The following is a 144179-nucleotide window of genomic DNA, read 5'->3' as shown; positions in this document are numbered from 1 at the left end:
GTACTTCCGGTTTACAATATCGAATAAGATTAGTTTCGAATTAACTTCTTCAATGAACCCAATATTCTATAGTTAATATTATCCCTTTACATAAATAAACAATTGTTTAAAAGTTTTATTTGTTCACAACATGAACGGCCGCGTTTCTTTCGTCGACAACTATACATGTTTGTGTGACGTCACTGCTTTCGTCAATACGTCATTAAGAAGTGAAAATTGAAACTGACATACTCTGGTGGATGTTTACATTGTTGAAATTTAAGGTAGCGCACCTCTAATGATTTTCCCGCGATTTATTTTACGATCATTGCCGATCTTCAATGATCGCTTATTTCCGAGAGATGCATTTTATTTTTTTCAAACTTCGAATTTTTATATGTGTTTGACCTTTGACTTAGTGACCCCAATTAATAGCATCATCTACTGTCCAAAGCCAATGCACATGTGAAGTATCAAGCCAATCGGTCAATTCGTTGACTAGTTATTGATCGGAAATGATTTTCACTCTTAGTGTGATAGTGACCTTGACCTTTGACCTAGTAACCCCATGTTCAATAGGGGTCGTCTACTGTCCATGGCCATTGCACATGTGTAGTATCAAGCCAATCGGTCAATTCGTTACGAGTAAAATTGATCAGAAACGAACTGGTCTACCGACATTCAGACTGGTCTACCAACAGGTCTACCGACATTCAGACTGGTCTACCGACAAGTCTACCGACAGACAGCCAGCAAAACAATAAACCCCTTCATCTTCAAAGAGGGGCATACAAAGTAATGGAAAATTTCTTATGGTACTAAAAGTATAGATATAATATTACATAATTACGTCTAGAGCATGAAATGCACAGTTGTGGATGAGAAAATCACCAAAATGGTGTCTTATTTCAAATTTACATAAACAAACAACATAATTATTCCATATAATTTAAATGTTTTGCATCTGTAACAGTTTATACCTATCAATTTCAAATAATTCATAATGGACGCTGTATTTTCATATGTGTCTATGTCATTAATGGTATTTCTTTCCCTAATTCATAGTGTTTTTAATTTTTTGAATCAGTGACACAAAGTTGAAAATGGTAATTGATACAATCTGTGAACAAGTAACTTAAAAGTAAAATAAATACTCAAAATGAACGAATATTAATGTTCGGATATTGTAGCTGGAAATTCACATGGAATATATCGTGACACAAAAAATGAGCATTTTGTATCGCGTTAAATCAATGTTACCAAACCACATCTACTGTTGAAATTTTGGCTATTGCTATAAGAAACACACATTTTTATGTGTTAACTTTATTTTTCTAAATATTGAACAAAATATTCGTTGATTTTGAGTAATTATGGGCTTTTAAGTATGGGCATAATACACCTTGTGTGGCATATATAATTGTTGTGTATATCTGGAAATGTTAAATAATTTAACACATATCAGATCACTCTGTTGAGGCAATTAGTAACAGGCAACACCTGTACCAAAAGCTCAAATATGGCTGTAGTGATGCTTATGCTGTACTTTCAAGTAAGGACTAATCCAGCATGTTTAAATTAAGTTGCGTCATACGATCACAGTTGTGCGATGCGCAACCCCTGTGTCTGTAGATTTAAGGTTATAAAGCCATCAGGTCATGGGTAAAATATGCAAGATACAGATTGCTTTTCGCTTTTCAATAAGTAAACAATAAATACAACGTGCATCGGTGTCTATGACATATGTTGTATGCAATATTTGACATCTTATATTTTTATAACATCTTTATTTTGTATAACTAGAGTGGAGTCGTTTAATGGATTGATATTTAACAATTAATAGGGTACATTTCATATTAAACACGCCTAGTATTGTTTTATTATCGCTTCATAAAACGACTCCGCTGAATTCAGTTCAACAAAATATGTGCGCTGATATTTTTTATGTCCCCCCCAGTCTATACTGAGGGACATATTGTTTTTGGCCTGTCTGTTTGTTGCTTTGTTTGCGTCAAACTTTAACATTTGCCATAACTTTTGCAATATTGAAGATAGCAACTTCATATTTGGCATGCATGTTTATCTCATGGAGCTGCACATTTTGAGTGGTGAAAGGTCAAATTAAAGGTCATCCTTCAATGTCAAAGGTCAAATATATGGGGGACATAGTGCTTCACAAACACATCTTGTTTAATATTGTTAATTTAAGTACCCCATGGTATGTAAAGCATCGCACAACATTTTGAATTATCACGCAAGAGAGCGTGTTGTACACCTCTGCCATACAGTTCTGGCATCTCCAGTTTAAACCAATTAATTTGGTACATCCTACTCCGATTACAGTCTTCAAAAGAAACAATGTCTAGATCTCTTTGCTGATATGTTAATATGTGTAAAATGTTTTATTTTAAGAAGATTTGACGACATATGATGCTATAGGTACAGCATCAAAATGAAATAACTATTTGGCAAAAGCCGGTAAAAAAGTTTTTTTAAATTATCAATGTTTAAATGGTGAACAAATTAATAGATATGATGAAACAGATTTTCGATCATAGTTTTATGATGGATGATATATTATTGCATGTTTGCTTTAAAAAAACCCACATGTGTTTAATCCTAGAAGGCACCTAGCCAGTCATTAAAAGCATGATAACAAAAGCAAGTTATAGAGTATAAACCGATGTTGCATGTTAATTGGTGTGTATTTTTAAAATTGCTGATTTTGTCCTTTGTTGAGCGGCCCAAATGGGACCCGTATGGGACCCATATGGGCTGCATATTATTTGCTTATGCATTGATTTTTTATTTTTGGGTAAAATATTAGAAGTTTAGATCAAGTTAGTCATACATGCGTTTTAAGAAATAAGTTTTTGATCAAATAAATAAAAGTTTACATCTTTTTCCTGATAGCGAAATAATATGGGACCTATATGGGACCCTTATGGGCATCTCCATATGGGCTAGCCCATATAGGTCCCAAATGACCCCATTATGGGACCCGTATGGGCTGCATATTATTTGCTTATGCATTGATTTTCTATTTTTGGGTAAATATTAACAGTTTAGATCAAGTTAGACATACATACGTTTTAAGAAATGAGTTTTTAATCAAATAAATAAAAGTTTCCATCTTTTTCCTGATAGCGCAATAATATGGGACCTATATGGGGCCCTTATGGGCATTCCCATATGGGCTAGCCCATATAGGTCCCAAATGACTCCCATATGGGCTTACCCATATGGGTTTGCCCAGAAGCAGCCCATATGGGACCCATATGTGCATGTTTGCTGGGGAGAAATACTCGGACGAGCATAGGGCTGGATTATTTTTTGGTGTTATGTAATATTCAAAGTATAACAAGATTGAGTTGTAATTATTAGTATTGTTCCTTCTGTTTATTATACTAAAGTAACGACGAAATTACAATCGCAATCCACCCCTGGATAAAAAATCTTGTTTAGTATAAAAATACAGTAGCTTATTTAGTCTTACGGATGAACGGACATGCGGACGGCGCACAGACTTACAAATTTAAAACCGGCTGTTACTATTGACCGTGTAGGGGAGGAAACCGCTGCGAGTTGTAAAGATGCATAAGGTAGGAGTGCATGTCCTTTTCGAAAATTAAAATACGTTGAAATATTCTCACCTGTCACTCTATAATCAAGGATGAGCATTTGTTTATTTCCACACATCTTATTCTACATGTTCTGTAAGTATTGAATTATTATATGTCCGATGAACAATTTGTTGATGAACACATGTATATTTGATGTACCTTATATTAACGAATGTTTTATGTAACTACTGGTTAACATTGTTTATATTTCTACTAGTGAAAACTGACCCATAAAAATTAAGAATTCGCTTCGAAATTTTTGGCTTGAAGTACATTCTACTATAGTCTAAATAAAGGGAGATAATTCAATAACTAAGTTAGAAAGAGTTGTGGTTTGTAGTCACTGCACTTCTCCTATTTGCCATCTGTTTATATTTAAAGTTTCAAGTAAATTCCTCCAGCAGATTTAGAGTTATGCTCCGGACAAAAATTTACTTTAAAATTAAATAAAGGGGGATATTTCAAAAACTTAGTTAGATAGAGTTATGGTTCTTAGTCGCTGCACTTCTCCTACTTGCCATCTTTTACATTTAAAGTTTAAAGTAAATCCCTTTAGCAGATTTAGAGTTATGCTCCGGAAAAAAAAATACTTTGAAATTTTATAAAAGGGGAGATTATTAAAATACTAAGGTAGGTAGAGTTATGGTTCTAAGAAACTGCACTTCTCCTTTTGGCCATCTGTTTATATTTTTAGTTTCAAGTAAATCACTTCCGTAGATGTAGAGTTATGCTCCGAACAAAAATTTACGTTGAAATTATATAAAAGGGGAGATAATGAAAAACTAAGGTAGATAGAGTTATGGTTCTTGGTCACTGCATTTCTCCTAGTTGCCATCTGTTTATATTCTAAGTTTGAAGTAAATCCATGGAATAGATTTGGAGTCATGCTCTGGACAAAGTTTCGGACGGACGCACAGACGGACGGACGGGACCAATTACTATATCCCCTCCGAATTTTTTTGGCGTGGATAATAAATCTCGAATCGAATAGTTGAATTTATACATCGGTATATATATGTATAAAATATATGATATTCGGGATAAACACAGAGGTTGGTAAGTTGGTACAACTACTAAGTTGCATTAAAGTTTTGCGCAGTCGGTTGTCGGGTATTAGTCAATGAATTTATCACCGGTAAGCTGTCGTCATTGATTAGAGGATGGTATCGACGTCTTTGTCAAGTTAAGTTCGAACTCGCGTCCCGCAGAGATTCAGTTTTTACCGGTAAGTCACACAAGTAAATGGCATTTAAAGTGATTAACTACACAAAATGACAAAATAAAAAAATGCTATAGATGCCGAAACGTGATCTATGCATTATGCTTTTCAAACAGGCAAAATAATACTCATGGCTTACAAAAATGTTACAAATATAAATGTGTTTGTTCGTTTACTGATTATCATCAAAAAAGTAACATTAATAAAGCGCAAATCTCAGTAAGGCCTTTTTTTAATAAATTGTTTTACGGATCCCGCCGACCTCGTTTGCATTTCTAAAACAAATAAGAACGTGCAGATTTTGAAAAAAATGCCATTTATTCACCGTTATATTTGGTGTACTTGAACAACAAATAATGACAATGGCAGGTGAAAAACAAATATTGCCTTCATATTTATAGTAAAGTATTTTGCTATTTATACACTGCTAACATAGGTTCGCATTCCCTAAAATAAAATAAAAATACAATGATATTGTAAATGGCATTCTTCCGCTGCATAATCACCTCAATAAATCTAGATCAAAAGTGATCTTAGTGAGCTACAGCTTCGCCCAAAAAATGATCATGTCGTTAAAAGTTCGTAATTAAATACCTCGCATACGTTTGAATCCAAATAAGATTGTGAAAAATGTCACGTTATTATGTATCGTTGTTCGTGGAGAACACACAGTAACAAACACAGTTCATTTCCGTTTTCATCGTGATTTATTTCTGTTGAATATATTCTAACACAACGCTTACTATATATATTGTTCGTGAAATACAATTTTACAGCGCGGCGGCCAACATGGCCACCACGTCAAGAAGACGTGACAACTCTCAAAGTTCTTTTCCAAATCTAACCGTAGAATTTCATTTTACAACAACACCACAGCATTTTATTCTGAGGAAAATAAACATAAAATTTAGATATTTCCTATCCCATTATTGATTGGTTGACTGTACTATTTCCCCGATTTTCTAAACCCACCCCTTCAAATAACCCTTATTGATTGGATGGATGCTCATGCATCTGTCACAGCAGAAAAGTGCATTACACAATTATCACTTTGTGAACAGGAGACCTCATTTCATTAAGCATACTTGATCATATAACCAGATGTTATCTATGGACAAACGTAAACCTAACACGTCTATAATCAATTATGTAAACCCCGATACACATTCGATGCACATTCAATCTGAACTTGTATATGTTATGTACCTTGGGAAATTGGAATTACCCTTGTATAATTATCATATCTTAATTATGTATTGGTTTGAAGTAATGTTGACTTACGAGCCAAATTGTTAATCAGGACTAATACAAATCAACACGTGTTCCCGATAAATGAACTACATTGGAGAAATGAAACCATACTTCCATATTCAATTTTTAAAACTTCATTACATGTCCCATCCGAACTGACATCTGTTCTGTTAATTCCTAAATACCCGCAACATACAGCAACGTTACATACTCAAACATATTATTAAAATATTTCCCTATTATTAAATCTATCTGTACTTAAATTTCTATCATAAGAATATACCGTTATGTCACAGAAAGACCAAATTTCATAACTGGGTTGTATCATTTATGACGTATAATTAATACTTTCGACGAAAGTAAGATGCTTCATTAGTAAATCGTAAGAACGAATTGATTTATTTTGTTTGGACTTTTTTGTTTCGTTTGGTATTTGTTATTTGTTATGTAATATTCAAAGTATAACCCAATTGAGTTGTAATTATTAGTATTCTTGTTGCTGTTTATTATACTTAAGTAACGACGACATTACAATCGCAATCGACCCCTGGATAAAAAAATATTGTTTGGTATAAATACAGTAGCTTATTTTATCTTGCGGATGAACGGACAGGCGGACGGCGCCCGGGGACGGCGCACAGACTTACCAATTTAAAACCGGCTGTTACTATTGACCGTGTAGGGGAGGAAACCGCTGCGAGTTGTAAAGATGCATAAGGTAGGAGTGCATGTCCTTATCGAACATTAAAATAAGTTGAAATATTTTCACCTGTCACTCTATAATCAAGGATGAGCATTTCTTTATTTCCACGCATCATGTTCTACATTTTTCTGTAAGTATCGAATTATGCTATGTTATATGAGCAATCTTATGGTGAACATATGTATATTTGGTGTACCTGATATTAACGAATGTTTTATGTAACTACTGGTTAACATTGTGTATATTTCTAGTTTTCTACCTGTAGAATCTGACCCATAAAATTTAAGAATTCGCATTGAAAGATTTTGCTTGAAGTATATTTCACTATAGTCCAAATTGAATTTACTTAAAATGTGCAATGCATATAATACTGGTGTTCATTTATTTACAATTTTACTTCTTAAATAATAAACATTAAATATTAATAATGTCCTTATTTCAGGTGTTTGTTTTTTCTAAAAATAGTGACAAAAGTTTGTGGGAATTCCCAATTTTCATTTTACGAATAAAACATGTGAACGTTGCTTTGCTACCGAATAAGTATAAAGTTCATGTCAATAATGATATTAAACCATTTTTTCTTACGTGTTTTATTTGTTATTATGCGGTTAAACTTTCAAACCTGTCATTAGCTCAGATCGTCAGCATACATTTAATAATAAATGCAGACACAGGCCATCCTTAAAAAATTAAAAATAGTAGAGGCTATAGAACCCAAAATCAGTCTTAACCCGGACAAAATTAGAACAATTTTGGAACTTAGATTTTCTGAAAGGTTATAGCTTGTAGATTCTGAATTCACAAAGTTCCCGAAAATTCCTATCCGGGAAACCTCATAATCCAAGATGGCGTCCAAGATGGCCGCCGAAAGTTAAGATCAGGGGTAAAATCAGAAATATCACTTTTTGAAAAGTATGATTAGTAATAGTATTATAAATACTCTTGTAACTTATTGGTATTAGAGTAGCAAATTTCATCACCTGTCTTCAACATACTTGAGGTCAAGGTCAAAGTCATATGAAAGGTCAAAGGTCAAATTTCGAAGAAAATTACCCATTTTACAACACAGAAGTTTCGTTTGCAAGAGTAAATGGTGCATAGTGATATAATAATCTTTACGGTAGTAGAGTACAAGTAAAACTTGTTTCTCTGCTCAAAGTAAAGCAATATCTGGTTACCAAGGTAACAACAAGAATGGCATCCAAGATGGCCGCCATCAAATATGTAGAAATAGAGGAAAATCGTAAATTTGACTCATCGAAAACTATGATTGAGAATGAAAACATAGATACTCCTATAACTAATTGGCATTGGATCAACACATTTTATCATCTTTAATTGTCATACTTGAGGTCAAGGTCAAGGACAAAATCAAATTGAAGGTCACAACATTAATTTTGGAAGGCAATTGCCTGTTTTAACACAAAAAAGTTGCGTTTTAAAGAGTATGGTGTGCATTCTGATGAACATATCAAATTAATACTGTAGTAGAGAACAAGTAAAACTTGTTTTTTTCCAATGGGTCAATCTCTGGTTATCAAAGACAGCAGCCCATTGAAACTTTATGAAAAGTGGTATTGTTTAAAGGCACCGGTTTTCAACAGAAAATATCTTCAGAATCCTTTTATCAGAATATAAACTTAGTAGTATAAAATGACAACACATGGAATAAAGTATGTGTCTCCTTTTGACACAAGTGATATATTCAGATAAAATATCTGCATTAAAAAACTACCATAAAATACAACAGGTAATTTTTTTTTAATCTGCCGTTAACTATAACAATACCCAACCCACTTACATAAAAATCTTCTTTTTATCTGAGAATTTCTGTCAAAACTTTGTGATAAATAATCAGTTAAAAACTTCATGTTAATAACATTTAAATCTTGATCTCATCTATATCAGAAACAAATTTTATAGATATATATATCTGGATAAAGTCAAAATACAATCTGTCCTGCGTTCAGCTTTTAACGGATATAACGTTCAGTGGAGACCATGCAGTTATAGTTAAGTTAATATCTTATATACAGTGTATATGAATGTTAAGTTTCAAATCTACATAATCAATTTCATACATAATACATGTTACATAATTACACATAACATACGTTACATTATTCAAATATCACAATTTTCAAAACACATGCATTTCTAAGGAAAATAGATACTTTCTTTTCAATATCACACTTCTGTTGTTTTATGTTCTAATAACAACACTGAGTACCAATTCAAATAACATCAAATCTATATGTTTATACAATAGTATGTTTCTTCAAGTTCTTCAGTTTCAACCTGTACACTATTAGAGCAGACTGTGCCTTTACAGTCTCCCCAAGCAGAAGAACACACACTGTACAAGCCCATGCTTTCTGCAGGAGCATCGCTTTGTATCGCATTTTGTTTGACAATTACATTTAATTATTTTCAACAACTTTTCAGGTGCAGCAGGTAGATCAGTCTTTATTGGAACACATTTGTCACTAACTTTACACCAGCCCCACTCTAGAGGGTTTGATTCATGTCCAATCCATTAGTTTGTACTTGATGATTCACTCTAAAGCTGTGGTATTGTCCAGCTGCTTGCGTTGGGGGTAAAGTTTTGACTTGCAGAACACATGTACCTGTTGCTGTTTTAGCAATGACTTTTATGTACCTTAAGTTATCTAATATTTCAATCTTTTTACCATTATACAAGCACTTAAATGATTGTTCCCCAGCATTTTCTATTTCATCATGAGAAGAATTCTGACTGATAAAAACATTTGCCTGCGATTTAAATCCGTCATTTTTTTTTTTGAAAACTACCCCTTTACCAATACTGAATATGCGTAATGTTTTATCGCATCCACTGAAAGCATGAACGAATGGCAAGGGTTTGCAATTATCTATGTCTTATACATTATGGGTCCTTTTTATATTCCATATCTTTTTCTTTTTCAAGCAATTCTTCAGGTCTGATGTGAAATACATGTTGTTTCCATTTTGGACAGTATGATAACATAATAAAATTAACAAATCTGTGTCCTCACCTACTACAACTGTTGGCACATTTAAGGCATAATTTACGGCGGTTTCAACTATCAGTACGTCTGCATCACTTTTGGCATGGACAACACGTATTTCTTTCTCCTCCATGTGTTTGCATAGTAGATTAATGACTCTCTGTTTGTTTTCAAAAATTTGACAAAACAGACATTTTCATAGTCTTGAAGGGAGTTTTGTTATCAAATTTTATTTCTGCTCCTGTAATACCTTTAGTTATCCTCTCGTGTGTCACATCTTTTGTTGATGCACCACCATCATATCCATCAAATACAACACATGCCCTACCATAAGGCCTTAATACATAGTCTGTATAGTGCAAACAAATTGTGTTAAATGTCTCTCCACAGGTCCATGGAATCTTTTGTATTATGAACCACCATCCAACACGTATTGTAAATTGTCAATCTAAAATTTCATCTACACCACATATCCCTTGTTCCCATATGGAATTCGCCAGTAATGGTTTCTCTCTTTCGCGTAATAAACCCGATGGTTCGAGTAAAGATGGATTCCCAGAAAGTTCGTATTTAAACATACCTTCTACATCATCTTGAGAGCTGTCAGCTACAGTTATAAGCTTTTGGAATATATGTTTTGGATTAACATTTAACTCTTCACAATTAACGTTTTCTCTGTCTTTTGTATCAATTGTTATAACTTGATTTTTTCTCTTTAAACTGATGTCTGATATTTTCTGATCCTTCATGGCTTTTAAAACATTTTGTCCCACTTCGTTTGCAATATCTGCATTTACAAATTTGTCTGCTATAACACCTGTTTCAATGTTTCTCAAATGAGATTCTTCTGAAAAGGGATTCCTTTCATTTAGAAATTTTTCAAGCGTGTTTCCGTCTTTTTTGTCTCGTTCAATTCTCGCTTCTTTCACTTGTCTCCACTTTCTGATCTGTAAAGTCTTGCATTGCACGATTTATTTCAGCTGTTGCAGGAACAGATAGTTACCAATGTGCTCGCTGAGCTTCCGTCATACCGCGTCCTCGCGTCAGACCCCCACTGATTTAATGCTTCGCATTATCACCTGTTCAATCACTAGATCTGTCGAAAGACCTCTCCAATAGCGATTACATCTTCGAACCACATGACATCCATCACAAAATGCTTCATGGACTTTGGGATTGCTGTCTGGTAAAGCTAACATCTGCTGAAGATATACATATGCTGACTTCAAATATAGAGTGTGAACAGCCGACGCGAAAAAGGGCAACATGTTCTGGATAGACTTTAGGTGTAGACTCCAGTTTACCATTTGTTCTGCCTTAAGAAACAATTTAAGTATATCTACCATCTCCATATACTGCAACCAAAGTTTAGCAGTTTTGAATTTTGTGAGGTTTGCCTTAACATTTTAATATCTTTCCATATAAAGTCGTGTATTGTAATGTTATTACTAAGTGCGTCAGTAATTTTTTTTTTCAGAACTGTTTGCATCATGTCTTTCACATTGTATATGTCATCTTCAACGGTTAATTTCCTATTCGTTCTCATTACCAGGATCAGTCTCAATCAAAGGGTTATTTTTTAAGTCTTGGGGATTATTCTGTGGTCCTTTCATGTTTGCAAACAATACAGATTGCAGTACATCGTCTACAAGGAAATGGCCTCTTACTGTCCTATTAACAGCTTTTCAACTAAGCATATGACCTATGGTATTCTCTGCATATAACGTCTCTCATAGTTCTTTCAGACCTGAGTTTTCTATTCTCTCCCGATGCTGCCTTGGAAGCTCACCTCAGTGTGAAACCCGCCTAACCTTAACACAACAGATTTAATTTTACTTTCAGCTGGCTCATTTGTAACTATGCTCAGAGCTTTCCAGTACAAAGGTTGGTCAAAAGTAAGGACTGGTGTTGTATCCAATGATTTTGATTGCAGTGCTACAATGTGCAACGTTGAGTAGATACAAGACATGTCACTTGCACTCATATCAATCATAGGCATAAACATGATAGATGACTCTCCTGGGTGTGTTCAGTTCTGTATCATTTGCATTATTCCAGACCATCCTGGGAACTGCAGTTTCAGTGGCCGAGTGATTTTTATGAGAAATTTAAACTCTGCATCAGGTGTCTCAATGTCATTCAAATCTGCCAGCTCTCTGAATATCATCTCTTTTCATATTGTTTTTTTTGTAGAAATGAATTTCTTGTTTTTTCAACGTTAATAACATCTTCACGTGTTACCTTGATGCGCGGAATGAGTTGACTTGTTTCAACATTTGGTGGTATGGTTGCAATTATTCCCATTCCATGGAAAGTGTTTGACCAATCCAGCGTACAAATGTTATGTTCTACATTGTCAGCTATGTATTGGACGAATTCATTATTTTGTGCTCGTAAAGATGTTCCTTGCACGACAGCTGCGCTTGATTCAAATTTCAGAAGCTCCTGATAAGAGCAACAGAACCCTAGACTATTCAAAGTTTCAACCAAATGCCTTGAGCCAACAAATGATTAACATGGACTGCCAATCCAATATGTACATGTACCTGCAGGAAACTTGGACTCAAATGCAGTATTGTCTGTAAACATTGTGATGGATCATGCGCAAAACAATCTGAGATATCAGTGGACTAAACAGTGTCTATATAAGTACATTATAGTTGGATTCAGGACAGAGTCGTTAATTCAAAGAAAGGTTAATTGGTTCATGTGTTGGAACTGAAACATTTGATTCATGACTTTATGCCACAAGTTCAAATTTGATTAGGGTTCTATGGTTTGGACATTTTGTAATCATCTTCATTAAGAATGAATTACTTTAAAGTATGAAGTATGTAATACCAAATTTTCTTCTTTTTTCAAATATGTATAGACTAATTCAAATGGTGAAATTGAACATGATTGCTTTTGAAACTCAAAAGGAGTATGTGCTTAGAAAGTATACTTTATTCTATGATATATTTAAAAGGGTAATGATCTCTGAAAGACTAATGTTGTTTATATATTGACTCTATATGATGCAAGTATTAGTAAGTGTATTTTCAATTACAATCTACTTGAAATATATATAAAACGAAAACATTCAAGCAATAAAATACTGTTTAATTGTATGTCGTAAACAAATAACGATACCCCACCCACTTCTATAATAACATACCTGAATCGTTGTTCATACCTGAATTCAGTCAAATATATACCTCTTTACCCATTTGACGTTAACAGTCAGTCCTTTTAACCATTTGAATGCTATGTGTGGTCTTTACTTCAGGGATATGATTGTGCAGAGATTCCGAGATAGTGTTCGCACTGTTTGATATATCAATGTGTTTAAAATGTTGAACTCATGATTCATAAGACTACCATACTGTAAGAATTTTATAATAAGAGGAAGTTGATCATGTTCGGCAAAAAACATTTAAGCACTTGGCAAGCCTTGCCTATTTAGAGCTCTAAGCCTTATATGACGGCATCTTTATATAATACTCACCTTATATAATATATATAAATGGGCATGCATTTAAACAAATATCTTCGATTCTACCATAAAATACTTGATGAGCATTAGATATTTCTCAGATTTAAAACATCCTATTACAGTGACGTATAATATCGCCCCATACGTGCAACAAGGTACCATGTGACATTGAAATAAGAAGACACATGGTACCGTTGAAACTTGAATTTTGACATTATGTATATTATAATGATAATTTCCACTTCAAAATGGAAGGAAAATTATTATATAATATAGGAAAAGGTCATTTGAAGGCACATTGCAGACATGTTGGACGCCATTTTGGACGCCATATTGGATTTTCAAGTTGATAAAACAAACGATAAGTGCAAACACGTTATTTTTGTGACATGACGTGAAAGGCAACAATTTCTACAATACAATCCTGTAAATTGTTTAAATAATTAAAAAAAGGCCTGTTTTAGGTAAATGGACGCCATTGTGGACGCCACATTGGTTATTTTAGTATGAAAACAAGCGATTTGTAAAAAAATGCTATTATATTCTTATTTCAAAAGATTTAGGCACAAAAATAGTTATTCTTTTAAAGAAATAATCTTTTAAGTGCTCATATTATCAAAATAGACGCCATTTTGGACGCCATCTTGGACGCCATTTTGGGTTCTGAGGTTTCCCGGATGGGAATTTTCGGGAACTTTGTGATTTCAGAATCTACAAGCTATAACCTTTAAGAAAATATAAGTTTCAAATCTGTTCCAATTTTGTCCGGGTATACCCTTCCATAGCCTCTACTATTAGGATAACCTGACCTATCCATCCCTACACTTTTGTGTGAGGTCTGCATTTGAATTTGGTCTTACCAACTTCCATGGAAATACATCCTTTCACAGAATACTTGGTGTATGATTGGGCTTTTTATGTCCTTTGATGTGTTACAGAAAAAAACACTAAAACGATATTTAATACATGCACATTTACTAAATGAACAACAACATTCTATTATTGCAGTTTTCCTACTCGTGTAAAGTGCCTCAAAACGGTATCGTGAAACATGAAAGGGTTCACATTCTACCCAGTGTCAAGCAATTGATGTACATGTACAAAGGTTTAATTAAGAAATCTCATAACTACCTACCCACCTGCAATTGTATGGGTCTCGTTTTCACAAACAAAGAATTTTTAAGGATTGCTTTTTTAACATTTTTGATTAAAAAGCAACGACCTGATTTTAGGTTGGTAGGTTGTGGGGCGGTGCACGATGAGTTTCGACATAGTAGTAGTTGTATATATTATAAGTATTGTCCACATGTTAACTAAACTTGAAATGTGTCCGCGTGACACAGATGCTTCCTTATTTGAAAATGCAATCATCCGCAATTACATTTAATCAGACTAGCTTTTCAAGTGTTATGCGACAACATATCTTACTGCATTTAATGATATGTTACATGTGTTCCTGTGATTTGAAACGCGAGTATAAGAATTATTTATATGCCCTTGTCTATGTATTGCGTAGCAGCTTTAAACGAATGTTTATAAAATATTCAAAAGCGCCAATCTAATCTTTCAAGTTAACCAAGCAGACCATGGTAGCAATATTATAATATTATTTTATTTCTTAAATGATTTTTATTGTGTATTTTTTTCCAACACATTTTATAAGTAAACTTATAATGCTGTTCTTTTATTGTTTAATTTATTATCAATATGAAAAATGAAAAAAAAAACGCAAATCACTACAAACAACATTCAACAAATAAATGCATATAAAGTATTAAATCAATTTTACCATAACACACTAAAAGATTCAATACTATAAAAGAAATATTAATAAGTTATTACGAATATTACGTACCACATTAAACTATATATAACAGTATATTACTCACAGTAAAAATACGTATGCATGTAAGTTGTTTATGCATATAATTTTTGCAAAATATAATCATCACAACTGTCTTCTGCAGCCTGATGATTTGTTACCCATTCATTGATCGTTGTTGTTGTTGTTGTTAACATCTTCAGTATATCCTTTTGAATAAAGCAAGTTTCCGGTTGATCTTAATGGAGTTTGACGTGGTATTTTTTCGGCATAGCTTTTTAACGTCACTTTTGACCTTACCTTTGTAAGTGTCCAATAAAATTCAAATAAAATTTCCCGCTGCTAGACACGAATGAATACACTTCATTTATTCCATTGGCTGAGTTGAGCATACCAGCAGAACATTGGAAACATGACCGCGCCTTTGTAACACTGTTTGACTGCGTGTTCAGCATGAAACAATTTATCTCTAATGAAAAGGCTTGATAGATAGAACAGTTTTACCTTCAACTCTTGACATCAAAACAGTTTGTGCGTGCACCTTTTATTTTCAGGGGATTGCCAGCGCCAGAGCATTTGTACTTAAATGGCTATTTTCTCATACTTAGTAATTACTTCCATATTCCTGTCTGTGTACTAGTATATTTAAGTTCATAAAAGTATCGTGTTTTCCTATCATGATATTCGTTTTGGCCAAACTATTTTAAATTGTTTTCGAAATTGAACATTTAACATGTTAAAGTATAAAGTTTTAAACAAGCCGTCGTTCCAGCAGTGGAAGCGTAGCCTCACTTTAATGCATTACTTTCCAACCCGCAAGGTATCAGGGTCAGTTCGCGGCCAGTAAAATTATCGTTGCATAATATAGACGCTATCGCGTGAACTAGGTGAACTGAAATTTTCTTTAGACCAGAAATATGTTAAATAAAGATATTCAGCGATATTTATGGTATGTCAATAATAGATTCTTAATGTGTTTTTAACAATACCATGATAAATATTATTTTTGATTAATTTAACAAGAATTATTCCACCATACTGACTAATGTATTAAGCATGAGCGCGATGATTCTCGATACTGTTAATAATCGAATCAAATAGCAATGCCCGACAAACCACTAAAACAGGTTTGTTCGACGAACGCGCGTTTAAATATTTAAAATATGTACTTCGCGTGTGGCCGGCTGACTCATATGTTTTAATTTCACGTCCATTCTTCTTTAGGTTTTCTGTTTTGTATCTATAAGTTTACGACCAGCAATATGTAATGATGTAAAATAAGCCGCGAAAACTCCGCGTAACATCCCGTACTGCGTGTGATGCAGCTAAGAACTGCACAGAAAAAGACATTCAAAAAGACATTCACTATCTTTGATCTCATTCATTGAACTATTTACCTTTCACCTACTCCAACCACAATCAACGCCGTATATCTTTTTAAAAAGATATCTCTTGTTTACAATTTGTCAGCATTACACTTAAATCGACGATAATGGGCGATGTCTTGACAACGATAAATTGCAAATCTGTTTTTAAAGGTTTATAATACAAACGGCGTTATGGCATCGACTGGAATCCGTTTGTTTTTCTATTAAAATCAATTTTAAAGATGATTAACACCTACTTTTGTTTAGTTATTCGTATTTTAATGAGATTTCAGGTTGTGTGTTTGTTACTTATTTTAAACGTTATAAAGCCATTTACTATTACAATGAGATTTGCAATAACTGTTCCAAGGTTTATCTTGATATTTTTTTCTGGACTTTCATTATTCAAATATTATTTAATTGCATCTAACATTCATCTGATTTTTTTACAGTTATAAAGTAAAACTAAATTACAGCATTCAACAATGACAGATTTTAAAGATATGCTGGAAAGTTCAGACTATTGCAACTGGATGAAATGTTCATTTGCGCAACTGAATGTAAAGGCCGTACTGGCGGAAATTGTGGAAGAGGACATTAAGGATCTACAGAAGCAATTGCTTCACAATATCCAGACATCCAAAGGTCTTTCATCCAACACAACTTGCAATTGTTGTCAGATTCAAAATCTTCTCCCATGTCGTACGCGTAAATTGTGCAAATTTAAAAACAGTGCCTGTTTATTTCATGAGGACGCTAGTCTTACACCAAGGCGATGTCCAACAAACGGCTTGTGTGATGACTTTCGTATTGGAATAATTGACCATCATCGTTTTTGTTGGCCGTCCTGGAAAAATACCGACGCGTCTAAATGGTGTACAGATTCGTGGACAATAGCTAAATGCTACATGCCGCCCGACGGTTATTTAAATGTAAACAATGCAGAGGAAACGGACTTTAATGGCGTACTGAGTGTTATTATCAACTGCACTGACTGTCAAAGAAGATTCAGCGAAGACCTGAATAATCCAATGAATGTCTGTACCAAGGTATGTTTCGATTTAACTAATAATGTTTAGAACTTGTAATTGCGTGTTGAATTACTACTTAAAATTTTAATTACTATACAATTTACAATGCCAAACATTCTCCGTAACTTGTTTGACATGTTTGTATCGTCTGACATCATTAGGTTAGAGTTAACAGTCGAGTTGTGAGGCATTCACCAAACCTAAAGCTATCGGATGATGAACGGGACAGCATTATTGACACCCTTGTTGATCTTCTTAATGACTCGAGGTTTTTCCGTACTAACCAGCGTTCTGTGGAATGCAGAGATAAACTGACCAAGGTATATTATTCAATTAATGTATATGTACAAGCTAGTACCTGACAATGTATTACATCAGATTTTCTGAAATTATATAACACGTGAACCTTTCATCTGTCATTTTCAGGGAGTTGCGGGTAAAATGCAAAAACGATAACATTCATAAAACGGCTTAGATTCATAAAGGATTAATAACCGCAAAATACATTACAACCGCACATTATCGAAATCTAATACTATTTTCATATATTTATATGTACACGTTGCTACAAAAATTAAAGTTGTAAATGGCAACGTCGGATGATTCATAACTAAGTTATATTTGGCATGATGCCATAAATAATATTGAACAAGTTTTTTAATTCGCTATATAGCGTTCTCGCATGCGTTTTCCATTTAGTAGTGTTTGTTTTTATTAAATAATAGTTATGTTAATGCTTACAGTTAAAAGCAAACGCTCTGAGTGTTTCTACGACCGATATAACAAATGCATTGGAAGATGCCGTTCAAAGCGCAAACCAGGCCCTTGGTGATTTAAAAAAGCCCAACAGTCTCGATGCAGAAACAGAAACATCAGTGTCAAACCTGCTCAATTTGGCCGATAATCTGCAAAGTATATGCACATATGTTACAGCCTGAAATAGAGAAAAGAAAACGACCATACAGAAGAGAATACATGGATTCTTTACTTTTGTTGGCTTACATTCCTTACTTTTATTACTTATATATTTAGTATACGCTTGCTATATTTTGCCATATTGCTTGTCGTATGTTTTGAAACTTTTAGCTGATGGTGTAATTATGGTGTTAATGTCTTTGTATATGCTGTTTCTTACTTGCCTGTCGTCGAAAGGATTGTTTGTATTTCCTCGGTGGATTCCACCTGAAATTGAAATTGAGCTTCGTCAAATTAAACATATTGCGAAAGCAGTTAAGAAACTAAAACACCTGTTGTTGGAAATCAAACAAAACGGCAAACAACAAAACATATTCTGAAACTAAAATCTCGCTTACAAAAGACCAGTATTTTTGTATTTGAACATCTGACGTTCGGTAAAATATTCATATGTGATCGGTAATTTTTATACCCGCTAAGGTGGGCATATAGTGATCGCATGTCCGACTGTCAGTCTGTCTGTCCGTCACACTTTGCGTTTAGGTTTTGAAAAATGCTCATAACTTCAGATGTAACCTTCATATTTGGTATGCATGTATATATGGACAAGGTCTTTTCATACGCACACAAATTTTGATGGGTGATAAGTTGGTTCCTTTTTCCTAGTTCCTTATTCCTTTTTCGAATAAGGAATAAGGAACTGTTTCTTTTTCCTTATTCACGCGTAACATATTTGTTAAAGGGTTTAAAAGAACAATAATGCAAACATTTCTGAAGTAAATCAAAACAAAATAACTCGAATACATTTACTTTACGTATAACGTTACATATTCATATTTCTTCATCGCGATTACATAGGATTTTTGTTTACACCGAAACGATATTAACTAGTTCGAATACAAATTTCAAATCAACAAAATCTAAAGCATATACTATTATTTTCATGTATGTGATAAAAAAATCAATCTTGTACATTAATAGAGTGACCGCCCCTGATGTTTTCAAACCGGACAATAAAAATAAATAAAATTAAATGTTCTCATGTGTTAAAAGCTGTTCAATTTCGTGTATAATGCAAAAAGGATGATAATATAAATATATAAACTCATTGGAAGATTATTCGCTGTAAAAAATTGATTCTGTGTGGCAATATTTAATTTTCTTTTATTTGTTCACTGTGCGCGAACAAAGGAACATGGATTATCGTATGTGCTTCGTGATGTGTTACTGAAAACCGAGTATGCTACCAACTCATATTGATATGACTATATATAAAGGTCAATTAACTTTACAAGCGTTGCTTACAAACATGGAGAATCGAGACTTTTGTTTACCTGTTCAAAACAGATATGGTGTTTTGTCCGATCCGCCTAATTATGTGGGCGGAAATAAATCTGGTCAGATAGTGTCCCAAGTGTCCAGACAAGATTTTGCTCAGAGTTCACTAGACAATAAAATTGTTCACATGTTCGACGAGCTGCGATTCATTTGAAATGAACAAGTGTACTGCAGCCGAGAATTAACCCGTTTGCATGACACTGTTGCAAATGTTACTGATAAATTGTGTCAGGTCGTCAGTATTACGAATGCCCAGACGATATTTCTCAAAACACTTACTTCTATCGACATGGAAGCTAGAGCACGACGAAATAACATGATCATGCTTAAATAACCCACACTACATCTTTAATATAACATATCCGAAAGTGATTTGCGAAATACAGGCTTCCGAATAAGGAACTAGCTTTACGCCAATTTCTTATTCAGAGGCCATAATTTCGGATACATTAATTCGGCTAATTTTAGAATAGCAAATCTATATATTCGTTATTATTGGCTATTTTTAATGTAAGATTTTTTTAATTTAGATGTCTAATACAGTTCTTGAAGTTTTCTGACCCTAACTTCAAGAGAAGACTTTCCGATAGCTGAATACCAGTCATGATTTAGCTATCCCATTCCGTTCTAATACCCAAACAGTTACAAGGGGATATGATTAAGGATGCAAAGCGATCTCAATGCGTCAACCAGTTCCTTATTCCTTTTTCAATACGAATAAGGAACTATGCTATCATTAAATGAAACGTATTAGAGATGTACTGCAAATAATGTTTTTTATACCCAACCTACATTAAAAATGATTTTCATTGATTTATTGGTCTCTTTGGTTCATTTTAATAATTTGTTTAGTAGGAAAATACCAGTTCCTTATTCGATTTGAATAAGGAATAAGGAACCAGTTCCTTATTCCTGTTTCAATCCGAATAAGGAATAAGGAACTATGTTATCATTAAATGAAACTTATTAGAGATGTGCTGCAATAAATGTTTTTTTATACCCAACCTACATTTACAATGACTTTCATTGATTTATTGGTCTCTTTGGTTCATTTTAATATTTTGTTTAGTATGACAATTCCAGTTCCTTATTCGATTTGAATAAGGAATAAGGAACCAGTTCTTCTTTACGTATTGGCTTATACTATACACTAGAGTTATGTTTATCCGAACGAATGTTTTTATTATTGCTGAATCCGAGATCATGTTCAGCAGTTACGGAAAAATAGGAGTTTTCATGTAATTCATTTTGGTACTAACAGTGATATGAATGTGTATTGGTGATAGCGCCTTTATTCGTCCTTTACAAAATATTAAATATTTTTTAATATTAATAATTGTTAATTTAAGTGCATTTTTATGCCACCGAAGGAGGGCATATAGTGATCGGACTGTCCGTCCGTCTGTCTGTATGTCTGTCTGTCTGTCTTAAGGTTTTGCGTTTAGGTTTCGAAAAATGCTCATAACTTCTATGTCACTTCAGATAGCAACTTGTTATTTGGCATACGTGTGTTTCTCATGGAGCTGCACATTTTGAGTGGTGAAAAGTCAAGGTCATCCTTCAAGGTCAAAGGTAAAATATATGGCCTCAAAAGCGGCGCAGAAGGGGGCATTGTGTTTCTGACAAACACATCTCTTGTTTAAAATATCACATGCATTTGCTGTTTGTGTGTACATTTAAATGTCATTTCCCTTTGTGTTTATTAATTAAATTAACGAATGCTGAAATTTATGTATACTTTAAGCTTTGGATTGTATATAAACAGGAAGGATTTGCAAAGGAAAATGAAGTATTTATTGCAATTAACATGGTGAAAATACATGAACAAATTAAAGAAAATAAATTATAAATGTATTAATTGTTGTTGTTGTTATTAACAAATCAAATGATAAAATGGAAAACAAAAACATTAACAAGAATAATAAATATTTTTTATTGTTACTCCAGTTTTATAATTAGCAAGTCTGCCCTGCTCATTTCTGCCTGGCTGTCCAGGGCTTCAAGTTGGGCATCTATCAGAGTCCTTTGAAAAAAATATATTTAAAAGTATGTGATAAAGTACAGGTTTGTTGAAAAACATGGCCACCAGGAGGCGGGGCATTTTTTCTCATATGGCTTTAGTTAAAACTTGTTAACACTCTGTAAGTCAAATTTATTGTCCAATCTTTATGAAACTTGGACAGAACATTTGTTCTAATGATATCTAGGAGTATGGCTATTGTAAAAACTTGTAAACACTCTAAAAGTCGCATTTATTGTCTAATCCTGACGAAACTTGGTCAAAACATTTGTTCTAATGATATCTTGAACAAGTTCGAAAATCGTTCTGGTTGCTTGAAAAGCATGGCCGTAATGGGGCTGGGCCTTTTTTCTTTTATGGCTATATATTAATATAGTTAAATCTTAACACTCTAGAGGTCACATTTATTGTCTGATCTTAATGAAATTTTATCAGTTTGTCCTAATGGATATCTTGGACATGTTCGAAAACGATTCAGGTTGCTGGAAAAACGTGGCCGCCAGGGGGTAGGGCATTTTTCCTTATATGGCTATAGAAAAAACTTACTAACACTCTAGAGGCCACATTTATTGTCCAGTCATCATTCAACTTAGTAAGATTTGTCACATTTAATGTCCAATCTTCATAAAACTTGGTCAGAACATTTGTTTAAATGATATCTTGAAATAGTTCCGGTCTGTTGAATAACATGGCCGCCAGGGGTCGGGAAATTTATCCTAATATGGCTATAGTAAAACCTTGTTAGCACTCTATAAGTTACATTTATTGTTCTCTCTTCATGAAACGTGGTTAGAGCATTAGTTCTAATGATATCTTGGGCTTCACTGAGCAGGTAAGTTCCTTTGTATCTCAGGTGAGCGACTTTGGGCCTTTCAGGCCCTCTTTTTCTTTATAAGGCTATAGTAAAACCTTGTTAACACTCAAGAAGCAACATTTATTTCCGATCTTCATGAAACTTGGTAAGAATATTAGTCTAAATGATATCTTGGATGAGTTTGAAAATGGTTCGGGTTGGTTGAAAAACATTGCCGCCAGAGGACGGAGAATATATATAGGTAAAACCTAGTTAACACTCTAGAAATCATATTTATTGTCAAATTTTCATGAAACTTGGTCAGAACATTCATTCTAATAATATCTTGGATGTGTTCGCAAATGGTTCTGGTTTGTTGAAAAACATGGCCGCTAGGGGGTGGGGATTTTTTCCTTATATGGCTTGATAGTAAAACCTTGTTAACATTAAAAGTCATACATGTATTTTAGTCCAGTGTTTATTATGACTTGGTCAGAACATATTTTGTAATGATATCTCGGATTTGTGCGCAAATGGTTCCGGTCTATTGAAAAGCATGGCCGCCAGGGTGCGGGGCATTTTTCCTTATATGGCTATTCTAAAACTTTCTTGACCCTCTTAAAGTCACATGTACAGTTAAATCTTCAAGAACCTTGGTCAGAACATTTGTTCTCATGATATCTTGGGCTTCACAGAGAACAGGTAAGTTCCTTTGTATCTAAGGTGAGTGACTTTTGGTCTTTCAGGCTCTCTTGTTCTAATTCCTCTTATACCATACAAAAGATTCTCAGATTGGAAAGATCCTGTTCTCATAAATAGTGCATTAAAGCAGCGGTATTTGCACCCATCATATTAAATGAACAATTATCACACGTGTGTATTTTATCTTCATGTTTAACCTAGAAAGTTTATATGAGCACTTGAAAATATACCTGAAGTACACTTTAAATGCTCTGAAGTGTATTATATATGGTGGCGTATTTTTAAACAGAATAAATACACTTCTAATGCACTTATGAGTGCATTAATGCCGAAGAAATGAAGAAATACTATTTTTTATGTTATAAGTGTATTCTTTCTGACTTGGTTTACAAACAAATTCAGAAGGAATGTGTTGATAAATGATTGAAATGAAAGATTGCAAAGAGCTAAGTAAAGCTCTTTAAGATTTGATACCAGTGTGCAATATTCAAGGATGTTTTAAAAGCACTAACTTTCTTGAGAGTGGAATATTGACATTTTCCAAAACAGGAATGCAATACATAGCTCTTGTCTTTTTTAATAACAAAAGTTGTTCCCATATATATTACGCTGACCATTATAATAAAATCAAACCACCAGTTTTTTTCCTAAACTACGATAAATACGTTTGCTTAACTCAGGAATATTCAATGTTCTAACATGTGCCAGTATTTATTTGGAAATTGATATGCCCTTTTAAAACATTCTTCAAATTGTTTTAAGACTAATGAGTTGTTTCAACATTTTGGGAAACACTTGTGTAACAGAAAACTATGAAGTGTAAGTTATTTTACCTTTATTACAGACTAAGAATACAATAAAGCAATAAAATGCAAAATGTGTAAAGACTTCAGCCAATGCAACTACCGTCAGATCCATATCTATATAAGGAAACATAATACATGTACAAAATCTCACTTTTGTTAAAGCGGGTATATACGATTTTTTATATGTGTTTAATAGTAATATATTGATAAAATATGTCACAATAACACAAAATAGGCAAGAAAAATTAAACATTAAAGCCGAATTTCATAAAATGCAGCAAAGACAAATTAGCGCCCCGAGCCGATAGTGACGTACATATTTTCCTACAATAACCGAAGCATTCGTCTTTGTTTTAGGATCGGAGATAGTGTTCGTGTGTCGTATGAATAGATATCGTTGCAGGAATTCAAATAAACCGTTAAACTAATTTTAGATGCACATCGTACATGTATGGTATACATGCTGGCGAATTCGGCTGTACAGCCGTTTTCAATTTCAGAATTAAATATCTGGCTTATTTCGAATTTTTCGACACATGTTCTTCTTAACTTTTATTTTTATTTATATTGAAATATATATATAATAAGTTTTTTACATAGTTTATAGAAATTCATAAATATTTGACAAAATCGTATATACCCGCTTTAACCTTACCAGTGAAAATATCAGATCATTTTGTGCATGCATATGAAATGATTTCTGTTCAAAATGTTCAAATGCCACTTAAGTTATCATTATCTACGTAAAACAACAATCGCATGTGAACAGACCATTTCGGTACATGAAAAAGTAAATTGATTTACAGAATTCTGTGATATACGACCAAACCTAGAGCAATTAACAAATATCTTCAAGCATCGTTGTTCAAAATTTCATACAAACAGGGTATGTGTCATATTAAGTATTAACATTAATCTATGCTTAGCTTCACATCTTTAGTGATCTAAATTAGTGTTAACTTGATGGAACAAAGAAATAAGCAAAATTCATGTTTCAATTTATGGTGGCATGGAATTCTTATAGTTTTAGCATAATAAAAATAATTCCAATTTATCAAATACAAATATAATTTTACTAAAGAATACTTGAAATACCTCATAAGTGTCGTTTCCTTTCTTACTGATTAAAAAACCCTGTAAAACAGTGTAAACTGACTACAAACTAATTAAAAATAAAGACATCAAAACATCTACCAAAAAAGTACTAAAGCAAAATCGAAACAACTTGTAAAACTCCTACATATCACAGATCTAGCATAAATCATAATAAACAAGAAATGTGTTTGTCAGATACACTACTGCGCAGCTTTGATTTAATTTTTATTGTTTTTATCATTTGGCAGGTTCAGATAATATCTCCCTTTAAAGCTTATTACTTTCCTTGGATTTGTTTTTTTGACTTTTGACCTTGAAGGAGGACCTTGACCTTTCACCACTCAAAATGTGCAGCTCCATGAGAGACACATGCATGTCAAATATGAAGTTGCTATCTTCAATATTGCAAAAGTTATTGCAAAATGTTAAAGTTGGGGCAAACAAACAAACAAACCAATGGACAGCGCAAAAACAATATGTCCCCCACTAGAGTGGTGGGGGACATAAAAACCTAACACAATTCAATTTACTGTAGTAGACTAATTAAGTAAGGTAAAAGAGATTTAAACATAATTAAACATAATTATTTACCAAAACAATAAAATGACCTGAAAAAAAGTTCCTACCATAATAAATGCCATAAACTTCATGTTTTTATCCATTTAAAAATCTCTAGGAAGCATCAAGTGAAAAAATAGGGGTTGCTCTTGGAAAACAGGGCTAAATGCATCAGCAACAAGTGGTGTCACAGATTAGCTAGTCTGTGCATGGACAACATTTCTGCCTAAACTGGATCTTTGTTAAAAGACTTCATTTAACTATAATACCTTACAAGCGGAAAGTGTCCTCCCTGATTAGCCTGTTCAGACTACACAGTCTAATCAGGTATGATACTTAATGCACATGCATCAAGCCCCATTTTCCCAGAGCACGGCTCGCATAGATAATAATCATTGCCATATGCAAATACACGGTGCCATGTTACCACTTAGACAATTCACTAATTGTTCACCTGTTAAAAGTCAAAGAACTAAATTAACTGTAAAAAGCAAATTTAACAACAATGATTAAAAAATAAAACTGTTCATTACATTTATAAAAATACTTTTTTAATAAGTGATCACAGACAATAATTCTATGCATGTGTAACAATTAACTAACAGCGCATTCAATCCATTGTTGCAATCACACAACCATATACATACAGAATATTTAACATAGATTGCAAATCTTAAAATGATATTTACAGGAACATTACCACTGTAAACAATGACAACATTGCTGTAAACACACCCAACTTTGTATCCATGATTGAATGTCACAAAATATCACAATTTACCGAAAATACTTACAATGAGCAAAACATTTAAGTTCAAATAATTACAACAAGTTGGAAGCCGCTGTGTAATCAAAATACTGTAAAATCATTCATATTCTTAAGAACAACACTTTGTGGTTTAAAAAAAATCGCTTTTTTGTGGATTTCTGATTTTAGAACAACAAAAACACAGGAAAAATTTGCATTTGTCATTTTTCCAGAGGTTTATGTTTAACTGGTAGATCAGTCTTCACACAAAATCAACACAAACAAGTTCTCAGTTACTCAACACATGCTAATGTGTCTTCAGTTCAAATGAAAGAAAACAACTTTACTTCACTAAAATCTGTTTGGTTTGTTAGGAAGACATTGTGTTTCAGTTTGAATGAGGTATTTCTGAACAGAGTATGTACTTTATTGTATGCTAATTTAATAAAATTAAAATTATTGAACTCACTCGATTTATTCCAAGTATCGCACACCATGTGTAGAAACTATATGATTATTATCACATTATTATTCTGATGGGTTCATATTTGTAACATATCCATATAAATATTTCTGCATAATTATTTTTTAAGAACTTGTGGACTGGCACTTTAAAGTATAAGAAATGTACTTATTATACCTTTGAAAGTCAGTCATAAGCAAATTTTCAACAACATCTTGTTTTTAAGAGACATTATCCACTTTAACAAGCTAGAGCTTTGATGTTTTGCAGCTAAAATTACCTACATGACCGTGAACATTAACTATAAATGCTTTCAGTTCATCACAAAATAACAAAATCTAAAATACACAGAAAAAAGAGCAAATGAATGAAATTATGTTGCAATATTACTTGGAGCATACTACACATCTAGAATAAAATCCCTAGCATTGAGGTATTGAAACAAATGTTTCAATAAAAGTTGATAGTAACATTAAATCATGCAATGCTGTTAATTTACTTTTTAACTCTTTAAATGCTGGAATCGAATTTTGAAGGCCTTTGCAAACAGTTTGAATCCAGATGAGAGGCCACAGAACGTGGCGTCTCATCAGGATCCATACTGCTTGCTATTCTTATAGTATTCTTTGAAAAAAAATGAAGAAAATGCTAACAATGACAACATTTTAGCAGACGAAAAATTTTCCCAGCATGCATAGGGTTAACATCATTACTGTCCACTCACTGTCAAACATGTGTCTAGTTTATTTTGATGAAGCCTTAACAAACACAGATATAAATAGCAATGCATACAAAGGATCAACTATTGGTATCAGATTATTTTGCACTAAACAAACACACACTTAAATATTGTCGCAAAGATATGTTTACAAACAACTAGCCATAATGTCAACAAAAAGAATATGATCCTGTAAAGTATTTTCCCAAAGAAATCAATTTTGCATAACAAACTACTTAAAATACATACTAGGGCAATGAATGAAGAACATAATACATTTTAAGTGAATCTATAAATGTAGTAACTAAAAATGATGCCAGACAGCAAGAAACATGAAAAAACAAACATAATATGGAGCATGCTCTGTGAAATGGGGTTTGATGTTTGTGCCCAAAATGCCACCTCAGATTAGCCAGTGCAGACTGCACAGGCTAATCAGGGACAACACTTTGAGCTTTAATGATATTTTTCGTTTACAGAAAGTCTCTTCTTAGCAAAAAAAATCAGTTTAGGCAGAAAGTGCCGTCCCTGATGAGCCTTTTTCATACATGCATTAAGCATTAAACCCCCTTTTCACAGACCGCAGCTCATACACATAACATCGGTCTCAGATACAAACACATAAAGACTAGCAGACTCTACAGTGACACTATTGAAATAGGTAACGTTGTTCTAGTCATGCACCATGAAATTAAAATACCATAAAAAATTGTGCAGAAAAACGAAATCAATAAAATCCATTCAAGGAACAAATCTTTATATTTTTTAGAAAAAAATTTGCTTTTTTTTAATTCAGTTGTTTTTTATGATTTCTCTGTTGCCTAACCAAGAAACAACATTTTAAGGCAAAGTTTTGGAACAGAGGAAACTCACCTTATTTAGTTATATATTTATTTAGCATTTTTAGAATGTATTATATCTATACAATCTGGGTGTATGATTTTGTCAAAATTGGAAACTGTGAAACAAATTTTACTATCTATTAATGTGACAACATGTACAGTCCTACAAATGCATGCATTAAAAATACATATAAATTGTATGTGTATGAAATTAATATGTATATATAGTCTTAATTTTTATAAATATTATATTTAAGTGTGCAATTAAAATAAGTGTTTTTTTCATGATTATTGTAGAAAACATTTTTAAGCAAGTTTATCTATAACAAAATCTGTTGTTTATACCAAAACTATTTGCTTATAACTTTAAACTAGCTAGACAAAGTGTAAAACTTGAAAAAAAAAAAAAATAGTATTAAAATAAAATAAAGGCAAATATTATTAGCTCAGCATACTTCTATTAAGAGCCAGATACTTTCTGATTTCCTCTACCATGTTTTCTGAAATATCATTCCCTCTGGTGATAGAGAGGTCAACTATGGATGTATTCCCTTTCACCAGGTCCCTCAGGATCAGTCCCCCTTTCTCTGTCAGCCCCGCATGCTCCAGTTCCAGTGATCTCAAACCCACGTTGACCCTCAGCCCCTTAACCAGGCCCTCTAACCCTGTGTCGCCTATTCCTGCATGGTCTATTGACATTGATTTCAGCGTAGTATTCTTCTTCATAGCTTGGCCCAGGCGCTCCCATCCGGAGGCAGTCACAGCCGTATTACCGTTCAAACTTAGCGATGTCAGAGTTTTATTTGAATCCAAAAAGCGTGAAATTTCCCCAATGCCTGCGTCGCCTATTTTCGTTTCGGACAAATCAAGCTGCTTTAGATTACATCCCTCATCATTGTGTGAATCGTATTTGACCTCTTTGCCCTGGTCCTTTTGTTGCCGTGCCTCAGCAGGTGAAAGGTACCCGGAGGTGCGCCGTAAGAATGGGAACGGGTCCTTGGTTTTTATGAGTGCGTCACAGAGCAGTTTGCAGCCTACGTCACCCAATGGATTACCATTCAGGCTGGAACAAGAAACACACCATCTGTTAATCCTTTGTTTCAATTTATGCTTAGTAGTGAAATATAGAAAAATCTATAAGATAAAAACCTTGTAATACAAAATGCATCACCGCCTTATTTTAGTTTTGAAATATTCTAAATAACATAAAAATACACAGAAATATCTATATTGCAAGATATATGTTGCAATCATAATTAATAACTTTATATTTATACTATATTTATGTCCCTAAAAAAATAAACATTTAACAGTATTTCTTAAATCAAAACGTTAGGCTTACATAATCACTTCCATGGCTGGTTTGTTCTTGATAACATTTGCAAAGGCAGTCATGGAATCGGGCCCGAGATTGTTAAGGCCCAGGTTCACAATGGAGGGGTTAGAGGGGCTCATCTGTAGGGCCCGGGCCAGACTGAGGAAGGAAGTGTCCTCCAGGGCAGAGTTTCGCAGAGTCACCGATTTTAGGTCATGATTCTTAGTGATGAAGTTTGATAACTCCGCCACCTGAAAATGGAGTTATCAATAATTGGAAAAGTGCTTGGAAAACTTGTCTTAATAGATGTGTGTAAAATGTAATCTCAGATTAGTATGTGCAGTCCGCTTGTATAGAATTTTCGTTTAAAGAAATTCTCATCTTAACAAAGCAAGAGGGCCAAGATGGCCCTAATTCGCTCACCTGAGAGGAGTCGGTTCATTCAATCTTTACCTAATGTCAAACTTGACCTAGATATTGACCAGACAAACATCCTGGTCAAGTTTCATCATTATTGAACCAAAACTGTGGCGTAGAATGTTTTTGTATTTGTAAGATTTGAAATGGTGACCTATAATCAAACTTGACTGAGATCTTTCAGCAACTTTGATAAAGAATGCTTGAGAAATGTGAGTGCTAAAGAGTTTACAAACCAAATGTGGACAGACGGTCAGCGGACAAAGACCAATCCTAAAACCTCACATGAGCAATCAGGTGAGCTAAAAAGTGTGTTTCACCAATCTGAGCCATTTTCCAACTTGTCCAAAAAATCAATAAAACCAATGTATTGACTAAGTTTCATGATGATAAGGCAAAATATGTGACTTCCATAGTATTCAATCACAAGGTTTCTCTTAATATAGTCACATAAGGAAAACTGCCCCACCCCCCCTGGCAGCCATGTTTATTGACCCATCAGGACCATTTGCAAACTCATCTGAGATATATATAAAACCAATCTTTTCACCAAGTTTTATGATGATTGGGCAACAAATGTGACTTCTAGAGTGTTCACAAGCTTTTTTTATTATATAGATATAAGAAAACTGCCCCCCCCCGGCAGCCATGTTATTCTACTGACCGGAACCAAATAGATGTTCTGAGCAAATTTCATGAAAATTAGGCAACAAATGTGACTTATAGAGTGTTCACATGTTTTCACTATATACATATAGAGAAAAATGCCCCGCCCACTGGCGGCCATGTTTTTTCACTTCACATGTTTTCACTATATACATATAGAGAAAAATGCCCCGCCCACTGGCGGCCATGTTTTTTCACCGATCTGGACCATTTTTATACTCGTCCGACATATCAATAAAATCAATGTTTTCATTAACTTTCATGATGATTGGGCCAAAATTGTGACTTCTAGAGTGTTAACAAGGTTTCTCTATAGCCATATTAGGAAAACTGCCCCGCCCACTGGCGGCCATGTTTTTCAACAGACCAGAACCACTTTTGAACTCAGCCAACATATCATAAAGACAGACATTTAGACAAAGTTACATGAAGATTGAGCATTAAATGTGACTTCTACAGTGTTTACAAGCTTTTTCTTTTTTTTTTGACCTAGTGACCTAGTTTTTGACCCAGCATGACCCAGTTTCAAACTCGATCGAGATTTCATTGGAACAAATCTTCTGACCAAGTTTCATAAAGATCGGAATATAAATGTGGCCTCTAGAATGTTTACAAACAAATGTGGACGGACGACGGACAAAGATGGGTCACAAAAGCTCCCCTGAGCAATCAGGTGAGCCAAAAAAAACATCCAACCTCGAATAACAATTAACACATAAATGATACACAAATCTACTATGTATTATTATGAAAACATTAATAATCAAAGGGGAGTAACTACTGTAAACTTAAAGGCAATATTTAGAAGAGTTGTCTCGCATGTTACATGACCTTAATTCATGATTGTTTAACAAGCCTTTTTACTATATAAATATAAAGAAAACTGCCCTGTCCCCCTGGCAACCATGTTTTTAAACTGACCGGAACCATTTTTAAACTTAACTCACGTATCTAGGAAACAAAAGTTCTGACAAAATTTCATGAAAATTGGGCCAAAAATGTGACTTCTAGAGAGTTGACATGTTTTCACTATATACATATAGAGAAAAATGCCCTGCCCACTGGCGGCCATGTTTTTTCACCGATCTGGACCATTTTCAAACTCGTCCAACATATCAATAAAACCAATGTTTTGACCAACTTTCATGATGATTGGGCAAACATTGTGACTTCCAGAGTGTTTACAAGGTTTCTCTATAGCCAAATAAGGAAAACTGCCCCGCCCACTGGCGTCCATGTTTTTCAACGGATCAGAACCACTTTTGAACTCAACCAACATATCATTAAGACAAACATTTTGACAAAGTTACATTAAGATTGGGGATGAAATGTGACTTCTACAGTGTTTACAAGTTTTTTTCTATTTTTTGACCTAGTGACCTAGTTTTTGACCCAGCATGACCCAGTTTCACACTTGACCGAGATTTTATTGGGACGAAGCTTCTGACCAAGTTTCATGAAGATCGAACAATAAATGTGGTCTCTTGAGTGTTTAGGAACAAATGTAAGGACAGACCGACAGACGACGGACAAAGACCGGTCACAAAAGCTCACCTGAGCGATCAGGTGAGCTAAAAATCCAATGTCGGCAGTAAGTGTCTTCCATGATTAGTCTGCGGGTTATTTTTTATAATTCACTTAAAGACACACATTTATTTAATGCTTTCTGGTGGTTTATAGAGAAATATCAGTAAATTAAAACTGATAATTTCACTGTTTTAAACAGTGAAAATTATCAGTGAGAATATCGATAATTTTCATTGTATACTGTGAAATGACGTCATTTTTTGACGAAATGACGTCATTATTCCAGCAAAATTCTTTAGTTAAACTCTTAAACAATGTATATAAACTGTTAAAAATGCATATCCTCTATATATTTAATTATATGTAAATGCATATTTTGTGAAGACTGCACATGCAAAGGCTTTCATCCCAGCTTAACCAGAACGAGGCTAATTTATTTTATGTGGCAAAAAAAGGAAAAATATCAGTGATATACTAATCTCTTATTTTGTACTCAAAAACGGAATATAATTACACATAAGCAGGAAACAGTTGTTATTTCATAGTTTTCTTTCTCCGGTTTAAATACAGAAAATGAAACAGATGGGTGAAAAATCTGCAATATAAAGAAGTGAAACTCCAGCTGCATTCATTAAAAAAGATTTCTCTCCGTTTTAGAAGATGATGTAATGAAAATAGGAAAAAAATCTATATAATTATTTGCCAATAAATGTTATGACAAGTACTCTCTTACTTTAAGCCTATCATTGAACTCTACACATTGCATGTTTATGTTGGCCAACCATTTAAAATATGTTAGAACATTACAAAAGGTGTTATTTAGTGTGAGTGATGAAGTGGTTTATTAACATTGCAATAATTAGTATAAAGATCCTTGATTTGAATGACTCACAAAGATGCCTCATTTTTGGGGCCTTAAGTTCTTAAGTCCAGTGGGTTACAATTTACTATTTTAACACTAATTGAGCCAAATTTTAGGAAAATGGTTTAACGCATGTGCATAAAATGTCACCCCAGGTACGCCTAAGCATAGGCTTATCAGGGAGGACACTTTCCCGTTGTGCCAGCATGACACTACGCACATGCATTAAGCCCAGTTTTCCCAGGACAAGGCTCACATATTTCATTCCTTACCTGGGAATCAATCAGTTTCACCCCACTAAGCTCCAGGGCTGTATTTCCCTCATTTCTTACCTGGGAATCAATCAGTTTCACCCCACTAAGTTCCATGGCTGTATCTCTCTCATTCCTTACCTGGGAATCAGTCAGTTTCACCCCACTAAGCTCCAGGGCTGTATCTCCCTCCACCATGGGCAAGATGCTTCCAAAATGGGCTTTAGGCGCTGGCACAGATGTCAGGCCTAGACTTCCGTCCTTTGACCCACTGGATTGGGCCACGTTGTCTGGGTCATGGCCTGCAAATGGAGGCGGCAGGATGCTATTAACAGCCAGACTGGCTCTGGGAAAAATAGTCTCAATATATATGCGTAAAGAGTCATCTCATATTAGCCTGTGCAGTCTGCTTATCAGGATCAACACTTTCCGGTATATGGAATTTTTCATTTAAAGGTGATCTCTTCTTAACAAAAGACAATGGAGGCGGAATGTCCGCACAGGCTAATCAGGGACGACACTTTGTGCTAACACTTGATTTTTGCCAAGAAGAGACTTTTTTAAACAAAAAATATCCCAAAAGCGGAAAGTATCGTCCCTGTTTAGCCTGTGAGGACTTGAGGACTGCGTGGGCTTATCTGGGATGACACCTAACACACATTCATTAAACCCCTTTTTCACAGAGCACGGCCCATATATTTTTTAAACATATTTAGGTATCATAAACTTACTGCTTGAAAGAGAACAAGGGATGTGTTTGTCAGGAACACAATGCCCCCCTTCTGGGCCACTTTGATTTAAATAAAAAAAAATAAAATATTATATCACTTTAAAAAATATAACTTCCCTTGTAAAAATAATCTGTACCTGCCAAATGATAAATAGAAATTATCTCCCTTCAAAGCTTGCTACTTCATTGGATTTTTTTTTTCTTTGACTTTGAAGGATGTTCTTGGTGTTTCACCACTCAAAATGTGCAGCTCCATGAGATACACATGCATGCCAAATATCAAGTTGCTATCTTCAATATTGCAAAAGTTATGGCAAATGTTAAAGTTTTAGAATGGACGGACGGACGGACTGAAGACTGACGGACAGTTAAACTGCTATATGCCACCCTACCGGGAGCATAAAAATCACACTACAATTCCTACCTCCATAATTGTGGTCACTTTCATCAGTAGCTGAAAAAAACACAAGGGGATATGAAAATCCAAATTTTGTATTTCCATTGACAGTAAGAGCGTTCTATCAACCATCTCTGCTGCAATCCTGACAAGATTTTTGCAAATTCAATGGATTGTAATGTTTGTAATAGTTAATTAATTAAAGTACTGTAAAATACCACAAACACCTGCCACAAATAAATTGTTGGAATACATTGAGAATGTTTGTTATTAACCCTTTTTGTGCCACAGTTACTTGATGTGTGAACAGGGTATGATTAAAGAAACAAATTTTGAAAGCTTAAAACTTTTTCTCACTGAAATTTCTCTAAATTATTCAGAAAAATAATAAATAAAATAAATACAAAAACCACAAAGAGTCACATGTGCTTTGCCTTAAAGTCACACCTAATGGACAAATTGACCATCCAACCAACCTTAACCCTTTCCCACTCAGAAGCAAAGTAAAAATGGCTTTGTGCAAACAGAATAAAACCAGAAGAGCCTGCAAGTAACTTGCAGTCTGTTCAGAAGTTATGCTGTTCGCTGCTCATCAGTACCAAAGGATTGGAAATGAAGCCCTCAAAACTTGAATCTTGTAAGAAAGGTCTTATATTAAATTACACATTTTTATAGGGCCTATACAAGCGTCAAAATATATATCTAAGTGGTAAAGGGTTAACCCAAATAAGGACAGGTGCTAGTTATTATTTATTATCTACTTCAAATGGGTGCTCAAAATTTGGGGTTTGCAAATACTTGTGCCAGTGGACCGTGCTTGTTCTTCAAATTCCATGGTTAACAAGATATTCATAAACATTAATATTTTATCAACACGCATTCACAACTGCTTCTTAAAGGAACTTTGTAATGGTCTGAGAAATTGCTCATTTTATTAAATCACTTAACTACTTCTTTAATCACTCAATCACAAATTTAACTAAATCACTACTCACTCAATCTTTTATTTCATTAAATCTGGACACCACTTATTTCATTAAATCACTAAATCAATACATTCATTAAAGCACTTAATCACTAATTTCATTAAATCACTTATTTCAATAAAGTTTTACATCACTACTTTACTTTTATCTACCCATATGCGATAATCTTGGAGCTAACATTAACATCTAACATAGGAAACAAGAACAAGGGCTGTTTGTAAAACACACATGCCCTTCATATGGGCTGTCAGTTGTAGTGGGAGCCATTGTGTGAATACGTTTTTTGTCACTGTGACCTTGACCTTTGACCTGAAAAATAGGGGTCATCTACAGGTCATGATCAATGTACCTATGAAGTTTAATGATCCTAGGCGTAAGCATTCTTGAGTTATCATCCGGAAACCATTTTACTATTTCGAGTCACTGTGACCTTGACCTTTGACCTAGTGACCCGAAAATCAACAGGGGTCATCTACCAGTCATGATCAAAATTACCTATGAAGTTTCATGATCCTAGGCCAAAGAATTCTTGAGTTATCATCCGGAAACCATTTTACTATTTCGGATCACTGTGACCTTGACCTTTGACCTAGTGACCTGAAAATCAATAGGGGTCATCTGCCAGTCATGATAATATTCTTATGAAGTTTCATGATCCTAGGCCCAAGAGTTCTTGAATTATCATCTGGAAACCATCTGGTGGACGGACGGACCGACCAATCATCATAATATAACAAGCATGTGCCATGTAAAAGTCAAATCAATGGAAAATAAAAATAATGTTGTTACGTAGTTTTGACCTTTTCCATATCATTATATGTCCTAATGAATTGTAAATTTACTATCTGGAACATGATCACTTCATAATCAAGTTCAACAAGCGATGTGTTTGTGAAACACTATGTCCCCATAAATTTGACCTTTGACCTTGAAGGGTGACCTTGACCTTTCACCATTTAAAATGTGCAGCTCCATGAGATACACATGCATGCCAAATATCAAGTTGCTATGTTCAATATTGCAAAAGAGTACATTAAATGAGCGATTTTGACCCATATTTTTGACCTTTGGACTTGAAGGATTACCTTGACCTTGACCTTTCACCACTCAAAATATGCAGCTCCATGAGATACACATGCATGCCAAATATGAAGTGCTATCTTCAATATTGCAAAAGTTATGGTAAAATGTTAAAGTTGGAGCTATAGTGGTTGGGGACACAAAAAGGGTCGACATGGTACGCCAAAATGAGTTCAGTAGGTATAGGTGAGTTTGTACCTTTCAAAGACATAATATATGCAAGTATCAGAGCTATGTAGGAAGAATGCTTGATGTTACTAAAAATTGGGCCATTGTGGGTCCAACTGGTACACACTGACAGATGGGGATGGAAAAGTGAACAGACTGACTAATCGCTATATGCCTTACAGTATCTGAAGATGCTGGGGCTTGAAGACATTGGAGCCACACTCTGTGACAAAGGGGTTTAATGAATGTGCGTAAAGTGCCATCGCATATTAGCCTGTGCAGTCTGCAGTCTGCACAGGCTAATTAGGGACGACACTTTCCGACTTAACTGAATTTTTGGTAGAAGAGACTTTCTTTAAACAGAATATACCATAAAAGCGGAAATTGTCGTCCGTGGTTAGCCTGTGTGGACTGCACAGGCTAATCTGGGTTAACACTTAACACACATGCATTTAACCCCCTTTTCTTAGAGCACGGTCCATTTATAATGGCTATAGGCAGTCTACAATTTGTAATAAATAAATCTACAGCTATTCTTGTTTTGTTGATCATTGTTCTCTAAGCTCTTATAATTGGCAATAGTTTTTGTCCCAAAAATGTGAAAATATTTGAATTGAAAATTTGCTCTTAAAAGAAAAATAATGACAATTAAACTAAATCCAATTATCATTTGATTTTTACTATAAATTGTAATAGAATGTAATTCTTATTCACAACAAAACAACTTGAGTCTTGCACTTTTATTTCTTTGCAAAAAAGGTTACATTGTTAAATTTGGGATTTTGGATTTTGTAAGCATTAATAAAATAACAAAACAATTACTTTTAACAACAGTTTTTAATTTTTACTTAATGTGTGACTTCAAAATAAAAGCCAAGACACTTAAGGCTTATTATAAGGGCACAGTTTACACAGTGGCGAGGTTAAAAATGTCAAGTTATATTATTTGCATGGCACAATATTACACTAGGTGCCTAACATGCATATTGCTGCACTTACGCTGATAAGTCGCCATAAATGGTCGGCCACAAACACTGTCTCATACATGGCTTAGGCAATAACAATTAAAATCATCTGTCTTTAACCCTTTACCACTGAGATATGTATTTTCACGCATTTATAGTCCCTTAGAAAAATATATTCAATTACATTAAGACTTTTCTTAAGAGATTCAAGCTTTTAAGGCTTCATCTCCAGCCCTTAGATACTGATAAGCAGCAAACACCATTAAACCTGAACAGACTGCGAGTTACTTGCAGGCTGTTCTGGTTTTATGCTGGTTGCAAAAGCCATTTTCACTTTGCTTCTTATGGGAGCAAGGGTTAAACAATAGGGCCATGATGGCCTTAAAGGGCTCATCTGAGTTCAAGGTACATCAATTATTGATGACTTGGCCTGGTGACCTAGGTTTGACCCCACTTGACCCCAATTGAAACATAGCCTTAATATATTCAAGATAAACGTTCTGATTATGTGACATAAAGAATTGACTCATAAAGGTGGCATCTAGTGTGCCATAATACAACTAGTCATTTGTTAGATCTGACCTGGTGACCTATTTGTTGACAAACTTGACCCAGATTTCGAACTTGGCCAAGGTAGTCAAGATATATTTTTATATCAAGGCTCATTTTAATTGACCATTATTTGTATCAGTTAACCTGACAGCTTGCTGGGTTTATACATGGCAGATCATGAACACAGAGGCTTGACATTGTGTCAACAATATTGTTCAGGTATACATGCACTTGCTGTAAAAATGTGTTTAGTTTGTATCATTAAACATTCTATCAATCGGTCAGTCCTATTCCATGTTAAACTAACAAGCTGTACTTATAACGTTGAAGTTTGTAAATCCTTGTATTGGATTTAATTTTCTACCAGGAATAATTAGCAATAATTTGAAGCAAATTTTTTCATAGACCTTATTACTTTTCCAACCAACATATAAAGTATAAATTACTAGTCAAGAATTAATAAAAAACAATAGCTTGTTCTTGTAGTTGTTTCCCGAAACCATCGAGCATATATATAGTAGTATTTTACAAGATGGTTATATATTGTACACATTTCAAATTAAATTGGAATTGTTTTACACTTGTAAAATGTGTAACAAACTTGCGTAAAATAAAAATTGTAAAATTTAAATCTATTATGAATTTTGGTTGTAAAATCTGAAAGTTAATGAACACTTAATACATATAAACCAGAATAAGAAAATATATTACACGTATTATTAAAGGGGCCTTTTCACAGATTTTGGCATGTTTTGAAGTTTTTCATTAAATGCTTTATATTGATAAATGTAAACATTAAATTTTAAAAGCTCCAGTAAATAATCAAAAATAAAATTTAAAAAAGGAAAAAAAAGTAGCCCGCGGCAAGGCTCGAACCAGTGACCCCCGAAATCCTGAAGTAAAAACGCATAAGCCAACTGAGCTATCCTGCCAAGCACACATAAGAAGCGTATTTTATATGTTATATAAGCCATCTTCTTAGTTTCACAAATTTAAACGACAACAACAGAACTCTCCAAATTATTCAATCCTTTCGCGTTGCAACGCTTTATAATTTTTAGGTTTTTAAATCGTCAAAAGATGCATATAATGGCTATATTAGACCATGGCAAATGTTCAGTAATACTGTTTCCTCACAAATATCATAACTAAACCGAAAACTTGCGAATCTGAAACAACTTTTTTCAATTTTGTCAATTTACCAAACCGTGAGAAGATCCCTTTAAAAGGTATACAAAAGAGATGAACAAAATAAATTGATAATTTTTTCAATTAGAAAAAATTGCCACTTTTGCGAGCAGAGACAGTGCTTTGACCTTCCTCCACTGAAATTAAAAATGGAAACAATTGACAAGAAACATACAAATTCCACAAAAAAGCAAATTGTTTAAATGCGTTTTCAATTTTATGACAGAGAAGAGCATTGTAACTTACAAAACAGCAGTCCTTTATCCGGGGAATGTTGAATAACTTTTTTCTATTTTTTATACCACATTTATATAACGCCCTTTTCATACTCAAGATGTGCGTTCAAAGGCCCTTTACATTTTGTCCCTGATCACTGGGTGACATAAGTCGTCCGTTAACATCTTGGCGCTGAGTATGCAGCCACAGCAAATTGGCTTATTTCCCTCACAGGTACCCATTTATACACCTGGGTGGCCAGGAGCAGAATTGTGGGATAAATTTCTTGCTCAAGGAAATTCCAGTGGTCAGGGCAGGATGCAAACCCTGGACTTCTCGATCCCTAAGCCAGCGTCCTACCATTAGACCACTGCTCCCACATTACTTCTGTATCCATATCAGCCCAAACTAAGCATTTCACCATATGGCACTTTTAGTACACAAAATGTTTCATCAACCTTTCAAAACTTTTTTGTGATTTGTTCCAAGATCGAGATTTCAGTTTTCATTTATTTGTAACCATAGCAACAAAACTTTATTTTTGACCAAGATAATAAAATAATGTCACTATTCCCAATATTGCCCTCTATCCACCTACTGGGTTTGATCAACCTCAACACATTTAAGTTATTCCGGGATCGAGACGCCTACCCTTCCATGTCCCTTAGCCTATGGACTAGTGGAATAACACAATCAAACAGAAACATCCTATATTAATACCTTTGGGTGGATTAAAGCAGAGCTCCAGATAAGGGTCGTATTTTCGTAATTACGAATTATTTTTAAGTCCGTTACGTATTTATTTTAAAATCTTGTCGTACCATCAAGAATAACAAAATCAAGTTACGAATATTATTTTTACATCAGTTCGTATCGATTTGTATTGAGTTCTTTTCGCGTATTAAAGATCTTTGCGGTGCTTATATACAATGGTTATCGGGTTTGATTAGCAAAGCGCATTTTTTCCAATAAAAGCGGCGTATACAGTCTATCTGTCAAAAAACAACGGCGGCGCCCAGAGAGGGTCCTAAAAACATTGCAAAGCGTCCAAAAACACGCCTTTAACATATTGTACGCAAAGTGATGCGAAGTTAAATGTTTAGAAAGACATTATAGAAAAGATCTTATACGATGTTGTATGTTCAGTCGCCGACACAGTCGGAAAAGCTAAACAAAAACGCGACACGACGGGTCCAAACTTTAACACAAAAACAAAACATTGAACGAGTGGAAGGGACAAGTCCCGTGGCTAATCTGTAGTACAGGTCAATTTGTTATCTCCCTTTTCATATAACATACATTTACTTCTTGGTGTGAATTTCGTCCTCTCGCCAGTGTTCGTTCACCCATGAAAGCTCGTGGAATTGTGGTCATGTCCAATCGTTATTTAGAATTGATCTGTTGCAAGATTTTCATTGGTCATTCAAATGCACCTGTTGATTTCATTATGAAATTACTGACCGCGCTTGCATTTGCCAAGATCGTCTAGAGGACGCAAGTCCATAGTCATTGTTTATTCCAACCTGGTGAGTTAAACAGTTTTCATTTATTGAACATTGTGTATTATTGCATTATGAAATGTGTGTGAATTAGTTTAAGTTAATGAGAAGCTCATTTAATTCATATTTCGTAGTATCGTTTGTTTTGTTCTGTTTGTAAAATATTGTCATTGTTTTGTGTAGGTCTTTTCCGTCATGGCTATATTGGTCAGCGTCAATAAATACAATTAAACCTCCACGGCTTTGATTGAATGATGTGCCCCCAATCTCCACACCCATTACAAATCGTTGAAAAGATTGAAGGGGAGACCCGTTTTAATTGTGAAATATGTGAAAATTTATCTAAGGCATGCAATCTAAGCACAGTTTGGGCATATAAAGGTATTTGAAAAATTAAATTGTATAATACTGAAAAGACACTGTTGAACTCGTATACATAAAGTTGCTAGTATGTTTATTTTGATTTTTGTGCATGAAAATAACCATTATTATTTATTTTTAGGTCATTTAGAACAAAAATCATTTACCAAAACTTAGTAGTAACGTTAAGAATAAAATTTCAGAGTTAAGAATTCTTTTTGAAAATCTGGTAGTAATTTAAGAATTTCACAAAACCTTATCTGGAGCTCTGATTAAAGCACTGTTCACAAACTCAAATAAATCCATAAACCATGGACATTTCCAATAAAACTCTGCACAGTCCAAAAACTACTAGTAAAGTATATACTGTAATAACCAGTGTTATTGTGAGACATAAATTTTTGTTAATTTCATGGGTTGACAGATCCAATAATTTAACACAAATAAATAACATTTTGACAGACACATTTTTCCCCCTCAAAATCACAAATCCACACATGTACGTGTTCAAAAAAGTAATTTTTTGAAAATGACAACATTTCATGTCAATGAATATTACTGCTCTTCCAGTGGTTGATTTTGGCTGGCCATTTTAACTTTTTCAAAGTAGGACTTTAGAGACTACAGAGACTAGAAGACCGTTAGACCAGTCATTAATTGAGTTGTATTCTGAGAAAACTGGGCTTAATGCCTGTGCATAGAATCAACGAAGATCAGCCAGTGCAATATGCACAGGTTAATCTGGAACAACATGTTTTGCCTACACTGAATTTTCAATAGGAAGAGACTTTAGTTCACAAAAAATACCAATAAAGCAGAAAGTGACCTCTGTGATTAGCCTGTGCAGAAAGTGACCTCTGTGATTAGCCTGTGCAGACCAAAGCAGAGTGACCTCTGTGATTAGCCTGTGCAGACCAATCTGACTAATCTGGGACAACACTTAACGCACACGCATTTAGCCCCAGTTGTCACAGAACGCGGCTAAATTTATGACTGTCACAGAGAGCGGTTCACCTATTTCACATACCAGTTTTAGGTTTAGCCTTTTCCTCAGAGTCACTCTCAGAGTCTGAACTCGAACTCGAGTCAGTGCTGCTGTCTTCAGTTTCTTCCCTGTCTCGTTGTTGCGCAATACCCCCACCACCTAGTATATAACAGGTTAACATTATTTTAAGTAAAATGAGCCTTGCTCTTGGAAAAGAGGGCTTAATGCAAGTGTGTACAGAGTCCCAGATAAGCCTGTGCATTGTGCAATCAGGAACATCACATTCGGCTTGTATGCACATGCAGTAAACCCTGTTTCCCCAGAGCAAGACTTTAATTATTGCAAAAACCACAAAAAAAAGACATTTAAATGTTTTCACATTGTGCAAATTAAGGAATTAAAGAAAACAAGAGCACAGCATAACGGGTGCCACGCTCGGCTGCGAAAGCTTGTCAGAATGATTTTTTTTAGAGGTCACAGTGACCTTGACCTTTGACCTAGAGACCCAACAAGAGATGTGTTTGTCAGAAACACAATGCCCCCTACTGCGCCACTTTGAAATAAAATTTCTATTTATCATTTGGCAGGTATAGACATCATCTCCCTTTAAAGCTTTATTACTTCCCTTGGATATGTCCAATCCAACTGACAACCAAGGCCTGTGGTTTATCAAAGAGATCATAGCCAGAGTTCATCATGTATGTATGGACATAAGTCCATTGGTAATTAATGAAAACTAGCATTCACAAATTAGAACAGGTAAGATATGATAATTATATCAAGACATGTGTTCGTCAGAAACACAATACCCCCTAATGCGCCACTTTGAAATAAAATTGCCATTTATCATTTGGCAGGTATAGACATCATCTCCCTTTAAAGCTTTATTACTTTCCTTGGATATGTCCAATCCAACCCGGGGGGGGGGGGGGAGGTCTGTAGACAGTAAAAAATGACCAAGTCAGACATCACTAACAACCAAGTTTATCAAAGAGATCATAGCCAGAGTTCATCATGTATGTTTGGACATAAGTCCATTGGTAATTAATGAAAACTAGCATTCACAAATTAGAACAGGTAAGACATGATAATTATATCAAGAGATGTGTTCGTCAGAAACACAAGACCCGCTAATGCGCCACTTTGAAATAAAATTGCTATTTATCATTTGGCAGGTAAAGAAATCATCTCCCTTTAAAGCTTACTACTTCCCTTGAATTATGTCCAACCGGAGGGGATGGGGGGGGGGAGGGCGGACGGGTTTCACAGTCAATTATGACCATGTCAGACATCACTGACAACCAAGGCCAGTGGTTTAAAAGAGATCATAGCCAGAGTTGATCATGTATATATAGTCCACAGATATGTAATGAACATCAAAGAAATTATAATTAGATCATTAAAAAAAACACTTTTACAAATCAATCAATTGAGTTATAAATAATCAAAATAATAAATCTGTACAGTAACTGTGAAAAGAACTTCAATTCTTGGTAAGGAAATATATAATATGAGATTTATAATTATATAAATTACTTCCCTTGAAAATAATTGTCACTTACAAATCACTATTTTTAGTAGCAAGTAATTGAAAGCCACTACCGTGACTGTGATTGACCACTCGAAATGTGCAGCTCCATGAGATACACATGCCAAATATATAAAGTGGCTATGTTCAATATTGAATAATTATCTCCCTTTTTAAAGCTTATTACTTCCCTTAAATGTGTATTTTTTACCGTAGACCATAAAGGATGACCTTGACCTTTTACCACAATGTGTTTGTCAGGAACACAATTTCCCCTACTGGCCACTTTGATTTATTTAACAAAAATATATACGTGGGCAGGTCAGATAACTATGTCCATTTAAAGCTTATTACTTCCCTTGACTTTGTTTTTTCGAGCCTTGACCTTCAAGGATGATGTTCACCTTGAAATTTTACCACTCAAAATGTGCAGCTCGATGAGATACACATGCATGCCAAATATCAAGGTGCTATCTCCAATATTTAAAAAGTTATGGCCAATGTAAAGGTTTTAGCACGACGCTTAAGGCAGACGTCGGACGGCAAGCTGGCTATGAAAATAGCTTGGGTTTTCTCCGAAAACAGCCTCGCTAAAAAATCACAGCATTATCAAGAATGCAGAAAGTGAATATACAGTTTTGACAGTTTTGATATTTACAAAGAAAACAACCAACATTACATACGCATTTCAAAAGGTTTCTTCTCCAATTTAGGGCTGGATTGTTGAGACTCTTCTTGCTTTACCACATCTTGTTTGACCGGAGACTTATCTTCAGAATCAGACAAACTTGAACTTGAATCCGAATCACTTGATGAACCAGAAGACTCCCTTGCAGCATGTGGTGCTGCTGCCATTGGGGTTGCAGGTTTCTTGAGTTCAGGTGAAGGGGTCCTTGGTTTTGGTACTGGTTTGTCAGCCTCTGAACTTGAATCTGAATCACTTGATGAACCAGAAGACTCTCTTGCAGCATGTGGTGCTGTTGCTCTTTGGGGTTCAGGTCTCTTGAGTTCAGGTGAAGGGGTCCTTGGTTTTGGTACTGGTTTGTCAGCCTCTGAACTTGACTCAGAATCAGAACTAGAAGACGTCACAGAGGAAGTGCTAGGTGATGGCTTTTTAGCCTCAACTGGAGATGGAGGTTTCACTGACTGAACTGGTTTTGGTACTAGCTTATCAGCCTGGGAATCAGATTCAGAATCAGAACTAGACGATGTCAAAGAACTAGTTGAGGAAGACTTTTTGGCCTCAACTGGGGATAAAGATTTCACTGGCAGAACCGTTTTTGTCTCAGCTGCGGTAATTTTTGCAGAAGTTGTTGCTGGTTTGGGTTTGGCCTCAGATTCATCTTCTGAGCTAGAACTAGAGCTGGTGGTAATGTCTCCTCTGCACTGCCAAATCTTTATATTCTGCATTCAGACTTTCCATTTGCCTTGTCATCACAGGAAATGTGGATTGTTTGGTTTCCTCCTCTGACTTTGAACTTGTGCTGGAGCTGCTAGAATGCTTCCTTTGCATCACATTTTCTTCCTGAACTTGTTGTTTAATCACAGGTGGTTTGGTTTCCTTCTCTGATTCTGAACTTGAACTGCTTGAGGATTTTCTAGCTACTGCTCTGAGGAGCAGGCTGTGGTTTTTCCTCCTTTTTTACCACATACTCTCTGCCAGAGCTGCTGCTAGATGAAGATGAAGAACTAGCAGTGCTGGAGGTGGACCCTCGTCGTTTGGTTTGCTCAGATGTCCTCCCAATATCGGTCTTTTCAACAATCTTAGGCTTTCTTTCATCAGACAGACTTGTGGCAGTGCCGCTTTCTCTCTGGCTCTGAATGAAACTCAGCTGTTTCTCGAAGTCTCTTTTTATCCGCTCTTCATCAGCCATCCTCTTTTGTTTCTCTTCTTCCTTCTGCCTGTTCAACTCTGCCTCTTTTGCTTTACGATCTTCCTCCATTTTCTTTAACCTCTCTTGACTCTCGTTTCGCTGCAGCATAAAACGTTTCTTCCTTTCTTCCTCTTCTACCTGCCTCCTTTCTTCCTCCATCTGAAGTTTTTGCTTTCTTTCCTGTTCTCGCTTCTCCTGTTCCTTCTTCCTTTCTTCCTCCTCCTGTTTTCTTCGTTGTTCATTCTCTTGACGTATTTTCTCCTCCCGTTTTTTGCGTGTGAATTTCTCGTCCTCGGTATCGGATGTCAGTGTGCTTGATGATGACGATGACGATGATCGTGTTCGCTTTGTTGGGCCACCTGTCCGGACAAAAAGAACATTTATGAGAATTGTAATTAATTTGCAGAAAACTTATGTTTTACCAGATAATAAATCGCGTGTTTTTGTAAGTTATAAATCAAAACTAGTTCCTTCGTAGTAAGAATATAACAATTTCAAGAAAAATATAGACTGACAGAACCCTCCATTGAAAGGGTAGTACAGCTCAATTTGTTATCCCCCCTTTTAATATAATAAACATTTTTGTGCTGAATTCTATCCTCTCTCTATAGTGTGTGTTTAACAACAACCAGTGCGAATTAATGTATTAATTTGAATATTCAGTTCATTCATTTTTCATAGCATTGCATGTTTTATTCTGTTGGTAAGAATATTGTCATTGTTTGTTTAGGGCTATTTCGTCATTATCTATAATGGTCAGTGTCAATAAAATAGATTAAACAAGGCTATGGACTTTGTATGTCATGCCCCCCCCCCACACACACCCCACCACCTCAAAAGCATACATTTTATTTAAAAAAACATTTATTCAGTCTGTCAAGCCAGATTTTGGTCAATTTGTTCACAAAATTAAAAAGAAACTAATAGCTTTTTCTTAAATAATACCTCAGGGCAGCTTTTTTCTGTTCAAGGGCAAACACATTAGTCATGTATTTATCACTGGTGAATAAGTTTTTAAGCTTCAATTTTATTGCTAATAGAGATTCTAAGAAGGTGGCTCATATTCTAAGAGCAAATGCTGACAAACTGCCAGACTTGCCCACCCCTAATGATTTCCGCGATTTCTTCAAAAGTTGAAGAGCCTAATATAAGTTGCCACAACCTAGTGGTTAAGGCGATAGACTAGAAATCTTTTGGGATATTCCCGCGCAAGTTCGAATCTGCCGACGACGTATACTTTTTTGCGACGCATTTTATTTCTTTTCTAACGTACTTTGATTTCATATAGCATATAAGCTACATGTACGTTCATTGTTAAATATGTTTCAATTTTTATGTACGTTCTTCAATTTTTAAAATTAAAACAATGTTATGGCTAAATTGGGTGATTTACTGCTGAAAATACGAACCATGCTTGTTGCATTTTTATTTTTATTTCAAAAAGTAAACAGTAAATCTGTCTAATTCTTGGTATTTTTGCTGTTTATAGTGTATCTATAAAAACTAAGTTCAAAATATATTTCTTAAATGATACTATATTGAATTGTATGACACTTTGTTTTTAACCAACCCTATTTCTACTTGCCTGAAACCATTTACATTTCATGGCGCTCTTCCATAGATACCAAGTTATAAACAAGAGCACCGCCTTGCGGGTGCAGACCGCTCATCTATTTTCTTTTTAAAGGTGAAGGGACTCTCATTTTCAATCACAAAGGAGGGAGGGGTGGAGTGAAGAGGGGTGTATAGTGTGGGGTTGTGGACATTTATTACATTATCTTCCAAAAAAGCGAAAAAAAAAAAAAAAAAAACGGGGGCGGAGGTGGGGGGGGGGGTGGGGGGTGGGGGGAAGGGCGATGGGGGGGGGGGATTTTTTGGGTGCGATGGTTGGACGGTATTTCAAACATAACCGTTTAAAAAAAAAATTGGGGGGGGGGTGGGGTATAGTGTGAGGGTGTGGTGGTAATTTGTGAGATGATCTTAAAAAAAAAAAAAAAAAAAATAAAAAAAAAATGGGGGGGGGGTGGGGGGGTGGGGTGGGGGTATAGTGTGAGGGTGTGGTGGTCATTTGTGAGATGATCTTAAAAAAAAAAAAAATATAGGGGGGGGAGGGGGGAGGTGGGGGGGAGGGGGGAGGGGGTGGGAGGGCACGGGGGACGGTTTGGGTGGAGTCTAATGTGGTATGTCAGGTAAGAGTAGTTTCGTCAAAGTATCAATCAAATCTAATCATAAATAAAGAAGTTATGGCAATTTTAGCAAAATTTAATAATTTGACCTTGAGAGTCAAGGTCATTCAAAGGTCAAGGTAAAATTCAACTTGCCAGGTACAGTAACCTCATGATAGCATGAAAGTATTTGAAGTTTGAAAGCAATAGCCTTGATACTTAAGAAGTAAAGTGGATTGAAACACAAAATTTAACCATATATTAAAAGTTACTAAGTCAAAAAAGGGCCATAATTCCGTAACAATGACAACCAGAGTTATGCAACTTGTCCTTATACTGTACCCTTATGATAGTTTTTGAGTGTTCCAAGTATGAAAGCAATATCTATGATACTTTAGGGTGAAAGTGGACCAAAACATAAATCTTAACCAAATTTTCAATTTTCTAAGTATAAAGGGCCCATAATTCCGTCCAAATGCCAGTCAGAGTTACATAACTTTACCTGCACGGTCCCCTTATGATAATTAATAAGTGTTGCAAGTATGAAAGCAATAGCTTTGATACTGTAGGAATAAAGTGGACCTAAACACAAAACTTAATCAAATTTTCAATTTTCTAAGTATAAAAAGGGCACATAATTCTGTCAAAATGCCAGTCAGAGTTACATTACTTTGCCTGCACAGTCCCCTTATGAAAGTTAGTAAGTGTTGCAAGTATGAAAGCAATAGCTTTGATGCTTAAGGAATAAAATGGACCTAAACACAAAACTTAACCAAAATTTTCAATTTTCTAAGTATAAAAAGGGCACATAATTCTGTCAAAATGCATGCCAGAGTTATCTAACTTTGCCTGCCCAGTCCCCTCATGATAGTAAGTAAGTGTAACAAGTTTGAATGCAATAGCATTGATACTCACTGAGAAAAGTGGACCTAAACGCAAAACTTAACCAAAATTTTCTATTTTCTAAGTATAAAAAGGGCACATAATTCTGTCAAAATGCACGCCAGAGTTATCTAACTTTGCCTGCCCAGTCCCCTCATGATAGTAAGTAAGTGTACCAAGTTTGAATGCAATAGCATTGATACTTTCTGAGAAAAGTGGACCTAAATGCAAAACTTAACCGGACGCCAACGCCAACGCCGACGCCAAGGTGATGACAATAGCTCATAATTTAAAAAAAAATAATAGATAAGCTTAAAATAAATGTCTGTAAAAGAAAACATTTTTCATCTTGTTTAAACTTAAAACACCTTTACTGCATCTGTACACACCAACTGCATGTCTATATTTGGATATCTGGATGAATTATGGACTTTCATATACCCCAGGGGTGCACATTAACTGGACAAAAGCCGAGTGTGGGGGTGGTTTTGAAAAAATCAGTATATTTTTTTTTTAAAGCATGGAAAGACTACCTAAAAATGTGCATGTAGTTCAGCGAAATGATGCTGATTAAGAAAATAATAGATTATATCAATTTTGGATCGGTGCCCATTACGGGTGCGCTTCCTTAAAGGGACCTTCCATGTTTTGGTAAATTGACAAAATTAAAAGAAGAGCTGTCACCATAGGATGACTAATGCCCCCTATAAACGCTTGATAGAAGTTATGAGCTTTTTTCGAAACCTTAACACAGATTTCGAAAACTAAACTCCAACCCTAAGTTCAAGGTCAAGGTCACAGGGGTAAAATGTGTATGCGTATGGAAAGGCCTTGTCTGTATACACATGCATACCAAATATGAAGGTTATATCTCAAGGGACATAGAAGTTATGAGCATTTTTCAAAACCAAAAAGCAGATTTCGAAACCTAAACGTGGACCCTAACTTCAAGGTCAAGGTCACAGGGGTAAAATTGTGTGTGTGTATGAAAAGGCCTCGTCTATATACACATGCATACCAAATATGAAGGTTATATCTCAAGGGACATAGAAGTAATGAGCATTTTTCGAAACTTAAACGCAGATTTTGAAACCTAAACGCGAACCCTAAGTTCAAGGTCAAGGTCATAGGGGTTAAAGTTTTTGTGTGTATGGAACGGCCTCGTCCATATTCACATGCATACCAAATATGAAGGTTATATCTCAAGGGACATACTGAACATTTACCATGCTCTAGAATATTCATTATATGCATCTTTTGACGATTTAAAAACTTGAAAATTATGAAGCGTTGCAATGCCAAATGACTGAAAAATTGGGAGAGTTCTGTTGTTGTTGTTATATTTTGTGACGCTACGAGAAGTGCATATAAAAAGTATAAAATACAGCATCCACAATATGAGCATGGATGGTCGAGTGGTCTTAGAGCAATAGACTTTTACTCCAGTGGTCAGTGGTTCGAGCCCATTTGAAGGTTACTTTTTTTTCTCTCTTTAATTTGTTTCTTTTTTTTTTACTAAAGCTTTTGAGATCGATTGTTTACATTTATCAATACAAAGCATTAAGTGACAAACTTTAATACATGCCAAAATCTGTGAAAAGGTCCATTTAATACTACCCACTTCATACCAGGGAATAATAACTACCGGTAAGCAAAGTTATCATAAAATATAAATTATGTGTCAACATGGCTACAATGTTGCTCAACACCAAGCAATTTCATGTATATGATAGACACTCCATCATTTGAGATGCATTGTGAGAAAACTGGGCTCAATGCATGTGCTTAAAGTGTCGTCACAGATTAGCCTGTGCTTTCGGTACACTTTTTGCAATTAGTGGATTTTGTTTAAAAGAGACTTCCTTTAAACGAAAAATTCGGCAAAATCAGACAAAGTTGTCCCTGATAAGCATGTGCAGATTTCACAGGCTAATTTGGTACAGCAGTATACACACAAGCATTAAACCCAGTTCTCCCAGTATGTAACTCATTCCAAGATACCTGTTACTGGTGGTTTTGGGGTCAGTGACCTCGGTGAACTCTCAGTTTCTGTCGTAAGGTCACTGCTTGTAGATCCTGAGCTTCTGGCAGTGTCCCCACCGTCTGACCTTGCAGTGCTCACATCGACAACTTTTTGTACTGTCTCCTCACGAGATATCTTCTTTTCACCAGAGGGTTCAGGCGTTCTGGGCCGGGCATGAATGATGCGCTCGGGTTGTTTTGGAGATTTGGGCCTCTCTGAGGAAGATGATCCTGACCTCGACCTAGAGCTTGATCTTGAACGTGACCTTGAACGGGAATGGGACCTTGAACGGGAACATGACCTTGAACGGGAACGGGACCTTGAGGAGGATGAGGAGGAGGATGAACTTGATCTCTGACCTGAAAGCATGAAAGAAAATAGTTTTTATGTTTTTAGTGAAAACATGAAAGAAAATAGTTTTTTGTTTTTAGTGGAAATATGAAAAAAGTAGTGTTCTGTTTTTCGTTAAAACATGATATATTTACTTTGTTTATAGCCAAAACATGATCTCTGGGAAAATTGGCCTAAATCAGGACAACCAGACTGCAGAGTCTAATCTGGAATGACACTTCATGCAACTGCGCGAAGCTCAGTTTTCATAGAGCGCAGCTACAATGAAACTTTCACCTTTCTTTTGCACGTCAGCCTTGGGATAAGTGATCCCACGACCTTCAGCATCCTCGTCCTCTGAGGAATAGCCCTCAATCTGAAACATACATATGAACTTGTGGAGAATGCAACTAGTGTTTGCTCAAGTAAACTTTGCTTATTCATCGTATATTGTGTAATAAGCCAAGTAATATTCCATAATTATTGTATAAGGCATCTGATTGGATACCGATAGTTATTTGATTGAACAATTCAATCAATGAAATGACACTTTTTTTCTCAGTTATGACCTGCTGGCAAAGCTTGCTTTCATAATCATGACCAATGCCTGTTTAAATGCATAAACAATTTTGAAAGGATGTTAAAACGTGTGGGGGCAAAACATCCTAGAACAGATATTACAATGGAGAGTGTATTTGATTGGTTACATATTTTATATTTTGGCTTCAAGATTATAAAAAGTTTTAGACTAAACTTTACATTCTGACCAATGAGATTGACAAATTTACAGCAAGCTTTGATTTTGATTGGCTGAATATTAAAAATACTTAGACTTAAATTTCACCACGTCATATTGCTTGTTATCATTAACAACAAGAGATGTGTTTGTCAAAACATAAAGCCCCCTATTGGGCCGCTTTGCAATTAAATTTAAATACATCATTTGGCAGGTTTAGAAATTTTCTCCCTTTTAAAGCTTATTACTTCCCTTGGATTGTATTTTTTGACTTTTGACCTTGAAGGATGACCTTGACCTTTCACCACTCAAAATGTGCAGTTTCATGATATACACATGCATGCCAAATATCAAGTTGCTATCAAAAGTTATGGCCAATGTTAAAGTTTTCGGACGGACGGACAGACTGATGGACTGACAGGCGGACAGTTGAACTGCTATAAGCCACCCTACTGGGGGCATAAAAAGCATAGATTTTGTACTTCATTTGCACACAAAATGAAGCTGTTAAGAGCAAGGGACATAATCCAGGTACATACTCTTCGATGTGGAGGTAAGATTCCCTCTTTTTCATCCTGTTTCTCTTTCTCCTGCACATCCACAGAGACCGTCTGCCCATTCAAGCGTGTCTCGTTGTCACGGAGACCAATAATGTGGCGCTTGTCTTTACTATCATCCTCAAAGTCGTCTGTGTACTTGCCTGGTGAGATTTAAGAAAAGGTTTCTGTACTGCTAATATTTTTTTTACGGATTTTGCTGTTTATTTCTTTGATTTTTTTCCCCTATATTTTCATTTAAATATTGGATTTTATTTAATTAAGTTTGTGCAGTATTTCTGTTTGGGTGATCAATTTAAAATCATTCTGATTGCAAATTTGCTGATTCTAGTCTGTTTACCAGTACTTAGTGCCCAAATGTATGCTAGCAGAACTGGTCTATACAAATCAGTGCTGGCACTGACTCAGAATAATTTAATATTTAGGAGCAGATATAATTTAATAATTGAAATCCTAAATAATTAAATCAGATCAGATATGATTTGATACTGAAGATCAGAAATAATTAAATACATGATATTAGAAATTACTTAACACATGAGTTCAGAATTATTTAATACTTGAGATGAAAAATAACTTGATATTGGGGATCAGATAAATTAATACTTCAGATCATAATAAAAAGAGATGTCATTTTAACCCTTTCCAACTCAGAAGCAAAGTGAAAATGGCTGTGTGTAAACAGCATAAAACCAGAACAGCCTGCGAGTAACTCACAGTCTGTTCAGGCTTTATGGTGTTTGCTGCTCGTTAGTATCTAATGTTTGGAAATTAAGCCTTTAACATTTGATTCCACTCAATCTAGTAAGAAAGGTCTTTAATTAAATTTAACTTTCTGACGGACTACAAATGCGTAAAAATACTTATCTAAGTAGTAAAGGATTAAAGAGACATTAGAAACAAAACTTGTTTGTAAAACCCTGGTGTACTTTATTATCGTAGTCATCATAGACATTGGTACTTACATTTGTACACCTCTGATGCACATAATTATCATAACCCTTTTAGTTGCAATGACCTATATATGCAATTGGCAGAAACACTTTGAAGAAGTTTGAAAGGTCACTCAAGAATCATTCCTGTGAAGTTTATTTGACATTTGTAAACTGTTTAACCATTTCCTACTCATTTTGACGCATTTGTAGTCCCTTAGAAAGTTCAATTTAATTAAAGACCTTTCTTACTAGAAGTTTTAAAGGCTTCAGTTCCAACCCTTAGATACGAGTTACTCGCAGGCTGTTCTTGTTTTATGCTGGTTGCAAAAGCCATTTTCACTCTGCTTCTTTTGGGGAAAAGAGTTCAATCATGATGTACATGGGAACTTTCATTTAAAATGTGTAGGGAAGCTTCAACTGATTGATATAACACATGCAGCTTTTGTAAAAATTGAATAGAAGTTTCAAGGTCCTACCCAGGTATGTCTCTCAGCTGAGAAATGACTTGTAGTAACCTGGTATGTGTAGATTCTGTGCCGTTTGTTTTTTTTTATCACAGATTTTTACTATATATATGACACAGACTGAATGTGATTTGAGACATGTGAGCTTAAAACATATAATGAAAACTCACCATTTATAATATCCACCTCGGAGTAAAATTATTGGTTGTCTTTTAATGTCATGTCAGAAAAAGTTTCATAACAGAATGTGAGAAAAATCAAAGACGCTACAAAACAAGAAGTTTTTTCAGATTTCAGTGTTAAAACAAGAGATTGTCAAGCAATATTGTCCCCTATCGGTGAAACTCAAACACTGTCAGTAGAAAATTATTTTTTTAAATATTTGTTGCCAGAGCAACCAGAATTCTTGACGTAGGAACAAAATGAAATGACGTGCAAAATCCCCATATTGCCATCTATCCATGTTTCATTAAAAAATATGAAGAACTTTTAAAGTTATCGCAGGATCCAGAAAAGTGTGACATAACAGACAGACTGACAGACAGAACGCAAATCATAAATCTCCTCCGGTTTCACCGGTAGGGGACAATAAGTCAATTGTTATTTGTCTCTAAGTTTACAACTATTTACTTTAGGTTGATTGCAACAAAAGCTTATGAATGTTCTTATAAATCCTCGAGTCTGTTTTCTGACAAGAACTAGTACTAAGTGTCGTTTGAAGAAATGTAGGAAATGTAATTGGAGTTGGCGATCAAAACACTATGCAACCTTATATTCGTGTCTCTATAATAAATTATCTTAGAAAGAGCTTTTTAGGTTGAATCTTAATCCTTTTATGCCTAGCGTCTTGAAAAAAGGCCTTGACAAACAGCGTAGACCCAGATGAAAAGCCGCATCTCATCAGGGTCTGTGCTGTTTGCTTAAAGGAATTTCTGTAAGAAATATTCTAAATATAGAAATAAATATACTAGACATCCCTAATTTTGGAAAAAATTTGATCCAATTTAAAAGGATGGGAGAGTCCACTAGGCATAAATGGGTTAATCCTTTAACACTAGTCAGGGGGGAGTTGTATCTTTCTTTGGTAAATCACAAATGAGTGTGTTGGCCTTCAAACAAAATCTCTGATGTTTTGTTGACTTAAAAGATTTGACACATTTAGAAATAATACTAGCTGTCTAAATGTGTCAAATCTTAGAAGTCAACAAAATACATTATTCGTTGGATATTGGAGCAGCCTGTAAACAATCCCCCAACCAATATGCACAAATCAAATATTAAGCTTCAGTAAAAGATAGGACAATTCTAAAAACAGTTATGTTCTATAATATTTGCATTTTCATTCTAACTTGGCATTTTAATCCTTTAAATATTAATCATATATATCTTCAACCTGTGAAGTATCTTTTCTTACATTTGATTCTGTTATTGCTCCTTAAGACTGATTAGTGAATACAGGCCTAGGTCGCTTCCGTTTTCGCAGAACCCTGTGAAAAAGGGGTTTAATGCATGTGCGTAAAGTATCGTCCCAGATTAGCCTGTGCAGCTGGTATCATTAGCTTTAATGATATTTTTCGTTTAAAGAACATCTCTTCTTATAGCACAAATCTAGTTTGGGCGGAAAGTGTAGTCCCTGATTAGACAGTGCATACTGCACAGGCTAATTTGGGATTACATTTTAGGCACATGCATAAAAGTCCTTTTTACAGAGCACGGCCCATATGTAAGCAGGGGTGATTTCAAGTCCTTTACCACATTGTCAATTGGTCATGAAAACTACTTTAAATCCAAAGTTACTGCATTTTTTTTTTATGAACAGTTGGCGCAATAGGATCTGACAAGAGATTTCACTTAAAGCAATATTGCTAGGAGTTTTGGAACTTTGCTATAGTTAGATAGCCTTTCACAAGATTATTGACACATTTTCTGAACCTAAAATATGGTATGAGTGGAAAACGCATATAAGGTCTCTTTAAACATGCATACACTCCATAATTTGCACAATTGTCAATATTGTTATGATACATATTGAAGAAGCAAGATTTTATTATTCTTAAAGGTGTTATTGCTTCAGTGTTTATGTGGGAGGCAAAACACTTGTCTTTTTTCCAGGTACATGTAACAACATAAAGAACAACAATATTTATGTATTTTTTCATTTTATTTGAAAGCAAACATAATATTTTAATTTAACACATACAACAAAGCAAAAGTAACCACCACATAAGCAAACAGAACTAACAAGAAAACAAACTATGTGCACAGTGCATTTATATGATTATTAATTGGACAGTGTCATAAGCAAAATATACATAAAACATCCATCTATAAACTCTTTCTTACAAATATTTTGAAAAAAATTCTGAAACATGGTTGTGATTACAACAACATATATTCTTATAAAAAATATACAGCTCTGTAACAATATGTAGGCCTTGTTTGTTAAAAAACATTCATCCTAAATTATCTTCAATATTTTTTATCATTGCATGTATTGTTCACTAAATTTTTACTTCTATCTCTGCCTAAAAAGGCTCAGCTGATGGCACTTGCATGAAGTTACCAAGCTTTCGCTTCCTATTAGATTTTATCTTTTCATTTGGTGAGATTCCATCATCTTGTCTGAAACTTTCCAGTCCTGAATCTTCATCAAGATTAAGCCTCAGATCAGCAGCCACAACCCTTTCTCCTTCAGATCTCTGATAATGTGGAGTCACTGAGTTCACTTGGTTGTCATCAATTGGAGCATTCACCACTGCTCTTGGTCGAACAATTTTGCGATTTGTTTCCCCATTACTATCAGTTATCCACTCAATTTGATTGTCCTGTATCTCATTTGCTTTAACATATTTAGTCTTTACTTCTGTTTCATCTAATTTTTTCTTAACATCTGTGGCCAACTTTTGCTGATCACTGACATAAATTAGCTCTTTCCGTGTTCGTGGTGACATACTTTTTTTTGAATCTGATTGAAATTCCATTTCCTTGGCATTTGCTGGCATACCAGGCAAATGTACAGACAACTCTTCATTTGCCTTTGTTTTCCATCTGAAACTTTTCTCATTAGCCCCACTTGTTTTTTTTACATGATCTTCATACTCTTGCTTGATTCTTTCTCTTTCTTTTTTCTTACCAGCTTCATGAATCTCTCGGGGCGAAGCTTTTAGCTCTTCCCTTGAGGACTGTCTGCCTTGTCTGGGTGATTTTTGAACACTCTGTCCTCTTTCTTTGCTCTGAACTCCATTAGTTGACATAACCTGTGCTTTATAAACTCTTTTTTCTTTCTTCCAATTATTCACTCCTTTATCCTCATAACTTTCCTCTTTAGCCTCTTTTCCAACAGCACTCTTTTCTGACAGGGACTCATCAGTCTGATCAAAGCCGCTATCAGAGGTCACCTTACCATAATAACCATTTTCTTCTTCAATATTATTGTCCTCATCCATTATATCTGCTTGTCCCTCATGTGTAAAATACATCATGTCATCATCTGGGACTTCTTGTGGGATTTCTATCAGCTCCATTTTCTGGTCATTCTTCATGTACACCACCTCAGGCATATGGTAGGTGAACTGTTTAATACGAGGGCGCCTTCGTCCTGATGTCAATGGAATTGGTGATGTGGCAGGGTCTGGAAAATATTGCAAAAGATCTTCTTTGGATAGTTTCATAAATCTATAGATCTGTCAAAAACTAATATAATAAAGCTATTGTTTTTATTAGCAAAATTGATTTGAAAAATCTATAATAATTGGTGGTATATTTATTTAATGTTAAAATAAAACTGGGAAAAAAAATCCTATAAATTTCAAATTAATAAACACTATTGTCCACAACAATTTGCTACTGTAAAAAAACTACTAACAGTCAGAAGATCTTTGTACAATATATTCCAATTGTCCATCTTATATTTCTGAAAAAAGATCAAAACTCTTTTTTTATCAACTTTTCCATAAAAACTGTAAAGAAATGAATTCATTTGAATATTTTACAATAAGATCATTTTGTAAGAAATAAAATATAGTTGCAACTCACTTTTTGGCCCATCTCGTGTATCAAGGTAGTTTTGATTTGGATCACGTCTTGCATTTGCAGCAGCAGAGACTGCCTGTTGTTTAGCTGTCTCAACAGCTTGAATTGCAGCACTCAGCTGTGACTGGGATTGCGTCAAGTCCTTTTGGAGTCCTTCTCTAGCTTTTGCCTCTTGTTCTGCAAGCATTCTTTTGGTTTGATTTGCCTCATTCTCCATTACCTCTCTTGCTTTCCTTTCTTGGTCAGCAAGTCTTTTTGCCGACTTTTCACCTTCTTGCAACAAGGTGCTTTTAGCAGCAGCTTCCTGTTCTGCAAGTCTTTTAGCGGACTCTTCGCTTTCCTTTTTCATAACTTCTCTTGTTTTCTGTTCTTGTTCAACTAGTCTCTTTTGTGTTTCTTCACTTTCTTTCTGAAGGGTTTGTCTTGCAGCTTCTTCTTGCTGAGCAAGCCTTTTTGCAGTTTCCTCACTATCTTTCTTCAAAAGATCTCTAGCTTGATCTTCTTGCGCTTTTAACCTTTTAGCAGTATTTTCACTTTCTTGTTTCATCTTTTCCATTGCTAATGCTTCTTGAATGGCAATTTTCTTAGCTGCTTCCTCTCTTTCCCGATTCATATCTTCTTTGGCTTTTTTTTCTTGTTCCGCAAAATTTCTTTGTGTTTCTGCACTTTGCTCAGCAAGTTTCTTTTGAGATTCTTCACTTTGCTCAGCAAGTTTCTTTTGAGTTTCATCACTTTGCTCAGCAAGCTTCCTTTGAGTTTCCTCACTTTGCTCAGCAAGCTTCTTTTGAGTTTCCTCACTTTGCTCAGCAAGCTTCCTTTGAGTTTCCTCACTTTGCTCAGCAAGCTTTTTATGCGTTTCCTCACTTTGAGCAGCTAAAAGCTTTTGAGATTCTTCACTTTGTTCAAGTAGTTTTTTCTGTGTTTCTTCACTTTGTTTAGCTAACTGTTTTTGTGTTTCCTCGCTTTGTTCAGCTAATTTTTTCTGAGTTTCCTCACTTTGCTGTGCAATCTTTTTTTGTGTTTCTTCAGTTTGTTCTGAAAGCTTTTTCTGTGATTCTTCACTTTGCTCTTTTATTTTCTTCTGTGTTTCCTCACTCTGCTCAGCCAATTTCTTTTGTGTTTCTTCACTCTGTTGTGTTAATTTTTTCTGGCTTTCTATACTTTGTTCTGTTAGTTTTCTTTGAGATTCCTCACTCTGATCCTTCAAAATTTTCTGAGTTTCTTCACTCTGTGAAGCTATTTGTTTTTGTGTCATTTCACTCTGTTCTGCTATACGTTTTTGAGATTCTTCACTTTGTTCAAGCAGCTTTCTTTGAGTTTCTTCACTTTCTTTAATCAGCATCTCTTTTGCAGCTGCTTCTTGTTCAGCTAATCTCTTCTGTGTCTCTTCACTTTCTTTTTGTAACTGCTCTCTGGCTTTACTTTCTTGTTCTTCAAGTCGTTTTTGGGTTTCTGCTCTCTGTCTTTCCATTTCTTCCTTTGCAGCTGCCTCTTGGTCAGCCAATCTCTTTTGAGTTTCCTCAGATTCTTGCTGAAGTTTTTCCCTTGCCACTGCTTCTTGTTCTGCTAATTTTCTTTGACTTTCATCACTTTCTTGCTGTAGCTTCAGTCTTGCTTCTTCTTCTTGTTTCTGAATGTTCTTCTGTGATTCTTCGGTCTCTTTTAAAATGTTTTCTTTTGCAGAATTTTCCTGCACTTCAATCTGAGCAATAGTAGAAAGAAGCTGTTGGTCTATTTGTTTCTGTGTGTCTTCAAGTTGTTCGCTTATTTTGTTTTGGGATTCCACAACCTGCTGGTCAATCTTTTCCTGTGTGTTTTGCAACTGAACAGACAACACTTGCTGACTTTCTTTCAATTGCTTAGCAATAATTTCTCTTGTTTTTTCAAGGTCATCCTGAATAGTTTCTTTGGCTTCTTCAAGCTGGTTTGCTATTTCTTGTTTCGAATCGTTAACCTGTATGATCAGCTTTTCTTGTTTTTCATTGTATAATTCTGAGAAATCTGCTTTTGATGTAAGAAGTTGGTGTGCCAAAGCCTCTTGAGATTGTTTCAGTTGTTCAGCTATCATTTGTTGCGATTCTTTTACCTGCTCAGCGATCAAACTTTGAGATTCTTTTAACTGCTTTGTCAGTAATTCCTGTGTGTCTCGCATCTGTTGTGTTAAAGTATTTTGTGATTCAGCTAATTGTTCAGACAGGAGTTTCTGGGAGTCTTGAACCTGGTCACTTAAAACATGCTGTGAGTCCTTAAGTTGATCAGCAAGAACATTTTGCGAATCTTTCACAAGATCACCAAAGCATGTCTGCGATTCTTTTAGTTGATTAGAAAGCATAGTTTGGGATTGTTGGAGCTGTGACACCAGAGCATTTTGAGATTCATCAAGTTTACCTTTCAGAACGTCTTGTGATTCCTGCAGTTGTTCTGTCAACTTAGTTGATGCTTTATCCAAGTCTGAAGACAGATCCCCTTTTATGGATTGGCCATGTTCAGACAGTGAACTTTGGGCTTGTTTTAGATCTTGAGCAAACTGATCATGCACTGCTTGCAATTGTTGTGCAAACTGGTCCTGTTGTTCCTTCAACTTCTGCCCAAATGTATCCAAGGAATTTTTTAGTAAGTCTTCCAATTGAGATTTACCATCCTCTACTTTAGCAGTTATTTGATCCTTTGCTTTTTTAAGTTCTTTTTTCAGACCTTTACCTTTACCTTTTGGAGAAGGTGAACGTTTCCTTGATTTGCTTCTAGCAGATTTTGATATACATCTTAACTCTAAGTTCATAGTATCCTTTAAACGCTTGCATCTCAAATCTGGCATTTTGCTTATATGGAGAGCATATGCATTTGATACCCTTGGCTGTTCAGGGAGGTCCAGTAACTGAGCTAAGAAAGGCTTCTCCTTTCTCTTTGCTGACCTTCCTCGTTTACGCTTTTCATTGACATCAAGCATGATATTTACATTGACAGGTGAAAGGCTACGACCACTGTCTCCAACATCAAACTGGGCTACATTTCTTGTCAGTGTTATGTCAGGAATATTGATATCCACACCATTTTTCTTGTTTATTACACTGACACCCTCTAAATCTTCATCAACTCCATGAATTACCGTTTGTACATGCTTCCTGTTTCTCTTCTGTGTATCAATACTGACATCAATCCCTCTTTCATTTGTGGAGTCAACATACACCCTGGGTCGGCTCATACTGATAGGATATGCCCTGTTGCTGTGACCATGATCATGCAGACAGTTATGCACTGGGGGATAATACCTCGATCTTATATACCTCAATTCATCTCTTTCCCTCTCTGACATCAGTTTTCTGGAAGAGGCTGGCCTCAATTTCTGGCCGATAATTCTTCGTTCTTCTCGCCAGGCAGTTCGAGGCCTCTGATCAACTAGGTATGGGCTATTCGCCCAGGAGTGAGTCCATTCTGGTGCTGAAGCATTGCCAGACATGACTGAGAAGTTATCCACATCACGGTATCTTCCAACTGAAGCAACAGATCTTGAAGACTGTGAACCATGATCAGACTTAACTGATGACCTCACTGCTGATCTTGATGATTGTGATCCATGATCCGACTTGACTGAAGACCTCACTGATGACCTGTATGACTTTGATCGCCCAATTCTGGACTTTGGTCTTTCATGCTGGACCTGTCTAGTTAGACTTGACCTTTTTTCAAGTCCTATATTCTGTGTCAAGTCACTATCAAAATGATGGGGTCCAACAAATTCTGACAAATACTCATCTACAAGTTCTTTAGACATTTTGCTTTCACAAATGATTAATTTAACAGCTTTTAAAGCTGGTTCCAGGTTAGGCCTTATGCAAATACTATTAGGTGCTTAGTCATAAGCACTCTAGACTCAAGTTCAAAACAAAAAATTCAAATGTTTTCCAGGCTTAATTAACACGTGTTAAGACTTTAAATTTCCTTAAATCTTCTTTACACATTTAGGGTCTTCAAGCTTAGATTTATTTCAGAAGCCTAAATAAGTTGCAGATCATCATCTATCCTCTACACACAGCACCTGCAAATGAAATGGAATAAACATCTTTAAGTGAAAAGGAATAAACATAGTGAAATAGAATAAACATACATTCATTTAATGAAAATTATTTGCAAATTGTTTGCTTCCAAAAGGAAATGAGTGTTTTACAGAAAGTCAATTACTTATTTTGAAATATAAAACAGATATTTATGAATTGAATTGGGTGATTTATTTTTGAAGAATTTTCCATACTTTTCAATTATATAATTAGGACACTGATGACATAAATGCTTAAAAAAATCAAAACTTATTTAAAAATTCTTCTTAGATCCCTTTAACTTCCATGTTATTCTATGCGTTAAATAAAGCGATATAATTAGAACACTGATGACATAAATGCTTAAAAAAATCAAAACTTATTTAAAAATTCTTCTTAGATCCCTTTAACTTCCATGTTATTCTATGCGTTAAATAAAGCTCTACAGTAAATGCAAAAAGCAAAATTGAATACCTTTAATGGCTTTGCACATGAAAGCATCCTTGACTAAAATAGTCTATGCTGCTTACAGTCCTCATCAACAAAGCAGCAACTAGTGTTAAAACCGCGTTTGGTAGTGAATTTTGTGATAGCCCGAGTCAAAATGAACTCAGCGAAACATTTCTATCCATGCTTCAAACAAATTATATCCAAGGATTAAGCATATAGTAACTACCAATTGAGCATAATCTTTAAAAGGCATTAATTGCAAGCACATGTTTAAACTGATTTTAAATCCAAATCCAGGGGATCTTTAATCTTTAATGATTCATAATGCAGCTTACCAGTCCAACAATATAGGGTTTTAATTGAACATTGTTATATTTAATAATTTTGTCAATGGTTATTAAAGTGCTGTAATTATTTAATGCTATTTCATTATAATATTCATGTCCTGTTTAAATATTGAAAGCAAATTTCATTTCAATAATGTACATAAACATGTGAAAAGGACAGAGTCAATAAAACAAGGGATCTTATTTGAATAAATACATTTTTTTAATAAACTAAAATCATCAAGTTACTGCAAATATATGAATATACAACATAATGTGTACTCATGAAAAATGTTGCTAATAATATACAAATCATGCACAATATATCATGCAAATTGATAAAATAGATTGGGATTAATATTTGTCTAGTAAACAATAATATTTGATCAAACAATATTTATATAATAATTTGAGATCAATTACCTTTATATTATTTTGTAGAAATGTTGTGCAAAATCGACAGATTCTTTTAATTAAATGCATATTAATAATATACTTGAGGCGCAACAAAAAATATTTAATATTAGTTAGATACTGTTAAAAGGAAAATCAACAGCAAATGGTTAGGTAATATATCGAAAATCAAAAAGAAAAACAAAATGTCTCAGTTACATAAGACACATATAAAAATGGATACACTTATGAAAATTAATGGATTGACAGGAAAATACATTATTTTACACACACAATATTAAAGTCCACAAGACATTTATTCAACATTCTGCTAAAAGCAAAGTACACCGTTGTTTTGTACAATAAATATTCAGTGTGTTATTGAACCAATCGGAAGGTAACACATCCTAGTGAATAATACGGCCATTGACCCTTTTTTATCATGCATTAAATGTGCATTAATCACAGCAGTATTTGCATGATACCTTTGGATACTTTAAATGCGCATTTAATTTCATTTTATTTAATTTCATTTTATTTTCATTAAATTTCATTTCATTTTATTTTTTATGTATGTGGGTGTTGTTGTTTGTAGGGCGTTTTGGTCTAGAAGAAGAAAACACCCGTTGTAAGTCCATGTAACTGTTGAATGAAAATATAAAGTAGTAGTAAAAACATCCTGTTTCTGTGTGTGTTTCATTCTCTCTTATAAGTATTGTCATCTGTGTAGTGTTCCAAACATGATTATAAATATTTGGCATAGTACGATATTTCTTATTATTTCAGCATCATTCTGGCAAAAAAGGACTTAATGCATTTGCATAGTGTTGCCTGTGCAGATTCTAAGCATGTATGTAATTATCTGGCCTAGAATGTTATTTTTAATTAGTTGAGGCTTGTTCCTAGAAACTTGGGCTTAATGCATGTGGGTTAAGAGTCCTCACAAGTTAGCCTGTGCAGTCTGCACAATATGATCAGGAACGACACTTGCCGCTTTTCTGGATTTTTTCTTGTAAAAGAAGTATCTGCTACACAATAAATCAAGTATAGGCAAAAAGTGTTGTCCCTGATTAGCATCTGCAGACTTCACAGGCTAATCTGGGACAACTCTTTACGCACATGCCTTGAGACTCATTTTCCCACAGCAAGGGTAAATTATTCATTGTTTGTCATCAAAGATTGCTCAGCGGATCTACCAATTATCTTTCGTTGCCACAAAAAAACAACCCTTTACCAGACAATGGTAAAACTTGTTTAATATAATTTTATACAAAAACTTAGGATTCTAAATTTTGTTTTGACCAATCAGAGTAACTGTTACTATATTGAGGAAAATTGCTTCACTAATAAGGTAAAGGAGCCTTTAATTCAATTGCATTACTAAACATTTTAGAAATTAAATAGTTAATAAAATGTGAGAAACAGTTTTCTAAAACACATTTTATTTAGAATAATCCTCAATGCATAAAATGATTTCAAACAAAATTGAGGATTAAAAAAGAAATTAAAATTAGATGAAATAAGCCCTAAACAAGGGACAAAATTGTCACAAAACCAGGTTTTCATTGTGAAAAAAAAAATCTGATAAAGGGAGAAAACTCAAACTGAACTTTTGAAATGAACAAACAAAATTAACCCCCTTTGTAAGTTTGAAAAAATAAAATAAATCTATTTTTAGTCGTGGCGACCTTGACATTGGAGATATTGACGTGATTCTTTCGTGCGACACACCGTACCATGATGGTGAACAAATGTGCCAAATGATTTTAAAATCTCACAATGAATGACATAGTTATGGCCAGGACAAGCTCATTTATGGCCATTTTTGACCTTTGAACTCAAAGTGTGACCTTGACCTTGGAGATATCGACGTAATTATTTCGCGCGACACACCGTCCAATGATGGTGAACAAATGTGCCAAATTATTTTAAAATCTGACAATGAACGACATAGTTATGGCCCGGACAAGCTTGTTCCGCCAGCCCGCCAGCCAGCCAGCCCGCCCGCATTCGCCAATCTAATAACCAGTTTTTTCCTTCGGAAAACCTGGTTAACAATAGTAAGAATTTACTTATTTGAAATTATTGCAGATACTGATAAAATTAATCAAATTAAGCAACAGTCTATTCAATAGATTGCCAAAATACAAAAAAAACATACATTTATAATTTGAATATACGTCAAAAACCAGATAGATTATCCTAACTAAACGCAGCACTATTCAATCATGCTTCAAGATTTAGTAAATTCCACAACAAACACTCAACATGCAATTTTGAGAACAAGACAATACAGATGTACTCTTAAGTGTTGAATGCACGTGCATAAACTGTGTTGTCCCAGAGTGATTAGCCTGGGCAATCCGCTTTTATGACATTTTTCGTTTAAATGAAGTCTCTTTTTAGTAAAAATCCAATTTAGATGAATGTGTCGTCCTTGATTAGCCTGTGCACACTGCACAGGCTAATCTGATATGACAGTTTACGCACATGAATTATGCCCAGTTTTCTCAGAACACGACTCAAATGTACTCTGGGAAAACAGGGTTGAATGCATGTGCATAAACTGTGTATCCCAGATTAGCCTGTTAAGTCTGCAAGCTTTAATCAGGGACGACACTCTCTGTCTAAACTGGATTTTGCTGAAAGGATACTTTCTTAAAACCAAAAATCCAATAAAAGCTGACAAAGTTGTTAATTTTTAGTCTTTGCAGACTACACAGGCTAATCTGGGACGAAACTTTACGCACATGCAGTAAGCCACGTTTTCTCACAGCTGTCTCAAATTTAAGGTGACAGTTTCTCAAAGCTTGTTATATTTCAGCCCCTTAATACAGGTAGGACCCTAAACACAAGTAAGACGCACAGTTGCAACAACATGACAAATGTTCAAGGGAGACAACTCATGGACATGACATATGTACAAGGGAGACACCTGTAAAACACCCATGCATTGCTGGTAAACAGGCGACCAATTCAAAATGAACTTAAGACACTGCTCAACTGTTTTGTGGTTTTTGGTGGTCCAATATGTTCATATTTTATATTTCCTTTATTTAATATGTGCATCTTTGTGTCATATTTGTTTTACCATCCAAAATAACTTTCTTCCAAACAATCACATTCCTTAAAATTAAAAAAAGAAGCTTTCTTTTTTTAAGATTCGCATCATCATTATCCCAAATAGCTATGTTAAGTTACTTTTTCAACACTGTCTGTCCCTAGCATTTGTTTTCAAATTGATGTGTAAATTAAGTACTTTACATTGCCTAAAATACACTAAGAAAAGGTTTTCTTCTAAACATGCATATTATATACAATTCATTTATTGAGAAAATCAATCATATTGTATTTATAAAAATACTAATTGTAACAATTTAAAGGTGTTAGTATATTCAACAAATCAGGTCATACTGTTTAAAAAAATAAGAAACAAAATAAAAATAAGAATTAAGAATTATAAAAAATGCACAGTTTCATGCGATCACACTACCATTAAACAAAACTGACTAAGTTCTAGAACAATTTTATGGAAAGTCCTATTTTAACTTTGTATTTTAGGGTTAACATATTAAAGATTTATGAACCCATATCACGGCTTGTTCACAACAATAACATATGTCTGACAAATCACTGTGTCACTGAGCTGAGTTAAAAGTTTTTATGATTCTTATAATAAACTGAACAGAATTTAATGTTACTTCTTTGTTTTGAACTGTTATTATGTATAATGTCACTGACTTTAAGAAAACAAACAGATTGAACTGTCAAATATAAAATGTCACAACATAATTAATTTTTAATTATTTTTTTCTAATATTTTCAAACAATGCCGTCATTTAGAACTGGTCCCTTGAGTGATCTGTTACCACGGTAACAGAGAGAGTAATGTTTATCACTTCACTCAGAACGTTTTTCACCATTGTTGTCATCACCACTTGCTTCAAAATCATCCTCGTAATTCGCATCTGTCGGGTGTTAGAAGACAGGTTCATTTTATTACATAAAACACCGAATGATAGGAACTGCTTTCAAATCCTTTGAGCATTCTGGTTCCATCAGAACAAGATATCTAATAGCACAGTATTTACCTATTGACTTAAAATGCACTTACATGCCCACATTATACTGCCATGTTCTTACCTCCCATTTTTATATGTATATCATGAAACATTAAAATGTCAACTAAACTGTGCATCAAAAAGTATGATAACGGACAACCTACCAAAGGGTGTCAACTTGCGTAAGACACTAATAAAAATGCATTTCTGCACAAAGAAAAGTATCATTTATTGCTTGTTAAGTGTCTTATATAATTAACAAATAATCATTATGATTAAAATCAAATTAAACAAGAGCACGGCCTAACGGGTGCCACGCTCAGCTAAGTTTTGAATAAATGAAAGCTTGTCAGAATTTATTATTGTTTTTTTTTAAGGTCACAGTGACCTTGACCTTTGACCTAGTAACCCAAAAATGGGTGTGACAAGTAGAACTCATCAAGGTGCATCTACATATAAAGTTTCAAAGTTGTAGGTGGAAGCAATTTGATTTTAGAGCCAATGTTCGAAACCTTAACAAAATGTTCAGGTTTTAGCAAGACGCGGACGTCGGACGACATGACAAGCTGGCTATGACAATATCTCTTTGAAAATGCCGAGCTAAAAATGGACAAGTACATGTAGCATACGAAAAAATAAACATTTAAAAGTTTACGAATGGCATACCCATTATTTGAAGACCTAAGATTTGTATTCTGAATCATCATTAATAATTTATATTTTTTCTTTAAAAACAAAAAAAAAAACAATTTACCGGTTTTTTTTCTATTTGTGTATATTTCAGGACTCTTGGAATGAAGCATTATGTTTAGCCATAACTTATAATAGATTATTAATGGAGATTTGAATTCACTTTGATTTAATCTTTTTTGACAGAATGATATCTGTGTCTGTGGTCAAAATCTCCAAAGGAGGTGAACAGTTCTGATCACATAAAGTGTCACCTAGTAAGTCATTATGGAGAATACACTTTTCCAATATTCTACTACATTTGTATCACCCTCATTACACACTTACATAGAACAAAGGAAGGACACAACTATTTATTAGGACATGATCTCAGCTGAGTTCTGGGCCTGTATTCATCAACCCATTTGTTGACCCAAGTATAAAGAAAAATCTAAGACCTAAGAACTCTTTGAATATCTGCAGGCTATATTCATGGTGCTTTCTTCACAAGCACAATCTTCTATATAAAGAATGTTGTAATTTGAAGTGTCAAGTTAGACTCAACAATACAGATTATTTAGAACAATATAGCTTTTAGAATATGCTTAACTCTTTGACTCATAAGTCGAAAAATTGGTTGGTGAATTCAGGCCCTGGTTAATAAATATTATTAAACACCTTGAATAATTGAATATTACAACGTTACAAATCAAGACCTACATTTTGCATGAGTACACATGGCCTATTTATTACATTATGTATACGCAAATTCAAATACTCAGTACATAATAATTGCGGTTTTCAGCAAAAATAAGCAAAATAAGCCATTAATTGCTACGATACTGACTGTGATGCACATCTCAAAAATTGTAGTTTTGTTAAAAAAATGCAAAATAATCTGGAAATAAATCTACCTTTTAACAAAACTACAAAATCACTCCATCCTCAGAACACCCATCCTTAAATTTGTTTATATCATCAATTCTTAATAAAATCTGACAAAACATAACAAATTCTGGTGTACAGCATATTTTGACTGTATTTGCTCCTGGGTTCTCATTACGTTGAATACTTAAATGGTCTATGTTTGCTCACCTTACAGTTTAAAAACAATCGAAACATTAATGTAACAAAGTATGAGTTTGGTATATTTTGACAAAAAAAAAGGTTTTTATCTTCATGTGTGCAAATATATATGCATGCCTACCTAATTGCAAAAAATATTTACTGATTGAACATGACCTATTTATTATCAGTTGTAAAACAGAAACTTAACTTAAAATTCCCAGTTTTTAAAGCCACCAAAATGTGACAATGAAGCCCATCTGCCTCCTTTCAATAATGTTTAATGTCTGAAATCATTTTTAAAAATTCCCTTTAAGACATTAAAAATGAACAAGGGCTGTTTGTAAAACATGCATGCCCCCCATAAGGGCTGTCAGTTTTAGTGGCAGCCATTGAGTGAATACATTTTTTTGGCACTGTGACCTTGACCTTTGACCTAGTGACCTGAAAATCAATAGGGGTCATCTGCGAGTCATGATCAATGTACCTATGAAGTTTCATGATCCTAGGCGTAAGCTTTCTTGTGTTATCATCCGGAAACCATTTTACTGTGTCAAGTCGTTGTGACCTTTGACCTAGTGACCTGAAAGTCAATAGGGGTCATCTGCCAGTCATGATCAATGTACCTATGAAGTTTCATGATTCTAGGCGTAAGCATTCTTGAGTTATTATCCAGAAACCTTTTTTCTATGTTGAGTCACCATGACCTTGACCTTTGACCTAGTGATCTGAAAATCATTAGGGGTCATCTGCGAGTCATGATCAATGTACCTATGAAGTTTCATGATGCTAGGCATAAGCGTTCTTGAGTTATCATCCGGAAACCATTTTACTATTTCGGGTCACCATGGCCTTGACCTTTGACCTAGTGACCTGAAAATCATTAGGGGTCATCTGCAAGTCATATCAATGTATCTATGAAGTTTCATGATCCTAGGCATAAGCATTCTTGAGTTATCATCCGGAAACCTTTTTACTATTTCGGGTCACTGGGACCTTGCCCTTTGACCTAGTGACCTGAAAATCAATAGGGGTCATCTGACAGTCATGATCAATGTACCTATGAAGTTTCATGATGCTAGGCATAAGCGTTCTTTAGTTATCATCAGGAAACCATTTTACTATTTAGGGTCACCATGACCTTGACCTTTGACCTAGTGACCTCAAAACCAATAGGGGTTATCTGCGAGTCATGATCAATGTACCTTTGAAGTTTCATGATTCTAGGCCTAAGCGTTCTTGAGTGATCATCCATCTGGTGGACGGACTGACATACGGACCGACATAATAACTGAGCAAAACAATAAACCCCCTCTTCTTTGTAGGGGGGCATAAAAATAGGAGATAATAAAGGAAATGCGTCTTTATATTGCAGCTGCCATGTTTTGGTTTTTGTGAGCAAATCCCAAGTTTCAAATTGTGCCATGTATACGTTTGGTAACATAAAGGTACAGACAATTTATTAAAAATCACTTTCGTTGTTTGTTGTTTATACTTTGGACTCCCATCACAAGCAATTTACAGAAAAATACATAAAGAACATCTGTTATCTATAATATGCAATTAAAAATGAAAAAATGAAAAATTCAACAACAAAAAAACAAGATATGTTTGTTCCTGTGGATAGAGTGATTTCTTTCAGACAGAATCAGAGCCCAGTATGCCTGAGCTTGTTGAAGATCTTGAAGAAGAAAAAGAAGAGTCTGAGTCTGAAAGAATGGAGAGAGAACAGGACATACTAGCCACGTCATGCTTAATCAGGTCTTATGCCAGATGCGCCCAGTATTGCTCCAGACTAGCCTGTGCTATGACATGGTCTGTTCAGGAGCTTCGCTGTCCACTTTAACGTCATGCAAGGTTACAAGGTCTCATTAGTGGACAGAATAGTTCCTGGCCAGAATGCGCTGATTTGCAGGCTGTCCTGGAGTTAGGCTTGACACATATGACATAAGACCCATTTTTGCATGATGCGGTTCATACAATACCAGCAGATCTACCCATATCAGAACAATTAAGTATATCATACAATACACTGAGAAGTAATTGTTATGGAACACTTGAAATGGCCTATTGACAATTTCATATCAACATTACGTTACTCATCTAAGATAACTGTGCAAACTATACCTGTGAACTTTATTTGTATCAGAGATCAAATCTACTTATTGAAGCAAACTTGAGCAATTTTTTTGATAATGTCATACAAATATTCCCCCATCCCTCTAACAGATCTGTTTGCATGTTTACATTTTATGTATTATTATTTAACTTTAAAACTTAAGCATATGGATTTACTTCAAATTTTGTCTTTTTTTCAACCTTGAAATGTTACAGCATAATCCTGTTTTGAGCCAGTGAAGAGTCCTAGATTTTTGTTCATGGTTCATGGACGGGTTTGTAATTTTATAACAATGCTATTTTATAATTGTAATTAGAACAAGAGATGTGTTTGTCAGAATCACAATGCCCGGCCTATTGCGCCGCTTTAAAGACATATATTTGACCTTTGACCTTGAAGATTGACCTTTCAACCACTCAAAATGTGCAGCTCCATGAGATACACATGCATGTCAAATATCAAGTTGCTATCTTCAATATTGCAAATATTATGACCAAGGTTAAAGTTAAGTGACAGACACACAGACAGACAGGCCAAAAACAATATACCCCGATCATTCGATCCAGGGGGCATAAAAATAACAACATGAGAACAGTGCACACATTTTCATGCACATCTGTCTACACTTTTCAGATAGAAATCAATTTACTGGGGCCAGCACGATTACAATGGTTTGCATTCATGAAGTCTAGACATATAAGGCCGAAATTTTGCAAATATTCATAAGAAAGTTGCTACTTTATGACATTGATGTATAATCGCATGTCATACCTTCAATTCTTATTGGAACTTCAGTAAAACAATTCAAGAGTAAATTAAAAGATCAACACTTCAGTACAAACAGCAGACCTTTAAAGTAATCAGATTAGAGAAGGTCACATATATCAATAGGTAAATATCAATTTAAGAGAAACACAGAAACTAAAGTCCATCCTTAAATTATCAGTCCCTGGAAAAATAACAAATCAATAAGCATTATATAAATACATTTACAGTGTGTTTTTTCGCGGTAATTTTTCCCAATTGATACAGTTCCTAAACTTCCCAACTGGGCAACAAAAATCGCTGTAATGTAACCTTGCTGTGTGATGTCAATGTCAGTACAACCACTGCATACAATGTGCAAAAAGGAAGGGGGTTACTAAAGTAAATGCCTACCTTTAGATTCCTCATCCTCAAAATCGTCATCATAGTTATCTGGAATGAAGGAAGAATATTATAAGGACTCATTTTTATTCCTGTATTAAGTTATATCACAATAATTAAATTATATTTGATTGTTTTACATTGTTGTATGTTTATAACTAATTGTACCTAGAAGGAAAATAAGTTTATCCAGTTCAAACTAGAGCTTTGTCACAGACGTGACGAATACCCCCACATAATATTTTGCATGTCGTCTTCACAAAAAACAGCGGACAACATGCTCAATTTTTAAAACGCACTAAGTGACCCCTTGACCTAGTTTATGACCCAGAAAGGCCCATGTTCTAACTTGACCTTAAGATCATCTCCATAAAACTTCTGACCAAGTTTGGTGAAGATCGGATGTAAACTACTTGAATTAGAGACCGGACACCATGCTGAATGTTAAAAAACGCACTAAGTGACCCCGTAACCTAGTTTTAGGCCCGGAATCACCCATGTTCAAACTTGTCCTAGAGTTCATTTAGAAAAAACTTGTGACCAAGTTTGGTGAGGATTGGATGAAAACTACTTGAATTAGAGAGCGGACAACATGGTGAGGTTTAAAACGCACTAAGATACCCCGTGATCTAGTCTTTGACCTGGCATGACCCATATTCAAACTTGACCTAGACATCATCTAGATACAACTTCTGACCAAGTTTGGTGAAGACTGGATGAAAACTACTTGAACTAGAGCTTTGTCACAGACGTGACGAATACCCCCACATGCCGCATTGACACAGAATATTTTGCATTGTTGTCTTCAAAAAAAACAGCGGACACCATGCTCAATGTTTAAAACGCATTAAGTGACCCTGTGACCTGGTTTTTGACCCTGCATGGCCCATGTTCGAACTTGACCTACACATCATCTAGATACAACTTCTGACCGAGTGTGGCAAAGATCGGATGAAAACTACTTGAATTAGAGAGCAGACACCATACTGAATGTGTAAAACGTAGCCCAGTGACCTAGTTTTTGACCCAGCATGACCCATATTTGAACTTGACCTAGACATCATCTAGATACAACTTCTGACCAAACTTGGTGAAGATCGGATGAAAACTACTCGATTAAGAGAGCGGACACCATGCTCAATGTTAAAAATGCACTAAGTGACCCTGTGACCTAGTTTTTGACCTGCCATGACCCATGTTCAAACTTGGCCTAGACATCATCTAGATACAACTTCTGACCAAGTTTGGTGAAGCTCTGTTGAAAACTACTTGAATTAGAGAGCGGACAACATGCTGAATGTTTAAAACGCACTAAGTGACCCCGTGACCAATTTTTGACCCGGCAAGGCCCATGTTCAAAGTTGGCCTAGATATCATCTAGATACAACTTCTGACCAAGTTTGGTGAACATCGGATGAAAACTTCTTGATAGAGCGGACACTTAATACGGACAGACAGACAGACCGACACACCGACCGACCGACAGACAAGCTCACTCCTATATACCCCCCTAAACTTCGTTTGTGGGGGAATAATTAGAGAGCGGACAACATTGTGATTTTTAAAACGCACTTAGTGACCCCATGACCTTGTTTTTGACTCAGCATGACCCATATTTAAACTTGCCCTTGACATAATCAAGATACAACTTCTGACCAATTTTGGTGAAGATTGGATAAAAACTACTTGAATTAGAGAGCAGACAACATGGTGAGGTTTAAAACACACTAAGTGACCCCGTGACCTAGTTTTTAACCCGGCATGGCCCATGTTCGAACTTGACCTACACATCATCTAGTTACAACTTTTGACCAAGTGTAGTGAAGATCGGATTTAAACTACTTGAAAAAGAGAGCGGACACCATAAACAATGTGTAAAACATACTACATGACCCTGTGACCTAGTTTTTGATCTTGCATGGCCCATGTTCGAACTTGGCCTTCAGATCATCTAGATAAAACTGATGACCAAGTTTGGTGAAGATCGGATGAAAAGTACTTGAATAAGAGAGGACACCATGCTGAATGTTAAAAAACGCACTAAGTGACCCCGTGACCTAGTTTTTGACCCCGCAAGGCCCATGTTCACACTTGGCCTAGACATCATGTAGATACAACTTGTGACGAAGTTTGGTGAAGATCGGATGAAAAATACTTGAATTAGAGAGCAGACACTTAATACGCACCGACAGACAGACAGACTGACAGACCGACGTACCGACAGACAAGTTCACTCCAATATACCCCCCTAAACTTTGGTTGTGGGGGTATAACAATATGTAAACAAGTGAAAATATCATAATTTAAATGATGAAAACTTCACAGCAACATGTTAACAATTCCTTTATTATGACAACAATATAACAGGTAAAAATAAAAGGTTCTTAAAGTACTACAAAGTATAATTCATAGAACACCACATGCACCTGATTTTTCTTGATTGTGACACAGTTGTTGGTAACAAACCTACAATCCTTAAACATGCTATCAACTTAACCCTTTACCACTTATGTATGTATTTTGAAGCATTTGTAGTCCCTTAGAAAGTTACATTTAATTTAATACCTTTCTTACTAAATTCAAGTTGTAAAGCCTTCATTTCCAATCCTTCGTTATTGATGTGCAGCAAACAGCATAAAACCCAGCATAAGACAGCAACTTATTCGCAGGCTGTTCTGGTTTTATGCTGTTGCACATAGCAATTTTCACTTTGCTTCTAAGTGGGTAAGGTTTAAACATGCTATCAACTTAACAATACTCATAATAACCACATAGTGGGTAAGGGTTAAACATGCTATCAACTTAACAATACTCATAATAACCACATAGTGGGTAAGGGTTAAACATGCTATCAACTTAACAATACTCATAATAACCACATGAGCATGCAGGTGGAGGGGGGGGGGTATTTTTTAATGCAATGAGTCACATTCTGGGAAGACTAGACATAATGCATGTGCTAAAAATGTCGTCCCAGATTAACCTGTGCAGCCTGTCTGTGCTGCAGTCTGCACAGACTTATTATGGATGATAATTTCTGCTCCTTTTTGTATTCTAAGGAAGTCTCTTCAAAACAAAAATCCATTTTAGACAGAAATCGGTGTCCCTTTTGAGATGACACTTTACGCACATGCATTAACTCTATTGTTCTCAAGGCTCAACAAATAAACTTGAGCATTGTTAGAACCAACTCTACCAAGAGTTTAAAGCAACCCTGGGGTAGAAAGAGTAACATACCCAATTATAGCTTTTATAAATATTATTATTTCAATAGCATTAGTTGCATGGATCATGGCTTCAACACATTATCAGAAAAAAAATCAATATTTCATTACACTGTTTTGCAGCCATTGATTTTTTTTATATCTTTTAGCAAAGTTGGTTCATAATTTATATGCAAATTCAACAATATATGTTACCATGTTATCATGTCATACACAACATACATTTCCAATTACTCATTAATGCTGGCAATATTTTAAAACTTTGGACAAGATGGCGTAATTAAAAAAGAATTATTCCCACTGAAATTCATTGAATTAATATAACTCATTTTATTTTAGTGTAAACATGTTTACACTGAATATATTTAAACAAAACTCCCTTAAAACTGTCTAAGCAACCACTACATTAACAAACACAAAATTGCCAACATTAATAATCATCACTGTTAGCATTGCTGCACTAAAACATGAAAGAAATAAGTGAAAAGCCCTATGCTTTTATGTAAAACTAAAGAATCACATTAACCTGCAAATATGGTTTTGTTTTTAAAGTGAAAAACAAACATAAGAACTGTGAAAAGTCTTGTGCATTTCAACACCAAACCATGTACAACACTAAACATCTAATTCACCAGAAATGTCCTGAGTGGGAGACAATTTCTTCTCTTTAATAACCTCTTCTGACATTTCAGTTTTGATCTCAGCCTCATAATCGTCCTTGTATGTCGCCTTATTACTGTCCAAAACTGTAATAACACTGTCTCCTTTGATTTTCATTCTTTTACCCCCAGAATCTTTATTAGTCTTATGCCCTTTGTCCCAAATGTGTTGCATCTCATCCCTGTCAGAAACTTCATTTCCCTTATCCAACTGTTCTTTAATGCTTATATCCCTCTCAAAATCGTTGTTAATCTCTTCCTCTATAATCTCTTCAGCCTTGGTCTTATCAGTGCATTCACTGAAAACTTCATCCCCTATCTCTCTGAAAGTATCGTATTCATTATCTCTTTCTTCTGGTGACTTCTTCTCATTATTATCTACTTTATCCGCTCCATATGAAGCAAGCAAATCCAAGTTTTGCTCTGAATTATCCAGTCCTTGAACATTAACAAACTCTTCAGCATTTTTTTCTTCCTGTATGCGCATCAGATTTGGTAAGGAATCTTTTACAGATTCAGAACTTGAATCTGAATGTTTTCTCTTAGTCTTTACATCTTTAGCTTCATTTTCTGCACTTCCTCTTTTCCTGTTTGATTTATGGGGTTTAAATTTATCCTTATAAGTATAACTTGATAGAGAATTGTCTCCCTTAGATGAATCTTCTTCAACTTGTATGACAACCTTCTTCTCAGAGACGTTATGTTCTTCTAAATGTGGCAGCAGTAACAAATATAGGATGACACTCATTATAGGTGGCATAATGATTACAAAATTAATAGAGAATTAAATATATGAGCATTGTTCTGGGAACTCTGCCTGATGCATTTTGTTTCTAAAAGAAAGTGGAAATAAAATAGATAAAAAAACTGAAAAAAAAACTACAACAAAAAAGCCCTGTTTTTTCTAGCGGAAGGCTCATATATAATACTTTATATAATGATTGATATATATATATATATGTACATCTAGCGAGTTAGCTATCAACTGTAGTAGTTTATTGTCATCAGCTAGAATATTACACCACTGCTACTGTGAACAACCAAACTGGCTTCTAATACAATGGTTGCTAAAATAACACCACAACTTTAAGTCTTTTTTTATACATTCAAACACTAGGAAGCTTGGAAAAATTGAACATTAAAAAATTGTGCAACCAATTATTAAATAATCAATATATTCTCTCTGTATATCATGTAAATGATTTTTTATTTTAAGATTTGTTTAACCTTTTTATAACCACAATAATTTGGCAGCTTGATGACTGCATATCTGGGGAAATAAAAGAAAGGTTTAAAGGCCTTATAAAGGTGACAAATCCAATTATTATGCATATAAACTGGTCTAATTTTTACCGAATTTCAGTTACTCTTGCAGGAAAAATGCTTATAACACAGCTTAGGTGCAACATTGTCAAGAATTACGGAATATATACCCGTTTCATAATTGGAAGAAATGTTAACAACTTGGCAACTAACATGATGTGTAGCCTCAAAGCGGTGATGTATGCTAAAAATAGCCGAAAGAAAAATCAATTTTAATTCTATTTTAAACAACTTTTTACCAGCAGAAAGTAACTTATTAGATCACTACAAACGTTTTAACCATTTAGAAAAGACCTACTTTGTGAGTGATGCCGGAAAATCAACGATATATTTTTGGTGACCTTTCACTTTCACTTTCCCGAGTAAACAGCGATGTAAATAAACTGATTGTTTGTAAACACGATTGACTTGGAGGACACTGTATTTTGAGCTCAAAACAAGTTGTATTGCTCATATTTTTATGGTAATGACCAATAGCATATATATATTGTTTTTTGATAACCTTCATAAATAAAATATGAAAAAATAAATAAAAAAATCGGTAAATAATTACGGATCGTCACCTTTATAGGGCCTTTAATATTGTTTTTCATTAAAGTTCAGAGAAATTAACTTAACTTTCCCATTGAAAAAAACATTGTAAGAGCAGTAAGAGGAACACAACAAAGTTGGATAAAACTCTCTAAAACCAGATGCAAACATTACTTTTGTTTTCACCAGTCATATAACAACAAAATATCGCACACAACTCTCTAAAACCTAATGCAACCCCCACTTTTGTTTTAACTCATAAAACATGCAATAACAAAGCAACGTGCATACCATCATCGCTCTTTCCTGCAATGTAACCCTCTTTTTCCTGTTTCTTTTCTGTGATTGGTGTTCTTGGGGTTCCTGACACTGTGACCTCTTCTTGACCTTGGGGCTCCTTCTTCTTCTTAGCTGCTCCCTTCTTCAGTTTCAGGCTACGGGGTGGGGCTTGGACACTCAGCTTGCACCTGTTGACAGCAAGATACTGATTAAGATTTTGCCAGAATTAAGTTCTAAAATTTTTGTTGAAACCATAATTATTTGACTTCTCTTCACCCCCCCCTCCTCACCCTGCTGAAAACAAACCTAGCGTTTTTTCAGTGAAATTGTCTAACCCACCAGGCTTTGACTTTTCTCAACCTTTGAATTTTTTTTAACAGAAATCTTAACAAGGGCTGTTTGTAAAACATGCATGCAGCCCCATATGGGCTCTACGTTGTAGTGACAGCCATTGTGTGAATATGTTTTTTGTCACTGTGACCTTGACCTTTGACCTAGTGTCCTGAAAATCAATAGGGGTCATCTGCGAGTCCTGATCAATCTACCTATCAAGTTTCATGATCCTAGGCATAAGCGTTCTTCAGTTATCATCCGGAAACCATGTTACTATTTCGGGTCACCGTTACCTTGACCTTTGACCTAGTGACCTCAAAATCAATAGGGGTCATCTGCGAGTCATGATCAATGTACCTATGAAGTTTCATGATCCTAGGTATAAGCGTTCTTGAGTAATCATCCAGAAACCATTTTACTACTTCAGGTCACCATGACCTTGACCTTTGACCTAGTAACCTCAAAATCAATAGGGGTCATCTGCGAGTCATGATCAATGTACCTATGATGTTTCATGATCCTAGGCATAAGCGTTATTGAGTTATCATCTGGAAACCATTTTACTATTTCGGGTCACCGTGACCTTGACCTTTGACCTAGTGACCTGAACATCAATAGGGGTCATCTGCGAGTCATTATCAATCTACCTATCAAGTTTCATGATCCTAGGCATAAGCGTTCTTGAGTTATCACCCGGAAACCATTTTACTATTTCGGGTCACCGTGACCTTGACCTTTGACCTAGTGACCTGAAAATCAATAGGGGTCATCTGCCAGTCATTATCAATCTACCTATGAAGTTTCATGATTCTAGGCATAAGCGTTCTTGAGTTATCATCCGGAAACCATTTTACTATTTCGGGTCACCATGACCTTGACCTTTGACCTAGTGACCTGAAAATTAATAGGTTTCATCTGCGAGTCCTGATCAATCTACCTATCAAGTTTCATGTTTCTGGGCATAAGCTTTCTTGAGTTATCATCCAGAAACCATTTTACTATTTCGGGTCACCATGACCTTGACCTTTGACCTAGTGACCTCAAAATCAATAGGGGTCATCTGCGAGTCATGATCAATGTTCCTATGAAGTTTCATGATCCTAGGCATAAGCGTTCTTGAGTTATCATCCGGAAACCACCTGGTGGACCGACCGACCGACAGACCGACCGACATGAGCAAAGCAATATACCCCCTCTTCTTCGAAGGGGGGCATAATAAAAATTCTAACTGGTAGGGCTGAATGAATACATGGATTTTTTTGTATTAGCGAAAATACCAAAACTGAATACAAGACTACAGTCCGTAACCTGCCCGGGCGACCGCCTCTTAAATGCGACCAATAGTCAATAACGACCACACCGATTTCCTCCCGAACGATTTCGCTATATATTGAACCTGCGAATAAAGCCCACCTGCGAACAAAGACCAAAGACCGCCCTTTTACATTCCCAACAGTCCATTTTGATAGCTTACAACGACCACTGCAATTATAAAAATCAACGATTTTGCAACTTTCAAAAAAAACAAAATGGCCGCCATGACGGTGTGTAGTCACGTGATACACATCTTACCAGTGGACTCGTCGGTCGCTATGGAAATATCGGCAAGTGACAGTTTATTGTACTTGATAGCAGTTGTTTGTTTATTTAACACGCATTGCTAATTGGTAGTCGCCTGCTTCTTTTATGCATTTGACAGTTTGTCAAAAGTGTAAAAATATTGCCTTTGTATTAAAGTGACTTGCGATAATGTACAAATTGCTGAAAATATCAAAGACAAGTTTGGGGCTTTCATCAACTCATTAAGGAAATTAACTGTTTTATATCGATAACGATGCCTGAAATACAAACATTTTGATAGCCATTCCCTTCTTACATTTCTCCTTGATAAGACGTGCATAGATTATAGACAAGTAATAAGTTCAATTTAACCATCATGGCTTCCAAGCGTAAGTTCTTGATGTTGGAAGAATGCGTTGCGGTCATTAGTTTGTTAGTTTAAGGACACAGTTGTAGACGAGTGGCTAGTGATCTTGGTGTAGGCAAAACTCAAATCCAGAACATTCTGAATTACATGTACATATACATGTATGTCAATAATTATTTATAAATGTATATGATTAATGAAATAAATAATAAAAACATAAGGGAATGGAAATAATAAAAACAAAACTGTGTTTTCAATCCTTTATTTATTATACATGCATAAGTATTCAAACATTTAAACAAAAGAGCACAATAGATAAGGTACCTGTTAAAATACTACTAGCATATTTTGCAAAGTTTCAATCGACCCTGGGAATTAAGACCACCTGTGAACAAAGACCACAACGACCAAATCCCTTGCGTGGTCTTTATAGACAGGTTAGACTGTATTGCCAAGCAATATATGTCGCCTACCGGCTCCACCATTGTCAGATACTCCATCATTGTCAATTTTGTTGTTGTTTTGTTGCCATAGCAACCAGAATTTGTGACGTAGGAACAAAATGAAATGACGTGCATAATATCCATATTGCCATCTATCCATGTTTCAAGTTTCATAAAAAAAATATTAAGAAATTTTAAAATTATCGCAGGATCCAGAAAAGTGTGACAGACTGACAGACAGACAGAGCACAAACCATCCGGTGAAACTGGTAGGGGACAATTATAAAGATTCATCACTTCGTTTTACAACAGTTTAACTGCTCGTTCAGCTTGAAATTATATTGGAAACAAGATGTGTTTTTGTAACACTATGTCCCCCACAATATATTTGACCTTTAACCTTGAAGGATGACCTTGACATTGACCTTTCACCACTCAAAATGTGCAGCTCCATAAGATCCACATGCATGCCAAATATGAAGTTGATAACTTTAGTATTGCAGAAGTTATGGCAAATGTAAAAGTTTGATGCAAACAAACAAACCCACAAACAGACAGGGCAAAAACAAAATGTCCCCCAGTATAGACCGGGAGACATAAAAAAAAGTTATAGGACAATCCTAACACACTGACCAACCAACAATCCACATGGTAACTTCATTATACTAACATCTTTTCAAAACTGTTGCATCAAATATTATAAATGTCACCTACTTGTAGCAGGGTGTAGCCCCAGTGATGCCAGTCAGACTAAAGTGGCCCATTTTTCCGCCAAGTTTCACGCCGATAGCATGCTTGTACTCGCAGCATGTGCTCACACGGCAGTCAACACGTCCGTCGATGTACACCGTGAGGCTGAATGGGTAACCACGGTGGCGGCGTGACACAAAGGAAAATGTGCCTGGAAATGTGAAGGATAATATGTGTGGAGAACAAATGAAAACTATTACGAGTCACTCACAATTTCAAAAAACATTTCCTGATTCCATAACATCAGTTTAAACCAATATTTTTCATATTGCAAAAAGTGTACAAAAATGCTATTGTCAAAAATTACAAGTTTTAAACCTGAGAACTAATTTCATATTTTGTACTACACCATCATCTTTCTAATAGTTAAAATAATGTAATGGGAACTTAAGTCATTGATTCTTAAAACACATTTTTCTTCTTACGAAATGTGAGCATTTTTATTGTAATATACTACTGTGAAACCATTTATTTTCGTCAGCACGAAATTTCGTCCTTTTTAAAAAAATGACTTTTTCATCAGCACTTAAATTCGTCCATTTCTGGTTTTGAGAAAAAAAGCGTCCGATTTGTTTATAATGTTTGTAATACATGTAGTACGCGGTTGCGAAAAAAATCGTGCTGGGGAAAGAGGGGTGACACTTGGTAGTCACTTGCAGGAGGTGGGCCTTGTTTGACATATGCCAACTAACAAGTCTGTTATCTCAGGTGATAGTAACTGTCCCTTATTATTTTATGTTATTGACACGTTCTTTGTTATGATTAGCGGATAAGTGAGAATGAATAACCGTTTATGAGTGTTTTAAACAACTAAGCCAATTGCCACTTAGTCTTTTCCCATTACAATCACGGACAACCAAACACAAATCAATATGTTCTTTATTAATTTGTAATAAAAGCGCAGAATATATTTCAGTCAGGTGTTGATCACACATCGTCATATTTTAATTGTGTTTAATAGTATTGTCTTTAATCCGGATTCGCCGCGTGTTGGCTGTATAATCTGCAACACCCCTGAAAAACACAATACACACAATGGGTAATAAAGTTGTTAACAATTAGCGCTAATCAACACTATTATACCTTAACGAAGTCGACGCATTCGATACAGCCTTATTGCATTCGCGTTTTACAGGAAATGTCAGTTGTCAGTACACTGTATAATGTACACCCCTTTGTGTCAAAACCGGATTTAACTTGAGTGTGAATAATCGACTGTTTCATGTTCTTTGTATCAATACCATCCGGGTATCTGTACTATAAGTTTACCAGTCTACAAACAAGGTGCGCGCTTTCGCATATGGGTATTTGGAAGTTCAAAAAATTGACCTTCAGTTTAGCGTTCACGCCGTCGAACGCATTTAGCAATATAACTAGTTTTTTTTCCACTATTTCTTTACTTGCAAAAAAATACTAGTGGCTTATAACTTACCTTGCAATCTTTTTTCTCGCATTTTGCGAGTGTGCGAGTGTTAATTTTGAGCCCTGTGTATATGCGTGGATTACGCTGGATTTAAATGCGTCATGCCTACGGTAATTCAGTCTTATTTGTTTCAAATATGAGACATGATTGTTCGTTAGGATCTTGAATTTGTCCATCGGTTGAAGGACAAAAAAGACGAAAATTAATGTCTGACGAATAATAATGGTTTCACAGTATTTTACCATTAATATATCCAGAAAGCGTTCCCATCTTGAAAGCTCATGTTGTTTAACATTCCTTTGAAACAGAAAACTTTCTAGTTACAGATACACCTACTTCCAATGCAAACTTAGACAGGCCTTATGCTGCTGTTTGCCATATTTGCCAATGGCTACAAATGAGCAATTTTGGTCACAGAAATGTGAATTAGTCTAAAACGTTTTCATCATTTAACCCAATACAACATCCAAAATTACAATGATTTCTATGTTTTTCCGTAATTTGGCTATAGAAACTTTTGAGAACAGGGGAGCCTTGCTGAGACTAAGTAGCAAGCTCAATGCAGAGTTGTTGTTCCTTGCTCTCACATACAATGTCTGCTATCACAAGAAAATCCTACCAGATTTGGTAGGATCTGATTTGTTTTGTTTAAGTATTATATTATGAAAAGTAGTATCATTTTCTTTTATATTTTTAACATAGCTTATAAGCAGGGATCATATTTTCCCGCAACATCAATCGGTCCGGATATAAATGGGGAAAAGTATCCGAAAATGTGTATCCGAAATCATGACAAATTACGTTTAAATCTATACCATTGATTTTGCCATTCATGAAGGTGGTATAAAACATGAGCAAGTAAAATTCCCTTAGGCATTTTATTTTAAATGGAACGAGTTTTCTCAACTGGTTTTATCATTTGGTATTTCATTGTTGTTGTGTGTGCTGTTTTATCAGACTTTTTTATCGTTGTCAATATTATTAATCTGTGTAAGTCTATACCGATGTTTAAAATTGTTGTCAACTCGATAATATCTTACAAACATGCACTGAACCAAACAAATGTCTGTGCGTAGGTTGGCTACTGACAACAACAAACCAAATAATTAAGAAATAATATGTTGTCAAATAACCCATGTCCGATGGTTTAGATGCATAGGGATTTAATCACGAGAGCGAAACATTTGAAACCACACATCTAATTTTCCGGTCGTGAGTTATTCAACAACAAAGTATAAAGTACACGAATTATTTCGATTCTAACACGGTTTTACTAAAGATTTTTTCAATGTATATTATTTTTCTTGTGTACTATTTTATTTGAAGTTCCGCCTATAAAAATAACTTTCGGCTGTTCTGTCGATCAGATCCGCGACTTTCATTCATAATAATTTTATTACCGGAGTATAACGCTGGTGGGAAATGTATCGGCATGTTTTGTTTAGTTACAGCGTGCATTCAGACGCGTCTTTTTGGATGCGTCTTTAATCCGCTGTTCACAAGTTTTTTATTCTTGGTCTGACGTGCAATAAACCGGTCCTGACCGGTTTAGAGACTGCAGCGAATGGTTTATAACACCTTATCGAGATAAGAATGTCATTAGGGTGTGTATACATGTACACTGTGTATTCGATTTCATGACATGGGAATTTTAATAGCAAACAGAATCGGACCAACTGTTTGGGATTTTCAATCGGTCTTTCATGACCCCAATCGGTTTAGGACCGACAAAACCGAAAAAAATATGATCCCTGCTTATAAGTTTAGGTTTATTTTTATTTTTTTTATTACTTAAATTGAATAAAAGTTAAAATAACAACGGGAACATTAATGTTTCTCGTGGCTCATTAATATCATTATGAAGGCAGGGATTTGATCCAGTTGTGCTGATTCCAGTCAAATCTCTGGGCGGAGGCTGACGTAGGACTAAGTGACCTGAAACAACAACAACAATCTACTTCCTCCTTGAAAAAACAACAAGAACCTACTTCCTCCCTGGATCCTCTCCTTGAAGACGGGGAGAGTGTTGCCCCCGCAGTGCTGCTGCTCTATGCTGACCTCCTGGGTAGGGTCAAACTGGTCACGTGGCAGGGTCAGGTTGGGCCCGTGGTACTTCATGGTGATCTCACACAGGGTCTGGATCTCTCCTTGATGCATCATGGCAGGTTCCTGGCGGTGCAGCATCAGAGAACCCTGCAGGAACCGGACTTGTTGAGATGGTTGTTGTATTGGATTTATGTAGATATCATGCTTGCAAAATATATGAACCAGGACCTGTATTCACCAAACAATTCTTAGACTTAAGACTCAAATTAATCGAATTTAAATATTCTAGAATTGCTTTATTTGACATCAATCACCTCTAATTCAGTATCTTTTTATTAAGGATATTTGATAGCTGCCAAAGGCACCATATGAAGCCCATGCATATTCAAGGTCAGAAGTGCTTTTTCTTGGTTCGAAGTCTACTCATTATTCATAAGTCTAAGAGTGGGTTGGTGAATACAAGCACATGCTGGAAGTGTGAGAAGAGAAGTTTAGGGAACTAAAGGAATGTAAGATGGTTGGACAATAGTGTAGTTTTGTAACTGATGACCAGATTGTATACCTAAGCTGGTTTCACTGGATCTACAGTGAGTAAAATATGGGCCATGCTCTGTGAAAAGGGGTTTAATGCATGTGCGTAAAGTGTCGTCCCAGATAAGCCTGTGCAGTCCGTACAGGATAATCAGGGAAGGCAACTCTGCTTTCATAACATTTTTCGTTCCATAAAAGTCTCTTTTAAGCAAAAAATCAAGTTTAAGCAGAAAGTGGTGTCACTGATTAGCCTGTGTTGATTGCACAGGCTAATCTGGAGCAACACTTAAAGCACATGCATTAAACCCCTTTTTCACAGAGCACAGCTCATTTGTTTACATGTACTTAACTTATTTACATTAGCCCCATTCTTGAAAAACTGGGTTAAATTAAATTGCATGTGCATAAAGTGTCGTCCCAGATTAGCCTGTGCAGTCTCAATCAGGAACGACACTTTCCGCTTTTATATTATTTTTTATTCCAAGAAAGTCTCTACTTAGCAAAATATCAAGTTTAGGCACAAAAGTGTTGTCCCTGATTACCCTGTGCAGACTGCACAGGCTAATCTGGGACGACACTCAAGGCACATACATTAAACCTCTTTTTCACAGAGCATGGCTCATTTGTTTACATGTACTTAACTTATTCACATGAGCTCCATTCCTGGAAAAATGGGTTAATGCATGTGCGTAAAGTGACGTCCTAGATTAGCCTGTGTAGTCTGCACAGGCAAGTCAGGGACAACTATTTTAACCTAGACTGGATTTTTGTTTGGAAAACTTCCTTTTAAAAGATTAATGTCATAAACATTCAAGCATAAAATATAGCTTTTATGCTTGTAATGCAGGAACAAAGTGTAACTCTGCAATATTATAGACCACCAGCACAATGACTCTCTATTTAAATAATGTGACAGTTCTAATTGATAATTCATTGAGTCTGGTCACTTATAGTAGCAAGAAACATCCTAAGAATTGGCTCAGTGCGAAAACGCAGTAATTATATAAAGAAAATATTGATAGGAAATCAAAGATAAACAATTCAATATTGATAAATGAAATACCTTGTGTAGTCATGATTATAATCTCAATGCAAAAGCAAAATGTCATACTTTAAAATGATATGCAAACAATGGCCAGTGGTTTATGTTCCTATAAAAATTGTAATGTTTAATAGCATTTTTACATAAAATCACATACTAGCAGACATGCTTCTAGGAAAAACAAGCCAACAAGCCAACAAGCCGATAAGCCAAATCACAACTAAGCTCTATGCAGGTTATTGTGATTCCACAGATTTGAATACATTTTGATGCATGTGTTTCAATTGAAATGGGTAAATAAATTTTAAAAACTAATTATATTAAGATGTTCATGGGCTATTGTCTAGAACATTATGTTAATGAGTTTCACATGCTCAGTAACAATCCTATAGCATAAAACCTGCTTTTAGGGATTAGGTTTTCTTTGTTTTAAATTCAAATATTTATAGTCTGCAGTGCGCCGCACGTTAGAGCCTCTATAACGCTCAAAATCAACACAAAATTCGTAAAGTATTTCGTAAAATAAAGTTAACACTTAAACAATAAGTGTTCCTTATTCAATGCTAGTTGTGGAATGATTTAACAAAGATTTTTGTAGATATAAAATGCTCTTTTTTATTTATTTGTGACACAATTCCATTTTAATTTGCGGCGAATATATCTATTCATACGACACACAAACACGAAAATGGTACCATGTCAGTGTTATTGTGCCGTATGAATAGATATTGTTGCCAGAAATTAAAAAGATTTAAATATGCTAAACAATAATGAAAACAAGCATTTTGTATCTACAAACATCTGTTTTACTAGACCACATCTGGTGTTGAAATTTTGGCAATTGCCATAAGGAACACTGATTTTTAATTGTTTAGCTTTATTTTACGAAATATTGTGCGAAATGTTTGTTGATTTTGAGTAGTAATGGGGCTTTGATTGTTATCAATTCGATTTCACTAAGAAAATATTTTAAATTAATCAACCAAATAACTCAATATTTGAATTCTAATTGGCTTAACATTTTAAAAAATTGAAAAGCTCAAAGGGTTAGAAATATATCTCATTAAACAAGCAAAACAATAACTTTTTAACAATCAAACTGCATTCAAAACTACCAAGACAGGAATGAAAAGCCATTTTAAAATGTTAAAATGCAAAAAAAATCTTTGTATGGACAGAATCACTTCAAAATGACTCACTTCATTGTGTGGTGAGAGCTGTAAAAATGATCACAAAAAACAAATAATAAGTGAATAAAAGCTAACAAAATAAACACAAAAAAAAAAAGATGTTTCAATTTATTTTATTTTTTTGTCTTTTGTTTAACTCGCAGCTGGCAATTTAATAGACAAAAAAAATCATTACTCATTGATCATAATTAGTACATTTACAGAAAAATATGTCACATGATTTGCACATAATGTTTAAAAAAATATTACAGTCATTTTATTTGTTACACAATTAATGGTTCATAGTTATGCATGATCAACTATGGTGTGCAATTAACTTACTTGATTAAATTTTCATAAAAACAACCTTATTCAGGGTGATACATTCCTTAAGGATTGCACCTATGTTAACTAAAATAAGAACATACTTCAATGACATAACACGATCATAGAGAGGTTAGTAACGTAAGGAACATTAGTTGACACATACTTCCACCGTATTTTGGTCTTTCTCAAGATTCCTGTCAGCTGATCCCCCCTGGAAAGGAGATTTGAAGCGCATGATGTACAGGGGAAACAACTCTAGCTATGATGTAAAGGGAAACAACTCTAGCTATGTGATGAACCAAAGGGAGGGAAATCTAGCATTGGGAAGTTACAAGAGACCCAGCTCTTGTACTATGCTGTAACAAGGGCAACATCTCTAGCTATATGATGTAACAAGGGCACCAATTAAAAACTTTTTAATAAACAGGACCATAACTCTATCTCAACAAGAGCACCGGATAACGGGTGCCACGCTCGGCTGCGGGTGCAGTTTTTAATAAATGAAAGCTTGTCAGAATTGTTTTTTTGTGTGTTTTTTTTTAGAGGTCACAGTGATCTTGACCTTTGACATAGTGACCCAAAAATGGGTATGGCATGTAGAACTCAACAAGGTGCAGCTACATAAGAAGTTTCAAAGTTGTAGGTTGAAGCACTTTGATTTTAGAGCCAATGTTCAAAACCTTAACAAAATGTTAAGGTTTTAGCACGGTGGACCACACAACATCGGACACGATGAGCTGGCTATGACAATACCTCGGGTTTTCTCCGAAAACAGCCCAGCTAATAATAAAACCCTATAACCCTACCTCTATGATATTACAATGGCCAACATAGTTCAATGATGTAACAGTGGCAGGGATTCATGTTTGATGTTGAACAAAGGCAATATATAGTTTAAGCTCTAAAATGTAAGATGGGCAGCAACTCTAACTCTAACGATATGCATTTTTAAAAACTTTAGTTCTATGATGCTATAAAGATACCAACTCTAGCTCAATGATGTACATAGAAAAACAACTCTAGTTCTATATTTAATAACAGAATTTACTCAGTTCTATGATATAACAAAGGCAACATCTCCAGCCTTATGAGTTTACAATGATAACAACGCTAGCTCTTAGCATGTTACAGTATACTAAATACTTTTGGTGTGCAATGCTATACCCTCTAAAAACATGAACATCATTTATTTGAAGACACGGTCCTGTTTTGTGTCACTTGCCATGACTTTATTTTAGAATATTTCTGTGTGCAAATGGTAGGGATAACATTGTTGTTTAGTAGAAATTAACTCTTTTACTTGAAGGTTGGAGACTACATAAGACTTAGACAGATGGCGGGAATTAAACCCTCATCAACTGGAGAAAACCCGGTAAATAGATGGCCGTAAAACAGTGACTTTTGATTTGTGTCGAGTTATTTCTTACAATTGTCGCGTGACCTATCTTTTTTATTATTTAAATAAATTTGGCTTGGAATGCTCTTCGAGAAAAAGTATGCGCAAAAGTTTGACTTTATTTATTTGCTAATGTTATTGCTTTTACATTGAATTTGTTAACGAAATATTTTAGTATATTGTGACCTCTATGATGTAACATGGGCAACAATCATTACTCTATCCTGTAACAATAGCAAAAATTCTAGCTCTACATAATAACAAGGACAATAACTCTTTATCTGTGAAGTAACATAGGAAACAACATAGGCTCCATGTTGCAACAAGGTTAGCGATAAAGCTCTATGATGAAACACTAGCAACAACTCAAGCTCTATGATGCAAGAAAAGTAAAAACTCTTTATGACATAACATGATAAAACAACTCTTGTTATATGATGTAATAGGGCCAACAACTTCAGCAACATGAATGTCTTTGATGTACAAGTAACACAACCAATACATATTAATTATATCAAGGGAGACAATCATTGTGAAAACAATTTTACACAAGGGAGGCAACACACATTGACAATACAAAAATTATGCAACATCTATAAGGGAAGAGGACAACTACAACGAGCGAAGCATGGTAAAGGGAAGATAACCCTGGGTTATGGTAAGGTTAGCGTTAGTGTTAGGGGTCGGGTTAGGGTTAAGGTATGGGTTAAGGCTAATCCTAACCCTAACCCGACCCCTAACCCTAACCCTCACCTAACCCTCTAACCCACCCCCCATGCGCAATACAATACCATGCGTTGCTCGTTGTTGTTGTCCACTTCCCCACCTTACAAAGGTTGCACACAAAAAAAATCGTATGGCAACATGGTAGTGCCAAAACATCCAATTATTAAAATAGTTATCCACAGTCATGTCTAATTTAAAACACACTCGTAAAAATTATCTTAACCAAGAACAAGGGACAAAATTGTCACAAAACCAGGTTTTCATTGTGAAAAAAAATCTGATTAAGGGAGACAACTCAAACTGAACTTTTGAAATGAACAAACAAAATTAACCCCCTTTGTAAGTTTGTTTCAAAATTAATCTATTTTAAGTTGTGGTGACCTTGACATTGGAGATATTGACGTGATTCTTTCGTGCGACACACCGTCCCATGATGGTGAACAAATGTGCCAAATAATTGTAAAATCTCACAATGAATGACATAGTTATTGCCCAGACAAGCTCATTTATTGCCAATTTTGATCTTTGAACTCAAAGTGTGACCTTGACCTTGGAGATATCGACGTAATTATTTCGCGCGACACACCGTCCAATGATGGTGAACAAATGTGCCAAATGATTTTAAAATATGACAATGAACGACATAGTTTTGGCCCGGACAAGCTTGTTCCGCCCGCCCGCTAGCCCGCCAGCCAGCCCGCCAGCCAGCCAGCCAGCCCACCCGCATTCGCCAATCTAATAACCAGTTTTTTCCTTCAGAAAACCTGGTTAAAAACCTGGTTAGAAAAAGAGTGAACATGCACACATATGTACAAAGTATACAATTCTGATTATATAAGCATAGCCAGCAAATTACTTTAATTCTATATGATTTATACATAATATATGTTTGGATACAATGCTATCTAGCCATCTATGTTACAGTATCATATATTAATAAATTAAGTATGTTACAGGTTTACATTCAGGTTAAACAAATTAATAGGCAGGCAAATGTTTTGACAAAACAATCAACAAATAATTTTTTTTCAACATTAATTACTGTAAATCAACAGGGCTATAGATAACAAGCGTATGTGCGTTATTACGCAATTAAAATAACCAAAAACGTAATTAAATTCAAAATCAAGCGTACAAAAACGCAAATATAAATTTAATAACGTAATTCCCGTAAAAAACCTTGCGTCACGAAACGCAATTCTTACAAACACCGGGCGTATTTTTTAAGACTGGTTATTTCCCATACGAAAATGTACCGAATAGTTTATATGCTGTCCTATGAAGAAAAGAAGGCAGTCTTTCCAGCGGTTATCAACCTTTGGGGTAAATTACTGTAATTATTCGTAGACCCGTCCGATTTCTACTTTCATTTTCTTAAAATATCAAAATGGCCACTCGTGGCCGTAGAAAGAGAATCGTCACACAAACAAACATCTAAGACAGGTATTTACGCCAGAATATTGGGGAAACCGAAAGCTTCTGTGCTGCTTTGCTGAACGATCTGTTGAAAGATGTGATCATTTCTCCCGAGAATTTAGTTCGCCCGTTATTATCGGAGATTTTGAATGAGGTTGTTAAACCCAAAAAAACACGTTATGGGTAGTGTAAGTGAAAAAACTTTAAAAAAGTGGCGAAACAAACACCCGTGGCTGGTGATTGATATGGAAAGTGGAGTTATAAAATGTACATTATCCACAAACATGAAAAGTAAATTAAAACTAACTAATGTTGCTATATTTATTTTTCACATGCACATGATAATATAGTAATCTTAGTAGATTTTTATTATATTATATATGTCATTCCCTAAATTACCCAATTGAGTTTAAAAAAAAACGGGGGTGAAAAACCCAATTAAGCTCAACAGTAGGGGGTTAAATTTTTTGCTAAAATCTATTGAATTTACAAAAACCCTATTGTTGTCAAAACAGGGGGTGAAAAACCCAATTACCCAAAAAATTATCTATAGCCCTGAATCAACATTCTTTTTAGAAGATGGATTACATAAAATCTTGCATAGTTCTTAAGCATTTCTACATCATACGCCTTCTTGTATGCACATGTTCACAAAGGATAACAAGCGCTTCCCTTTTATGCCTTTAATTCTTACATAGCATTTGCAGAATTTTGTTTAGACATTGGTTCTGATCTAGCAAAAATAAAACTAGAAATGTATCACAGACACTGATAACACCATAACAAAGGATTGGAAACAGACATGTCCATTATAAATTATACACTGGACAAAGAGACAATGGGCAGTAATTCTATTACAAATTTCTTGCAGCCAAAATGCCGTTCTAAACATTCAAAACCATTATCTACTCATTAATATAATTCAACTATGAAAAATTGAAACTTAAAGAGAAGTTGAAAAAAACAACTTTGGGAAGAACGGATATAAAACTTAAGAGACATGGACAAGTGCAATCCTTGATGCCTGCCACTCCAAAGGGGCATAATAATTTTTAATTCATCTTTGTTTGTCTGTACACAAATATGTATCGGACCAAAGACCAAAGTCAATTTGGAGAGAAGTTTCATTAGTCAAGCAGAAGACTCACACATTCTATTCCACTGACCTGTGTCCGTTTTGCCGGATACTCAGGCCGTCCAGACATTCTAGCTGATCGTCGCGGGGATGACCTCCCTGACCCAGATTTTGGTGACTTCAGCCCTGACCTTGACCTTCCAGATGACGACCTTGAAGGTCTACCGCTCTTTGGAGGGACAGGATACTGAGAGATAAGGTAGGGGGACGTGGCTCCGTCTCTGCCTTTCTCAGCCTTTGACATTCTTAGAGCGTACTGGTGCAGGGCTTCAGAATCCAGCTAAAGGTACACAAGTTTAACTTCTATTAGAGCCAACTTTTAGGAAAACTGGACTTAATGCATGTGTGTAAAAAACATCCCAGATAAGCCTGCTCAGTTTGCACAGACTATTCTAGGACATCAATTCCTGCTTTAACCCTTTGCATGCTAGGAAATGTGTCGTCTGCTAAAATGCCGTCTGCTGAATTTCTAAAATTATCATTTTCTTCGATTTTTTTCAAAGAATATTATCAGAATAGCAAACAAAACGTGGCGTCTCATCTGGATCCAAACTGTTTGCAAAGGCCTTCAAAATTCGGTTCCCGCACTGAAAGGGTTAAATGCCCATAATTACTTAAAATCAACTAATATATCATAAAATACATGTTTTTTGAACAATAAAATTAACACATTCAATTTTTATGCTCTTTATAGCAATAGCCAAAATTTCAACGCTAGATGTGGTCTGATAATGCAGATTTAACGCGCTACAAAATGCTCATTTTCATTTTTTGTGTCACAATATACTCCATGTGAATTTCTGACTATGATATCCGAATATTAACCAGCGAACGCAAGATTGTCTTCAGGCAGCTTCAGAAGCACAATGTAGTTCTCATGATTATGTGGTTCTTACCATGCTGCCCAAAGCAGTCTTGCTTTCGCTCTTAAATGTTTTCGGATATTGTGGCAGGTTATTGACTAAGTATATTTGCAAAACTAAGAACTGGAAAATATCATTTCCTAATCTCAACCTAGTCCCAGTTTTAACAATTAAAGCAATTGACAGCTTGTATTGGTGCACTTAGGCTTCAATTTCTTTCAGTCTTTAGATTGATCCTATATATCAGGCCGTCATCTAGCATGTGAAGCAACATGATAATCACTATTTCCCATTATTATGCATGAACTTAACATATTACACTTAAAACAAAAATAGATATATTCTACTAACTAAGATTTACTGAAATAAATAGAATTTAGCAAAGTTTAGCAATTTTTTGACACACAAATAAAGATTTCAGAAAAATGAAACTTTGAGAATTTGTCATCAGGTCTAGAGAAAATCTCACTATACTTTAAAATCTATTTATTTTAGCTTGATTGTATTGACAGCCTAGTTCTCAATTAATCACTGTTGAGTTGGTGAAACCAATCAACTCTCACAATGAAACGTGTCCATAACTCACAAAAGAATTCAGTTATGCTTACATTGACGAACAGATTGAAACTGATAAAATTCATATAAAAATGCTGCAACTCACAGCATATAAATGCCTGGTGTCAATGTCAGAGTCGCGTATCGTGTTCTTGGTCTCATAGCGTTCAGATGCTGGAGGGGGTTCCACGGGATATCCGTCATTGTCCATATATATCACCTGGTTAAGAGAGAGAAAGCAGGCATGCATAGATAGTTCATACACAAACACAATGAGTGCGGTACACTGGAAGGCAAGCTGAGTTTTATTTACACAAAAATAAAAGAGTTATCTTACCCTAAGTAAAGGTTTGTATCAATAAGTTTTCATTTATGATGATTTTGTTTAAGTTTATCGTAAAATATCTATCAAACTTCATAATTATTCACATTAAATTTAACTGTTACAATATTTTTTCAAAACCCATTGTGTATTTGAAAAATCATCTTAAGGTCTTAAAATTTATACAAAATCACTTAAATTAAAGTTGAAAACTGAAAACACTTCTTGTAAACTCATACTTTAAAAACTTTATTTGCAAGAAATTAATCTCCGACAATTGGTTTAAGTAATTAATAAAGAAAATTAGAGGCCATACAATGGCTAACTTCTCTATTGAGACATACATGCAAACAATATAAGGAATAGGCATCATTCACCATCGTTCTAACTGATTGAATGTTAAACTGGTGTATCTTGTAAACAGCATTTTATCAGATACCTCAATTAACCATCAACTAGGGATCTATTGGAAATGTATGACGATTTTAACTTAGATTGATTGAACTCAGTGGAAACCTTACGCTTATCGGAGACACTTTAGTTTTTTTCCTGTGTAGAACCAGTACAATAAATCTACGCAGTATGCTTCCAATAATTCGCAAAAACACATTTATCATTTATGAATAACCATATTATTTTTGTTGGCAGTAAAAGTTTCATCTATAACATGTGCGAATTTAACAACAATTTAAACACAAACACAAGAATGTTTGAGCAGACATTTGGTGTAATAATAACCAGAGTCAGAGTTACACTAATGTGTAATTCCTTAGTCAGCGATTTTTTTCCGTCTTTACAAAGTAACGGAAAACGGCACTTTTACAATTAGAAAAAGAAATACAAATATCCCAATTAATGTCAAAAAAATTCCCAATAAAAGGTTTCTAAAAAAAAAAATTATTTTTTTTAATAACAAATATTTAGTTAGTTTCCCTATGCAGCTCTATGGCATGAAACCTGTGTAAATATTATATTGACAACTTGACAACATTTAGTTATCAATTTAATAGAATTTTGGAGCGATAAATTAAATACGCCAATTTCCCAATATGAAGACTTCAGGACGAGAATTTTTCCCAATTTCAGGGGTTTTTGCGCACAATTTTCCCAATTGAACTGGTACCGGTACGTTTCCCAATTGCCAAAAAAAATCGTGTTAGTCAATCAAGTGTGAGATCATTGTGTTAATTTTAAAACTCATCAAAGCAGAATAATTATTATCAGCCATTTAAATTCCAAACACAAACAAAAGACAAATATTGTATCATTATTTTGTAAGATAAACACAGTGTTATTAATAAGTGTTCTTAAAGGCACGCTTTGGCAGTGCAAAAATCACAACGGCAAGTACAGGCGCCTGGACTGTGCTTATGTATCAGAAAAACGAAATGGGTGGTAATCCCAGACAATTGTAAGTCATGATGTTAAATTTTTACCATTCGTCTGTAGGAATCATTATCTAAATATAACTGAAAATATATTTACAAGTATAGACCTTTACAAAACATGACAAATTGTTTTACTTTGTATTCATAAAGGAACGATCCATGTTTTACACATCTTCCGCTATGTATTAAAAGGGATGATGTATTAACATTGTTGACTCGAACAATCATGTTTATCACAAAAGACCCAATTTACCAAGTAGCTAAAGCAGTCTGCAAATTACTTAAATATGAACAGAATATTCAAAGTTTTGCATTCAGCCATATAAGAAACATATGCATCAAGTGAAAACCCTTCAATAAAGCCAGTGTATTTAAGATTCTACAAGGTGCATTTTCACATTTTGCCAAATTATACATACTTCATCTGTAAACCCATTTCCCAATCCACACGTTCTTCATCTGCTAAACCATTTCCCTGACACTTACTTCATTTTTAAACCGATTACCGGTAGACCACAAATACTTCATCTATAAACCCATTTCCCAAACTACACTTACTTCATTTTTAAACCCATTTCCTGCAGGCCACACTTACTTCATCTATAATTAAACCCATTTTCCAAACTACACTTACTTCTTCCATAAACCCATTTCCCAAAAGACACTTACTTCATCTATAAACCCATATCCCGCAGGCCACACTTACTTCATCATAGGGATCATTAGAGAATGTTTTTGAGACCACCCTGTGTCTGGGTTGGCCGGGGGCACTTTTAGGTCGTTTATATGACGACGACGAAGCATCTGAGGGGCCGCTCTGTGGTCGGCTGTGAGACCTTGGGGTCAAATAGGGCAGCAATTCCTCATCTCCTTTCCTACCCCTAGTAGCCTAGAAAAGTATTAGTAAAATTACATGTATGTGATTTTATTATTTTTGCACTTTTGCTTGTTGCTCTGTAACTATTCAACTTCTGCCCCTGTTGATATTTTTGCAGATATCGCATCTGTTGGTTGTATATACTAATGCATTATATGAGCTGTGTTGTGTTTAAATAGGCCTTTAGCTGCAAGCAAAATCTAAAAAGCACAATATTATTTCAAAAAGTTTAGTTTAGTACAATTAGAAACTCTCAGCAAAAGCAAAATATCTGACACACTGTTAAAAGTTTCTGTAGATATTGATTCTCATGTTAGTAAACTTTTTTTAAAAGCAATCCTCACAAACACAATGTCAAATGAAATCCTCATTAACATAGTGTCAAATGCACTCCTCATTAATACAATCTCTAAAGAACAGAAAGTACATTAAGTTAAACAAAATATATATTCTTTTCCAAATGTTCACCTCCTTTCAATAATTGATTTACTCCTAACAATATGAGCCTGTGTTTAATTGCAATCCTGGAAAAGAAGCAATCAAGCCATCCAGGTCAGTGTAGTTTATTGTTGCGCAATCCCACGTCTTTTATGACAAGATCTGTATATACCTCTAAGAACTAATCCATTTGTGTCTTTCATGGATATTTTTTATATCAAACGTTGATGGTACAAAATTTCAATTAACACTCCATAAAAAAACATTTATCAAACAGATATCCTACCTCATGAACAACTTCAATCACTTACAATTAAAATGAGTTTGGAAAGTGCATAAGTAAAATGTTCTTTATATTTCTCTTCCTAACTGATCATTCACTTATTCTCTTATTCACTTATTCCACAAAACTAAGTCAACTAAGCATCAATTAATCATAACAGAATGGGAACACCACTGAAGAGATTTTACAAACAGGCACTGTCACAAACAACTTGCCAGATCACACAATACCTAACAATGTTTAAACGCATTCAACATTTCAGCCACGACATACGGACATTGGTCTTATGCCACATGCAACCAGCGTAGCTCCAGACAGGCCTGCCAAATCTCGTCAGAAGCTACCCTGTTTGCTATTAACCCTTTACCACTTAGATACGCATTTTTACACGACCTTTCTTACTGTATTCAAGTTTTAAAGGCCTCATTTCCATACCTTAGTTACTGATGAGCAGCAAACAGCATAAAACCTGAACAAACTGCAAGTTTTATGCTGTTTATACCTAGCCATTTTCACTTTGATTCTGAGTGGGAAAGGGTTAGGGTACACAAGGTTTCGTGATCTCATAAGCAATACAGGGCAACTCATACCCAAACCGTGTAATTTCACAGGCTAGTCATGAGCTACCCTAGCTGCATATTGCATAAGACCCATTTTCGCTCATTTTACAACAGCACAAATGACATCGAAAGAACTACAGGACGAGCAGGGTTAAATCACATGCACTTTCCCATGCTGGAAATAATTAGGGTTAACAGATTTCAGTCAGCATTCAACCAATCAGATTGCAAAACCAACCGAGCCTTGAGTGATTGACGCAGGTCGCAAGTTATCCTTCATTTCAGGTCGTTCCATGTCAAGGACGTTTTGCGGCGTATCTTTTGGGACTACAGACCGGTTTACAGGACGAATTCTGGGCTTTTTCTCTAATTTTGGCGTCAAATATGGCATTATAGCTTCATCTTTTTGCTTCTTTTTATCTGCCTAATTGCAATTAAAGACATTTCATATGATTGCTTTGCAAATAAAGTGTGGTAAATAAAACATAATGTCTTCCTGAACCAAGTAATGCATTGTTAAGGTGGAAAAAACATGACATTCTTAAATACAATCATGCGAACAATATTTCATGCTGAAAATGAAACGAATGTGATTATATCATACAAATATCAATGTTGAAGGCAATCGACATCCAGGCAAGAAAACATAATTTACTGTGTCTGTAAATTTGACACCACATAAAGGTGTTAAATATGTTTTAATGTTAAATAAATGGCCATGGTAACTTGGATATAGATATAAGCCTTTATATGTAGCTGTACAATTTCATTCACTGAGAAATAAAAATCTTCCTGACACATCAAGTGCCTTATACAGTACAGCCAAAGCGGAACAAACGTATTTCGCGATTCGCGGCGGCAAGGCGAAACGAGTCGATGCCGCGTCAGTCGTTGAAGCCGCGTCAGTATGCGGCGGCAAGTCGCATTTCGCCGCGAAACTTCGCACCTGTCCGCCGAGGCATGCCGCGATCCGCTACATGATGCCGAGTCGATGCGCATCATGAAATAAACAAGGGACAAAATTGTCACAAAACCAGGTTTTCATTGTGAAAAAAAAATCTGATAAAGGGAGAAAACTCAAACTGAACTTTTGAAATGACCAAAAAAAATTAACCCCCTTTGTAAGTTTTTTTTTTTTTTTTTAATCTATTTTTAGTCGTGGCGACCTTGACATTGGAGATATTGACGTGATTCTTTCGTGGGACACACCGTCCCATGATGGTGAACAAATGTGCCAAATAATTTTAAAATCTCACAATGAATGACATAGTTATGGCCAGGACAAGCTCATTTATGGCCATTTTTGACCTTTGAACTCAAAGTGTGACCTTGACCTTGGAGATATCGACGTAATTATTTCGCGCGACACACCGTCCAATGATGGTGAACAAATGTGCCAAATGATTTTAAAATCTGACAATGAACGACATAGTTATGGCCCGGACAAGCTTATTCCGCCAGCCCGCCAGCCAGCCAGCCAGCCCGCCAGCCAGCCAGCCAGCCAGCCCGCCCGCATTCGCCAATCTAATAACCAGTTTTTTCCTTCGGAAAACCTGGTTAAAAATCTTTTTAAAATTATAAGTTACACGTAGTTAACAAATTTTGAAAGAACTATTATAATAATAATTAAAATCATAATAAATTTATTGTGCGCGGATTGTATTAGCATATACATGTAAGCATAGTTAATGTGTCTGGCCAATTAAGTTTGTTTCCGGCCCGTAGTGTATGTATTTCACACATAAACAAGGTCATGTAATTATGTTTTCGCACATACGAGTGGTCAAGGCTCCAGCATATGGTGGATTTATAAATTAATTGCATGTTGATTTTGCTATTATATTTAAGCTGAGAAAATTAGCAGTTTGAAGCCACATCAATAATCAAGACGGTGACGATGTATTTGTTGTTTTGTTAATTATCAGCTTATTATAACTATTGTTTGAATATGCGTATATAAACACGTTTTATTTTGTTCATATTATACAGTTAATATCGCTACTAATTACCCGATAATCCCGTATATTCCAGTTTTAAAGCAAATGCGGGTAAATATTTACGATACACAAACATTCTCGATATTTCCTTAAGTATAAAATACATTTTGGCATTTGTTACTATTTATAGAGATGATGAAATAACGTCTAATCGGGGCGTTTTGTTTCCCACTGAACACGCAATTTACGCCTGACTTTATGTTCATGTATTAATACAACACAAAATACACACAAACTTTCCAAACGACGTTCTACATGTCTGCATAATTTTCGCGCGCTTTTTATGAAACAAAGGATATTTTAGCACTGTTTATTTGAAGCTAGAATTTGCCAAAGGTCGCGTAAGCATTTAAATTTGGAAGTGTGTTTTGGATTACAAATTTAAGAATGATAATCGTACGAAACATTAACAGTTGCGTGTAATTAATTCTACGCTACACATACATTTATGTACATGTAGGTGGATATCTTTTCACTCGATCCGCCGCGTACGTATGCGGCGGATTTACTCCACGAAAGTACGCGAGGTTAATACAGACTCGGCGTCATTGCGCGGATCCATGCCGAGTGCCACGGCCATACGCCGCGTGAACACACGATTCGGCGGCCGCGTACTAATAATCTTGCCGTGGCGTAGCCGCTGATTATGTTTGTGCCGCCTTGGCTGTACTGTAAATGTGTTCATTTTAAATCCTGGCATGAACAAAGATGTTTGTTTTAAAGGTAACATTCCCAACAAAGTAAAGTATTGACTCTGCAGAAATTAAAATTGCCATATTATGGATTAGATGATGGTCTTACAATTGCTCTAACATATTTCCATGACATGTTACAAACATGAAAACATGAATGACCATGTTTCAAACATGATTGAAACATTGCTTGACCATGATCATTTCCTCTCGGTAAAAATGAAATATGAACAATTCATAAACCCTTTACCACTGAGATACGTTTTTGACGCATTTGTACTCCCTTAGAAAGCTACATTAAATGTAAGACCTGTTTTTACTAAATTCAAGTTTTAAAGGCTTCATTTCCAACCCTTAGTTACTGATGAGCAGCAAACAGCATAAAACCTGAACAGACTGCGAGTTACCTGCAGGCTGTTCTGGTTTTATGCTGGTTGCAAAAGCCATTTTCACTTTGCTTCATATGGGGAAAAGGGTTAATATTATATTGTACTCATATTTATATTATAAAATTGTCCCCATGAAGATTGTCCACACACACAAAAAGAAAAAAAATGACAAAAAATGTGACAAACTGAATGAAATCTTAAAGAGTGTAAGGGCATCAAAATGAGAAGGTTGGGTAATCTGAAACAAACATATTTTATGGTGAGTACATTACAAGTGAGCAACGCTCTATGAAAACAGGACTTAAGACATGAATGAAATGTATCATCCCAGATTGGCCTGTGCAGTCTGCGCAGGCTTATAATGGACAACACTTTTTTTCCTAACTCTTACAGTGCTGAAACGGAATTTTGAAGGCCGTTGCAAACAGTTTGGATCCAGATGAGACGCCACAGAACGTGGCGTCTCATCAGGATCCAAACTGTTTGCTATTCTGATAGTATTCTTTGAAAAAAATCGAAGAAAATGAAATTTTAGAAATTCAGCAGACGACATTTTAGCAGACGATGAATTTCCCAGCATGCAAAGGGTTAAACTTTCTGCACACTGCACTGGCTTATCTGGGACAACACTTTATGTACATGCATTGAGTCCAATTTAGGCAGAGTGAGGCTGACAAGCTATGAAACAAAATATGTATTTCTCACCTTATCACTATGTAAATCAAAGCCGTAATTCCCCTTATTGGTTTCAGACTAAAATAAGACTTCTGATGTTAAAAATAAAGTAACTGATCTACTGTTTTTAAACGTATTACTAAGTGTCATTTTGATGTTTTACTGCAAAGTCATAAAAAATCTATAAAAATGAATTTCAGAATTCATTTACCAGTAAGCAGTAACAAATTATGATAAAATATCAAACTTAAAACTTAAAGTCTTAAAAAAGAATAAAAAATGAACTTTATACTTCATTTACCAGCAACCAGTAAAAAATCATGATTTAAATATCAAACTTAAAACTTCTTTCAAAAAAATTATTCAAAACCTACCTCCTGAAATAAACTTATATGAAGCATTACGGCTTTTAAATAAAAGTATTTTCTAGTTTGCTGGTCTTTCAATTGTAAAAAAAAGCACTTTCACAATTGCATTAAACAAGCATAGAGGCTATGATGGCAGTTCGCAATTTTTTTTAATAAACAACTTAAAAAAAATACTTTGAAAAAAAAATGTTTTTCATAAGCTTCAATTCTTCTAAATAAACAGCTTTTTCTTTAAAAAAAAAACCTAGAAAATCTAGAAAGTTATCAAATATGTTCTACATGTATCGTTAACAAGTCTAAAAACAAAGCTGTTTTTCTTTTTATATTTTTAAAAACAATATGTTCTTAATAATTATCTAGTAAAACATTCCCTATAAGCAAGACGGCCAGAAAGGCCCAAAGATGCTCACCTGAGATACAAAGGAAGTAACCTGTTCTGTGCAGCACACAATATCATTAGAACAATATGTTCTGACAAGTTTCATGAAGAGTACTCAGTGGACTATAAATGTAACTTTGAGAGTGCTAACAAGGTTTTACTATAGCCATAAGAAGATCGATTCCCGACCCTTGGCAGCCATGCTATTCAACAGACCGGAAACATTTTCCAACTTATCCAAGATATTACTAAAATGATTGTTCTGACCAAGTGCCATGAAGATTGGACAATAAATGTGACTTTTAGTGTGTTAACAAGTTTTTACTATAGCCATATAAGAAGATATGCCCAGCCCCCTGGCGGCCATGTTTTTCAATCAACAGCAACCATTTCAAACTCGTCCAAGATATCATTAGGACAAATCTTCTGACAAAGATTAATGATTGGACAATAAATGTGGCATCTAGAGTGTTAACAAGCCAAATGTTAACGCTGCACAATGGACAAATTGCGAGCACAAAAGCTCATCATAAGCACATTGTGCTCAAGTGTGCTAAAAAGGTGGTTTTAGAAAAATTACTGTTCTTACCCGCACTCTCCGAACCATTTCAATCTTCGCAATCTCCTCCAACTTTTTCTTTATTTCAACCTGCCTGTACCGCTCCAGGTCAAGTGTTTTGTGCACGATAGCCTGCGCAAGCAGATTTTTCACATGCTTCTTGTGCTCCTTACGCGCCATGTTCAGTCTGTACTGGTTCTCACTGATAATCTCACCTCGACGGTTGACCTGTTTTTTTTTTTATGGCATAATTATAATATGTGTCTTGTTCTGAGAAAATTGGGCTTAATGCATGTGGGTAAAGTGTCGTCCCAGATAAGCCTGTGAAGTCTGCACAGGCTAATCAGGGACGACACTTTCTGTTTGATGGTATTTTTAGTTTCAAGGAAGTCCCTCCTCACCGAAAATCAAGTTTAACAGAAAGTGTTGTCCCTGATTAGCCTGTGTGGATTGCACAGGCTAATCTGGGACGACACTTTACGCAAATGCATTATGCCCAGCTTCCTCAGAACTCGACTTATATATACATACAAAATATTTACAATCATTATTATAATTTTAATTGTATTACTTATTAATTAAGACATTTTGATTTTAATAAATTAGATTTTTTTAAACTAATATCAGATGTTTTGTTTTTGATGAGTTTTGCAAGTAATTATTATCATTTTTATTATCATTATTATTATTATTACTATTATTGTCATTATCATTGTACTATGATACTGGTAGAGGTATTATTAATACGATTATTTATTATTAGTACGTATACTTTCTTTTTATATTAATATTAATAGGTTAATATACGTTTCACTGTACAGTACAGATATATATTTGGACTAGTACAGTGACAGTTTGAAGTCATTTTGGACAAGCCGTTAGGCTACAACTGTGTGTAAGTCAAAATGTATCAGGTCTTGTACAGTTTAAACATCTAAGCTTTTTATTCTATATCCCTTTCTTAAGCTCTTTGTTTGACTTTAATGATGAAATATGCGTCTATAATCGTTATTTGCAGCATGATAACCTGTGAAACTAATTGAATTTATTCATGAGAAATGTGTGGATTTGCAATTGCATTTACAACATAAACAAGGGACAAAATTGTCACAAAACCAGGTTTTCATTGTGAAAAAAAAATCTGATAAAGGGAGACAACTCAAACTGAACTTTTGAAATGAACAAACAAAATTAACCCCCTTTGTAAGTTTGTTTTTAAAAAAAATCTATTTTTAGTCGTGGCGACCTTGACATTGGAGATATTGACGTGATTCTTTCGTGCGACACACCGTCCCATGATGGTGAACAAATGTGCCAAATGATTTTAAAATCTCACAATGAATGACATAGTTATGGCCAGGACAAGCTCATTTATGGCCATTTTTGACCTTTGAACTCAAAGTGTGACCTTGACCTTGGAGATATCGACGTAATTATTGCGCGTGACACACCGTCCAATGATGGTGAACAAATGTGCCAAATGATTTTAAAATCTGACAATGAACGACATAGTTATGGCCCGGACAAGCTTGTTCCGCCCGCCCGCCAGCCCGCCAGCCAGCCAGCAAGCCAGCCCGCCCGCATTCGCCAATCTAATAACCAGTTTTTTCCTTCGGAAAACCTGGTTAACAAAACGCTTCCCAGTAAACGGATGCTTTAATGTCATCTTTGCTATTTTATAGACAAGCGCCTGTGTGAATAAATTATTGCACATTTGGATACTTTTTCTCTGTAACTGCCTTTACCATTATAAAACAATGCTTACTGCACTTGTACTCAATATGGAAAAAAATACACACTTTTTGGATCCAATACAGGAATACATTAGACGGCCACGGGGTATATATGAAGAATGCCATTGGATAAATTAATTGGATATAGAATAATAATTATTATTATTAAAATTATCAAATTATTACCATTATTATTACCATTATAATAATTAAAACTAACGATTGCATGGATTAAAAGTTAACAGGTAACTCAGACTTACAAGGCCATTTTTTCTCAGATGACGCCTCATTCTTGTGTTCCCAAAAAACCCGGCAAGGTTGGGGTCCGTTAGGGAGTTGTAAGTGGCCAGAGGGCTGAAAAGAAATGCAAAACTTCTGTGAGTGTAGAAAAAGGTCATGAACCTCACATAGGAGTAGATCAGTAGGGCTTGAAACCATGTGTGTCTTGTTCTGTAAAAGCTGGTCATTATGCATGTGCGTAAAGTGTCGTCCCAGATTAGCCTGTGCAGTCCGCACAGACTAATCAGGGATGACACTTTCCGCTTTTATGAATGAAGCCCAGTTTTCTCAGAACAAGACACATGTTAAAAAAATCTTTCTGTCGGTACTTTATGCAGAGTATCAATATCTTTGTTATTTTGTCTTCTTTATATAAACACATGCAATATTGGGCATGTTCAACATTTATTCAACTTGTAACTGCAATTTTGTCTTTCAGTTGCGGTTACACACTGAGATAAGAACTGTACAGTCAAGAACTTGTAGCAGATATTTTTTACCAAAACAAACACTGGTTAGTCACACAAGTTACAGCAAAATTTTTCTCTGCTTCCTGTTTTTGAAAGCATCGCGCAGCTCCTCCAATGTTTTGTCATTCAGGTCTAGACCTTCAATGCAGGTAAGCATTGAGTAAGTTTGGTTTGTGAGGTAATGGGGAGCACAGAAGGTTAATAATAATCTAATAATCATAAGTCAGAAGATACTTCTTTCTCATAATCTAATAATCATAAGTCATAAGAGACACTTCATTCCAAAAAAAAAAAAAAAAAAATATTTTTTTTTTTTTTGAAAATCTGGATTTTTAAAAATAATTTCAGTTTGGGATCGGGTCCGTTTGCTTTGGAAACGTCTCCGTTTTCCGGAGGCGCAGACAGTGCTGAAAAAAACCTGACTATGATGTGAAATTGGATAAAGACATTCTTGAACTAATCAGGGGGTTTTCTACAATGCATTATATGCAGTTATGCCCATTATATATATATATATATATATATATATATATATATATATATATATATATATATATATATATATATATGAATGAATGTCAATAAATTAATTGTAAAACAGACACTTTCATGTAGAAATTCATCACATCATTTTTTTTCCAAACTTGAGGTTGAATTGGGTTTCTTTAAATAAAATTCTAAACATGAGATGTATTCATCAGAAACACAATGCCACCTATTGCGCCGATTTGAATTTTTTTATATTTTTTTTTACCTTTGACCTTGAAGGATGAACTTGACCCTGAACTTCCACCACTCAAAATATGCAGCTTCATGAGAACGCCACTTTAATTTTATTTTTTTTGACCTTTGACCTTATAGGATGACCTTGACCTTGATGTTCCACCACTCAAAATGTGCAGCTTCATGAGATGCACATGAATGCCAAATATCACGTTGCTATCTTGATTATTGAGTTATGGCCAATGTTGAAGTTTTTTTGGGACGGACAGACAGACTGACAGACTGACATACTGACTGACGAACAGTTCAACTGCTATATGCCACCCTACCAAGGGCATAAAAATGGAACCAGGTCCATGAATGCAAAATTTAAAAGTACAGTAAAAATGATTTTAAAACATACCATTGCTCTTTATGATAAAAGGAAAGGAAAAGTGCTAATTACATGATACAATAATAGTAACAAGAGATGTGTTCATCAGAAACACAATGCCCCCTATTGCGCCGCTTTGAAATAAAAAAAAATATTTTATTTTTACCTTTGACCTTGAAGGATGACCTTGACCTTAAACTTCCACCACTCACAATGTGCAGCTTCATGATAATGCCGCTTTGAAATATATTTTTTTTTACCATGAGATACACATGCATGCCAAATATCAAGTTGCTATCTTCAATATTGAAAAAGTTATGGCCAATGTTAAAGTTTTCGGACGGACAGACGCCATATATTTGACATTTGACCTTGAAGGATGACCTTGACCTTCACCTTTCACAACTCAAAATGTTCAGCTCCATGAGATACACATGCATGCCAATTATCAAGTTGCTATCTTCAATAGAGAAAAAGTTATGGCCAATGTTAAAGTTTTTGGACAGACGGACAGACGCCATAATTATTAGACATTTGACCTTGAAGGATGACCTTGACCTTCACCTTTCACCACTCAAAATCAGACCTGTTTACTTCTACAGTTTCACCGTAGTTACTTCGGATTATTTGGCTAAACTACGCACTACGCATTTGTACTGGAAAACTACGGATCCATCGATCAAAATGGTCAAATTTCAGTTTTTATTCGTACTTTTGCTTATTTTCGGTCTTTGCGAGTAATTTATCAATCATAATCATTTTGGCGCTTGCGTAGTAAGACACGTTACAATTCACGCCTCCTGGGGAACGAGTGCTGATCGAGCTTGTCGAGTCGTCACCGAACGACAACTGACTTACGTATTGGTTCGCAAATTTAGCCGAATATATACAATTTTACATTGCTATCCAGTATACACAGTATACACATCTCTCTCTCTTTATTGTGGAGAATACCGACGATAGTCGATGTATCAGGATTGAGCACGCCTGTTTTTGCACACGTCCAAGATGACGGCAAGCAGACCAGATATTGCGATTTACGGCGAAAATAATAAATACCATTCAAATTAACAACGGATATCATATGGTCATTAGGGAATAATTTAATGCGTGTGTCAATTAACGCAAAATACTAAGTGAGATAAAAAACAACAACAAATATTTATCAGAAATCTGCACAGTAAATGTGCGTCACGGAAACTAGTGTTGGGAAATTGGAGTTCAGTCATTCACAAAGTTAAAGCATTTATTATAATGAGTAATGGAAAGAGACAATATAAAAAAGTGAAACTCCACCTGCTGGAGAAGTATTGAATTATTATTATAAACAATTAGTAGGTCCTTTATTTAAGGCAAGTGACCGATTGCCCAAACAGTACGAAATAGCACAATACAGCACAATACAAAACAACATAAACACAAATAAGAATAAAGCTGGGGTCACCGCCTTGGAACGGTCAATTTGATTTACATGTTAGTGGATCTGTGTATACTCAGATTCATAATTATGCATATTCTGCTTTATTATGTTTGTTACGCTGTACAGTTTAATGAAATAGCATTGAACTGAGGTTGTCAAGTGCAAGATATTGAAAGGTAAACAAATAAAATATATTATTTTAACTCCATTTGATACATCATTAACACAACAAGAACACTAAAGGGTGTTTGTTAATATTTGTTTATGTTTTCCCCTTATGATATTTAATTTTAAACAAGGGACAAAATTGTCACAAAACCAGGTTTTCATTGTGAAAAAAAAATCTGATAAAGGGAGAAAACTCAACCTGAACTTTTGAAATGACCAAAAAAAATTAACCCCCTTTGTAAGTTTTTTTTTTTTTTTAAATCTATTTTTAGTCGTTGCGACCTTGACATTGGAGATATTGACATGATTCTTTCGTGGGACACACCGTCCCATGATGGTGAACAAATGTGCCAAATGATTTTAAAATCTCACAATGAATGACATAGTTATGGCCAGGACAAGCTCATTTATGGCCATTTTTGACCTTTGAACTCAAAGTGTGACCTTGACCTTGGAGATATCGACGTAATTATTTCGCGCGACACACCGTCCAATGATGGTGAACAAATGTGCCAAATGATTTTAAAATCTGACGATGAACGACATAGTTATGGCCCGGACAAGCTCATTTATGGCCATTTTTGACCTTTGAACTCAAAGTGTGACCTTGACCTTGGAGATATCGACGTAATTATTTCGCGCGACACACCGTCCAATGATGGTGAACAAATGTGCCAAATGATTTTAAAATCTGACAATGAACGACATAGTTATGGCCCGGACAAGCTTATTCCGCCAGCCCGCCAGCCAGCCAGCCAGCCCGCCAGCCAGCCAGCCAGCCAGCCAGCCAGCCCGCCCGCATTCGCCAATCTAATAACTAGTTTTTTCCTTCGGAAAACCTGGTTAAAAATACTGAATTAAATTAATAGCTACTCTTAAAGAGCTTATGATCAAATGGTGTATTTAAGAATCTATAGATTATTGAAAGTTTAATATGCATGCTGCTGGATATTAACTAAATATTGTATTCATTGTAAAAAGACCTTAAAGCAGCACTTTATAATATAAAAATGCTGTCAAACATGCACTTAAAAACAATTTTAATTCTGTTACTTATAATCATATTTATAATGCTTAATGCTTCATGGTTTATTGCGCTATTTTATCCAATGTTATGGTTTATCGCGCTATTTTTCCCAATTTCATGGTTTATCGCGCTAATTTTCCCAATCCAAATGGCACAGGCTGTAACAAATAAAAGCAAAAAAAATCATCACTTAACAGATTAAATTATTAGCAAGTAAATTCATCTAATGCTTTATGTACCGTTAAACTGATATGTGACCAAGTCATGGTGTTTTAACCCTTTACCACTTAGCTACGTATTTTCACGCATTTGTAGTCCCTTTTAAAGTTATATTTAATTTAAGACCGATCTTACTAGATTCAAGTTTTAAAGGCATAATTTATAACCATTTGATACTGATGAGCAGCAAACAGCATTAAACCTTAACAGACGTACTGCAAGTTACTCGCAGGCTGTTCTGGTTTTATAATGTTTGGTCATAGCCATTTTCACTTTTCTTCTAAGTGGGAAAGGGTTAATGCTCAAAATGATTGAAATTAGTTTAAAACTAATGACAACAGCCCAAAACTACTGAGAGTCTCCATACTACAGAGAAGCAATCGGTAGGGTAAACAGGTCATCAAAATGTCCAGCTCCATGAGATGCACATGCATGCCAAATATCAAGATTCTATCTTTAATAATGCAAAAGTTATGGCCAATGTTAAACTTTAAAGTGTTTTTTTCGGACAGACGGACAGGCTGACATACACACATACTGACATATACTGACTGACAGACAGTTCAACTGCTATTATGCCACCCTACCAGGGCATAAAAATATAACAACAGTTCATCCAGAACATAAAATGCTCAGTTTTGGATGAGAAAATCATCCAAATGATACTCATTCCAGTTTAATTTATTCTTCACATGCACATCATACAGAGTTCTTATATTTATTAGAACGTCCATGAAAACTGAAATTTTAAAACACCTGAAATACAATTGGATGGGCATTTTAGAGTCTTCTGCTGAACATAATTAAGATAATAATTTCCGGACAAGCCATAACAAAAATTACAGATATGCCAGGGACAGATACCTTCGTACATTCAAAAGACAGACCCAACCCATGCAAATGACGTCTGACTTTGGACTTTTCTAATTAAAATGGCTGAAGTCGAGATCCTGTATAATATCCAAAAGTGACAGTCATTTGGTCCAGTCAAAAAATGGATGTGTAAAACTATGAATTTGGTTTGAAATTAAACTAAACTGCGTATTTGCCTGAAATATTGCCAGGTTTCATATTCTTTGCAATAATATAGCATATTAAGATAATAAAATTGAATTATGTATAACCTACCACAGAAGCACACTTTTTTTTCCTGTGACATAAAATAGAACAAGGGATTTTATTGGTTGATGAGATTACATAGGTGAACAGGTTTCATGGCTTTTAAGAAAGGAACCTACAAAGAAGGGAACCATGAAACCTTTGCCCTTATCAACATCTTTAGCAATTTGTAGCTAAGAGTAAGTAATGAATAAATGCAAAAAGAAATCCTGAACAACAAACTACTACACATGTTTTCCGTATCTCACATTTTTTACATGTTAAATTTTAAATCATATAGCTCACTTTATCTAATTGGATGTTATTTTGTAAATGAAGGCTTAATTGATGATGGAATAGATATGGAAGAGCTATTCTCATGTGAGTGAGCGATTGCTAAAAAATCATGCAAGATTAATGCAGCAGCAGGTCTCATAAGTGTGGTGACAGAGTTACCCCTGACCAGACTGCATTGATATGGCATAAGAACGATTTCCAAATGAGCATGTCATTTGATAGTCATTATTACACATATAAATAACATATTTATGATTACCCCAGATCTGTTTGCCTTATCCATGGCAACACTACATTTTCCTTTCTCTTTATTAACTTTATATCCATAGTTCATATCACAAGAAAATCAATTCATGTATTCCTAATATCTGTTGCTGCACATTTCCAAAGTAAATTAACTATTTTAACAAGACTAAATTGATCACAGTAATATTATATGTATATCAGTGTATCAAATCAATACTCCAAGCGACAAAAAATACTAATGAATTTAAAATAATTGTGAGTTTGAACGTTCAATTTCATAAGCACTTTCATTCATAATCGAAGTCACACTGTCATTACAGAAATATTGAACAGTATACTTGATTAAATTATCCATTAAATTTTCTTTGAAACATCAACATAAATTTCTGCTTTAATATCCTTTATTTAAAAAAATCAACCAACAATTCAAAGCACAACTAAAATCTTTGATGACCCTTTTTCTCTCTACCCAAAGGTTACACTGATTTTAATAAACTACACACTTTACAACAGCCAATGTTTATCATAAAATTTCCATAAAAAACCTGGTAAACAATCTTCACTGAGACAAGTCAATATTTACTATTGCTCTTGTTTGATCTTATGGCAGTTATACAAGGTCTCAAATACCAATAAAATTTACAAATAATTGCAAAGCAAATCAGTAAAAATTTATAACAAACAAGAATAAAATTTTAACAAGTTTAAATTGTCCAGCCTCATATTTTCCATGGATTTCTAAGGAAAACCCTGGACAAAGTACGCCCAGGAATGTGTGTCTGTCACTTATAAACTGACATGCCAGTTTTGTCTAACACCTTCACTACAAGAAAACAAAATGAATACAATTAGAATAATTAAATTAAACAAATTAAGCTGTTGATTACATGTGGTGAGAAATAAGTCAATTAGCCATATTAGTCAATTAATAACACTTTAAATTATTTAGCGAGCTGAACGAGAGAGCTTGTTGAGTTTTAACACCCATTTCCTTATTTCAAAAGTCAATGTCACACTTTCTGGTCAAATTTCAAATTGGCCATTTAACCGCTTTTCCTACTGTTACAATGTTATTCAATATGCAAATGCACATGTTTGATCTTTGACCTTTAATGTGACATTAATCTTTGCCCTAGGTGTTACATTGCTTCACATCATTTTCAGTTAAAACAAGAGATGTGTTTGTCAGACACACTATGCCCCCTACTGTGCCGCTTTGATTTATTTAATGTTTTTTATCATTTGGCAGGTACACATAATTTTAACAAGGGAAGTAATATTTTTTAAAGGGAAATAATAAAAAATATTACTTTCCTTGTAAAAATGATATGTAAGTGCCTAATGATAAATAGAAATTATCTCCCTTTAAAGCTTGTTACTTCCTTGGATTTGTTTTTTTTACCTTTGACCTTAAACGATGACCTTGACCTTTCACCACTCAAAATGTGCAGCTCCATGAGATACACATGCATGTCAAATATCAAGTTGCTATCTTCAATATTGCAAAAGTTATGGCTAATGTTAAAGTTTTCGGACAGACAGACAAGACAGACAGACTGATGGACAGTTCAACTGCTATATACCACCCTACCAGGGGAATAAAAATTTTAATAGAATAAAAAATAATAAAGTCAACAGTTTGGATAATAATACAGCCAAATCTAATATTTTAGTTTATGTATGACCTTGACCTTTGAGGTAGGGCGAAGGTTGTTACAAACGAAACACAGTTTCGGCATGGTGAACATTTTGTAGTACATAATTTTAAAAATGCATGATGAATTTAGAAATTAATGATGGGACAAGCTTATATACCGCCATTTAAACCTTAAGTTTGACCTTGATTTTTTAGGTATGGAGACAGATTTAATTAACAAAACACTAATTTTTCTTGATGGATATTTGTTTTATGTCATTTCTAAAATGAATAATTAATGACAAAGTAACAGAAGGATAGACTGTTTTATGGAAAATTTGACCAGAAAGTGTGACATTGACCTTTGAGGTCGGGAGGCGGGTGTTACACCCAAAATGCTGTCTCCAAAGGTTATTACTTTAATTATGCTGGGTTATTTTAAAATAACATAATGAAGGGCAAAGTTAGAGTCTGGACAAGCTGTGTAACGCCCATATTTAACCATGGACCTCTTGAGATTTGACCTTGACCTTTGAGGTCAGGAGATGAGTGTCATCTGTGACATGCAACTTCCTCCAGGTCAAGTGTTGTCTATTTTAGAATGCATATTGACAATTAATGATTCAGACAAACTGCTTTACAGCACAATTTGACCTTTGTATATACCGTAAAAGGATGTGTATAAGGCGCACATTTTTACCCCCAAATTTAATTTTAAAAACTTGATGCGCGTTATGCACAACTACAGCCATGCCAAGACATTTTTTCCCTGTCAGTTACCCAGTTACGGTAACTCGCATCATTCTGTTCCCCGTTGTTTTTACTGTAACTATGATTGTTAATAATTGTGTTATATTTACGATCTGAATATAGATGACAAACGTTATAAAGTTAACATTAATATTTTCTATCTTTTTCAGGTACATACAGAGCATTGAAATCAAATAAATTTGAAGAAGAAAATGAAAAACAAGGAAGCCATTTTTATTTAAACTTTATTGTTTTTTCCCACAATATTATACCCTACTGTACTAGGGTTACACAATTTATTTGGGGGCACTTGTCGATTTACAATAGTATGTCGGCAAGGTCTTTCTCAATATATTTATTATTAATTTTCTTGCTTTTCAAATGTGTTAATAAAATTGATGTTGTGTTTGTTTACATGTTTTCATACGTCTTGTCAAGATTGGGCTTGTGATTATCAAGCAATTTGCGTCACCTGTCAAGATTTGTGTAGCTGGGCTATTATCAAAACATGCGAACCGGCAAACGACTTCACACCTCCATTGTTTGTTTAACGCCGGTAATGTCAGTAATGGTGTTGAGAAGTTTGAGTCGTTAAAGTCTCCTGTCAATTATAGACGCTCGAAAAGAACGCGTGAGATGGGAAATGTAAATAAAATGCGCGGTTGTGAATTAGTCATGTGTGAATAACCCCGTGCCAATACCAATAAAAAATTTCAGTGTCTTAGTTATACCAAGCACACTAATCGGTCCGCAATGTGTACTCCTCCACGATAAAATCGTGGACAGTTACTTGGGAGACTTATGATGAAAACCTCGATGGTATCCTCGTGGAAATTATGCATTTCATGCATAATTCATTTAAATCGAAACATTTACGCGTAATATTGTTATTAAAAAAAACACACAAACAAGTTGTATCTTTATCGTTATCGTCTTTAAGATAATTAATTATTGAAAAATAAAATAACACGTGAGTCGGCAATATAAATAAAACGATTTTCAGTGAGCCTACGGTACGGAAATTTTGCCGTAATTTTTTTTGCTTCAAAAACTTTTTCCCCAATTTTTTTGCTTCAAAAAGTAGATGCGCGTTATACATAAATGTGCATTATACACAGCGTTTTACGGTAAGTGTGACTTTGACCTTTGAAGTAGGGAGACTGGTTTACATGTGACTGGCAATCTCATGAAAGTTACCCATGGATCATAAATACTGACTTTGACCTTTTAAGTAGTAAGTTTTACAGCGACTTACTGTCTCCTCATTGTGGTCATTTGTGGTAAGTTATTTTTAAATTGCATGATGAATGACTATAATAAGTTACATTCAAGAAACACACCCACTTACATGCATGAATATTTTTTACACTCAAAAACCATGATAAGCCTTGTACATGCAGGCCCGACAAAAAATGCACCAAAATACTAAAGTGCACAAATTCCCCTGAATAATAAATACAAGTTTAATCACTTTAGCAATAATAGCTTTCTATTTCTAAGCTGTACAATTTAAATCAACAGTGTTATCACAAGCTTTTTTTTTAATGCAACTTAATGACCTAGTTTTTAACCCCACATGATGTGTTTTTAAACTAAGCCCAAACATATTTCGGAAAAAAAATTCTGTCTAACTTAATGATGTCATGGGGATTAGCACGATGTCTGACCTCGGACAAATCCGTTAAAAGTTTTCTGTCTCAGTTCCGATAATATTTCCAAAACTGTCGGACCATGTGTTTCACACAGGTTTCAATTAAATTGTTATTTTATTGTATGTAGTATTTTTATACAATGTGAACGTCATAATAATGAAAATAACTCTACAAAAGGTTAATTTCTATTGTTTATTGAAGAACAAGGTCCGGTTAAATCTGGTGAGGTCTGGTAAGTTTTATAAGTTATCAGACCTCATGCCCAGTTAGATATTTTCGTCTTTCGCATGGGTTGGGATTAGGCAACAAATGTGCCCTCTAGAGTGTTCACAAGGGAAATGTTGATGATGCACGATGACGAGGAAAGAAGTACAAAATGAATGACAAAAGCTCACACTGTGCTCAGATGAGCTAAAAATAAAATTAATTTGACTCCTTATAAATACCCTATACTTGTACTTAAAACTAGACATAATAAACACAGTCAGCAAAATATCGTTGTTATATACTAGTATCTGATGATGTACAATATAAACCTAATCACATATGACCATAGTACCAGACAGTAAAAGAATTGCGGTAAACAAAACAAGAGGCCAATTGTGGAAAGCTTATCTGATAGTTACAGACAATAAGGTAGACATTGTTAACCTTAATTGTGTTTGTTATTTAAAACAATAGGCCTTGATTATAAATAATGTCATAAAGTGCTTCATGATGTTGAACAGATAAAGCAATAAACATAAGTATCTTTTTTTCTGGAATAGGGTTATTCCCTACCATGTGTAAATAATCACATTTCTTATTTCCCCAAAATATTCAAAGCTCCATGGCAGCCTGCGCTAATGAGACCATCAAAACCTTGCTATGCGGCTGCCTATGGCTTAAGACCCATTATCGCACGACACAGCTCATATTCAATATTTCATTTATTGAAGTTCCATCATAAGCTATGAATACCTGTATTAGAGCAATTGATATAATATTCAAAGACAATATTAGCCATCCATGTTGCCATGCTATGAGAAATACAAACAAGCATCAATATTTCATGAGCATGCAAAGCTGGGATCAATTGATAACAAAATATTTGCCAACCCCCCTGTGCAAACTTGGCGTCTCCAAGTTTACCTCAGACAAACAATTATAATCCTGCAGTATTAAGACTGCAAATAAAATACAGCCTACATCAAGTAGGTAATCTATGAATATTATGTTTTAAAAAAAGAGCAATGCTAAAAAATGTATCAGAAATTATTGTTTTCCTTCAAATATCTGTTACAAACCCCATCTGCAAACATTTGCCATACTGTAATAAGCCTTTTTTGTAGGTATAAATACCTTGTTTCTGATCTTTTCAAAAAGTGTGGGGATAATAATACCAGAACAGCCTGCGAGTAATTAACTCAGGTCTATTCAGGTTTTATGCTGTTTGCTGCTCATCAGAATCTAAGGTTTGGAGATGCATGAAGCCTTTAAAACTTAAGAAAGGTCTTTACCTTAATTCACCAGTCTATGGGACTACAAATGCGTCAAATTAACCCATTTAGGCCTAGCGTCTAGAAAAAAGGCCTTGGCAAACAGCGTAGACCCAGATGAGACACCACATAATGTGGTGTCTCATCAGGGTCTGCGCTGTTTGCTTAAAGGAATTTCTATAAGAAGTATTCTAAATATATATAATAATAAATATACTAAACATCCCTAATTTTGGAAATAAATTTATCCAATTAAGAAGGATGGGAGAGTCCACTAGGCATAAATGGGTAAAGTATCTAAGTAGTAAAGGGTTTATAAGAGAGGGCCAAAGGTCCTAGGGCACTCACCTAACTCCCAAACAAACTTACTATATTTAACCCAAAGGACACAGATTTCCTCTGGACCAATTCTGTGAAAACTAGGCTTAATCAGTTGATGTAAGTTAAAGTACGTGCGTATAGATTGTCCCAGGTTAGCTTGTGCAGTTTAAAAGCTGCTTTATGAATTGTGATGTTGAAAGGAAGTCTTTTCTAAACAAAAACTGTTAAGGCAGAAAGTGTCGTCCCGGATTTGAATGCACAGTCTTATTTGGGGTGACACTTTACACACAGGCATTGAGCCCAGATTTTCCAGAAAAAGTCTCAAATGCTTTGACTCAGTTTGACAATAGGGCAAATAACATTATATCAAATGTTTGGCCATTTTGAAATTATCAAATAAGTCTGGTAAAATTATTTTTGTTCATCATGTCTTACCAGAACAACAGATGTGTTTGTCAGAAACACAATGTTCCCTACTGCGCCGCTTTGAAGCCATAAATTTGACCTTTGACCTTGATGGATGACCTTGACCTTTCACCACTCAAAATGTGCAGCTCCATAAGATTCATATGCAGGCCAAATATCAAGTTAGTATCTTCAATATTGCAAAAGTTATGACCAATGTTAAAGTTTTCAGATTGACTGACTGACTTACTGACTGACTGACTGACTGACTGACTGACTGACTGACTGACTGACTGACTGACTGACTGACTGACTGACTGACTGACTGACTGACTGACTGACTGACTGACTGACTGACTGACTGACTGACTGACGACGGACGGACAGTCAGTTAAAAAACTATATGCCACCCTTTGGAGGCATAAAAACAGCATCGTCTCTTGGGAGCCAGGTATTTCAAAATATTCCAAATAAACTATAATCATATAAAAATAGATTCCAAGACAGTTTTAAGATGATTGAGTAAAAATGGGATGTTTTCCTTGTTAAAAGTTTTTTCAATAAAGGCACATGTGTAAAACTGACTGCTACCATTTTAAAACTAAAGTAATTGACAAAACTTTAAATTGAATAAGTGTTTTCATTGTTTTTTAAAGTTGACATACTGACCTGGTATTTAACACCAACCAACCAAGTATACAACTTTTGGAAAATAGACAAAATTGAAAAAAATTGTTTCAGATTTACGCAATTGCGTTGTAGTTCTGATATTTGTGAGGAGACAGTAATACTGAACATTTACCATGCTCCCAAAAATCCATTTTTGATGATTTAAAACCTGAATATTCTAAAGCTTAAAAAAAGGGAATTAATTAAATAATTTGGGGAGTTCTGATGCTATTGTAATATTAATTGATGTTACAAGGATTACTTATATACAGTATAAAATACACTTCACCTTTGGTGCACAAATGGCTGAGTGGTTTGAGCACTTAAGACTTTAACTCAAAGGGTCAGTGGTTCGAGCCCAGTTGAGAATTACTTTTTCTCTTTATTTAATTGTATATTCTTGTTTTTTATTGGAGCTGTTTAGTTTGAATGTTTTCATTCATCAATTTAAAGCATTCAATGACAAACTTTAACACAATGATAAGCCAAAGCTAGACCCTATGTTTATATTTGATGTTTTTCCAAATTATCAAGGAACAGTGTAACAAATGCTCTTTTGTAACAATTTTAAACGATGATTATCTGTTAATGAACCCAATATTTAACTCTTTCAGTGCGGGAACCGAATTTTGAAGGCCTTTGAAAACAGTTTGGATCCAGATGAGACGCCACAGAACGTGGTGTCTCATCTGGATCCAAACTGTTTGCTATTCAGATAGTATTCTTTAAAAAAAAATGAAGAAATTGCTATTTTTAGAAATTGAGCAGACGACATTTAAGCAGACGACAAATTTCCCAGCATGCAAAGGGTTAAAACACGTTTCTTACTCAAAAGCTTTATTTCACTCGTTTGTAAAAGTCTCCTTTAATTTCAAGACGAAAGCTCCATAATTTCAAAGCATTTGATTTAACTATCATACAAATGTAAAAAAAAATCTAGCTCTTAAATAAATATTACCATATAGAAGATTCCATTACCTTTTTTTACTATCCATACTGAGTAAAAAAGAAACTGTGTTATCAAATTGCAACTTCTAAAGCAAGAAACTGTTTCATAGACTGCATCAATATTTACATCATTTGATAAGTAACTAAGAAGCAAGCTGCTGTATTTACATCTCACTTCATCCAATATAATGGGAGATGATTACATATGTGTTAAACAGATATGGAAATATTGATAATTTCAATAACTGAACCATCTGGCTACATGTACCTGTGCTTTATGAAATATTAATGACTGGTATCTATAGAAACATACACAGTCCAACAAGAGGCCATGCATTGAAAGAGCTGTTATGGATCTTTAGGTGCAGGACTACTAGGTGTGAATAGCATTCAATTAACACTTAATGATAGTGCCATTGTACTGACTTCAATGAAATATTGTTCTATGTAAAATATATTTACCAGATTCTGAAATTATAATATTTCTAAATGTTGGTTTCATTACTCCTCCCAACTTTACAATATTGGAAAACACCTATATACTGATAAATGGAGAAATTAGGTGGAGATAACTTTTTCTAGCAGAAAAAAGATAGTATAAAATTATTCTGACACAACGTCTCTGATATGGAGAAAGGTTCCTTACACCACATATGTAATATTGTAAGTTTGATATTGACATTGTTTCCACTCTATCAAGATAACTGTGAAGACATCATAATATTATAAGATAAAATCGTTTCTACTTGAATGAGATAAGTGTGTCGAAATATTATTATTGTAAGATAATATGTGTTTACTTGATAAACATAAGTATGTTGACATTTATATAATGTCTGAAACTTATCATAATATGCTGGTACTTAATTAAGATAAGTGTGTTGACATTTTAATATTGTAAGCTAATATGTGTTAAATTGATTACTTGATTATGATCAGTGCGCATTTTAACCCTTTTATGCCTAGCATCTAGAAAAAAGGCTTTGGCAAACAGCGAGGACCCAGATGAGATGCGGCATAATGCGGCGTCTCATCAGGGTCTACGCTGTTTGCTTAAAGGAATTTCTGTAAGAAATATTCTAAATATAGAAATAAATATACTAGACATCCCTTATTTTGGAAATAAATTGATCTATTATTTAGAAGAATTTGAGAGTACACTAGGCATAAATGGGTTAATATTGTAAGATAATCATTAATGCAGTAACGTTATTTTTTCCAGACTGCTTCAAACCTGACCCTAAATTCGTGACAAATGTAAAGAGGGACAGACCTGGACTTCAACTAGACTAGAATCCATTATGGAGGAAAAAAATGTCAGAACAAGGCAAACTTAGTTCTATCAAAATAAGAATCACGATCGCTGGGCAATGCAGCACTATATATATCTTCATAGGCATTTTGTGCTCAGGTTTAAAATAAACTATTTCAATCTGATCATGTTTTAGAACATTTCAATACCCAAAGCCATTTTAATAATGTCATAATATTTAAAAAAATATATATACATTTGGAAATAAATAAAATGTGTACACTTCAAGTGTGCTTAGCGAAATATATAGAAGATTTTTGCAAAATATTATTTTGTAATTTACACATCTAAAATGTTTGGGTTTTTTCAGAGGTCTGTTTGAGACACAACTAAACATTCACCTAAGCTTAAGTCTTTGAAAAAAGAGGCATATTATCTTTAGATAAAGGCAGGTAATGATAGCAAGTAAACAGACTATGTGCAACTTCTAATAGCAGGCATTAAAGGCAATAGTGATAAAGTGATCATGCAATAGATACCCATTTTGTAATACCAAAACTTTGTACAGGTTACAGTTTAAACAAAAATCTTGGACCACTACCAAAGTAATATGAAACATTACCTTACCAGAGGGTTTTTTGCCAAGGAAAAAATTGCTAACACAGGTTATCCATAAACTAGCATTTTGTCTTATTTTCTGAGTCTGGTTCCTCAAAACTTTAATGGCCATTTATTTCAACAGCTTAAATTTCTAGATAAAGTTATTTATGGAACTTAATTGTGAACACTTTTATTTACTTGTCTAAATTGTAAAACTTAATTGAACGCAACAATTATTTGCATGTTTGATAATATTATTGCTTTAAAAAGTGACTATTTGTGTCTGAAATTAACAAACTTTTACCCTTAAACTGGCAGATAAAACTTTGAGCAACCCAGCTTTGTGAGTAAATTATCAATTAAATAAATAAAGTAATTACATTTTTATAATCAGAATGAGAATTTAAGTTTGGTTAAGGTGGCCTCAAGGTTTATAGATACCGTATACTTTCGCTTATTAAACGCCCTCGCTTATAAGACGCACCCCGACTTCGGACTTTAAAATGGGTGGATTTAAGACTGACCCGCATATAAGATGCGGTCAAATTTTGCCGTTTTCCTCGGCCCAAAAACGGCTGAAGTTCGAAGAAAAGCATCATTTTTTCTTCAAGAATTTTATCTTTTGTAAAGAATAAGTATTGCAAGTAATTTCGAAATCAGAAAAAAGATCGAAAATTTTGTTGTATATGTATACATTGGGTGTATGAGCTAAAATACTCCTTCCTTTCACGCATTGTTGTTGACTACCAAAAAGTAGAATCATGCTATAAAAAATGAATTCGCAAACTGTTAATCAGAAAATCGGCAATCCGATATAAAGATGGTGACGATTTTTATCGCTTTGAGGTTAAACGACCTTCCACAGCTCATTGTTGTTAATCTGTTGTGTAATGTCAATAAAGGTGTGAAAAACTCGCTGGTCAGTGTTTATTACATGTAATCCCTATCAGAGCAGTACGTGTCAGACGTTAACAGTTTTTCACTTTCATTTTCACCCGTTATCAGAAAGTCCCCGGGAATCACGTTTTTTTACATGACCTGCGTATGATGCAATAAAACATTTTTTTTTGTACATGAACAATTGCATTCAATCTATTTTTAAATACCCTCGTCGAATCAAAGCTGTTTCCCATAATGCATTGTACTCTTTACACTTCTGAAAAATGGTGTAGGCATATGGCTGTGTTTATGAATTTCTTAAACATATTTATCGTCATAAATGTGTAAGATTAGTTTTTCGTGAGTGATGTTGTAATTATATTGGATTATCGGATAAATGTGAACATTAGAAAAGCCGTATGACTACAGGGATCGATACGATTCGGTATATATGCATGAATTGGCGATTCACCCACTTTAGAGAAAATGCAAATGACTGCCGCGATAATTCAAAACAAACTGACAAGTGTCCAATTAGGTCCGCATAAGCCCGGTAAACAAGATATTTTGAGAAATTTTCACCAGCATCTCGCTTATAAGACGAGACCCCCACTGTAACTTATTACTTTGAGTCTTATAAATGCGTCTTATAAGCGAAAGTATACGGTAACATATTTTCGCAGTCCTGATTGGGTATCTCTCACTTTTATAATTTGGAGCAGAATTGATAGTTATCGATAGTTTACTGAAATACAGCACATTTTTTGGTAAAGAATATGTGTGTAATATTATAACCTTATAGTTAGTTAATATGCTCATACAACTTTTCTGGGCAAGCTTATATAACCATAAAACTGCAAAGCACATACACACAGAAAATGACAATCCTTCAACATGAATCTAAGCAGAGTGGTGGTGTGGTAATCTAATGTTTGATCTCTTTTGGGTCATGACCAATTTAAGACCACATTATTTGAGCTTTGTGGTTTAAGAAACAAACCCAGCATTGACACATTTCTTATTTCATTGTGAGTGAACAAAAACTGTCACGTGACCACAAAAGTCAACGTCAGTAGTCATTTTATGACAACAAACAGCCGCGCAAGGTAGGTTTTTTTTCCAATATCTTTGCTGATCATCCTCTGACTTTCATACGACCTAGTGCAGGCAATATGACTTGAACTTTTTGAACTGACTTTGGCGCAAATTTCCATTTAAGAAGCAAACGTCAGTAGTAAAATTACAAAGAGTCAGTATTCTCGAAAATTAACGATCACAGAACTGTGTATGCTTTACCGGACGAAAATATATTACATATGTCTATGCATAAACAAACAAAAATATCTACCAGATATTAAATAAATGTTTGAAGAGTGAAAACAAATATGGCAAACATCAGTAGTACGTTTAGGAATGCAAACGTCAGTAGCAGAAATATGCAAACGGCAGTAAGCCGAATAAATGCAAGCGTTTAATTTAATGAAAAACATGTGTAATATATTGATACTTGATGACCCACTCATCACACAAGAAACTGAACAATGCCTTATACCAGACACAGGGTGATTACAATAGCTAATCTTGACATTCTCCTGGGAGCGGAAAATATAATTCCCCTTTCGTTTTAAAAATCTACATCTTAAGAGCCTGCTACCATCCTGTCAAATGTGAAAAAACACTTATGTGTTTAATATTCTGAGACCCAAAACACTCCTTAACTCATCTAACACAGTGTTTAGTAAGTATTATAAAAGACGTCAACTGTTGTTTACGGAAGTCATGCGAGCGTAATTGAGTCCCAGACTGGATGCTAAATAAAGTCTCACAATGTATGACCAATTCTATGTCGCCAAATAAATATATATTGGTGTCAATTAAGCAATTAATAAAACTTTACTTGAAAAACTGACTGATCAATGGTAACTCAAAGCCAACATAATTTACATATGGAGTTTTAAATGTTACAGACACATTTAAATAAGGAGCATCTATGTATCTATGTTTAAAGTTGTTTTTTTAAAGCTTGTTTTGTTTAGAAGCAGTGGCCACCAGCCTTCATGGTTCTGCTCGGCACCATGTGCATGTTTCCTCCTTGTTTCACTTAAATTGTGTAGGAAGTCATGAAGTCATACAAAAATCAACAGAATGGTGAGACGTTTGTGTGTTGGGGGGTGTTCACCTGGTTAGCTTTGTCTGATAGTTCAGATTATGAAACCGTCATTGCAAAATGCTATTGTCGTTTGGAGCAGATTTCTTTTATTAATTGTCCAATATTTACTTCGTAGGATACACGCCGATTATAAAAAACATGTAAGGACTGGCTACATCACATTTCCTTCAACTAAAATACGTTTTTTAACAGTTCAAACAATTAAAATCACTGACTTCACTCAATACATAAACAGCATGTAAACAACGCTAATTGCTATCATTAGTTTCTTAGATTGTCTTACCCTTCGTGGACGTGGCTCATTTTTACGTTTTGTTTTTCCCTACAAACGATGACAGTTGACACAAATAACTCTTGGACGAATATTTAAGACAAAACTGGTTTATTCCATTGTCTAAGCGAGTCAGTGAAGTTAATTTCCTGGAAATGAATTGATGTCAATACACAATTTGTCTACACGACCAGGCTGGTCGTCCAGGTAAATCACGTGATCAAACAGTTTTCGTCACGACAGGTGCGCGTTTTATCCATGACTGGTTTCTTCTCTTTGATGAAACGCTTTGATCTGATATGTGAATTCAATAAGCGTCTTGTGATATGTATTGTTTGCGGTGCAGACCAGTTTCATGCGATAACAAGTATGGCCGCCCCCAGCGCCCGCAAAACTCAGTCGAATAAGACGGAACAAAATCCGACGGTTCTTGCGTATTTGATCGCTTATAACGTCGCTCAAGTTCTAGGGTAAGTTTATATTTTTAAGATTTGAGTTGTGTGCATTAAATATTTTGTTGTAAATGATAGCACATAAATTTTTTAGATTAGTTTATTGAAGGGAGACAACCAATGCGTGAAGCGTACCACTGCTGTAAATTTTAGTTACCGACCCTTGATGCATAATTTGATTGATAAATTATTTTATAGAAAAAAACAGTGATTTGTATGCCCGCAACAAATCGAACACATCATGATCAAACGCCCTTCTCTTCCTTTTATATTGTGACATGTGGCGAACTTGCAACCACTAATTTCTATCCATAGTTATGTCCCCCACCACTAGTCTATCCTTGTATTTCGTCAATTAATTACCGGAAACCTGTCGAATTTTCATCTGGGTTATAAGAGAGCCAAGATGTGAAAACAGAAAAAAATGTCTCACAATTGGCGTTCATACACGAAAAAATAAAACGTTAGGACTCGGCAAATACTAAACCCATCAACGCATTTTTTAAGAATGATTCATCAAAAACCGTTGAAACCCAGCAGGATTCAGAGGTAATTGACATTGAACATTGTGAAAGTGAAAGTAGACAATCGGCAGCTGTCTCAATTTCCCCTTCCAATACTGTAGCAGATCTAGATCGTCTACCCATTAATAATGATACTGAAATATTCAAAATTGACATAATCCCCTGGCCCCAGTACAAAAAAACAGTTGAAAACATTTCCCATAATTAGATCTACCCCTGCAACTTTATTTTTATTAAGCCAGACGAAACGCAACCAAAACGAGATAGTCGTTGTTTCAATTCTCAAGAAAACCAATCCCGATACCCATGGCTATATCACAGTCAAACTAAACATGGGTTTATTTGTAAATATTGCGAGCTATTTGGATCCAGTAGTGGCCGAAACATTTCCTATGTCACAACTGGTGCTGTATTTGGGGACAGTCCCTCTATGAGACTTGAAACTCACAATAAGAGTGACAGAGACATGCCTCTGTAGATTAGTTATAGACATTGAAATAAACCATAACTTTTTCCCCAAATATGTCTCTTTCGCGCTCTATTTTCCCCTTTTACCCGGCGCCCAGCGTCTTCCCCTTTTTCTAACAGTGCTCCAGCTAGCAATAAATAGAGGGGCGCAGCGCCCCTATAAAATTTGCCCTCTTAAAAAGCGCCCCTCTATTTTTCTGTCAAATGCCCTTTTTGTCTCTTAAGTTGCTGTTTTCAGGCTGTATAAATCGGCTCTAGGAGAAGTGCCCCCCCCGGAGAACTGCCCCCCCAAAGATTTTTCACTGGGCGGAGAACTGCCCCCTCACTGTTTTTGTATAGGGCGGAGAACTGCCCCCTGCTGATTAATAAGGGGCGGAGAACTGCCCCCCAGTCAGAATTGATGACCCGGAGAAGTGCCCCCTAATTAAAGAAATAGCGGTGATATATAAAGCGAGTATTATAATGACAATAACGCCAGTAACTTTCTTGCTATTATGTATGGAAATTGAGTGAAATTTCAAAAGTAATATAAAGTTGTACAAGTAATAAAAGTTATAAAACGGCAAAAAATACCTGCCTCGGCATGGACGTCGTCACGTCGCCAACTTGATAATCACGTGATTTTCGTCAATGTGAACAAAGAAAAACAAATAACTTTTTGCTAATAAAAAGTTTTCGCGGCTGAATTATTTGATATTTTCCCCGTAATAAAAACAAACAATAAGAATGCAATTTAATCCATCCTTATGCCAGCTGAAAACAATAATTTATTTGTTTGTTTTCGCCAATTACGGATTTGGACGGTTCAATATAATAAACCCGTATGCGGCTTTATTCAAAGCTAACAAGTTCTTAACAATTAAGGTCGGTCCGGTCTACCAATTAAAAGATTAAAAGATCGCGGTACTTATCGTTAACAGTAACAAGTTTTCTGCCTGCCTTATTAGCTGCTAATTAAAGCAACTGTTACCGATTTTGTTTGTTTGGCATGTCGACATGATCTGCTCAAAATGCAAACTGCGGACGACTCGACGGTCTGGCGATGCTTCCGATGGATAAGGTGCTAGAAGACATGAATTAACTAAACAACATAAATAAATTGCTTATAAATTCAACTTCACTTCACTTTTTTCTTCAAGTCAGCTTAATTATTGCCTTTGCCTTGCCTATTAATTTACTTTTTTATATGTCAATTAACGTTTTTTCCATGGGTCAATACTATCTTTATAATGTAAATTAATTCCGATGTAACTTTTCCTCCATAAGTACCGAGTTGCACGTCTATATTTAGTTGCAACACATTGCCAGTATTAACACGCACGCGTTTCCTGTGTGGATCTCGACTATGTTTGGCGCTCTTATTAAAACACGACTTTTACAAGGCATTCATGTATAGTGAGTGGTGCAGATGCGTACCAAGGGCCTTAAACAGTATTATCACATGCCTCTAGACAATTTGTGTTATTCAGTTCGATAAATGGTAATATACTTGTACTGAAATTAAATTGTTACCGGATAAAATGTGTACGGCGATAACGTAAAATTACCCGTAAGTATTGTTTTCACTACGTAACTAATAACTTATATGACACCGGGGGGCAGTTCTCCGCCCCTACAGATTTGATGGGGGGCAGATATCCGCCTACTAAATTCTGACAGGGGGGCAGTTCTCCGCCCCTACCGATTTGATGGGGGGGCACCTCTCCGCCACCTTTAAAATAAGGGGGCAGTTCTCCGGGGGGCAGTTCTCCGGGGGGGCACTTCTCCGGATACCGGTTTGTTATCAGATCACTAATTAGTCTTTTGTTGCAGACGATAGTAACATGCTGTGAGAGATTATCTCTGGGGTCACGCTTGGTTAGGCACAATCACACTCTAATGAAATCAAACTCAGCACTATTGATTTTTTTAACTTCTGAATTCTTTGGCTATGATTTTTTTCCCAAAATAGTGATTTTTAAATTCAAATAACTATTAAAATTTGAAAATTAATCATCTTTTTTAATGCGAATATTCGGTTAATTTTTAGTCCGAAATTACGGCATGGAAAAACATATACATACGTGTTTGGATTTTATTTCTGAACTTTAAAACACTGTCTGTCCTCAATCATGATTAATTTAAACATGAATAGGGGCAATAACAATGTTTCATTTTAATCTCCAGACTGGATGCTACTTTATGGTGACATTGATCATTGTCAATATAGATTTTTGTTTTAATTAATATTATTATTGTGGACAAACATTGGCTCAAAGTTATTTAAAGCAATGAATTTAAGAGTTGACAGTCACAACGTTTTTTTGACCCAGTGAAACCCCTGAATTTATTTCATGTTTTCTTCGTTTCTCTAATATGTGTAGTCGGATGCTAGCCCAAGGCCAATTAAGTTGCTTATGAAATTGGCTACTAAGCGCCATGTAAATAGTAATATATTTATTATAATTTCATTACACAAAATGAGGAACAGCATACAATTGGTGAAATCATTCAATGCACAAATGTTTACAATTCATGAGTATAAAGTATAACCAAAAAATATATTTAAGTAAATTTATAACCAAATGCCCTATTTTCCAAAGTTACGCGTGAAATGTGCCCTTTTTAGGGAAGCTCCCCTCTATTTTGAAAAGCTGGCTGGAGCACTGTCTAAGAAAAACCCTGTCATATTTGGCATATATGTGTATCTCATGGAGCTGCACATTTTGGGTGGTGAAAGGACAAGGTCATCCTTCAAGGTCAAAGGTCAAATATATGGGTCAAAATCGCTTATTAAATGTACACTTTTGAAACATTTGAGATAGCAACTTGATATTGGCATGCATGTGTATCCCATGGAGCTTACATTTTGAGTGGTAAAAGGTGAAGGTCAAGGTCATCCTTCAATTTCAAAGGTCACATATATGGGGACATAGGGTTTCACAAACACATCGCTTGTAATTTCTCTGGATTGTAACTTAAGTGGTCATGGGTTTGTAAGGAATAAACCTAATGTGTAACGTGTATTGACATTAAAGTTTTATCTATCCAACAGTTATGTAGTTTTTGCATCTTAACCTTTCTGGTCTATTTCAATTTTCTATCCCTAGCTTTAAGTTCTCTGGATTTTAACTTTATTATTACAGTGGTTGTTTTGTTGTAAGCAATGTGTTATTGACATTTGAGTTTTATTTACCCGTATCAAACATATATCTAGTGTTTGCATCGTAACCTTTCTTAGGTCTATTTCTGTTTTTAAACACTTCAGGTGAGGAAAAACTGAAAAAAACAATATTTTAAAATTTAAGCATGTGAATATTTTTATTTGGGAGGATTGTGTCTTGCAGATGGAGTGCAATCATGTTAGCACTGCTAGGGCACCTGTTTGTAGAATGGGACTACAAGGGGGTGTATGAAAAGGTGTCACCTCTTCTCAACATCTTCCAAACTGCTGCTCTGTTGGAGGTCGGTACACTCAAAGAATTTGCTGAGGAAAGATTTTGTGGTTTTGCAAAAACAACTTATGTCAGTCTGTTTTATCTTTAACAGTTGTGTCAACGAATTAAACACCACAATTGCTCTGCATATACAAATAAATTGGGGTTAGTCATCACATAAAAAGGTGTTTAATTCGGTAAATTTACTTTGCAATAATGACCAGGCTTTTTTTAAGCATAAGCTGTTCCTTTTCTAGTGTGATGCAAATGTGTTAATGTTTCCTTAAAAACAGATGCACAGTGTATAGTTAAAATGTACTTATAAACACAATATTTCAAATATGAAATCAACCATGTTTTCAATAGTTTTATGGCAGGAAGGCATGCATTCATGCTAATTTAGTGTCACTGTTAATAAACATTTTGTATGTCTTTGAAGTTTGTAGATAAAACAGATCATACAGGGCCCTTGCTACACTTTGGGGGATTGGGGCCTAGGCCCTTAGAAGGGTGAATTTGCGTCGTTTTGGGAGATAAGGGAAATTTTAGACGATCTTTTAACCAACCATTCAACACTTAAAATTGCTATATTTTAGCGTTATTTAAATAAATATACATTTAATCAAAGGTTAATAGCACAATACCAGCTGGAAACATAGGTATAAAAGTAAAAAAAAAATTTTTTGAGGGGGGGATTTTTAGCTGAAATAGGGGGGAAAGTATACTTTTTTCATGGGGGAAGATATTCGGCGGTAAAAAGTGCAAATCGAGGGCCCTGTCATATGAGCCTCCATCTGGGTAATGGGGTCTTATTTGTGTGTGTTTACTGTAACGGTTTTCCCAGACTAGCCTGTGCTTTAACTATATTTTCGCTATGAAGAGGCTTATCTGAAACAACGGTTAACACGCATGTACTAAGTCCAGTTTTCATTGAACGCTGCTCAATTGATCGTAAGATGATTTGAAAAGTGCACCTTTTTAGTCTGTTGTATATGCCCTGCTTGCAGATTGTTCACTGTGCTGTTGGGATGGTACGATCAAATGTGATGCTGACAGCTTTCCAAGTGATTTCTCGTATCTTTGTGACATGGGGAGTTGCTTACAGCATACCTGAGGTATAAATGTATGCAGTATATCATGTGATTTTTTTTCTGGAAAAAGGTTTATAGAAAAGGTTTCCTTTCACAATCCGATTTACATGTCGTTTTCCAGAAAAGCACATGAATGTCTGCCGCATTTATGTAATTTCTTGTGTTTAACTCAATCAAAATTTGTTGGTTTTTAGCTTGGCTGCTGTCCGCCATGCTAAAACCTTAACATCGGCTCTAAAATCAAAGTGCTTCCACTGACAACTTTGAAACTTCAAATGTAGATGCACCTTGATGAGTTCTACATGCCCAACCATTTTGGGGTCACTAGGTCAAAGGTCAAGGTCACTGTGACCTCTAAAAAAAATAATTCTGACAATCTTTCATTCATTCAAAACTGCACCGAAGCTGAGCGTTGGTAGGTGCTCTTGTTTTTTTTTGCAAGCATTGAGTAAATTATTAAAATATGTGACACATCTATTTTTTCTGCTGTCGTCTTCCATTTTGTTCGAATTTATATGATTACTGCATATAGTTGTATAGAGCCAATGTCAAACTTAATGAAAAAGAGGTCAAAGGTCAAACTTATGATAATATACCTTAATATGACTGTAGCCTTAATGGTCGTCAATCATGCAGTTTTGAATAAGATCCCACAAATGTTCCGCATGTGGAGATTGTATGTATTACATACAATCTAGTGCAAGACCTGTTTTCCTAGCATAAAAGTAAAGGTCCCACATTTAAGTTAAATGGCAAATACAGTCTTCGAAATTAGCTTTGAAAAGTTGCATGGCAGTCGGGCCAGTTACTTAAGAATTTTAACATGCCCAACATATTTTTTACATGCCCGAACTTTTTTAACCAAAAATATAACTACTGGCTGCAGAGTGACATGGGCAATTTTTGACACGAGAACCGCTGCTCCCTTGTCATTGACATAGGACTCTCCTATGTCCAATCTCTTTGCCTTGTCAAGTTTGCAAATCTCAACAAAGTCCCTAAAAGACTTATTTGGCAATATAATGAGCTGTTCTAAATTTGATAGGTAATTTTTAATTGTCAGCTTTCTTCAACTGAATTAGACACCTGGCAGCCTTGGACTCAGACACATCTTGAGTAGAACTGGAATTTTTGACAGTACTTCGCTCATGTAGTTTGTTTTTTTCATGCACTTTATTTATACCCCAACAAACAAAGTTTATGGGGGTATATACATGTAGGAATGAGCTTGTCTGTCCGTCGGTCCGTATTAAAGTGTCCGCTCTCTCCTTAGCTCATCTATTTTTGGAAAAAAAATTATGAGCTATTGTCATCACCTTGGCGTCGGCGTCAGCGTCCGGTTAAGTTTTTGCGTTTAGGTCCACTTTTCACAGAAAGTATCAATGCTATTGCATTCAAACTTGATACACTTACTTACTATCATGAGGGGACTGGGCAGGCAAAGTAAGATAATTCTGGCGTGCATTTTGACAGAATTATGTGCCCTTTTTATATTTAGAAAATTGAAAATTTGGTTAAGTTTTGTGTTTAGGTCCACTTTATTCCTACAGTATCAAAGCTATTGCTTTCATACTTGCAACACTTATTAACTATCATAAGGGGACTGTGCAGGCAAAGTTATGTAACTCTGACTGGCATTTGGACGGAATTATGGGCCCTTTATACTTAGAAAATTGAAAATTTGGTTAAGTTTTGTGTTTTGGTCCACTTTACCCCTAAAGTATCATAGATATTGCTTTCATACTTGGAACACTCGCAAACTATCATAAGGGTACAGTAAAAGGACAAGCTGCATAACTCTGGTTGTCATTTTTACAGAATTATGGCCCTTTTTTGACTTAGTAACTTTGAATATATGGTTAAATTTTGTGTTTCGATCCACTTTACTTCTAAAGTATCAAAGCTATTGCTTTCAAACTTCAAATACTTTCATGCTATCATGAGGTTACTGTACCTGGCAAGTTGAATTTTACCTTGACCTTTGAATGACCTTGACTCTCAAGGTCAAATTATTAAATTTTGCTAAAATTTCCATAACTTCTTTATTTATGATTAGACTTGATTGATACTTTGACAAAACTACTCTTACCTGACATACCACAATAGACTCCACCCAAACCATCCCCCGTGCCCTCCCCCCCCCCCCCCCCCCCCTCCGAATCCCCCCCCCCCTATTTTTTTTTTTTTTTTTTTTTTTTTTTTTTTTTTAAGATCATCTCACAAATGACCACCACACCCTCACACTATACCCCCCACGACCCCACCCCCCCATTTTTTTTTTGAAACGGTTAAAAAAACACAAATATTTATTTTTATTATTTTATGTTTGAAATACTGTCCAACCATCGCACCCAAGAATCCACCCCCAACCCCCCCCCTCTCCCCCCCCTCCCCCCGAATCCCCCCCCCCTAATTTTTTTTTTTTTAAGATCATCTCACAAATGACCACCACACCCTTACACTATACCCCCCTACCCCCCCCCCCACCCCACCACCCCAATTTTATTTTATTTTGAAACGGTTAAAAAACTCAAATATTTATTTTTATTATTTTATGTTTGAAATACCGTCCAACTATCGCACCCAATAATCCACCCCCCACCCCCCCTCCCCCCCGATTCCCCCCCCTAATTTTTTTTTTTTAAGCTCATCTCACAAATGACCACCACACCCTTACACTATACCCCCCCCCTACCCCCCCCCCCAACCCCCACCACCCGATTTATTTATTTTTTTGCTTTTTTTCACATGTTTGGAAGATAATGTAATAAATGTTCACACCCTCACACTATACACCCCTCTTCACTCCACCCCTCCCTCCTTTGAAAATGAAAGTCCCTTCACCTTTGAAAAGAAAATAGATGAGCGGTCTGCACCCGCAAGGCGGTGCTCTTGTTCAAGTTGTTTTCATCCGATCTACACCAAACTTGTTCAGATGTATCTAGATTGATGTTTAGGTCAACGTTGAATATGGTTCATGCTGGGTCAAAAACTAGGTCACGGGGTCACTTAGTGCGTGTCAAATATTGAGCATGGTGTCCGCTCTCTAATTCAAGTAGTTTTTATCAGAGCTTCACCAAACTTGGTCAGAAGTTGTATCTAGATGATGTGTAGGTCAAGTTTGAACATGGGCCATGCCGGTTCAAAAGCTAGGTCACTGGGTCACTTTGTGCGTTTTAAACATTGAGCATGGTGTCTGATGTTTTTTGTGAAGACAACATGCAAAATATTCTGTGTCAATGCGGCATGTGGGGGTATTCGTCACATCTGTGACAAAGCTCTAGTTGTTTTAAGTTTAAAAACACTGTCTTGCACCTTCAACAAAATTGCACAACTTGTCTTTGGGTGTCACTGCTATGTCTGTACACTAACTACAGAACATGCCATTTTTGTACTGGAGCCACAGTCGATTGTTACACCAGTGTTTGTTTGCAAAATTGACAAAAAGATTTGCAAATATCAAGAACTACTTATGATTTTTAGCATGGCTGTTTTCGGAGAAAGCCCGAGCTATTGTCATAGCCAGCTCGTCGTCCGCCGTCCCCCGTAGGCGTCGTGCTAAAACCTTAACATTGGCCATAACTTTTTAAATATTGAAGATAGCACCTTGATATTACGCATGCATGTGTATCTCATGGAGCTGCACATATTGAGTGGTAAAATTTCAAGGTGAACATCATCCTTCAAGGTCTAGGGTCGAAACAACAAAGTCAAGGGAAGTAATAAGCTATAAATGGACATAGTTATCTGACCTTCCCACGCATATAATTTTGTTAAATAAATCAAAGCGCCGCAGTAGGCGGCATTGTGTTTCTGACATACACATTGTGGTAAAAGGTCAAGGTCATCCTTTACAGTCTATGGTAAAAAATACAGTTTTAAGGGAAGTAATAAGCTTTTAAAAGGGAGAAAATTATTCAATATTGAACATAGCCACTTTATATATTTGGCATGCAGGGGTTTTTTTTACTAAGAAAGTGACGCCGATATTCGGCGTCTTCCCCTACCAGAATTTTTCCCCTAAAAATACCATTTCCCCTCCAAAAATATAATTTTTCACCAAAATATAATATTTTACCCTCAAATAAAAAATGTTTTTTTTTCTTTTGAGAAGTCGACACTTATCCAATTTGTACCATGTACAACGATCTCGCTCGCTCTCTCTCCCGTCGAACACTCAAATCTGGGAATCCCAGTGATTCTATATATAGCTCTTAAATTACGTCATTGAAACCGGGCAACTAATCGTATTATTCATGTGACTATTTTACTGGATAACGGTCTTGCGCGAGAAGGGTGTTTCGTCAATTAATTACCGGAAACCAGTCGAATTTTCATCCGGGTTATGTGAAAGCCAAGATATAAGCGTTAAAACAGAAAAAAGTCTCACAATTGGCGTTCATACACGAACAAAATAAAACGTTCGGACTCGGAAAATATTAATTGCGTTGACACATTTTTTAAGAATGAATCATCAAAAACCGTTGAAACCCAGCAGGATTCGGAGGTACATGTTGTCAAATAATGATGAGAAATTGGGTGAAATATTTGGGTTTTCTTTATGTACGAAATATTGACAAAAAGATTAAATATTTGGATCTGGTGTGTGTTTAACAACAAAGGGGTTACAATACTGTTGACACATGCCTTAGGCTGTATTTGCATTATTTATTATTTGTACCACAACGCTCATTAACGTGTGCATACTTGAATAGTGACTTCTCCAGATTGTAATTCAGCCAATTAGAAATAAAGACACATAGAACACTGACCAATGGGATTCATAACTGAGTTTCACGGGCCAGATGTTAGAGGGAAACAAGACAGTTAGCGTTTAGACTTGGAGGTGTACGGATCGAGAAAGATACGATCATGTAGCTATCACAACGTATTTGTATAACTGAAAATATTAAGTAGATATCGAATGATAGGCTACACACTGGTAATTTAAGAGTAATGAACATTGTTAGTAACTACGTGTCACCTATGAACTATGAACGATTACGGGACAATGTAATCAACATTGATTAATACGTAACTGTCTGATTATTGTGAAAGTCAAAGTAGTCAATCGGCAGCTGCCGCACCTTTCCCTTCCAATACTGTAGCAGATTTAGATCGTCAACCCATTCAACATGAAATTGAAATCATAATATTGACACCGTTCCCCGGCCCCAGTTGAAAACATTTCCCATTATTAGATCTACACCTGCAACTTTATTTAGGACTTTGACTTTAATATCATACTTGTTTATGTGTTTAAGAACAAAAAGGTCAGAGACATGCCTCTTTTTCAAAAAAAAACCTGAAGTCTGTAGGTGAGTTATAGACATTGAAATGAACAGTTTTTATTTTTTTCCCCAAATATGTCTCTTTCGCGCTTGATTTCCCCCTTTTACCCAGCGTCCAGCGTCTTCCCCTTTTTCTAAAAAAAAACCCTGGCATGCATGTGTATCTCATGGAGCTGCACATTTTGAGTAGTGAATCTACAGTCACAGTATAGTGGCTTTTAATTATTTGCTACTAAAATTAAAGATTTGTTACAGACAATTATTTTCAAGGGAAGTAATTTATATACTTATAAATCTCATATTATATATTTCCTTACCAAGAATTGAAGTTCTTTTCACAGTTACTGTACAGATTTATTATTTTGATTATTTATAACCCAAATGATTGATTTTTCAAAGTTTTTTTTTTAAATGATATAATTATAATTTCTTTGATGTTCATTACATACCTCTGGACTTATGTCCATAGATACATGATCAACTGTGGTTATGATCTCTTTTAAACCACACGCCTTGGTTGTCAGTGATGTCTGACATGGTCATAATTGACTGTGAGACCCTCCCCTCCCCCCTTCCAGTTGGATTGGACAAAATTCAAGGAAGTAATAACCTTTCAAGGGAGATGATTTCTATACCTGCCAAATGATAAATACAAATTTAATTTCAATGCGGCACAGTAGGGGGCATTGTGTTTCTGACAAACACATCTCTTGTTGGGTCACTAGGTCCAAGTCACTGTGACCTCTAAAAAAAAAAAATTCTGACAAGCTTTCGCAGCCGAGCGTGTCACCCGTTATGCGGTGCTCTTGTTTTATAAACTGTCAATTGGCTTCAATAATTTACATGTCTGGGGGGCGACAAACGTGAATTTTTGTATGTGCCTGCCAGTAAATTTACTCGCCACAGGCGATCGGGCGTGTGCTAATTGCAAGGACTGCAAATTTGGCATAATTTTTTTAATCTTTTTCTTGACAGTAAAAAAATTAATGTGACTCGCATTAAAAGAGGTTCATTCACACCAAAATTGATGTTCAATCATGCCTAAATTTTAGGGTGAAATCATATGGTAGATGACAGTTTGTATTGTTTTCATCAGGTCCATGACATATTTGGAGTCACTATGTTCATATTTGCCTGGACGCTGACAGAGATAATTCGCTATTCCTTCTACATGTTCTCACTGATAGGAGAGGTCCCATATGCGATACAGTGGTGCAGGTAACTGAATTGTTCTTAATTGAATCTACGTAAGAGTTTACCATGTCAAGCAACAGAACTGAATAATCATATACATGTACCATTTTCTTGCCCCCTTTTGAAGAAGACAGTTTATTATAGACGCCCTATTGTTGGTCCATGCGTTTTGGTCACCGCCATAACTTTGCCATATTATGATGCATTAAAAAAAAACTGCCACAAATGTCCACCATTGAAAGACGAGGTATTGCGTGAAAACCAGTCTCCCTACCTCAAGGTAACACTTTAAAATCAAAGGTAAAATTTGCCATGAAACAGATTGAAAATACCCGTCTCAGCAAAACTTTGCCACATATTAATGGATTAGGTAGAGAAGGAAATAACATAGCACAAAAGGAAGCCAACTCAAGATGAACTCTTATGGCGTGTAACAACCACCTCCTCATCTCAAAGGTCAAGGCCATAATTAGATGTCAAAATTAAAGATCGTCCATAAAAATTTTAGCTCACTCAGCCATAACCTTTGCCATATGTTCATGGAGTTAAGAATAACTTGCCAAAAATGCAATTCTATAATAAGATGAAATGTGGGGTGTTACGATAGTCTTCCTAAATCAGTGGTTAATGTCACACTATAAAGAATAAGCTTGACCATTAAACACCTTATTCTGACTTTGACTTTGTCACTCATGCTATTTTAAGATTACACCTACAAATGACAACCATAAGGACATGGCATTTTGTGTCTAAAATCTGCCTCAGAAATTTGGGTTAAACTAAGAGATCAAAGGTTAAAATTGGCTATTAAAAAGAACTTTCCGCACTCAAGCTTTTTCATTTATCATACAATGTTAAGACAACTTGCCACAAATGACTGCCATGAAGAGTAGCCATTATATTCCCTGTCTCATTAACCCAAAGGTCAAGGTCAACCTTAACAGTCAAAAGTCACATTTGGCCATAAACAGCTTGTGTTTGGTCAAGTCTTCAACAATTGATGTCTGTAAAGTCAGGTTAGCGCTCCTAATCTGTTACAAAAGGGGCGCGCACATAATAATCACAGTCCCATATTTTAAATACAATTTTTTATAATGAATTTCTCATACTAGAATGATGAGTCAATAAAATTGTTTAATGATATCAATTGTTTTGATACAATTTGTTCATTTGTAATACTGTATTTATTTTTCAGATACACGTTTTTCATTGTGCTCTATCCAATTGGTGTCACGGTATGTTGGTGTTTTCTAGATCATAAAACTTCATTTCCTGGTATACTTAGAAAACCCACTGATTCAATACACATAGAATATTATGTGAGATCTTCAATTTTATGAAGCAAGTTTTAATTTGTGTATTATTTTTACCAAGTACATACAACTACGAGCCAACTTGCATTAACTGTAGCAAGATCTCTTAAAATTGTCTTATGCAAACCAAGATTAGTGTAAAGGCTTTAATCTGAGCTCAATTAACATGCTCACTTCTTTCTTTAAGACAGAAAATGCTCATCAAAAGTGGAAATTTAGCACAGAATGATAAATGAAACTTTCAGCATGAACTCAGGCCTGTTTTCCTACACCACTGCCACATATTGGATGTATTTAGTCATATGTCTTTGTGGTTATTACTCAGAGGTAAACATTTGATGAAACATGTCAAATTCATTTTGTTATCACATAATAGTCCAAATCCAAATTTGAAGGAAAAGGCAAAATAAAGATCTGAGAAGAAAAAAGTGCATTTGTTTGTTATATTTTTATAAAGCCCAAAGTTTATTTCACTGGGTATCCTGTGTAGTATACAGCCTGATGTTAAGACAACAATGTAACATCTTACAAAACAATTAATTTGTGTTTGGAATAAGTAAGTGAAATGCAAGTTCCTTATTATTCACAGAAAATTACTTTTAATTTTGTCTGGTTTTCATAAAACAGTTTGTACATTTTGAATCCAATATAAATTAAAGTTTACCTGTAGATTGGTGATTATTATTAAACGAGAACAGTTTCTTATGGGAGCATATCACATTTCATGATTTACAAATGTTCAATATCTCATATTAATAGTTGTGAAGAAACTAAAGATCATTATTGACGGGATTATGTATTCTCATTCAAACTAAAACAACCTTAAAGAATTGTCACTTTCACATTGCAGTAAATAGTTGTGCATACCCAGAGATAAGTTGCGAACTTGATCTCTTAGACGTCAAATAGTGGCATATCCCACAATTCACTTTTTGCACTTTCATTTATTTTTACAAAAAATTGAAAATGTTATTGGTTATAAAATTCGTAAATCTATCTTGTTTCTATTGACAAATATTGCTTTTTAAAATGTAAGTTGTTTGCAATGATTATTCATTATGGAGTGATGTGATTTATGGTTTGAAATGTCCTGGCCATTGTTATGAAAATGTCTCAATTTTGACCCCTAGCATTAAAGCATAGATGAATTAAACTGCCCCATTAGTTGAGACTAAAGAATGTTAAAAATAGTGACTTACGACAGAGCATTTACAACGAACCAGCAAAACATTTCATAAGTAAATTTTGTACTATATGCTCAATTGTTTAGTTGTCTTGTAAAATAATGTTGCTTATATGGACTTTTATATCTCAAAACTTATTTCACATTGACCGTTTTTGCCTTTATATTGTAAACTTCCTTTGTAATGAATGTAAATTTGTGTATTGGAATTTAGTAAAACAAATTAAAAATCACCCCATTGGTGCAAAAAGGTACCTTGTGGCTTTTAATTTCAATGTCACATGGTACCTTTTTGCACCAATGGGGCTATATGATATCCGTTACTTAAATGGTGTTATTAATCTTGTGAAAAATGTGTAAAAAAAAGATTCTATATTGTAACTTTAACATCTGACTGAGGGGAATAAACTTGAATCACTATAGATATTTGTCAGTCTTTTGTCTGAAGTAGACACAAACATGATTACAGCGATTTTTTTTCCACTTGGGAATAGACCAGTACCAGCCCCATTGGAAAAAAGGTGCACAAAAAACCCTGAAATAGAGAAATTTACGTTGTGAAATCTTCATATTGGGAATACGTGTATTTTATTTTATCACCCAAAATACTTAAAAATGTATAACTAAGTGTTGTCAATATAATATTCACATAGGTTTTAGCCATAGAGTGGCAAAGGGAAACTAACAAAATGTTGCATTTTATTTTTTTTTAAATATTTGGAAACCTTCAATGGGATTTTTGTTCTTTCCTAATTTTGAAAGTGCTGTTTTCCGGTACTTTATAAAGAAGGAAAGAACTCGCTGGATTATTTAAACTTTGTACAGAATTCTAGATGAGGGGGTGGGGGAAAGATGATGTTCTTAACGACTGTGACAAACTCTAGTTTGGCAAAATTCAGTTCATATGTATTAGGGTGATAAGCTAGCATTGTTTAACTTTACAACTTAGATACGCTTTTTGGGGGTTTTGTAGTCCCTTAGAAATAAAGAAAAATACCATTCTTAATTGACTCAAGTTAAAAAGGCTTCATTTCCAACCTTATGATACTAATAGGCAGCAAACGCCATAAAACCTGAACAGACTGCAAATATCTTGCAGGCTGTTATTGTTGAATGATGGTTGCATGTAGCAATTTTCACCTTTCTTCTGAGAAAGAAATTGTTAATCATTCACTGCTGGAACCAAATTTTGAAGGCCTTTGCAAACAGCTTGGATTCAGATGAGACGCCACAGAACGTGGCATCTCATCAGGATCCAAACTGTTTGCTATTCTTATAGTATTCTTTGAAAAAACTGAAGAAAATGCTAATTTTAGTAATTCAGCAGACGACATTTTAGCAGACGACAAATTTCCCAGCATGCAAATTGTTAATCAATCACTGCTGTTATATGCCATGTTGCAGGGTGAGCTGCTGTCAATGTGGGGAGGCTTACCATACGTAGAAGAGACAGGTCTCTACAGTGTGGCACTGCCAAATGCGGCTAACATGTCTTTTAGATATGATTACTACATGAAATTCTTCATGTTTATGTACATCCCTGGTGCGTATTCATCTAATTTGTTAGAGTTTATTGGCGGATTTTAAGAAAGAGGTTTAATCTAATGTGTTATCCTTTAAGTCCATGATTTTTAATTGTTCTTAAATTCGTGATAAAGGCTTGTGCTATTGGAACTTTCATAATAATCCAAATCCTCAATAATATTGAGGAATTATAGACCATTGATTTAATGTCATTGGCCAGTTAAGCCATTCCTGCATTCTTAAACGAATAGTACCTAGTTGTCTTTTAACTGGTCACCAAAAATATTTGTGAGCTATTTATCTTTACCAACTGTGTTAATCGACCAAATCCCCCTATGAATATTAGAATGCTGAATCATGACCTTTTATTTGCATGTATATGAATTGTAGTTTCCTATTTGGCAATCAGTTCCAAAGTTCATCAATCTGTTTTTCTTGCAGTGTTTCCACAGCTGTATATGCATATGCTGGCCCAGAGGAGAAAAGTGATTGGAGGAGCAGAGAAAGCGAAAACTGATTGAACATAAATACTGCGTGATTGAACATCTCTCATAAACACTGTGTGATTGAACATCCCTCATAAACACTGTATGATTGAACATCCCTCATAAACACTGTGTGATTGAACATCCCTCATGAACACTGTGTGATTGAACATCCCTCATAAACACTGTATGATTGAACATCCTTCATATATTGTAAACACTGTGTGATTGAACATCCCTCATAAACACTGTTTACATCATACCCCTAGTTGTACAGAGCTGTGTTCTGTAAACACTGGGCTTAATGCATGTGCATAAACTAAAGTAAAGGCCCACATTAAGCCTGTGCTGATATTTTTTAGGATATTTTCGGTTGAACTTCACTTATTTTGGACATTGCTATTACTTAGAGAAACATTTAAATTATAGTTTTATGTATGAATTACTATTCATCCAGTATAATAGTAGATGCAATTGAAAAGCATTTGCAAGGCTATTTATCTGCAATTTAGAAAGTACCAGTATATTTGTCAAGTAATAAGGGCTATAACTTTATTTTATTTTTCTCTGTGTTCTTATTGAAGATACTTTATAGTATTCTATGTTTTTATAGGCAAACCCATTTCATGACAAACTTCAAACAGACAAATCAGTTCACAAATCTGTTTAATTTATTTGACAATATGACAGAGTGAAATGATGTTATGGTGTTTTATTGTATATATGGCTTTATTAAGCAGATTTAAAGTAATTTTAAGTTGTAGATTTTACAAATGCTCAATAATTTATATTGGCCCACAACATAATGGCAAATGCACACAATATGTAATATACTTTTCTAAAGTAATACCCTGTTCATGGTATTTGAATAAACACTTCATGTGAAAACACATGTTGTAAGACTGTAAGATGTTCCCAATCTTTTTGAGGCTTAATACGAGTCTCCCTTTCCGATAGGGACCTAATGCATATTCGTGAAGTGTCTTCCCTGATTAGCCTGCTCAGGGTAACCAGGGATGACACTTTCCTCTTTTCAGGTATTTTTCAAGTCTCTTCTATGAGAATGTCCAGTTGAAAAGTGTCATGCCCTATTAGCCTGTGCGGACTGCATTGGCTTATCTGTAACGAAACTCTTAGCACATGTATTAACCTAGTTTCCCCTGAGGGATTGTCAAACATGTATAGTCATATAAATTACCTGTATGTGATAGCAGAAATGTTTCTCTTGGAATAAAAAGCTTAATTTTCGATGTACTTACCAAAAGGAAAGCATTCTATAATTTGTGTGTGCCTTTGTATAAGAGTGTTTTTGTTTTAATTTTACATTTAAATATTGTATGTTAATCACGGACTCTATATGATATACGCTCCGTGGTTAAATGTGTAATGTACAATTTACATTGACTGTTTAAAATATTTTCATCGCCAATAGTGTATTCATTAAATAATTCAATAAGAAGTGTGCATTTTAATGTTGGTTGTGGTTATTTTGCTATATAGATATATATACTCCGACTACACTGCATTGTTTCGTATATGGTGTACAACTATTATATTATGCTTGGAAACTATTCAGCATTCCATATGCTGAGAATAATTAACTACAGAACAACGATGATTCTTTATCGTTTATAAAACGATAGGCATAACTTTCTAGTGTATACCTGCAACAAAACTCTTCAAGCTTCGTTATGTTTTCTGTGCCAAATCCGACCAATTTGTAAGAGTGGCGATGAGTTTTCAAACAAGTAAATTTCAGAACTGTCAAACCAGAGACGTAGATAATGTTGTCTACGTCTCTGGTCAAAATAAATGTTGATCTGTAATTGAAAACATCTCGTACTAAGTACTTGAGCATTTTAACTCACCATATTTCATACAAACAAGCTCCAAGAGCATCGTTGGTTTTCAGACCATTGATTAGCCTTTTATTGCAGACGAAAGTGGAAAGCTACATGTATAAAAGATTATTGCAGACGTCATAACATCTACTTCCCGATTTTTTGGCGCATTTTCGATGAAAAGAGTATTATTAATTTCTAAATCTTCTGTAATGGCACATATTCTATGATACAACGTGAACTCCCTTCCATATAGAAAAAATGCATCATATTGTTGTGTTTCCGCATATTTCAGAATAAGTTTAACAAGAAATATCTTTAAAAAAAAGATATACGGCGTTGATTGTGGTTGGATTTGGTGAAAAGTAGAGTTCATTGAATTAGATCAAATATAGCGTATGTCTTTTTATGTGCAGTTCTTAGCTGCATCACATGCAGTACGGGATGTTACGAGGAGTTTTCGCGGCGGCTTATTTTACATTATTAAATATTGCTGGTCATAAACCTATAGATACAAAACACAAAACCAAAAGAAGAATGCAAGTGAAATTAAAACATTAAGTCAACCGGCCACATGCGAAGTTTCCATACATATTTTAAATATTCATACCCGCGTTCTTCGAACAAACCTGTTTTAGTGGTTTGTCGATTATTAACAATATCGAGAACCATCGCGCTCATGCTTAATACATTAGTCGATATGGTGGAATAATTCTTGTTAAATAAATCAAAATATTATTTATCATGATATTGTTGAAAACAAATTAAGAATCTAGTATTGACATACCATAAGTATATGATATTTCTGGTCTAAATAAAATTCCACAGTCCAGGGTATATGCCAGATTCTTGAGTCAGA

At 35.0% G+C, this 144179-nt stretch overlaps 4 protein-coding genes across 8 annotated transcripts; 2 read left to right on the top strand and 2 right to left on the bottom strand.

The window, feature by feature from the left end:
• Positions 1-6810: 6810 nt before the first annotated feature.
• Positions 6811-19160, top strand: LOC127858767 (uncharacterized). 3 transcript variants are annotated; one of them, XR_008039045.1, is made up of 5 exons: positions 6811-6905; positions 16900-16960; positions 17014-17496; positions 17640-17798; positions 18222-19160. XR_008039045.1 is itself a non-coding variant. In XM_052396041.1 (4 exons), the coding sequence occupies exons 2-4, from the start codon at positions 16933-16935 to the stop codon at positions 18414-18416; spliced, it is 918 nt and encodes a 305-aa protein (XP_052252001.1). In that variant the 5' UTR covers positions 6811-6905; positions 16900-16932; the 3' UTR covers positions 18417-19160. The 3 variants fall into 3 exon arrangements, 2 of the variants coding, with proteins under 2 accessions (XP_052252001.1, XP_052252002.1); XM_052396041.1 differs by having other exon boundaries at positions 16900-17496; XM_052396042.1 differs by lacking the exon at positions 16900-16960 and having other exon boundaries at positions 6837-6905; positions 17200-17496.
• A 4906-nt stretch (positions 19161-24066) lies between these two features.
• Positions 24067-45584, bottom strand: LOC127856846 (uncharacterized). The gene is made up of 6 exons (XM_052392990.1): positions 44852-45584; positions 42683-42799; positions 34669-34698; positions 33656-33816; positions 29819-30042; positions 24067-29539 (listed from the first exon to the last, which is right to left on the bottom strand). Exons 1-6 carry the CDS (start codon positions 45576-45578, stop codon positions 28918-28920), a joined length of 1881 nt encoding a protein of 626 aa, XP_052248950.1. The 5' UTR covers positions 45579-45584; the 3' UTR covers positions 24067-28917.
• A 177-nt stretch (positions 45585-45761) lies between these two features.
• Positions 45762-124753, bottom strand: LOC127856845 (glutamate-rich protein 3-like). 3 transcript variants are annotated; one of them, XM_052392987.1, is made up of 16 exons: positions 124551-124753; positions 105448-105541; positions 103485-103682; positions 96944-97126; positions 94634-94747; positions 93141-93389; positions 88600-88647; positions 88140-88157; positions 85310-85514; positions 81863-82049; positions 78458-78633; positions 72442-72480; positions 52718-52878; positions 51740-51818; positions 51091-51471; positions 45762-46401 (listed from the first exon to the last, which is right to left on the bottom strand). In XM_052392987.1, exons 1-16 carry the CDS (start codon positions 124568-124570, stop codon positions 45767-45769), a joined length of 2787 nt encoding a protein of 928 aa, XP_052248947.1. In that variant the 5' UTR covers positions 124571-124753; the 3' UTR covers positions 45762-45766. The 3 variants fall into 3 exon arrangements, with proteins under 3 accessions (XP_052248947.1, XP_052248948.1, XP_052248949.1); XM_052392988.1 differs by lacking the exon at positions 88140-88157; XM_052392989.1 differs by lacking the exons at positions 88140-88157; positions 88600-88647 and having other exon boundaries at positions 124551-124752.
• Positions 124754-124845: 92 nt separating this feature from the next.
• Positions 124846-142951, top strand: LOC127856849 (very-long-chain (3R)-3-hydroxyacyl-CoA dehydratase 2-like). The gene is made up of 7 exons (XM_052392992.1): positions 124846-125008; positions 129309-129426; positions 130406-130513; positions 136877-136998; positions 138170-138209; positions 140875-141013; positions 141436-142951. Exons 1-7 carry the CDS (start codon positions 124908-124910, stop codon positions 141513-141515), a joined length of 708 nt encoding a protein of 235 aa, XP_052248952.1. The 5' UTR covers positions 124846-124907; the 3' UTR covers positions 141516-142951.
• Positions 142952-144179: the final 1228 nt, after the last annotated feature.

This window comes from Dreissena polymorpha, chromosome 14 (assembly GCF_020536995.1).
Source record: "Dreissena polymorpha isolate Duluth1 chromosome 14, UMN_Dpol_1.0, whole genome shotgun sequence".
In the NCBI taxonomy this organism is placed as follows: domain Eukaryota; kingdom Metazoa; phylum Mollusca; class Bivalvia; order Myida; family Dreissenidae; genus Dreissena; species Dreissena polymorpha.
The sequence above is the reverse complement of the archived record's forward strand: the minus strand, read 5'-3'. Positions and strand labels throughout refer to the sequence as shown.

What these genes read in the sequence shown, in the direction of transcription:
- LOC127858767 (XM_052396041.1), top strand. Translation starts at nt 16,933, where the DNA reads ATGACAGATTTTAAAGATATGCTGGAAAGTTCAGACTATTGCAACTGG. An exon ending in CAATGAATGTCTGTACCAAG is followed by an intron (nt 17,497 to 17,639) that starts GTATGTTTCGAT and finishes TGACATCATTAG; the next exon opens with GTTAGAGTTAACAGTCGAGT. An exon ending in GCAGAGATAAACTGACCAAG is followed by an intron (nt 17,799 to 18,221) that starts GTATATTATTCA and finishes TAATGCTTACAG; the next exon opens with TTAAAAGCAAACGCTCTGAG.
- LOC127856846 (XM_052392990.1), bottom strand. Translation starts at nt 45,578, where the DNA reads ATGCAGAATATAAAGATTTGGCAGTGCAGAGGAGACATTACCACCAGC. An exon ending in GAAGAAACCTTTTGAAATGC is followed by an intron (nt 42,800 to 44,851) that starts GTATGTAATGTT and finishes GTTATATACTAG; the next exon opens with GTGGTGGGGGTATTGCGCAA. An exon ending in AAGTGACCACAATTATGGAG is followed by an intron (nt 33,817 to 34,668) that starts GTAGGAATTGTA and finishes CTCCATTTGCAG; the next exon opens with GCCATGACCCAGACAACGTG.
- LOC127856845 (XM_052392987.1), bottom strand. Translation starts at nt 124,570, where the DNA reads ATGAGCCACGTCCACGAAGG. An exon ending in CTAATGATCCCTATGATGAA is followed by an intron (nt 94,748 to 96,943) that starts GTAAGTGTGGCC and finishes TCTCTTAACCAG; the next exon opens with GTGATATATATGGACAATGA. An exon ending in ACACCAGGCATTTATATGCT is followed by an intron (nt 93,390 to 94,633) that starts GTGAGTTGCAGC and finishes GTGTACCTTTAG; the next exon opens with CTGGATTCTGAAGCCCTGCA.
- LOC127856849 (XM_052392992.1), top strand. Translation starts at nt 124,908, where the DNA reads ATGGCCGCCCCCAGCGCCCGCAAAACTCAGTCGAATAAGACGGAACAA. An exon ending in AACGTCGCTCAAGTTCTAGG is followed by an intron (nt 125,009 to 129,308) that starts GTAAGTTTATAT and finishes TGTGTCTTGCAG; the next exon opens with ATGGAGTGCAATCATGTTAG. An exon ending in TCTATCCAATTGGTGTCACG is followed by an intron (nt 138,210 to 140,874) that starts GTATGTTGGTGT and finishes GCCATGTTGCAG; the next exon opens with GGTGAGCTGCTGTCAATGTG.